Source organism: Bubalus kerabau, chromosome 1 (genome assembly GCF_029407905.1).
Source record: "Bubalus kerabau isolate K-KA32 ecotype Philippines breed swamp buffalo chromosome 1, PCC_UOA_SB_1v2, whole genome shotgun sequence".
In the NCBI taxonomy this organism is placed as follows: Eukaryota; Metazoa; Chordata; class Mammalia; order Artiodactyla; family Bovidae; genus Bubalus; species Bubalus kerabau.
Genome location: NC_073624.1, coordinates 231,546,971 through 231,691,149, shown reverse-complemented (window position 1 = coordinate 231,691,149; position 144,179 = coordinate 231,546,971). Strand labels below are relative to the sequence as shown.

At 46.4% G+C, this 144,179-nt stretch overlaps 2 protein-coding genes and 1 long non-coding RNA gene across 3 annotated transcripts; 2 read left to right on the top strand and 1 right to left on the bottom strand.

Annotated features, from left to right (window-relative positions):
- The first annotated feature begins 24,010 nt into the window (after positions 1 to 24,010).
- Positions 24,011 to 26,294, top strand: LOC129635784 (uncharacterized). Its single transcript, XR_008706449.1, has 4 exons — positions 24,011 to 24,055; positions 24,735 to 24,834; positions 25,233 to 25,299; positions 25,732 to 26,294. It is a non-coding gene; the product is annotated as an uncharacterized LOC129635784 (long non-coding RNA).
- A 35,972-nt stretch (positions 26,295 to 62,266) lies between these two features.
- FAT2 (FAT atypical cadherin 2) lies at positions 62,267 to 136,877 on the top strand. The gene is made up of 23 exons (XM_055566808.1): positions 62,267 to 65,513; positions 66,962 to 67,276; positions 71,375 to 71,433; positions 72,922 to 73,233; positions 74,200 to 74,410; positions 75,982 to 76,121; positions 76,752 to 77,033; positions 78,100 to 78,310; positions 84,137 to 88,195; positions 89,736 to 89,932; positions 92,288 to 92,441; positions 94,320 to 94,553; positions 97,297 to 97,680; positions 100,096 to 100,310; positions 101,227 to 101,364; positions 101,959 to 102,102; positions 105,971 to 106,168; positions 111,161 to 111,971; positions 123,691 to 123,836; positions 129,440 to 129,881; positions 133,048 to 133,201; positions 134,251 to 134,708; positions 136,345 to 136,877. The coding sequence occupies exons 1-23, from the start codon at positions 62,267 to 62,269 to the stop codon at positions 136,875 to 136,877; spliced, it is 13,044 nt and encodes a 4,347-aa protein (XP_055422783.1).
- On the bottom strand, positions 114,716 to 116,857 carry LOC129642253 (endogenous retrovirus group K member 6 Env polyprotein-like). Its single transcript, XM_055566809.1, has one exon. It carries the CDS (start codon positions 116,855 to 116,857, stop codon positions 114,716 to 114,718), a length of 2,142 nt encoding a protein of 713 aa, XP_055422784.1.
- Positions 136,878 to 144,179: the final 7,302 nt, after the last annotated feature.

Here is a 144,179-nt window from a genome sequence, read left to right as displayed (position 1 = left end):
CTTACGGAATCACAGCAAGCCAAAGGAAGAACCCCAGTATCTTCTGCAGAGATTTGCAAAAATGTAGAATGATGCCACTCTCCTCCCTACTTTTTTATTTGGAAAATATTTTTCATAAGGATACTTTCTGTGAATATGTAATGAGTTCATTGTTATTTTTAAAATAGTGAGTGGGAGTGAAAGTTGCTCAGATGTGTTTGACTCTTTGCGACCCCATGGACTATACAGTCCATGGAATTCACCAGGCCAGAATACTGGAGTGGGTAGCCTTTCCCTTCTCCAGGGGATCTTCCCAACCCAGGGATTGAACCCAGGTCTCCTGCATTGCAGGTGGATTCTTTACCAGCTAAGTTACCCCATAAAGTTTTAGAATATTCTTCTCAGTTCAAATTTCTAATAAACTGAGAGGGTAAAGGGGTACAGAGACTAAAAAAAGCTTGAGAACTGCTGTGCAACACTAAGCAGAAATGCTCCCTAATCACTATAACTCGGGAATAACACTCCAAGACAGGCCTACTGGAGGTGTGGTCCTGGTGTTGTTGCCAATGTCATTAGAGTTATTAAGAAACACATCCCTGGATCATGCTGCACGGAGTGGCCCGTGTGGGAACCAGCTCCATCAGAAATCAATGCTGTGATTCAGAGTGTCTGCCCTTGTGACTTGCAATATGGGAGTCAGATTCAAATCCCTCTGTGTGCTTCTCTTCCTATAGCTTTCTCAGGACTATGGCTTGTCTCTTTTTTTGGCTGCACTGGGCCTTCCTTGCTGTGCATAGGTGTTCTCTAGTGGCAGTGTGCAGACTTCTCACTGCAGTGGCTTGTCTTGTGGAGCATGGGCTGTACAGCATGCTGGCTTCAGTAGTTACAATGCGTGGGCTCCAAAGTGAGGGCTCAGTAGTTGAGGCACACAGGCTTAGTTGCCTTGCAGCATGTGGGATCTTCCTGGACCAGGGATTGAACCTGTGTCCCCTGCACTGGCAGGCAGATTCTTAATCACTGGACCACCAGGGAAGTCCTGGCTTGTTTCTCTTGAACAGCCATCCCTCCAGGGTCTAAGTGACCTCCCTACTCTTTGTGATGCCCCCCACCTGAGCCCTGCAAAATAAATTTTGTTTCTTACACAGCCTATATATTCTATACAAGATGCTCACCAACATTCCCACTTTGGTGGGGATGTTTTGGAATTTGGTGACCATCCACCTAGTTACTTTCACTTGATATGGTGACAAATGAAAACTGAATAATAAAAATGCAGATAACAATAATATCAGGAATTCAGTAGATATTAAGGGCATGGAAACAAATGCCAAACATGGCAGATCTGAAGAAAATTGTATGAAAACTTTCATGAAATCTGTGTCAGTGTCCCTGGCAGGGGAATCTGGTCTTCTAGAGGACAATCTTGATATTATCTTTTAGGTTATTCTCTTCATCTGGAACTCTGTACGAAGCTTCTTGGAAGAACTCCAAAGGACATATATTTGAGAATTTCATTCCAGGAATGATAAGTTATGATCTGACACAAACACAATTCTAACTTGTAGTGTTTCTGTAAAGGTTTATTCAAAAGATGAGAGCTAAGTTTTTCAGCCATACTGGTTAAATTACTACACTGGAACAGGGTGTGTTAAGTCTCTCTATAGACACACAACAGAGCTTTCTATATCATGCCTGGCAACTTGGCTTCATTTGGTTCTGCTTTGAATTTTGTGACCCATTCAGAGGCTTGCCTGAGAGCCGATCTTGTTTTGGAAGCTCACGGTGGCGTGGCGTCAAAAGGAATGCGCTTCAGATCTGACCTGAAAAAACAGTGCAGACTGTAGGTTTTGGCTCCTGAATCAGGACAGTCCTCTGTGATCCTGGCTGAACTGTTAAGACATTCTAGAGCTTCAGCTCCTCCGCTGTTGAATGGAAAAAAAGAAATCTATCCTTCTTAGCCTGACATCTTTATTCTTAGGATCAAATGAGGTAAAATATTTTAAAAAACAGAAAGCACTTGTCTCTCTCCTGAAGGCTTTGCACATGCTATTCTTACCTAGAACCAGCTCCAACCCTGTCTGGTGGCTGGTCTGCAGCTATGGCTCTCTCTGCTGCAGCCACACCGATCTGCCCTGTCTTGCCCGTCTGTCTCAGGACCTTCGTACCTGCCATGCCGTTTGCATGGAACACGCTTTCCTCAGGTACTGCACAGCTGCCTCCCTGACTTCCTTTAGGTCTCTGCTCAAATGTCACCTTATCAGAAAGACCCTTTCTGGACACAATATACAAAGTAACCTCCAAATCCCAGGAGCCCTCCATTTTCTTCAGAGCATGTGTGCAGTTTACCTGTTGATTATCTGACTAAAGGGCCTCCTTGGTGGCTCAGTGGTAAAGAATCTGCCTGGCCAATGCAGGTTCGATCCCTGGGTCAGGAAGATCCCCTGGAGGAAGAAATGGAAACCAGCTCCAGTATTCTTGCTGGGACAGTTTCACAGACTGAGGAGACTGGCGGGCTACAAAATATCAGTTCCATGAGAACAGGAGCTTTGCTTTGTTCTGCTATAATCCTAAAGATTAGAATCTAGCATCCATGCCTTTCTCCACCAAGAAGAAGAAGAAGAAAGTCAGGAGACAGCCATATCAGGAGAGGAGACAGGGTGGGCTGGGTGGAAGAGATTTCAGCTGGGCAGACCTACAGAACAAAGAGGAGGCCCCAGGTTCCCTCCTGCTCTGACTCCCACCTCTTGGCTTAGATGTATTAGAGCAAATCCTTAGTGTAATTATGGGCATTTGAATTGTTTACTCCTTGTTAACCACCCTCTTTGCTCACTTAATTGGTTCAAAGCCTGTGGCATGAGTAACTGTGCAGCAATTTGGCATGTGGTGAGAAGGCAGCAGCGGTATGACTGCCCAGCGAGGGCTCACTTGCAGTAACCAGGCTCTAGGTGCAATCCTCACACAGAAACAGAGCTCAGATGGGGCCACAGCACTTCTGATGTCCTGGCAAACACACCCAGTGGGACTTGCTTAACCCCTGCATCCTCATGCCAGGCTTCTCCACGGGTGCCTGATTGGTCACGTGGATTCCATGCTCTCTGAGCACCCTACCTATGTGGGCAGAGTAATTCCCACCCCTGCTTCAGGAAGAGTAAAATCCAGGGTGGTCTGGCTTCTGCTTGCCTGGCCACCTCACCTCACACATCTCTCCTCTTCACCTAACTTCTACTTGCTCTCCTGTGGTGGTCCTGCCTCAGGCCCTTTGCACTGGCTGTTTTCCCATATCCTCACTTGGCTACCTCTTCTTTTCTGTGGATCAGCTTATATGGATGACTGGATGGACTGCATGACATCAGGCAAGTCCTAGTCTTGGTCTGAATCTCCACTTCCTCATCTGATAAACGGGTAGATGGATTCAAGATCTATGTTCCTCTCTAAAACACATGTCTGAGGACTATGTTAGTCATCTAATGAGGCCAAAGAAATTTTTGGAGGAATTACAGGGCACTGGATCCTAGGGGCTAGGTAGATAGTGGTGAAAAAAGAAGATAGAAATCCTGCCCTAAAGGGCTATACGTGCTAGTGGAAGGAGATTGACAGACAATCCCTGTGGTTCAGCTGGTAAAGAATCAGCCTCCAATGTGGGAGACCTGGGTTCAATCCCTGGTATCCACTCCAGTATTCTGGCCTGGAGAATTCCATGTCCATGGGGTCGCAAAGAGTTGGACATGACCAAACAATAAACATAGAAACAGATAAATAAGATAATCTCATTTATTATATAATTTCATTTACTAATAATTTCAGTAAATGCTGTGACAATAAAAATAAATGAATGAGATAGAGAATGAGTAACAGCAGGCAGGTTTTGGTTAAAGCAGTCAAGGAGGGCCTCTTTGAGACCTAGACAATAGTGAGCTGGGGCAATCATTCCAAGAAGAAGCAGTAATTGCGGGGACCCAAAGAAAGGAAAGCCGAGAAGGCAATGGCACCCCACTCCAGTACCCTTGCCTAGAACATCCCATGGATGGAGGAGCCTGGTAGGCTGCAGTCCATGGGGTCGCTAAGAGTCAGACACGACTGAGCGACTTCACTTTCACTTTTCACTTTCATGCATTGGAGAAGGAAATGGCAACCCACTCCAGTGCTTTTGCCTGGAGAATCCCAGGGACGGGGGAGCCTGGTTGGCTGCCGTCTATGGGGTCGCACAGAGTTGGACATGACTGAAGCGACTTAGCAGCAGCAGCAAAGAAAGGAAAGAGGTGTCATCTTCTAGAAACAGAAAGAGAGGGAAGATGACCAGTGGGCAAGAGACAGAGAATGAAGGTTTTGTCTAGGGGCCATGATACCTCTGTACGTTTCATGTTAGGGCCCATGGGATGTCCACGGAGGGTTTTAGGAGAACAGTGATTTACATCTTAGAGCAAATCATTCTGGCTGTTCCTCTGAGAACAGACTACAGCGAGACAAGAGTGGAGGCAGGGGAGTAGCTATCCAGGGAATAAAAGGCAACACCAGTATCTGGGTCAAAGGCAGAGAAGCTGGTCAAATTCAGGGCATGTTTTAGAGGTAGAGCTGGGAGCACTCACTGATGGATTGGACATGCTCGTGAGAGAGGGAGAGGCATGTGGGAAACAGTTGATACACGTCTGATGAATAACAAACATGGCTCTGTGATCCCTCCAGGAGGCTAGTTTGCCAAAGAGCTCAGCATCGGTGCTGAGGCACATCTGCAACGATGACAGAGTGATCTTTGTATTTCCCATCTGTCATTGTCCCGGAGGGTGGCAACCATGTGGGTTTTGTTGCTTTACCCCTGATGCCTAGGACAATGCCAGGCACAGAATGGCACTTATAATAGTTACAAATAGTCCCTGGAGCTTGTACCTCCCCAGGGACTTCACAGGGAGACTGAGCCAAGAAGGCATTTCTGGGCTCACCAGCCACACGCAACCTCATGGTCCTACTGGTTCCTTGATGAACCAATCTCAGCAGGTGAGGCAACCCTGCTATGTCCTCACTGCCAAACCCAGATCACCCAGATCCCGCTTTCGGTCCCAGGCTCCCAATTCTGAAGCAGTCTGCCTACTCTCCCAGCTCAAAAGCATGCCCATTGCTTAAAATTTACCAGTAGTCTGGACCCCCAACTTCTTCTTCCCCTGTGGGTCACACACACACTCACAGAGGCTTTTGAGAGACTCGGGAGTCTGCTTCATACTAAGGGTGGAATTTCAACTATATGGGGGAAATGTTAGGGGCTGGGGTTCTTTGGAGATGGGGTGGCCTGTATTAATCCATGCTTCTTTTGCCTGAGGAGCACCCCACTTTGTCTACCACTGCGGCTGGTACAGGAAAAACAGATGTCTTTTTCTGAAGGTCCCTTCAAGCTACCTGCATACGGGGAGAGGGCTGCCCCAGAAACTTCCCAGGAAAGAAACTCCAACCCTACCTTTCTTGGCTCAGCCTGACTCTGCAGGCTTCGCCCTGTTCCAGGGCTAATAAGAAAGACTGCCCCAAGGCACTGGGGCTTTGTATTAAATTTTTAATAGCCACAGTGGGTTTGATCCTACACTCCTGTGAGAATTAGTCACTGCAGGTTCAAGTGAGGAATTTATGGACAGGCCTCAACAATCTGTTTCTAATTTGGGGATGGAAATTCTTTGATTCAAGAATCCCAGGAGGGGATATGGTATAGCTGAGGAGGCCTAGGTTCCAACTGTTCAACAAATTTTTTAAAATCTTTGTGCCTGGCACTATGCTACTCCAAACTCCTGCTGTGACTCTGAAGCTGTGTGACCTTGGGCAAGTTCCTCCCCATCTCGGGGCCTTAGCCTCCTGACTTGCACACGATAGAGTGGGACTCTTTCTAACTCTGACGCCCTGCATCTGGATCTGTGAAGGACAAATGACATCTCCAACTGCAGCTGTTCCCCGGGAGGCCTCCCTTATGGAAAGTTAGCTTTGGAGGCAGAGAAACTGCTGGGTGCCCAAGCATGCCCTGCCCTGTAACCCTGCTTGCCCTCCTGCTGTTTGGGAAGGCACTGAAAGGGTTAAAGTTGGCTCAGTCAGGCAGAGAGAGACTCAATCCCCTCCCTCTTCAGGTCCACTCCCCTTTTTGTTCTCAGGGATTTGCTCAGCTTGCTGAGGTTAGGTAAGCCTGCTTGCTGGGCCAGGAGCCATGCCCCTCTGCCTCTCTGCTGTGAGAGTGCTGAACTGCTGAACTGTAGCAACTTGCCCTCGCTCTTCCCCCAGGCAAGAAATCTGAAGCTGTGGCAAGGGGTGGAGAAATCTTGGAACCTGAGACAGTGATTCTACCTGCAGCCAGAAGTGGCTCTGGAGATTATGGAGTCCAACTAACTCCTTTTCAGATGGGGAAACTGAGGCCCAGAGAGGGGACTTTTCTAGGTCCAGAGAGTCAGTTCAGTTCAGTTCAGTCGCTCAGTCGTGTTCAGGCCAACTGACACCATCACCAACTCCCGGAGCTTACTCAAATTCATGTCCAATGAGTCAGTGATGCCATCCAACCATCTCAAACTCTGTTATCCCCTTCTCCTCCTGCCTTCAATCTTTCCCAGCATTAGGGTCTTTTCAAGTGAGTCAGTTCTTCGCATCAGGTGGCCAAATTATTGGAGTTTCAGCTTCTGCATCAGTTCTTCCAATGAATATTCAGGACTGATTTCCTTCAGGATGGACTGGTTTGATCTCCTTGTAGTCCAAGGGACTCTCAAGAGTCTTCTCCAACACCACAGTTCAAGAGCATCAATTCTTCGGTGCTCAGCTTTCTTTATAGTCCAACTCTCACATCCATACATGACTACTGGAAAAGCCATAGCTTTGACTAGATGGACCTTTGTTGGCAAAGTAATGTCTCTGCTTTTGAATATGCTGTCTAGGTTGGTTGTAACTTTTCTTCCAAGAAGCATAGACTCAAATGCAGGTTTCCAGATTCCCAGGCCAAAACTTTCCTCCTGGGCTGATTTCTGGAGTTGGGTGAAAGTCTTTGGGGTTGAAGCTGTCATGAATAGGTCATGTTGGGGTGGGGGACATGAAGAAGGAAAGCAGAGGAAGCATGATTTCAGATGTCTTGAAAGCAAGAAAAAGGGCCTCTGTTAATGCTTCTTCAAACTGCCTTCTTCATTTTCTTCTTCCTTTTAAAAATTTATTTGGCTGTGCCGGGTCTTAGTAGTGGCATATGGGATCTTTAGTTGTAGCCTGTGGGCTTTTAGGGCATGAGGGATCTAGTTCCCTGACTAGGGATTGAACCCAGGCCTCCTGCATTGGGAGTGAGAAGTCTTAACCACTGGGCCACCAGGGAAGTCCTGGAGCTGCCTTCTTGACATTCATCCCTGCCCTTACCAAGGACCCCAAATATCTACCCCTCCAATCCTCAGATTGCAGTAGCCTGGTCTGTTTTTACTGAGAAGCCAGTTTGGACAGAGGTTCCTTTGTTTATGGCCCGGTTTTGTAAATAGACCCCTACCTCAAGCCCCAACTTCTCTTTTTATTAGTTGTGTGATCCTGGGCATGTTGTTTCACTCTTCTGATCCCGAGCTACCTGTCTGGAAAATGTTGGTGCTAATAGTCCTTTCTTCAAAGTGCTGATGAGAGATGAACAAGATAATGCAGGGCTGGGCATAAAATAAGTGCTGGAGAAATCACAGTGGTTACCATCACTCCTCAGCTCCCTCTCCTTCCTCTTCAGTAGAATGGACCTATTTCTTCTGGTCCTGCCCTCCTCACAGGAATGTGAAACTCTAATAAGACAACAGAGATAAAGGAGCTTTATAAGAATGATATGAGAGTCTTTCCTGGTGGTCCAGTGGCTAAGACTCTTGTTCCCAATGCAGGAGGCTCAGGTTCAACCCCTGGTCAGGGAATTACATCCCATGTGCCACAACTAAAAGACTTTTCATACTGCAATGAAGACCCAGCTCAACCAAATAAATAAATATGTATTTAAAAAAAAAAAGAATGATATGGAACCAGTGGTCTTTCTTGGTGATCCCACTGGCACGTTTGTCCCATGACTCTGTGCCTTTGGACAATCCCTGGTTGACTAGTTGTTGGTTGGTTCAGGATGTGGTGTAGGGGAAATACCAGGAATTCAGATGCACTGGGATGCATTCTAAGCACCCATAAGCTAAATGGCTCTCCTAGATGTTTACAACTCACTGTAAAATGGGACCAGAATCCCTGCTGTTCCAAATTCATAGGTCTATGGTAAAACTGCAAAGCGCTATGCCTGTTTTGTATTCATCCCCCTCTTCCTCTGGTTCCACATCTCATTTTCATGACGGGGTCCAGTCCACCTAACCTTCAGTTTTAACCAGAGCTTTGGGGGCAGCTGACTGAACCTAACACTCTAGAGTTGGGGCTGAGAATTTGGTCTTGCCAATCAGAGCCCTGAATTCCCTGTAGTCACCACGACTAGTTCGAGGATGGGCTTGTGACCTAGTCATAGCCAACCAATTTTCATCCTGTAACTTTGACTTGTAGTAACAGGGAGAAATGACTCACTCTCTTTTCTGCCAGACAAGAGTGGGGGAAAATAAGAGCTTGGAGCTCTCAGACACTATCAGGTGAAGAGAACTCAGCTGATTATTAAGCAAATGCAAAGGAAAACAGACAAAAAGTAGAGAAGGGCAGTCTTTTGCCAATGCTGTTTGTGCATTTGGCCCAGGCTTAGCACTCACCTACAGCCAGACATCCTGGAATGTGAACTCAAGTGGGCCTTAGGAAGCATCACTATGAACAAGGCTAGGGGAGGTGATGGAATTCCAGTTGAGCTATTCCAAATCCTGAAAGATGATGCTGTGAAAGTGCTGCACTCAATATGCCAGCACATTTGGAAAACTCAGCAGTGGCCACAGGACTGGAAAAGGTCAGTTTTCATTCCAATCCCAAAGAAAGGCAATGCCAAAGAATGCCCAAACTACCGCACAATTGCACTCACTTCACATGCTAGTAAAGTGATGCTTAAAATTCTCCAAGCCAGGCTTCAGCAGTACATGAACCATGAACTTCCAGATGTTCAACCTGGATTTAGAAAAGGCAGAGGAACCAGAGATCAAATTGCCAACATCCGCTGGATCATGGAAAAAGCAAGAGAGTTCCAGAAAAACATCTATTTCTGCTTTATTGACTATGCCAAAGCCTTTGACTGTATGGATCACAATAAACTGTGGAAAATTCTGAAAGAAATGGGAATACCAGACCACCTGACCTGCCTCTTGAGAAACCTGTATGCAGGTCAGGAAGCAACAGTTAGAACTGGACATGGAACAACAGATTGGTTCCAAATAGGAAAAGGAGTATGTCAAGGCTTTACATTGTTACCCTGCTTATTTAACTTATATGCAGAGTACATCATGAGAAACACTGGGCTGGAAGAAGCACAAGCTGGAATCAAGATTGCTGGGAGAAATATCAACAACCTCAGATATGCAGATGACACCACCCTTATGGCAGAAAGTGAAGAGGAACTAAAGAGCCTTTTGATGAAAGTGAAAGGGGAGAGTGGAAAAGTTGGCTTAAAGCTCAACATTCAGAAAACGAAGATCATGGCATTCGGTCCCATCACTTCATGGAAAATAGATGGGGAAACAGTGGCTGACTTTATTTTGGGGGGCTCCAAAATCACTGCAGATGGTGATTGCAGCAATGAAATCAAAAGACGCTTACCCCTTGGAAGGAAAGTTATGACCAACCTAGATAGCATATTCAAAAGCAGAGACATTACTTTGTTAACAAAGGTCTGTCTAGTCAAGGCTATGGTTTTTCCAGTGGTCATGTATGGATGTGAGAGTTGAACTGTGAAGAAAGCTGAGTGCCGAAGAATTGATGTTTTTGAACTGTGGTGTTGGAGAAGACTCTTGAGAGTCACTTGGACTACAAGGAGATCCAACCAGTCCCTCCTAAAGGAGATCAGTCCTGGGTGTTCATTGGAACGACTGATGTTGAAGCTGAAACTCCAATACTTTGGCCAGCTGATGCGAAGAGCTGACTCATTTGAAGAGACCCTGATTCTGGGAAAGATTGAGGGCAGGAGGAGAAGGGGACGACAGAGGATGAGGTGGTTGGATGGCATCACCAACTCAATGGACATGGGTTTGGGTGGACTCCAGGAGTTGGTGGTGGACAGGGAGGCCTGGTGTGCTGCAGTTCATGGGGTCACAACAAGTCGGACACGACTGAGCAACTGAGCTGAACTGAACTGAACTACCTAAAGTCAAGTTTTTCCTGGACTTCTCAGGAATATGCGTCAATTCATTTCTTTTATTCTTTGCCTTCTTTCTTCCCATTAATTTTTCTATCCATTTATTTATTTTTCCTTAAGCCAATACAATTTTGGTTTCTGCCATTTGTAATCAAAGTTTCCTAAGTGAGACTAAATAAAGAATGATGATAGTTATTGGGATAAACAATGTTAGCTGCTGACCTGGTATCTATTTTTCCCTCTTTATCACTAACAGAACCCTGGATGGAGGACGGAAATAAGGAGAGATGGCATAGTAAGTCCCAAGAGAGATGTGACATTTCGTCTAAGCTAATCATGACACCCATGTTTCATATTTTTCAGAATCCTTTGTACTGATAACAGTCATGTAACCCAGTTCTAGACCATGAAACAAGGAAAAATCTGGGAAAGCAAACACATGGGAAAACAGACATAGCCAGCATCATTCTGTCTCTCTCTTTCTGCCTTGAAAGAGGACGTAATGACTGGAATTGCAGCATCCACATTGTGGCCATGAAGCAGAGACCAAAAAAAGCTGCAGTGACACCAGTCCTAACATCATTGAGTCACTAAGGGCAACAGCTGTCTACCTGTCTTTCTCTTGTAATAAAGACAAACACCCATTTGTTTAGGATAACATTAATTGAATTTCTGTTATTTGCACCTCAAAGCATTCTTTAGGGATGAATCATCTTAGTCATGAAGAACTCGAGTAGCTACCCAGCAATATCACTGGCCCATAATTCAGACAGGAATCCTAGAATAAAACAAGGACTTCCCTGGTGGCACAGTGGATAAGAACGTGCCTCCAATGCAGGGGACATGGGTTCAATCCTTGGTCGGGGAAGATCCCACATGCAGCAGAGTAACTAAGCCCATACATCACAACCTCTGAGCCTGAGTGCCACAACTACTGAAGCTCGGGGGACCTAGAGCCCACACGCTGCAACAGGAGAAGCCCCTGCTCTCTGCAACTGGAGAAAGCCTTCACAGAAGCAATGAAGACCACAAAGAAATAAATTTTTTTAAAAATAGTAAAATAAATAACACTTGTTGAGTAGCAGCTATTGCGAAGAAGTGTGTAAAGTGCCTTCATTGCATACAACTTTATGTTTAGTTGCCATAACCTTACAAAGCAGATAGTATTGCTCATCCCATTTTATAGATCAGAGTGATAAAAAGATCTTTTTAGGCTCACATGGCTAATAAGTGCTGGAAAAAAGGCTTCTGAGTAGTCATGGTAGTATTAATTCTACCATGTATTTTATTCATAGGCGAGACCCTTGCTTAGTAAATACATGTACTCATTGTCTACACAATGTACATATGCAGTTATCTAACAAATTCACTATTATAAATAGAACAAATGTAAAGTAAGTGATAGCTGACACTCTGCCAGTGAACAAGGAAAAAATATGGAAAAAAAAAAAAAAGCCTGGCTCTTGCAGTGCAGGGGCAAATAGCCTAACATACCTTCACAGCCCTTAAGGACATTTCTGCATTAACACTCAATTTAATCATTAATGTTTTATAATGGCCCTGAGTCATCAAACAAAGATGAAGTCACGCTTAGCCTCTTGTTTGGGAAGGCAGGGAAGCAGTAATACACCTAGGGAAGGTTCCCACCTGAAATGCTTAACAGAAGGTTTTAGAACATTAATCAGCAATACCTTTCCCCTTACCCTTCCCCAGCTCTCTCTGGAAAAATCAACTCACAGAATGCTTCCACCCCCAGGGGCCTAGAGGCCAATGTAGTAGAGGACTGCATTTTTCATCACCGTTTTCCCAAGATGTTCCCTTCCCAAGCCTATAAATGTCAACCAGCAGGTTTCTAGCAAAGGGGATCTTAATTACTATTCCTGGGGGATACCAATGGGCACTCAGAGCCAAGAACATAGCAACAGCGTGAAGACTTGAAGAGCAGGACTTGGTTGGGACCTCTGCTCATAGCCTGAGTTGAGATCAGGGGAACAAGTGGGAGAAGGATCTGAGAGAGGCAATTAAATCAATTCAATGTCAGGATGGACAGGAGTCACTGAGCAAAGGGCTTGAAGGCAAAAATGACATAATGATGGACTTCCCTGGTGGTCTAATAGTCAAGACTCTGTGCTTCCCCTGCTGCACAGCCACACACACACACACACGCACCCCAAAAGAATCAAGCAAAAAAACCACCACACCATGCTGAGACTAGATGTGGCCTCTGATGTCCGTAAATCCAACATGCTCTTTTAACAGATAGGAAAACTGAGGCTCAGAGACAGAAAGGGATTTACTCAAGGTCACACAGCAAGGTAACAACAGAGCTCAGAGCTTTGTTTCCTGACTTTTGACCAGGGCGGAAGGGTACACTGGACAAAAGTTTGAGGGTTGGAGAGATTAGCTGACACTTGTGTCCTGAGCCATGAAAGAAATATACCTGCCTGAAGTTTCTCCCACATCCTGGGCCCCCTCTTTGGGACTTCTGGAGCTTCTCAGAGAGCGGGACCAGGTGGGGGCCCCTCTGAGATATTAATTCAACAAATATATATTGTATCTATTATATTCTCACAACAATGATGAAAATAGGAAGCAGTGTCAGTACTCAAGAGGCAGTGGTTGAGACTACAGGTTCAGAAATCATAAGGCAGGAGCCAAGCTGGGGGTCTCTTGTTTGCTGCCCCAAGACAGGTTACAGAGGGAAAGACAGACAGGTAGACCCACACAACAGAGCCACACAGGCATAGGCAACATGACTTACGTATTCAAACACAGACGTAGACACTGAATACACAGACACACAACCACACAGATGGATGTATAGACAGGTGTGCCCAGAGACATACACACAGCTGTCACATGCAGACACATGCACGCATGCACACACACATACACAGCCTTCTCATTTCCCCCATAAGCAAATTGCAGAATCGGCAACTCTGGAGATTGTAACTACATATTTTCCCGGAAAAACAGACTTCTTTAATGCTGCCTGACCCAAGACCAGGGCTGCCTGACCCCACCCCCCACACAGCCCCCACTCCACCCGCCTTGCTGCCAGGTGTTTCTGAGTAGAGGCCAGAAACCAGGATGTGAGAGCACCTCCTGCCTGATTCACTCCTCTTGGCCCCAGAACTTCCTCTTCCCTGCTCAGAGCAGCTTCCCAGGACTCTCAGCAGCTTGAACTCTGCCCCTGACTCATCCTGCATCAGCACAGTTCGCAGGCCTGTGGTTTGCACAAGTCAAGGCACAACCAAGGTGAGGATGGGGTGATTTAGGTGGGAGGTGGGGGTCATTATTAGGTGAGGGCCCAGGAGTAGGTAGGGGTGTGGGCTGTGTGTCTTGAAGGGAGTATAAGGAATATGTATCAATATCTCCTGGTGGAGAGAGCTGGCTAGTGAGGGTAGAGGGGGGACCTAGTGGTAGCCCCGGGATTGTCTTCAGTTAGGATAATCCTCATGCTGGAGCTATCGGGCCCCATCCTGACCCATTCTGCCCATCCCCCAGCAGCATTCTCCCCTTGAGGCCAAGAGTCTGTGGAGTCAAGGGGACAGCTCACCCCAAGCCTGTGGCCTTCCCCATCACTTCCCTCTGCATCAGGCCTCTGCCAGTTGGCTTTCTCCAAGGGCTGGCAGTGCATCCCTAGGGCTGTCGAAGAGGGAGCAAGTTGGTGCTGTTTGCTGGGCAGGCGTTGGGGTGGTGTGGGTGGAGTTTTGGCTGAGAGGTGTCAGCACCTTTCTTGTGGAAAAGGAACAGGTAGGAAGGGAAGGCAGGTGGGCTAGAGCCACAGGGCCTGGCATTTGGACCCTTGCTTGTTGCCCCACACTATTAAGGGTGAACCTGAAATTGGTCACTCCTGGTTCAAGGAGGTCTCCCAGAAAGGGTACACCAGGTTGAATTTCTATTCTAAAGCAAGAAGCATGAAGCTGAATGTCAGAGAACCTGGGTTCTTGCCAAGTTCTGCCTAAGAGTTCTGCTGAATAGGATTGTAGTCTCTGGGGTCAGCAACTCTGGGAGTTTCTAGCTGGGTGACCCCATTCAAGATCCCCCTCTGAGCTTCAGTTTCCTTCTTCATTGCATGAAACCAGTAATTGTCTCTACCTCGTGATGATTAATTAGCTTGATCATCTGTGACACTCATAAGTCCCCTGCTTTCCCTGAGTCTCAGTTCTCTTTCAGGAAAGGGGGAGGGCTTGGTGATGCTAAATTCAATGATCTTTTTCAAAATTTTTTTTTTATTTTTTAAATCTTTTGGCCATGCTACACAGCATGTGGGATTTTAGTTCCCTGACTAGGGTTCAAATCTGCACACCCTGCACTAAGAGTCTTAACCACTGGACCACCAGGGAAGTCCCTCAATGATCTTTAAAGTTCCTTCAGATGCTCTTAGTTCAGAATTAGGTCCCAGGGAGATGCCTCTCAGTGACCTGAATGCCCCACCAACAGAGCACAGCAAGCACACAGGACATTCTCCAGCACCAGCTCTCTGCTCTAACTGGTGGTTTGACCCTACAGATCCTTGCCAAAGGACCTGGGGAGAAAAGTGGTTCTCAGAGAATCATACTTCCCACCCCAGGGCCTTTGCACATGCTCGTCACTTGCTGGGAACACCTGTCACCTTTCATCTCTTGCCAGTTAACTTCCACTTAGGTTTCAAGTCTTAAATCAAATATCATGTTGTCAGAAAAGTTCAGACCCTCTTTTACAGGTCCTTCTTGTTCCTTGTATCTATTCCGACCTATAGTCATACATCTTTGTAGATGATGTTGGGTGTCACCTCCTCCAAAAGACCTTCCTTTCAATCCCACCAAGGTTCTGTGCCCTCCTGCTGGACATCCAAAGCACCCGGCACTTTGCATTTCACCTTTCATCTTGGAATTCTTTGTATTTCATCTTTGAGGGGTGGATAAAATGATGGAGGCACCAGATCAAGACAGGCTCCCCTGCTGCATGTGCCTGTGGTGCTTCTTACTATCCCTTCACAAAATGCACTGCACCTGTCCAACTTGTCATGACTTATTCAATGTCTGTCTTCTCTCACCAGAGCAGGGACTTCCTGAGGCAGGAACCTACTTGCCTTCTGCACAGCTGTATCCCTAGCATATAGGACAGTGCTTGGCACATTGAAAGGCTACAAAGTCATAGAATTTAGACTGACAAGATTTTCCCCGCATTTGGACAATAATGATGCCCAAAGGTCAAAGGGTAATATATAACTGCATTAAAGGAAAATACGTATTATAACCCAGGGTTTATACACAGCTAAACTTTTAGACATGTCTGCAGGCAAGATAAAGCAGTTTTTAGAATGCAAAAGATTGAGAGGTTAAGAGTCTTCTTTCAAGAAGAAAAAACATGGGATGTCTTTTATTAATAAGGAAATATTAACCTGAAATAAAAATGTGGGATATAAGAAACAATGTTAAAAGTTAGAAAAACAAAATAATGGAAAAATTTCTATGAGCACAGAATCGAAAAAAATACCAATACATTTAATGAACTTTCAATGTAAAATTAATAATTGTTTGTTTAAAAATGCAATTCAAACTCTGAAAAATAATTACCATGATGGGTTGGAGTTCAGCTGTAAATAATATGTTCTAAGATATTTGTTATGTTCAGGAAAACATTAAACTTTTTGAAAACTCTTAGTCAAGGGTAAAAATTTATAATTACAGTCGTCCCTTGGTATCTGTGTGGGACTTTTTCCAGGACTCCTATGAAATCCAAAACCCACAGATGTTCAAGTCTCTCATATAAAATGGCATAGTATTTGCATTTAACCTATGCACATCCTCCTGTGTACTTTAAATCATTTCTAGATTGTACCTAATACAAAGTAAATGCTATGTAAGTAGTTGTAAATATAACATAAATGTTATATAAAGAGTTGACAGCAAGTAACAATTTCAAGTTTTGCTTTTTGGAACTTTCTCTAATTTATTTTACCAAGTAGTTCATGGTTGGTTGCATTTGCAGATATAGAACCCCAGGATATGGAGGGTGGACTGTATCTATGTATATATAAAAAGATACATTTCTGAAACATCAGAAGGAAATAATAAATATGGAAAATGTATCAAGACTAACAGAATCAAAAAAAGGAAAAGAAAAAAAGAAGGTAGAAAAATGTCTAAATATACCTGTAATCACTATTAGAATATATGAATAAAATTTGCCATTATAAGGTGTATTACCAGAATGGATTTTTAAAAATAAAGTTATATTGTTCCATAAACAAAAAAAAAGAAAGAACTATGAGCCTACATATCAACCTTTTCCACTCTGTGCGCACACACACACACACACACTTTTATTCTCCATGTCTATGATAGTGCCTGGCACAAGGTAAAATTCTCAATGGGCACTTGTTGAATAAATGAATACATGATTGATCTTTATAGGAGTTGAAGCTTTGGGAGGTCAGGGATCACACCTTCAGTGATGTTGTTTTCCATCTCCTTGTGAAAATGGGATCAAGCAAGATCCCCAGAGAAATGCCCCTTTTGTAGGACCAGATCTCCTGGCTTCCACTCCACACAGGCACAGCAAGGCCTCCATGTCCTCACTTCTCAACTGTTTATGATCTGCCCCATTCTCCCGTCAGCCCCAACCTTTCTTTCCAGTCTTAATTTCCACAATCTCCCCTCAACCTTAGGTCTCAGTCATGGCTTCCCAAGTGGCACTAGTGGTAAGGAATCCACCTGCCAATGCAGGAGACATAAGATCCCTTGGAGAAGGAAAAGGCCACCACTCCAATATTCTTGTCTGGAGTATCCCATGGACAGAGGAGCCTGGTGGGTTACAGTTCAGAGGGTCGCAATGAGTCAGACACAACCGAAACAACTTAGCATGCATGCATGTGACTTACTATGTAAAGCACAGGGCCCCTCCCATAGTTTCCTGAAGCCCCCTGGTTTCCTCCATTGTCCCATAGCTACTGTGGAGAGGCTCATAGAAGAAGAGATGCACAAGTTCACTGGCATAGAGGAAACTTCATCTAAAAAGTGATATTTGACCCTGGCCTTGAAAGGTAACCCTCTAGCCAGGCTGAGACTGTGAAGGGTGGAGTAGAAAAGAACAAAGGAAGAAAAGGCATTTCAGGCAGAGAGAATGGTCAGCAAAAGCTCAAGGCAGAACCGACTGAAATTCTTGGCAATGTGGCCACCTCGCTCCAGCATTTTCCAGGCAAAGTACTGGAGTAGGGTGCCATTGCCTTCTCCAATTATGGGGGTAGCAGAAGGATTGGCAGGGGTTGGAAGAAAAGTTGAATCTAGTATCATTTTAGAGAAAATAAGTAGTAATATCACAAGCAATAGAGATACTAAGATGTGATCTTTCCTTTTAAAGAGACCATTGTGTAACTGAGCGTGGGACCTTGCCTTTCTTGGTCCTCAGTTTCCTGATCTTCCAGATGAATGTTTTGGATGAGATGAACCTTCCATCTCTTTCCAGCTCTGAAGTCCTGTGACTGAAACTGAAGTCTTCTCTTGGCTTCCAATTCCTGTTCCGGGGCAGGACTGGTGACCAGATATGAGATCAGTCTTGCAGATTTCAAGACAAATGAGGGCTCTGTCCGTGCAGCTGGTGTCCACTTCCCGTGCCTGGGGTTTTGCTCTTATGCTGTGTGCGGCCGGCTGTCACCACGTCCATGGTGTCACCAGCTCCTACTGGCCTTTACTCCTCCGAGCTCCTGGAGTGTTCTCGGAGTCTGGCCAGGGGGAAGGTAGCACAGCGGGTCAGGAAGGCTAGGTGGGCGAGGGGGATCCTACCGAGGGCTGGCAGGGCATTGCGGACCCCCTGACGGCCCCTGGCTCAGTAGTGAGGCTTCTTTTTTTCCTATACCCACATTTTTTTTTTTTTTTTGAAACCAGTGGATTTTGGAATGAGTCAGACCTGGCTTTGAATTCTCTCCTTGCCACTTACTAGCTGTAGGCATTTGGCCTAGTTTAGTTGTATGTTTACTAGTTATTTCATTTGACCATTAGCTCAATTTGCTTGTTGATACACTCATGTATGCATTCTTCAAGAAATGCTTATTTTTTATTTAAAAATTTTTACTGGAGTATAATTGCTCTGTAATGTTGTATTACATTATACATTAATGTTCTGCTGAGCAATGAACTGATCAGCCATATGTATATGTATATATATAGGTATCCCCTCCCTCCTGAGCCTCCCTCCCACTACCACCCCCATCCCACCCATCTAGGTCATCACAGAGCACCGAGCTGAGCTCCCTGTGCTATACAGCTGGTTCCCACTAGCTGTCTATTTGACACATGGTAGTGTATATATGTCAAACCTAATCTCCCAGTTCATCCCACCTCCCCTTCCCCACTGTGTCCACACATCTGTTTTTTGCATCTGTGTCTTTGTTACTGCCCTGGAACTAGGTTAATCTGTACTATTTTTCTGGGTTCCACATATATGCATTAATATACAATATTTGTTTTTCTGACTTACTTCACTCTCTATGACGAACTCTAGTCCATCCACATCTCTACAAATGACCCAGTCGTATTGAATGCCTACCATGTCACACTCAATGCAAGGGGTGCAGTGGTCACCAAGCTGACTCTTACTGCCCTCATGACATAGTGTGACAGGAGTGTTCACCTGCATGTCCAACACAATGGCCACTAACCATTCATGACTATAGAGCACTGGAAATCTGGTTAGACTAGGAAACTGAAGACTGAGGAAATGAATTTTTTTATTTTATTTACTTTTTATTAATTTAAATTTAAAAGCACATATTTGGTTCACTTTTAAGTATGCTTGATATAACTCAGAAATGTGAAGCTATTTTTTCAAATGTAAACCTTATGAAATCTAAACACAGGTCAAATCTTGCTTATGAAAATTTAGCATTTGAATCAAGACGTTCTGGACATGTATAAGAACACATTGGCTTTTAAAGTGTTAGTAAGAAAAAAAAGAATAGAAAAATATCTCACTAGTAAATGTTGATTTCAAGTTGGATAGAATACCATTTTTGAAATATTGAGTTATCTAAAAATGTTACCAAAATGAATTTCACCTGCTTCTTTTAACTTTTTTTAATGTGACTCCTGGAAGTTTTACATCACATATGTGGATACATGGTATTTCTGTTGGACAGTGCTCTGTCAGCCAGTTAAGCGATGCAACATGAACTTAAAAGATTGTTCAGTTCAATTCAGTTGCTCAGTTGTGTCTGACTCTTTGCAACCCCATGGACTGCAGACTGTGAGCATTGAATAAGGATTTATCTAAAATGCTTAGTTCAGGATAAGTACTCAGTCAATATTAGCTAATTCTGAATGTCAGACATTGGGCTGTCCCCTACGTTACCCCCTTTCCGTCATCTTGACATTGGTGCCTACTTGGGGCCAAGACCTTGTTCCCCAGGTTGAGGGTGACTTTTTTCCCCAGGAGTCTCTTGGGCCTTTCCTGCAAATAGGGTCTTCCCCATCCCACCTCTCAGTCTTTCAGACACTCCAAGGTGTAGCTGCTACAACAAGGATCCACTTGATGCCATCTCTGTCTTCTCCTCCCTAGGAGGGCACACTCTCTGCCCTACCTGAAAATCTGACCCATTCTCCATAAATTTCTAAGTCACTTTTGGATTTCACAGGTTGATAACATTTCCCAGAATTTTGTGGGCCCAATACAGGATTGTTTTTCTTTTCTCTCTCTCTCTCTTTGGCTAAATAAAGTCTTTAAAAATTACTGTCTTCTATCACCTTATTTCACAAAAGAAAGAACACTTCTAAAAAAATGGGACTCTTTTGGGTAGAATTTGGGAAATCCCATGGAGAGAGGAGCCTGGTGGGCTATAGTCCGTAGGGCCCCCAAGAGACGACATGACTGAGCATGCACACACATGCATGTGAGAAGCTAATTCCAGGATTTATATGGAAATGCCAGGAACACAGAAAGGCCAAAACAATCTCAAAAAAGAAGAGCAAAGTTGAAGAACTCATGCTTCTCCATTTCAAAACTTAACTTCGAAGTCATAGTAATCAAGACAGTGTGGTACTGGTATCAGATCAGATCAGTCGCTCAGTCATGTCCGACTCTTTGCGACCCCATGAATCGCAGCACGCCAGGCCTCCCTGTCCATCACCAACTCCCAGAGCTCATTGAGACTCACGTCCATCGAGTCAGCGATGCCATCCAGCCATCTCATCCTCTGTCATCCCCTTCTCCTCCTGCCCCCAATCCCTCCCAGGATCAGAGTCTTTTCCAATGAGTCAACTCTTCGCATGAGGTGGCCAAAGTACTGGAGTTTCAGCTTTAGCATCATTCCTTCCAAAGAACACCCAGGACTGATCTCCTTCAGAATGGACTAGTTGGATCTCAGGATAGACATATAGGTCAATGGAAAAAAAAATCAAAAGCTCAAAAGAGATAAACCCTTATATTTATATGCAATTGATCTTGATAAGGGCACCAAAACAACTCAACATGGACATAATAGCCCTTTCAACAGTTCTGGGATAACCAGATACACAAATGCAAAAGAATTAATTTGGACCCTATATAGTATCATACACGAAACAGCTCAATATGGACCATAGACATAAAGGGCTGCAAAATCAGAAAATATCAGTGAGAATCTCTGCAACTCTGGATTAAGCAATAATTTTCTAGATATAATACCTGAAGCATAAGCAATTCAAGACAAAAAATTTATTAGCTGGAGCTCAAAATTAAAAACTTGTGTGTTTTAAATGATGCCATCAAACAAGTGAAAGCACAACCCACATAACTGGAAAAAATGCTGATGCATTGTATTTATTATAAGTGATTTTATCCAGAATATATAAAGAACTCTTACAACTCAACAACATAAAGACAAATAATCTAATTCTAAAACAGGTAAAGGATTTGAATTACACAAAAAGATACACAAATGGTCAATAAGCACATGAAAAGATGCTCAGCATTAGTCATTAGGGAAATTAGGGAAATTAATCCCTTAGTCATTAGGGAAATGCAAATCAAAACTCCAGCACAATACAATTTCTTACCTACTGGGATGGCTGTAATCAAGAAGGCAAATAATAACAAGCGTTGGCAAGGATGTAGAGAAATTGGCAACCTTATACACTGCTGGTGGGAATGCACAAAATGGCCACTCTGGGAAACAGTTTGGCAGTTTTTCAAATGCTAAGGATAGAGTTACCATATGACACAGCCTTTCTACCCAGGAGAAATGAAAACATGCCAAAAAACACCCAAAAAACAAAAAACCCACCTCAAACATATATGTTCATAGCAACATTATTCCTAACAGCTAAAACAGTAGAAAAGTCCAGGTACCCATCGACTGATAAAAGGATAAACAAAGTGGGGTGTCCCTGTACCTGGAATCTTCTTTAGCCACAGAAAGGAACAAAGCTTATGCTACCACAGGAATGAACCTCAGAACCATTACGCTCAGTAAAAAGACGCCAGGAACAGAACACATCTCGTATGGTTTTATTCATTTGAAATGTCTGGATTAGGCAAATCTACAGAGGCCGAAAGTAGATCAGAGGTCAGAAGGGGCTGAAGGGGAGGGACGGGGATTGAGGAGTGACCACTAATGGGTATGGAATTTGGGGGCAGGGGTGATAAAAAAGTTCTAAAATTCTCCTAGGGCGAACATTGCCTAACTGTGTAATAAATCAAAAGCCATTGACCTGTATACTTTAAATAGGTGAATCTTATGGCATATAAATGGTATCTCATTAAGGCCAGAAACCATAAAAGTGGGCCCCAGGACAGATTGCATGTGGGTAAAGAGAGCAGAGCTCTGCGTCCTGAGGGCCTCTGAGTGTCTCAGCTCTGCCACTTTTCGGTTGTGGGATGGGACCTCAAACAAAATAGTCGACTGTGCTAAGTCTCAGTTGTCTCAACTCTATGGGGGGTGGGGGGAGGTGTGGTGGGGGGAGTGCGGGGGTTGGGGTTGTGAGGATTAAACAAGAGCATCTGTGTAAAGTGTCCAGAACATAGCCAGGGCTCAACACCAGGCAGTTTTGTTCTTACGTTTCCATCTCATTCAAGTACCGTCCTTTAAATGAAGTAAAGTGAATTTTGTGAAAATCAGTGAGATTGTTCCAGTGAGCCTGTCTGTCCTTCTTTTTCTCACTTTGTAAAAACGGAACTAATGACAGCCTCCTTACCAGCCAGCATCACCCCTGCCAACCCTCACAGCAGCTGGGTACCACCCACCTACACTGCATGCCTCTCTCTGAGAAGGAGACTGCCTAGACTGGGAGATCTCTAGGGATCACTCACTCCAGTCCTTTCCAAATATATTTTAGAAGTGGGATCAGTCTTCACATGAAACTAAAATAACAATAACCATGATAGCAGCTAACAATTATTGAACCTTTACCATAAGCCAGTTCCAGCTAAAGTATCTCATGTGCAGTATCTCCTTCAATAACCCTTGAGGTCCTCAAGGCCTGTTAGTAAGCAGCAGAGCCCTCAGTTTGTATTAAACTAACTAGCAAGCCTGTTAGTTTAGTACAAAACACCTGTACTCTGAATCCTGGGCCAGCTAAAAAGGGCCTGATCACAAGCGCTTGCATCTTAGATCCTAGACAGGTTACTTAACAGCTCAGAGCCTCAGTTTCCTCATCTCTAAGATATATACATGCTCATGATAAAATACTAAGCAGGGTAATTACACTAAGCGCTTTGCACACATTAGCGCATGTAATCCACCCAACATCGTGGGAGGGCTCAGTGTTTGTTTTCGCTATTACTACACATCACCTCCTCATGCAGAAGCCCAGAGGGTGAAGTGGATTCAAGAAGGGCTATTCTGGTTGAAAAGAACAGGGACACCACTTCTTTCTGTCTTATCTTCTGTTGCCCCTTCCCCCAAGGCAACCTTAAGAACCCCTCTTTAGGACTCTAGGGCTCCTTGAAGTATAGTTTGAAACTATGCTTCTCAGCATATCCTCACTCACTGCACAGATGAGAAAACTGAGGCCCAGAGAGGGTAGGATACTGGTTCAAGGTCACACACTCAGGGGCAGAGATGGTTCTATAACCCTGGATTCCTGGCTCCCAACCGGGTTGTTGCTGAGGCAACTGGGATCCCCAGGTCTTCCTGCTGCCTCAGAGGAGGTTGTGTGGATGCCAGAACTCCCAAGTTGGGCTCCCTACCCTCCTCCAGTCTCAAAGATAATCCTTTAAAGAATTAAGTGCAGCAATTATGTGGCTGAGACGGAGGTTTTGTTACTTTTTGGTAACCAGTCTTGCAGAGTCTCATTTACTGTCAGTTGAGTGCTCAGAGAGAACCCCCCTTGCTTTCCCCATCTCCATCAGAATTTCCTCCCCACCACTTTCCCTTCAATTCACAGCAACACCCTGGATGGGCAACCCTCCACAGCACCTCCTCTCACAGCGCTTCCAGTTAGCACAGCAGACGGGCACCGAACAAGCAAAAAGCAGAGCAAAACCCTGAATGAGAAATAGTCACTAGTTACCTTCCAGGGTGTGGTTCTCTTGTTCAGAGTGGAGCAAGGAGTTGAGTCTGGGAGGAAGTACAGCCTGGCTATTGCTCTTCCTTCTGCCTGGAACGTTCCTCTCTGACCTTGTGGCTGGCTTCTTCTCACTCTGGGTCCCCTCCCGGGTCATCTGTTCAGGGTGGCCTTCCCTGGCCACCCCCCCCCCACCCCCCCCAAAGCGGGGCCAAGCTACTCTGACTCTTCTGCTTTCTTTAGAACACACAGCTTGCTCCAATCATCCAACTGATTGATTTGCTGATGCTTTTATTCTCTGCCTCCTCCCCTCCATTGGAAAGTCCGGCAGGCAGGAAGCATGTCTTTCTCGCTCACTTACTGCAGGCCCAGCACATGGAGCAGTGATTGGCATGTGGTAGGGGCTCCATGTGAGTGTGTGTTTTCTTAGTCATGCCACTCTTTGTGACCCCATGGACTGTAGCCCACCAGGTTCCTGCGTCCATGGAATTTTTCAGGCAGAAATTCTGGAGTGGGTTGCCATTTCCTACTCCAGGGGTTCCATACTATTTGTTAAATGAATAAGAGGAGGAAGGAATTGGAGAGCAAAGTGCAAAGAAGAGAGAGTTAAGAAAGAATTCTAGTTCCATGTCTGTCACTAACTTGCAGTGGGACCTTGGGCAAGTTTCTTAGCCTCTTTGGTTCACTGTGTTGTCTTCAATTGCAAAATTAAAGAATTGGAATTAGCACAGGCTGCATGTTCACATCTCCCTATAATGCTTTTCACACTGAAGCATAATTTTGTTTTTAGACATCCATCTTACCCACTAAGTGCTATGTTCTTAGGGACAGAAACCAAGTTTTAGTCTCCAATCTAACCTTGCACAGGGCGCTAAACATACAAGGATGCTAATAGTGTTGGATGAGTGAATGGATGGATGGATGGATGGGTAAGGGATGGATGGGTGGATGGGTGGGTGGAAGGCTCTCAGAAGTCCCTTCCAGGAGTAGAGACTTAGGGTTCTGGGGTTCTTGTAAGCAGGGGCAATTAAAAGAGAAAGTAGGTATCCAGGTCTCTGCCTCCTTTGGTGTTTCAGCTTGGATATGCTCCTTAGTCTTCCCAAATCCATTTGGAGGGGTTCAGGCTGTTCCTGCTTCCCCAACCCCTAAGGCAGAGAACTATCTGCTCCATCAGAGGTAAGACCATGGAAGAAGTGGGACTTCTTGGTGGTCCAATAACTCAGACTCCAAGATCCCAATGCAGGGGCCCCAGGTTCAATCCCTGGTCAGGGAACTAGATCCTACATGCTGCAACTAAAGATCCTGTGTGTCACAACTAAGATGCAGAGCAGCCAAATAAATAATAAATATATTAAAGAAAAGACCATGAAAGGAGTGATACAAAGGTGGCATATGACACAATCTCATTAAAGAGTTCAAGACAGCAAATTATCCAAACAGCACAGTGTATAAAGTTGATACGGCAACAATCCAGTGGACTGGGGGCAGCTAGAGCACAGTCTGGTGTACTTTTTCTGCAAAGAGCTGGATGGTAAATATTTTAGGATTTATGAGCCATACTCTCTCTGTTGTAGCTCCTCAACTCTGTAGCCACAGATGATTCCTAAATGAGTGAGCATGGCTGTATTCCAAGAAATCTAGGTATGGACACTGAAATTTGAATTTCATCTAATTATCATGTAATGCAATGTATTATGCTTGATTTGATTTTTTTCTAACTATTTGAAAATCTCACACTCATCCTTAGCTTGCAAGCAGTACAAAAACAGGTGATGGGTTGGACTGGCCCCTGACCTAGAAAGGACAAGACAGTGTTGGGGAGCTTCTCTGGGAGGCTTTCTGCAGGAGTGACAGAGGGGCCAGGGAAGGATTTGGATAGGAGAGCAGCAGAGGTTTGGGTCTGAGGTGAGCAGGCAGGGCACCAGCTCAAATGCCAGCAGAGGTCAGGAAGATGCAGGGCATGAGTGAGGCTGGCCAGGAGGGGCTGGGGGAACTCACACACCCATGTCCCATTTGTCAAGACCTGCAGCATCTCAGCTCCAGTCCTTTATTGCCAACATGCCCATTTTTCAGATATCCAAAGTTTCAAGAGAAGTCTGGATTGTTCTGAAAGGAAATATGGAAAAACAAACAAACAAACAACATAGACTGGGTCAAACAGGACCTGAGAAGGGGACACTGTGGCTTATGGACCAGCGGCTTGCCATTCTGGGCTTTGGGTGTTTATGGAGATCATTCAAAATGGAGTGAGAGGGAAAACTTCTGAACCTGGGCGCATGCTCCAAGGATAGATGGACACTAGGAAGAGGGGACTGATGCCCACTGGATGAACAAGGCCTATATTCCCAAATAGCCCATTTCCCTGAAATACTTTGGAGGAAATCATTGTTAAAGTCTAAGCATATTTGGTTAGATTGCAGAACTTAAATCTTCTCCTTTTTTTTTAATTAAAATTTTTTCTTAAATTGGCATTACGTATAATAAAGTTCACTGATCTTATTAAGTACAGTTCAGTGGATTAATTTTGTTGGTTCCTAAACTTCATGTATATGGAGTCATACAGAAAATGCTACTTGGGGTCTGGCTTGCTTCCCTCGACCTTGTCTGAGATCATTCATGTCACTACGGGTAGCAGTGGTCTGCTATTTTCTGTGCTCACATACTATTGCTCCATTTACTGATTTTATGGTTAATGGGCACTTCGTTTGTTTCCAGTTTATGGATTCTATGAATGGCATCGCTATCACCATTCCTGTATGTGTCTTTTTGTGGACATAAGCACTCACTTCCCTGGGCTGTGGACTTGCTGGCAGTCTGGAAGGATGTGCTTGCTGTGAGTGGTTTCAGATTCTGCCTCCAGGTCCTCAGGGGCCCAAGCCCTCTCTCCTTTGCAGCTAGGTGCCCACTGGAACATTTGAGAACACTGGTATGGGGCGGGGGGCAAGAACATGGCATGAAGAGCCAGAAATCAGCGGTCAGCACATGGTACAGCATCAGCACCATGACACAGATCAGTGACCACACAGCATCAGCATCATTTTGATCCTTCACTCAGAAAAACAAGCTGAGTTGTCTGAGGTTAAGTAGATATTAAGGGGAGACCCTGGGTTTAAATCCAGATACATCCAACTCCAGAGTCATGCCGCTAATTGCTCTGCTCTAAAACCTGGGAGTGGGGACCTATATTTGCACCCACCCAGCATCCATTCCTTTCTTTTTGCTAACAGCATCCCAGTTGTGTTTTGGAAAGGCTTCCAGGGGCTACCTGACACAGTCTTAGTGGGCTGTCACTCTGGCCATCCTCAGCCCTGGGCCAAGGTGCAGGCTCAGCACTAGAATGAGGGGAGTCAGGTAGCGAAGCGCCCCAGGGTAAAAATTTTAAGGATGCACTCACTGTCTATTGTTGTGTTAGTTGCTCAGTCATTCTGACTCTTGGTGACCCCATGGACTGTAGCCCTCCAGGCTCCTCTGTCCATGGAATTCTCCAGGCAAGGATACTGGAGTGGGTTGCCATTTCCATCTCCAGGGGATCCTCCTGGCCCAGGGACAGAACCCGGGTCTCCTGCATTGCAGGCAGATTCTTTACTAAGCCCTCACTCTCAAGGCATGCAAATGTGGGGTCAGCCTCTCCCTCATCTCAGTTCTACAGGGGACACAAGCTCAGCAAACCCAGCCCCCTGGAAGCAATCTGGATCTTGAGATTGCTCACAGAGATGAGGGGCATCCTTCCAGTGGTGATGGTCTGAGTTGATCACCCATCCACTCCTGGCTCTTGTCTTTTGGGAGCTCTAGCTGTGAACCCTATACTCTCATTCTGTGTAGCTCATAACTAAGCCCTCTGCATTAATTTCCCCTTCTGTGTAAGTTATGCAAAGTTGGTTTCTGTGGCTTTTAAGGAAGACACTGTGTGCTCTGGAGCATATTGCCTGATGCTTCAGTCTCATATACTCCATCTGGAAAATGGGGATTCAATGCTTAGCACTCCAGCTGGAAAACAAGGCGAGTCCCCGGATAAGGGATACCTCTAGGCATTGCTTCCCAGCCTTGGCTCCATGTTGGCACCACCTACTGAGACTTAACAGCCTGATGCCTAGGCTTGCAGACATTCACAGTCTCTGGGGTGGGCTCACATAACAATATTTTGTAAAGTTCCACAGGTGATTCCAGGGAGTTATGAGGGCGAGAACAATTGCTCTAAACAATGTGGGATTTCTGTGGGTAATTAGCAGCTCCACTGCTCTTGCATCGCCCCCGTGGCTCCACACCTGGGACTTCAGCGTTGCATCAGCATGGCCCTCATCTGGGCAGCAGGCAGATGGGAGGAGAAGCAAGAATCTCTTATCTCTACTAGGCCTCTCTTATCCCTAGGTTTTCAAGGATCCCAGCAGCAGCCTGGTGAAAGCCAGAGGGCTTAGTTTAAAATCCTCAGGCAATTGGAGAGGCTTGTGTCTCAGAGTTGCTGAGGAGTCTACAGTCTTAGAGCCTAAGGCCGTGGAGAGGTCATGGTGGCCATTTCCTTGCAGGAGGCACTGGCAGGGCCCCTGGAATAGGCAGCAGGAGTCCTGGGTTCAGGTCTCAATTCTGCCAATGGGACATCAACCAGTGAGCCCAAGCAAACAGCAACAGCTGCAAAATGAACAGATATTTAAGAATCATTGTATGCAAGGCATCAAGCTGGTATCCTCAACTGGGGCATGTTAAAGGACTCTGAATTAGAAGACAAAACTGGGACCCCAGGATCTGTACTTGTCAGTGGGCACCCAAGTGATTCTGGTATTGTGGGCCCTTGGATACTGACCCTGAGGTTGAGTGATGATCCAGGCGATTCCGAGGAGGGAAGCAGAGTTGAGCCTCACAGCAGAAGGTGCTGTGTCAGGGAGGAGTGGAATGTTTTGGATGATGAGACAAAGTGAGTAAAGTGAGACACTGACCTCAAGCAGTCTCCTAACATCAGGCCTTCAGTAACTCAACAGCTACTCGATGGAGTAGGACCTACTGCTGTGTAATATACATCCCAGCTCCTATGTCTTTTCCTCCACCAGCCAGTCTTGCATTGTCCTCTTTGTATATCTAAGACCAAGAACTCCTTTAGATTTGCTTATTTCCACAGTCCTCTGACACTTACATGTAGCTTTATGCAGTTTCCCCTCTCATCTACTATTTGAGGCAGTTCTTATAATTTCCTGGTTAACATGGGAGACTGGACTGATCATCCTGTTTCTCAGTACAAAACTCTCATGGATACATGGTCAGTAAGAGTAAGTAAGTAAAAGGGCCCAAATCCAAACTTAGGCATCAGACCCTACATCCAATGACCCTAGACTAAGATTATCTGTCTGTCTCTCTGCTTACTCATCCATTTGTCCCTCATCCATCCATTCAGCCAGCCACATGTTCATCCAACCACACATTGCTAACTTATTTTCGTCTGCTTATTCCTGCCATCTATTTAATATGCTCATCTATTTCTGTTTGGGCTTTCCTGGTGGCTCAGTGGTAAAGAATCCACCTGCCAATGCAGGAGACATGGGTTCCATCCTGCCCTGGGGCAGGAAGATCCTCTAAGGAAGGAAATGGCAGCCCATTCCAGTATTCTTGCTTGGGAAATCTCATGGACAGAGGAGCCTGGCAGGCTACAGTCCATGGGGTTGCAAAGAGTCAAACACGACTTCTTACCTACTAAACAACAATTTCTGTTTATCCATTTAACACAATTTGTGTCTATAACAAGTTGTTTATTGCAAATATTTATCGAGCCTGCCATATATCTCACTCCCCCTACTTGCATCTCCTGCTTCCACTCTCCACATACCACATCTTCCCTTTGAATGCTTTCTCTGCTGACCTTTTTCCAGAACCCTTAGTTTGTTTGACCACAGCCTCCACTTGCCTGTCTCCTAACTCACACTCTCCCCTGATTGCTGTGACCTGACCCCTTGTCCTTCCATGACTGCCCCGACCTGGTTCCATTCCTCCCTAGGCTAGACTCCGGGGAAATATTGATTGACTCGCTGACTGGACCCCCAACTGGGCTGTTTGCAACTCCAGGGCAAGGACCACATCTCTTTCAGGGTTTCACTCTTCTCAGTTTCCAGTCTAGGGCTAGGCACACGCTGCGCATTTTGTTCATACTGGCTGGCTGGAATTTGCAGTCCTTGGAAGTTGGAAGGGTCTTTTCAACTATTATTCATTTGACAAATCTTGCATGATTTGTCTTGCTAGATGCTCTTGCCAGGCCTAGAGATTAAAGTACAACCTTCTGTGCAGATGGGGACAGGGAAGCCCTGGGAATGACCAGGGCTCCGTCAAGGTCCCACAGCTGAGGCAGAACCTTGAGCACAGAGAAGAGAACATCACTACTGTGGATTGTGATGGCTCCTGGGCTTCTCCCAGAGCCAGATGGCATGTGCTTGAAGGTGTCCACAGAGGAGGTATTGGGAAACCCGGGCTGCTTCACCAAGTCACACCAATCAGTCCCCAGTGAGAGCCACAGGGAGCTGCCTTCCAGGTGGCAGGAGAGCCTGAGTCAGCTTCACCTGCACAGATGACATCAGGGTGACCGGGGGCTGGCAAGGGAGAGGAGTGGCCCTGGGGGCTCTAAGGGAAGGAAAGCAGGGGACCCTAGCTGGCTCCCAGGGTATCACACCCCTGACACAGGATATCTGAGCAATGGAGTCCACGGCCAAGTATCGAGGACTCTCTAATTAGGCTGGACTTTCCCTCACTGTTGGAAATATCCACTCTCCCTGTCCCTACCCTATGCTAAAATCAGATTCATAAGATATGATGTTAGAGTTTATCTAGCTCTGAGGTTCCTAAACTTGAGAGAGCCCCAGAATGAGTTCCAAGCCCGGGTAGCTCCGGGTAGCACACCACTGAGCGAAAAAGTTGCAGCAGGACACACAATATACTGCTTTAACAACCCACCCCACCCCCTGAATCTTCCCTGGTGGCTCAGAGGTTAAAGCGTCTGCCTCCAATGCCAGAGACCTGGGTTCGATCCCTGGGTCGGGAAGATCCCCTGGAGAAGGAAATGATAGCCCACTCCAGTATTCTTGCCTGGAGAATCCCATGGACGGAGAAGCCTGGTAGGCTACAGTCCATGGGGTTGCAAAGACTGGGACACGACTGAGCTGCTTCACTTACTCACTTCACTTACTCACCCCCTGAAAGCAAGCAAAAACCCCCAATGCTATATATCTCCTACTGGTATATTTATGTGTGAATGTAAGAAGGGTTACACACCTAAATAATTACATTGTTTGCCTTTGAAGAAGGTATTGCTGGTGGTGGCAAAGAGGCCTTTAGCCTTAAATGTAATTCTTTATTATTTGAGAAGGAAAATACACCATGTAAATGCAACACTTAAAGATTTCTCCAATTTTTTTTCCACCCATCTTATCTGGCTGGAAGTCTGAGGATCTGTGTTTTAGCAAAGTTTCTGTGCTTCTGTACAGTTGATCTATGAATTGCACTTTGAGAAAATCTGGTCTAGTCCCATCATTGTACAGATAATTTGAGAGTCAGAGAGTCAGGAAACTACCTAAGAACAGCATGATAGTGACTGAGCGGGTACTTGAGCCCAGGAGGTTTTACTCCACAGTGCTCTCTTGTACATGATGACATGAGAAAGAAACTCAGGAGAAAAGTGGAGATTGGGGATAGGGCATGGATGTCCACAGGCAGAATGTGAGCAACCGAGGCCCAATGTACACTGGGAACTGGGCCCATTGGCGGCCTCTGTGCTGGAGAGAGATACGGGGATGGTGGGTAGGGGAGGAGGAGGCAAGAGGGGGAATTATTACTCATCTTTATAATTTCTCCTCAAGCCAGCCTGGTCTCAGGTCCCTCTTCCTTTCTGGATTTCCCTGCCTTGTGCAGCTCACTGCTGAGGCCCTCCCGTTTCCAGCAGGTGCAATGGCTCCTGTTTTGGACAGCCTTGTGACTAGGTAACCTTGGGCACTTGTTTTCCCTTTCTTGACTGCATCATCTTCATCTCTTACTTATACAGTGGACTGAGCTTCCCTGGTGGCTCAGAGGTGGAGAGTCCGCCTGCCAGTGCAGGAGACATAGGTTCCATCCCTGATCCAGGAGGATCCCACATGGGCAGCAACTGAGCCACGGGCAGCAACTACTGAGCCTGTGCTCTAGAGCCCAGGAACTGCAGCTACTGAAGCCCACATGCCCTGGAGCCCATGCTCAACAAGAGAAGCCACTGCACTGAAATGAGAAGCCCACACACCCCTACTAGAGAGCAGCCCCCATTTGCCAGAACTAGACAAAACCTAGCACTGAAGACCCAGCACAGCCAAAAATAAATGAATAAATTCAGGCTCCTCCATCCATGGGATTTTCCAGGCAAGACTGCTGGAGTGGATTGCCATTTCCTTCTCCAGGGGATCTTCCTGACCCAGGAATCAAACCCAGGCCTCCTGCATTGCAGGCAGACACTTTACCGTATGAGCCACCAGGGAAGCCCTGGTTACAGACTGCTGGGCCCCTCTGTAATGGGCAGGGGGCTGAAATGTGTTTTTTGTTTTTGTTTTTAACTTTTTATTTTATATTGGGGTATAACTGATTAATAATGCTGTGATAGTTTCAGGTGCACAGCAGAGCATCTCAGCCACACATACGCATGTATCCATTCTCCCCAAACTCCCCTCCCATCCAGGCTGTCACAGAGCATTGAGCAGAGTTCCCTGTGCTATACAGTAGGTCCTTGTTTGTTATCCATTTTAAATACGACAGTGTGTACTTATCGATCTCAATGGAACTTGCGTGTTTTAACAACCTCATCCCTCTATCCCTCCGGGATCCCTACAAAGTCTTCAGTTAGAAAACCGCTGTGCTACTAGTCATTTTCCCTGAGCAACACCTCCAGCCCTGGGCCTCGGGCGGCCTGAGGTCTGGCCTGTGAGGAGGGCTGTGGGCACTGAGGAATCCAGAGCGGCAGGCAGGCCTGCTCCCCAGGAGACCTCTCCCCTAGCCACCCCTTGTCTAGTGGTTCTGGATTTCCTCCCTCAGGGCCGGCCTCTTCCTCGCCTGGGCAGAATGTCTGGAATGTGGGGCTGGTCGGGCTGCCAGAGCTGCCTCTGGAATCCAGGCATTGGAGGGAGAACAGACTCTTGCCTCTGAAGGCCTCTGCCCTGCCAGCCTGGAGGTGACGCTGCAGGACCCAAGCGTCTGAGAAAGCGAGGAAGGGGCGGGCATTAGGGCCCCGAGCACCTCAGGCAATCTCTCCAGGCCTCAGTTCTTGTGTCTGTGTGCTAGGTGAAGATGTATCACACAGTTAATGTGTGTTCCGTCGCTTCGGTTGTGTCCGATTCCTTGTGACCTCCTTGGACTATAGCTCGCCAGGCTCCTCTGTCCATGGAATTCTCCAGGCAAGAATACTGGAGTGGGTTGCCATTTCCTCCTCCAGGGGATCTTCCCGAGACAGAGACTGAAGCAACGTCTCCTGTGTCTCCTGCATTACAGGCAGATTCTTTACCACAGAGCCACCAGGGAAGCTCCTTTATTTGTAACCATGTCCTACCCTCTACATGTATGGCGTTTTGGCACGTGCCATCTATCTGTTGTAGGAAGAGGGAGATCCCCCTTCAGGGCTCCAAGAGTGGGCTCTTGTCTAACACTCGGAAAAGAATTGTCTGAGGAGACACGTGCTGACAAAGCAAGAGATTTTAATGGGAAAGGGCACCCAGGTGGAGAGCAGTAGGGTAAGGGAACCCAGGAGAACAGCTCTGCCACATGGCTCGCAGTCTCGGGTTTTATGGTGATGGGATTAGTTTCTGGGTGGTCTTTGGCCAATCATTCTAATTCAGAGTCTTTCCTGGTGGTGCACTCATCGCTCAGCCAAGATGGATGCTAGCGAGAGGGATTCTGGGAAGTGGAAGGACATGCGGTGTCTCCTTTTGACCTTTCCCTAACTCTTCCTGTTGGTGGTGGCTTATTAGTTCCGTATTCCTTACCAGAATCTCCTGTCATGAAACAACTCATGCGAATGGTTACTAAAGGGCCTGGCCAGGGTGGGCGGTTTCAGTCAGTGCGCTTCCCCTAACATATCCATTCTGTGCACCTATCACATTTCATTAGCACCATATGAAGAGCTATTGGAACTTTATAGATGAATTAGATACCACTGATCCGGAAAACCACCACTTTTTGCACCAGGCACAATGCTTAGAGCTTTTTTTTTTTTTTGATGTGGACATTTTTTAAAAAGTCTATATTGAATTTTTACACTATTGCTTCTGTTTTAAGTTTTGGGTTTTTTTGGCCTCAAGGCATGTGGGATCTTAGTTCCCCAACGAGGGATCAAATTGGCAACCCCAAGGCTGGAAGGCAAAGTCCTAACCACTGGACCACCAGGGAAGTCCCTGCTTGGAGGTTTGCTGATTCACTATCTTATTTAATCCTGACAACCCCTGTGAGATAAGAACCCCATTCAGCCACTTCTATTTTCACCACCATTTGGCAGATGAGGAAACTACTTCCCAGAGAGATTAAGTAACTTGTCCAGTGCCACACAGCTGCAAGACAGCAGAGCTGGGTTTGAATCCAAACGTCTAACCTTAAGTCCGAACCTCCCCTTGTGCCCCAACTCCTTGGTAAATACAGCAAGGGGGAGGGGGACCACACAGTGCTATCCTGCCCAGACCTCACTGTCAGACCAGCACAGAGCAATCTGCACTTGGCAAGGGCACAGAAGCCCTGGCAGTTCATGGGGAGGTGCAGAGGAAGAGGCCAAGAGACCTTCCTGAGCGGGCAACCGGGTGATGGACCTGGTAGGCGTGGGCAGGACAGCAGTCTCCCAGCAGGAGCCAGTGGAGGGTGATGGGCTGAAGCTGGCCGATCTGCAGGCCATCTGCACCTCATCCGTGAGGCCCAGTGTAAAAGGATAATGTGGGGGGCCTTATTCAAAAGTTACTCGGATGTGTAAGACAGAGAAAGCAGAGCATTGAGTCGAGAGTGGGGCCTTGCTAGATGCAGGTGGCGTGGCCATGGATCCAAATCCTGTGATTAGACTGGAGCATAACCAAGGGCCAAGGCTAACAGCACAGGTTTTAGATATAGATAAACTCAGTTCAAATCCTATCTCTGCCATTTAAGAGTATGACGACCTTGGACAAGTCACTTAAAACTAAACCCCAGTTCCTTCCTCTGCAAAATGAAAATGGTAACAGTAGTACCTTATCAGGAGGATCTCTTTCAGGATCAAATGAGATGATGCTTAGCCTAATACTTCATAAATTGGGACAAATATCAGTTATTTATAGATTCATTGTAATTGTTGTTGTTACCATACAAAAGGCAGAAAAGTGGTTTGTGGTTGTGGAGAAGGGGACATGGGAGGGATACTGATTCTCGGGGGGTGTGGGCAGGGCCAATCAGATCCCCTGGTCTGGAGGCAGGTAAGGGTGGGTATGACATCAGAGGTTCTAGTTCATGTCCGTTTTGGAGCGACTCACCACTTCCCAGCTTCCAGTTGGGGTGACCTAACCAAAGCCTTGGACCAGCCAGCTGGGCTCCGGGAGCTCTGTGCCAGCCCCACCCACCAGCACCAGCCTGGGGCAGGCTGACGGAGGGCCGGATTGGGCAGGTGAGCTCATTCTCTCCAGCCTGACCAACCAAGCCGGACACTGCTCCTGGCAGGAGCTGTCAGAACTCCCAGCTGGGGGTCAGGATGAGCTGGAGGGCCTGGTGGTGCCCAGATGCCCATGGCCAGCAGGTCTGCTGAGTGTTTGATTACATTCCCGGGCACCCCAGGTAATGCCAGGGCTAGTGGTTCCCACTCCTGCTGTGTCCCGTCTGTCAGCCTCGGAGCTGACATCCCCCAGCTCAGCCCCCACAGCCCACCTGCCTTCCACCTTCTGCTTCTTCCCCTGGGCTGCAGCCCTCATGGAGCCAGGTGGCCTTATCCCCGATGACTTCATCCTCCTTAAAGGCACCATGTCCCTTTCTTTGACAGTCAAGCCTCTGGAGCCCTTCCTGTCCACAGGTCCACAAACTGACTCCAGGGTCCCCGCTCTGTACCCACTCCCATGCCGCTCTATGTGACCCTCCCCAGGAAGAACACAGTACGACAGAAGAGAGGCCAGCTCCAGAGATGACAGCTTGCATCTCATGTTCATTGACCGTGTTGTCTCAGTGTAACCAGTCCATCAGCCAACTGTCCCCATGAGCTGAATCTTTTCTCCGGACCAGTCCTCCAAGGTGGACTACACTCTTCCCATACACTCTGGGTATGCAGCTCACATGGGGCAGTAATGCAGGAGTTCCCTCCATTAAGGTGACAGACCAGTCCCATTTCCCTGAAAGCCCCGCATCCCTGGAAGCCCCTCAGTCCCATGCCAAGCAGGATGCTTGTCAGCCAATCCTGCCCTTGCATCTGTGATGTCCTGGCTCTCATGACTTGTGCCTCTGATTTCCCCTGAATTAACCTAAGATTTCAGCCTTCCCCAGAAGGAATTAGAGGGGTTCAGCCTGTTACAAATGAAAATACAATTATCTGTGCTTCTAGACTCTCTGGACACCCTGAAATTTGCCATCTGGTTAGAATTTTCATCACTGCTCAAGCCCCTCATTTACATTCCCTACGCCATGGGGAATCTGGACAGATTGCTCTAGAAAGGAAAACCTAGGAGGGAGAGGGGAAGCACTCACCCAGACCACAGTGGGGAGTCCAGCTTTCTCCAGGCAAACAGGAGAGTGGGCAGGGATGTTGTGCTAGGTCTTTCTTTAGAAGCTTACAGCATCCTATGTCAAGAATATTAGAGCTTTAGAATCTCAGAGCTGGATCTTAAAGATCAGAGTTCAACACCCACTTCAATGAGACAGGGAAACTGAGGTCCAGGCAAGGGATTCAGAATCAGATGTAATTCTTTTAATGCCTATGACATGGCTGACACTGCTGGGAAACACTGATGCCAGGGCCTGTTCCCAGGGAGTCAGAGGCAACAATTCAGTGGGTGGGCAGTGGTTGGACACTAGAATTTGTAGCTCCCCAAGTGATGGCAGTGTGCAGCAGCCCCAGTTGAGAACTCCTGGGTTAGACAGAGATCCCTGGGGCTTCCCAGGTGGTTCCATGGGTACCCGGTTAGGACCTGGGGCCAGCAGGGAGGAGGATCAGGGCCTGAGGCAAGAGTGGAGGGGGAACTGGAGAGGAGGGGACGGATGTCAGTAGCAATCTGCGGTTCTTGGTTCATCCCATTCCTCATCTCCTCTTCATCCCATTCCTCATCTCCTCTTACCCCCAGGCTGCAGACATCCCTTCCCTGGACAGGCTGGAGGCCAGTCTTGGCCAGGATGGGGAGCCCAAAGGCAGATCGTCGCACATGACTAGTCAAAGGATTCGTGGGGCTGTCTAGCCACCTTCCTCGGGTTAATGCCTAATCGGCCCAGACTCAGAGACTTGGGCGGCAATCAGCCAAGTGGATAATTGCCCAGGTTAGCCTTTCCATTGGTGTTGATCACAGGAGTCCTCTCGTGCTGTAAACCCCTAAGGCTTTCAGGCAGACTGTAGGAGGGACGCTTGGGAGATTCCTCCCTGGACGTCTCAGGCAACACGTGGCAGCCACTTGCTTGACACCTGTGGTCATCCCTAGCGCTGGTGACAGATCCCTGAGGGCATGGTCCACAGGGACTGCAGTCATTCCATGAATGGATATCTCCTGAGAGCTGGGATACAGCCAAGAGTCTCTTTACTCCTCCATAAACAAGATCAGAACCTGGGGACTTCCCTGGTGGTCCAGTGGTTAAGAATCCACCTGCCAACTCGGGGGACACAGGTTCAATCCCTGGTCAGGGAACTAGATCCCACATGCCCATGTACAACGAAGCCCGTGCAACACAACTACTAAAGCCTGTGTACCCTAGAGCCCATGCTCCACAGCAAGAGAAGCCCCTGCTGGCCGCACCTAGAGAAAGCCCACTGACAGCAATGAAGATCCAGTGCAGCCAAAAATAAATATATTTTTAAAAGACCAGAACCTTAATGGTTCCATTTAAACACAGGGTCCCCTAAATCAGAGCCTGAACATCTAGAAAACCTAGTCCTAGCCAGAGAACCAGGTGTTAGCATTTGTCACTTGGCAGAGGAAATATATCTTTTCTGAGTGGCCTCAGCAGTTTTGAGTCCATTTAACAAATGAGGAAACAGAGGAAATTGATGTCATCTGCCTTAGGTCACATGGTTTTGATAAGAGTAAGAATAAGGATAAATAGAATGTTTATTTATTAACCAGGTTCAAGGGCTACTGCTCAGCTGGACATCAGGTAGAACTGCTAAGAATCAGAAATGACTGCTGGGAAAGGTAGTGAGTTCCCCATAATTAGAGGTATGCAAGCAAAGACTTATTTGTCAGGGAAGCTGCAGAAGGGTTGCAAGTCCAGGGAGAGAGGAGGGTAGGGGTACTGAACAGGATGGTCTCGGAGCCATTTTCAGCTCTGTGGGGCAAATAACTACATCCCCAGTGCCTGATACAGTGCCTGGAAAAGAGATCCAGGCACTGAGCTGTGCATTTTACACACATCTCTGTCCCATGATTCTGCACAACCTTACAAAGCAGGGATTCCTGTTACCCGCATTTCACGGCTGGGAAAGCCAGAGATCAGAGAGGTTAAGTCACTCATGGAGAAAATCACAGCTGATAACCGTAAGAAGAATTTCTTAGTGTGCTAAGTGCCTTCCCTCAATCTTTATATCATTTAATTCTCATAACAATCTTGTAAGGTAGGAGTTATTATCCACCCAAAAGGAAACTGAGGCTCAGACTAGTAATGCCCCCAAAGTTACTGAGCTAGTAGGTGGCAGTGCCAGGGTTCTGAACCAGACCTCGAGGGGAGGGGTGCTTGTGCTTGTTCATCTCAGATCTGCAGAGTGGGGAGGAGAAAGGAGAGAATTCTGGCCGGAGAGCTGAGCAACCTGGGGCCTTTCCCAGGGCCTCGTGGTCTCTGTGCGTCCTCAGACAAGTACGATCTGACTGGGGCCTCAGTTTATCCCTCTGTAAAACCGAGAAGGCAGGTGGAGATGGGCAGGACTTCTCAGCAACTCTCCAGCCATCATTTTCCATGACTTGATTCCCCACCGTGAGTTCTGGGCCACAACCCGGTTGGCTCCCTCCCTCCCTCCTGCTCCGTGAGACAGAGAGCTGGCAGGAGGGGATGATCCGCCTCAATTCTCCCACCTCCTTTTCCCTCCTCCTCCTCCTGGGCTGGGACACACCTACTCCAACTTTCTCAGCAGCCTCTTTGAGTGTGCGCCTTCCTGCTCTGAGACTCCGCGCCTCCCTCCGGAGCTTGTCAGCCCTTGTGAAAGGGGCTCCTGCCCAGCGGCCCACTCCGGGGCACCCTCCCCCACCCAAAGGGCCCAGGTAAGAACTGCTGGAGGGTGGGAAGTCAGGGGGCGGGGGTTGTGAAGCTTATCCATTCTGGTCCCCAGTAGGGGCTCCTGGAAGGTGCAACAGAACCTGGAGATTGCTGGGGCAGGCACAGCAGGGGTAGGACACCTGGGCCCTGCCTGAAGCCAGGTACACCTAGGTACACTGAATGAAGCCAGCCCAAGCCTAGCGCTGGGGATCGGGGCCCAGAATGGACAAGGTTAGGGCTTTGATCTCCTGGAGGAGCAAGGTCATATTTGTATGTGTGGAAAGTTGGACTCCTTTGCTTGGAAGAATGAAATTCCCTGCTCAGGCTTTCTGGGGATGACCTTCAAGGGGATGGGGAGACAAGCTTCTCTTTGATTTGAGGAGGAAGGGCTGGGGCCAGGGAACCAACAGATGCTAAGACCACATGTGTGTCCAAGGCAGGGGGCACAGGATCCCTACACAGACAGAGTCACCTGGTGAGGGGGCGGGAGGCAGGCCTAAGGGAGAGGTAGACATCTGGCCGGCCCTGACTCTTGTGGGACTCTTTAGAGGCACCCAGATTAGAACCTCAACTCTCCTGGCTGGGGGAGGGCTGTGAAAGGCAGTGAGCCTGAGGCCAAGGGCAGCTCTGGGGTGGGTGGGGGGAGCGGGAGCAGCTCTTGGGGGAAGCAGGAATTCGATGTGTATCTGTGGAGGTGGGATGGAGGGAGTGGAACACTGAACAGGGCCGCCAGGGCCGGAGTTCAGCCCTCCTCTTGGGTGGGGGCGGAAGTAGCCCTCCGCTTGCTTGCGGGGGAAGCAGCGGCCATGCTGAGGTATGCTGAGGGCTCAGAGAGGCTAGGCTGTCTCTGACCCCAGGTGCACAGCACTCAGGAGCAAGGCTGGGGTTTAGGGCACCAGGGAGGTAGAGAAGCAGGCTCAGGATGCAGTATTTTCAATCCTTCAGCTTCTTCTATGGATGGGTGGGTGGGGGAGCGCTGAGCCTGGGCAGGTGGGCAGTGCCCTCCACGCAGAAATGAGCAACAGATACTACTACAGCTGACACCTTCTGGATGCTTCCTGTGTTCGGGGATGGGGCTGACTACGTAGGGTCATTTGAAAATGTCGCATTTTCAAAGCAGGCAGGGGAAAGGAGAATTTCATTATTTGTGTGCTTGTAAGTCACGGGCGGTGTGGCTTGAAACTGTTCCATACAGTTCTGGGCCTATTTCCCTACATTTTAAATAAGGGGGCAGTTGGGTTATTGTTAAGATCCATTCCTTTTTAATTAATTTTAAAACATTGGAGTATAGTTGCTTTACAATGCTGTGTTAGTTTCTGCTGTACAGCACAGTAAATCAGCCATACATACACATATGTCCATTCTCTTCTAGACTCCATTCCCACATAGGTCATTACACAGCATCCCTGTAAGATACACTCTTACTCTCACTCCCACAAGGCTGCTGGGTAGGCAGAGCAAGAATGATTGCATTTTGCAGGTGAGGAAGCTTTGGAACTCAGCATCCCCCAGGGCAGGAAGAGGCAAGCTCGGGTTCCTCCCAGGGCTCTCCAAGGAGCACAGATTACACCCCTGGCAGGAAAGGACTGAGTCCATGAGCTGGCTAGGGTGGTGGAGCAAAACAGCGAGGCCCTGTCTGCTACAAGCTCCCTGGGCCTCAGTTTCCTCATCTGTAAAATGGGGAGGATCTGGAGGGAATCAAGGTCTCCCTAGAACTTGTTTCCATGCTCAGTGGCCTCTTACGGATGCAGGGAACCAGACCTAGAAGGACATTGGCACGCTCCAGATCACACGTGTCAGCTGCCCCTGTGTTTTCCGCTGGGAGGGGTGGCCAGGGCCCCCTGCACCAGGCCTCTGTGAGCTGGGCCGCCACGGTCCGCTGCTCGTACACTCTTCCCCAGGTGCCACTGAACTCACCTCGGCCTGACAGTTTTCCTTCCCCAGGACAGGCTGAGGCACTGACACTGCTGCTGGCCAGGCGAGAACGTGGGGCAGGCTTAGAGGAAACCAGCGTGTGTTGGGGGTGATGGTGTTGGCATAGTCGGGGATGTTCCTGTGCCCACCGGGTGGACCCTGCCTTTTTGGTTCCTTCAGTAACATGTGGGCCAAGCTTCTGAAAGTTCCCGTGCTTCCTGGGCTCCAGCACAGACTGAGCTAACTGAGAAACTCCATGCTACTGTTTCCCTGACTAACGGTACTGATGCTTACATTCACAATAGGGGTTTTCAGACAGGTCTATAAAGAAGGGTATGGGTCCAAGACTTATAGGATGAACTTATGGTTGCCAGGAGGGAAGGATAGGGGGAAGGAATAGTTAGGGAGTTTGGGATGGACATGTACACATGGCTATATTTAAAAGGACCTACTGTATTGGACAAGGAACTCTGCTCAGTGTTATGTGGCAGCCTGGATGGGAGGGAAGTTTGGTGGAAAATGAATACATGTATATGTATGGCTGAGTCCCTTTGCTGTCGACCTGAAATTATCACATTGTTAATCGGCTATATCAGCCATACATATACATTTACAAATAAAAAGTTTAAATTAAAAAAAAAAAAAAAGGAATATGAGTGTTGGTCCAAATCCTAGATATTATAGGTTGTATGACCTGGGCTTCAACTTCTTCAAACCTCAGTTTCCTCATCTGAAAAAATGGGGCAAATAACAATCCTTTTCTCAGAGACTGATGTGAGCATTAAATGAGATAATGCATGTGGTGCCCAGGGCATGATCATTAATTAATTAATTGGCTCCTCTCCGCTTCCCCTGGGGTAGAGATCGTCTCAGGCACCCTGAAGTATTCCTTCCTAAGACAGATCACAATTGTAATTATTAGTTATTTGTGTACATTTTATATGATACAGTCTCTCCTACTAAGTGTTGCTCACAGCTCCGGAATCCGTGTCTAGCGCAGCACCTGGCACATAAAAGCAGCTCAGTACGTATCTATTAAGAGAATGAACGAGTCTTCACAGATGAGGACTGACATTCGGAGGGACTAAGCATTAGTCCAACCCCACCATAGATGAGAGTGAAAGGGTCCCTAGACATTACTGAATCAGACACGGAGGCCTCCCTAGAGAAGACTGATAACTTGGCTTGGGGTCACGCAGCAAGTGAGTGGGGAAGGCAGGGCCATGTCCCAGATCTTCTCACCTTCCTCTGCCTCTCTCTGCCTAGCCCAGATCAGGAGAGAGTCCTGCTTCCTATGTGAGTGGTCAGCCTCAGAGGCCAGGGAATTGCCCCCATACCCCTGGAAGCAATTTGGGATGAAGAACAAGGTTGATGCCTCAACTGTAAGATGCCTTTCAGGGGACAAGGGACATACACATCATCAATCAGACCCCTCCTCCAACCCCCACCAACACACACACACACACACACACGTACACACCTGCACACCATCCCCTCACTATTGCCAGAGAGTCGGTAAGAATCTGCAACTGTACGAGTGGAAGGTGCTCAGGAGTTCCCTCAAGTCTCCTTTAAGAATTATTGGGTCCATTTTAACGAAATCCCCAAAAGAGGGAATAAATGCATACATATAGCTGATTTACTTTGCTGTATAGTAGAAACTAACACAACATTGTAAATCGACTATACTCCAATAAAAATTTCCAAAAAGAATTATTGGTTCCATATTATAAATGGAAATTTGTAAATTGGTTCCATTTTACTTGCCTAAAATCAGTAGCCAGCTTTCGATGGGTCCTGGGCCTAAGCGCAGCCCTGAACATTGAACGTTGAAGAGAGAACTCTTGAGGTACTGAGCCCCTTGAACCACCAGGTTAGACCATGTCACCTATATCTTCTCTTCTACTCTCCACGACCTCCCTGCAGGCCTGCAGTTGTGATCCTCCTCCACTTCTTTTTGCTGTTGCTATTAGTTTCCAGCGTGGACATGAATAGAGACTCAGAAAAGCTAAGCCACTTCCTTTCAGTCGCACAGCTTCTGTTTTCTCAACAGATCCTTAGTTCAATAGACACTTAGTGCTTACAATGTGTCAGGCCTCCAGAGACTCACAGCTAGCGGAGGCAGGTCTGTAAGTGGATGGTTTAATACCTTGAGGTAGGTGGTAAAATAGAGGCAAACTCAAGCAGGCAGGGGGGCCTGATACATAGTTAGCCTAGTACAGTTAGTGGAGGAAGGCTTCTAGGAGTAGCTGGGACTGAATATCAGTTTTGAGGACTAAATAAGGCTTAAATAAATAAAAAAAGTGGGAAAGGCAATTCAGAAAGAGAAAGTAGCACATGCAAAAGTATAGCAGTTAAAGAAAACAGCATGTATGTGCAGGCAACTGTCAGCTGGGTAGAGAATATTTGGAGATGTGCTCCGAAAGGCCAGTTATGTCAGGCCAAGGAGCGTGACTTAACATATATATATAAATATGATGATGGCCCACCATTACCCACTGACTGACAAACTACCTCCTGAAAGAGGTGATGCCTCAAGCAGTTTCCAGTTTGGAGCCTGCAGAAGAGAGAAATGTCTCCTCTGCCCCCCCCCACCCCACTCCGGAGTCCTTCTCCATTCCTGAGGCTGGTGGGGGCCCCTGCCAGGTGACCTGGAGTGGCAGGTAAATGACAACTGCCCGTCCCCTGGCCGGGGGGCAGGGAACAGCAATGGAGAACTCTCCTGTTCCCAGTTCCCATTCAGTTCCAGCACCCACAGCAGTTGGCCTCAGTGCCAGTTAAGCAGGATTGCACATGCCATCTGTGGGGTAACGTCAGCATGTATGTGCGTGTTGGCCCATGTGTGCTCACGTGTCCCAGGTCAGAGCTGCTGTTTGTGCCTGCAGCACCCCCTTCTCTCTGGGTCCTCCCAGCAAATGCAAGGCTAGACGGCACAAAACACATCACCGGGATACTTAAACACTCAGCCTTGGGAAGTAGCAGAGCTTGATGCCAGTATGGCGCCATGGTTGGCACACCAGCTCTGGAGCCAGGGCACTCGAGTTCTGGTCCTGGATTTGCTGCTTTCCAGCTCTGTGACCTTGAACCCATCATTTCATGTTTCTGAGGGGTTTGGGGTGGATAAAGCTATCCACCTCACAGAGCTGCTGTGAGTTGATCCATACAAAGCTCTTAAGATCTTGGCATAGCAGTCAGCGCATACTAAGCTCACTAAACTTTAGCTACTATTACAGATTTGGGGGCTTCTGCAATATTGGAACTGACTTAGAGAATCAGAGCACTGTGGAACATTCAAATCCTAGAATCTCAAACTCTTCAGTTGAGTTCAGTTCAGTCACTCAGTCGTGTCCGACTCTTTGCGACCCCATGAATTGCAGCATATAATTAGAAGAACTCTATTGGATTTTTTATACAAATCTCTACTCTATGTAAAGATTGCTCCTACAGTGTCTCTGATGGATAGTCAGCCTGATTTTTTTTTTCCTTTCCGCAAACATTCAAAAAGAAGATGCATTAATTGTAAGTTATAGCTTGATGAATTTTTACCAAGTGAATGCAAACAGTGGCTAACCAGGATCCAGAGCAAAAAGCAGACACCACCCTGTCCCCACTAGAGCCCTCCAGATACTCCTTGTCAGTCACTGCCCTCCACCCTAAGCATAGCTATCATCCAGTCAGACGGGCTGTTCTCAGATATATTCTTGAGGGCTTGTGTACCATCGTTGCTGCTGCTGCTGCTAAGTCGCTTCAGTCGTGTCTGACTCTGTGCGACCCCAGAGACAGCAGCCCACCAGGCTCCCCCGTCCCTGGGATTCTCCAGGCAAGAACACTGGAGTGGGTTGCCATTTCCTTCTCTAATGCATGAAAGTGAAAAGTGAAAGTGAAGTCGCTCAGTCCTGTCTGACTCTTAGCGACCCCATGGACTGCAGCCTACAAGGCTCCTCTGTCCATGGGATTTTCCAGGCAAGAGTACTGGAGTGGGGTGCCATTGCCTTCTCTGTTGTTAGGAGGACTCTAATTATTAGAGAGTTTCCATGAGCTATTTAGAAGTTGCTAAATGAAGTTTGACATTTAAATTATTTTGTTTTTACTGTCATGTTTCAGTGGAAGCATTGTTTAGAGCTGAGCATCCCAAATGGCTAGGGCTGTTTTTTAAAAATATGGATTTCTCAGCTGCATCCTGAGTCCACATCATCAGAATGTGTGGTCTGGGGGTGAAGCCAGGGGATCTGTATTTTTACAAGCTCCAAGGGAACGCCAGCTGGGTTTGGGAACCATTGGACTAGCAGTTCAGAGCTTGGTCTCAACTCAGACCATTTCTTCCAATCCATGCCTCACACTTAATGGACACTGATCTTGGATAAGGCACTTGGACTTTCTGATCTTTGAGCTTTTTCATTTGTAAAATATGCATGAAATGATAGCACCTACTTCCTTGGGTTACTGAAGGACTCTCAGGGGCATTCTCACTAAGTGATTGCTCACTAATGCTCACAGATACTTAGCATTGCTATTACTTGGAAGAATCCATCTGTGGTGTAGCCAAGGGAGTGTTGGATTTTTCATCTGAAGCCTCGTGTTTAAGTCCTGGCCGGGCTGCTTGCTAGCTCTTGCTAGCTTTAGACAAGTCTTTTGATCCCTATCTTAGGGCCTCAACTTCCCCATCTATAAAATGGAAATATTTCTTGCTCTACATGTAGGGTCTTTCAGAGGATACAAGAAGAACATGGTCCAGAAACCTGCTCTGAGGACAGAAAAATGCTGCATGAAGCAAGCCTTAATGAACTGTGAACTTAGTTGAACCTGGGAACCCAGTACAAAATGGGCTGTCATTGTCCTTGCGGTTCTAGGGAGGGCGGGCCATGTGGAGGTGGGGATAGGGAACTGCTGAGGCACTGGTTTTCCACATCCCTGGTATGCCCTGGCATGGTGCCCGAGCTCTCAGGTTCTGAGAATTGTCTCTTTCCTGGTTCCTGGGAAAGGAAGAGTCCATGATCCCACAGTCATGAAATCCCATGTAATCTGCTATAGTCAGAAGTCACCTGGAGTTCCCTTTCATTAAATGATTTTTCTTTTATTAAAAGTCTTCTTTGAGCTCCTTTACTAGTACTTTTAGAAAACATTTAAATTAAGTATAATAAGAAAACAGAAAAAGGCACGGATCACAAGTGTGCAGCTCAGTGAACTTTCCAGAAACTAATCAGCTTCCAGATAAAAAAACAGAACATTACTACCAATTCCAGAAACCTTCTCTGTGCCCTGTCCAGTTGCTAACTAGCCCTCTTCTCCCGCCCAAGGTAACTTTATCTTAATGTAATCCATAGACGAGTTTTGGCTGTTTGAAAGTTTTATACAGTTGGACTAGCACAGTATGTACTCTTTTGTATATGGCTGTTTTCACCCCACATTACATGAGGGGGATTCATCCGTGTTGTTATCTAGAACAATATTTTCATTTTCTTTTCTGTAGAGTGTTCTGCTGTATGACCAAGCCACAACTTACTTATCCATCTGCTCTTGGTGGTCATTCAGGCTGTTTCCAGCAGAGGGTTATTATAAATAATGCTGCTCTGAACATTCTCGTGTGAATCTTTTGTGAACATACGTACACAATACTGCTGTGCAAATGCCGAAGATGGAAATTGTTGGGCCATGAGTATGCCTGTGTGGGTGGAATCCACTGATTTTAAGTTTAGTTTTATTCACTGCAAGGAGAACATGGTTCATGGGGCTGTGTCTCTATCTGGGAGATAGACTTGTTTGCAAGAATTAAAAACAGTTGTCTCTGCAGTTTGAGATGCTAATGAGCGGAGAGAATTGCACTGAGAGACTTTTAGGTGAAGGGCACAGGAAACAGATCTGTTGTTTCAGTCTCCTGTTTGCTCTTGTTCGCTCTTCTATTTGACTTTAGAGATAATCTTGCTCCTGGTTTGCCTGGGAGCCAGTGGTCCCCACAGACGGGAGAGAAGCCCTCCTAGTTCCACAGCCCAACGAAATCAGACTTCTTAAGGACGAGGCTGTGATTTTTATTACGCTGACATTTGAGAAGCACTTGTCTAGCCTAAAAGTCATCGAGACTTTGGTCTTTTCCTAACTTCCCTACCCACCTCTTCACTGGGGCTAGAAGAGGCCCATAGATGGGATACTAACAACACAGGATCTTAAAGAACGCAATTACCATGGTCAATGGATCCCAAACACCAGTCACACAAAAACCACCCCAGGAACTTGTTAAACATCTATTCCTGAGCCCCATCCTTAAGAATTTTAATTCAGTAGATCTGGGGTGGGGCTTGAAATATGTATTTGTAACCCCTACACCCATCCCCTTAGGGAATTCCCAAAATATAATCCCTGGTTTAATTCAATAGCCAGCCCTCTCTGGTGAGAACTCAACTGACCCAGTGGTCCTGTTGAGTTTCGGGTCCACAGATAGCTGGGCAGAGAACACTTATCAGGGAGTCGGCGTGGACAGAGCCCGGGGGCTTGAGCTGGAGTCCCTGACAGAGGCTCATTTGCATCTCATTAGTAAGCATCTTGATGCTACCCCATCATCCCTAATCCCTCTGTTGACCCTCACTCCACAGTCAGGTTCAGCCAGCTCCATGCAGGACCGCAAAGAGCAGAGGGAGCTGCCTTGCTCTACTGCTAGAGCGCCGCTCCTCACCTGCCGAGGCCTGCCTACATTCTGCTTTGTCCCGAGCTACTCTGCTCAGGCGGAGAAGGCAATGGCACCCCACTCCAGTACTCTTGCCTGGAAAATCCCATGGACGGAGGAGCCTGGTAGGCTGCAGTCCATGGGGTCGCTAAGAGTCAGACAGGACTGAGCGACTTCACTTTCACTTTTCACTTTCATGCATTGGAGAAGGAAATGGCAACCCACTCCAGTGTTCTTGCCTGGAGAATCCCAGGGACGGGGGAGCCTGGTGGGCTGCCGTCTATGGGGTCGCACAGAGTCGGACACGACTGAAGCGTCTTAGCAGCAGCAGAAGCAGCTCTGCTCAGAGGTGATTGGACTTGGACAGACAAACAGCTGGGCTGGGCATAGCCAGAAGGAAAGTGATTGAACTGGAGATGAAGCTTTTGCTGAGAATCTGTGTGCTGGTGGGAGAGGACCCATGGTTACAAGATCCTTGATGTGGGGGAGGGATCATATAACTCTCAGCCACTCTTTCCAGCCCACAGGCCCCGGGAGGCAGGCCAGGGAACTGTTAGACGCACCAGAGATCTGAGTTTTAATCCTCCTTGGCTAGCTGTGTGAACTTGGAGCTTAGGTAACCTCTCTGAGTCTCATTTATCCCTTCTGCAAAATGAGCATAATTATAGGGTTGCTGTAAACCAGCTTAAAAGTGATAATGCATGCCAAGGGCCTGGCCTATAGTAAACAGTCAGTAAATGTCAGCTGTGATCAGGGCCTGTGTATTTCCTATTCCCTAAACCTCACCTTCTTTAGAGCATCATTTGCCAACAGCTCAGGGGAGAGTTCCCTCATAGCTCAGTTGGTAAAGAATCCGCCTGCAATGCAAGAGACCCTGGTTTGACTCTTGGGTAGGTAAGATCCCCTGGAGAAAGGACAGGCTACCCTCTCCAGTATTCTTGGGCTTCCCTGGTGGCTCAGCTGGTAAAGAATCTGCCCACATTGCAGGAGACCTGGGTTCAATCCCTGGGTTGGGAAGATCCCCTAGAGAAGGGAAAGGCTACCCACTCCAGTATTCTGGCCTGGAGAATTCCATATAGTCTGTAGGGTCATAAAGAGTCAGACACAAATGAGCAACTTTCACTTTCACTTTCACAGGGGAGGGTTACCCAGGAAGACAGGAGAGCAGGCACTAGTCCCAGTTCCCAGATGGATAAGTGGAGACCCCATGAAAAGAGGTGGTTTGCTCAGGGGGTCTCCGGTTTGGTCCCCTCCCAGGCCCTCTGATACATTACCAAGGTCCCTCAGCACCAAAGGAGTGGAGCTCCCATCCCTAAATAATTTCATCACTGCCCTACTGCCTGAGGGCTTCCTCTGCAAGGCACTGGGACTGTGGTGTGAGGCACTTCATCTTAACTGCAATCTCACTGCAGCAGGATTATCTTCTCCAGTTTATGTATGAAGGGACTGAGGCTCGGTCAGGGTTAAAGATTTGCTCAAGGTCATACAGCCAGCAGTGGGCTGAGCATGACTCAAACAGCAGGTCACCTTACATCAGAGCCTGAGCAGGTGACCTCCACACTCTGTGGCCCTATCAGTAGCCTCCCCACCCTCAAGCAGACCCGGCAGGCAGTGGCCATGGGTGGCAGATGACCTTTGGTACAAGGAACAAAGAAGCTTAGGGACTTCCCTGGTGGTCCTGTGGTTAAGAATCAGCCTGCCAGTGCAGGGAACATGGGTTCAATCTCTGATCCAGGAAGACCCCACCTGTCTCAGGGCAACTAAGCTCTCAAGCTACAACTGCTAAAGCCTGTGCATTCTAGAGCCCAAGCTCTGCAATGAGAGGAGCCACGGCAATGAGAAGCCAGAAACTACAGAGTAGCCCCAATTTGCCACAACTAGAGAAAGCCTGCTTGCAGCAACGAAGACCCAGTGCAGCCAAAACTAAATAAACAAATAAACTAAAAAAAAAGAGAGAGAAAAAAGAGAAAGGGAAGCTTCAGTCCCAGCAGCTTCAAAGAGCCAGTATGAGGAACAGAATTCACTTCACTGGGGGCCACAAGGCCTGCTAACTCTGGAGAAGGCAGTTTGTTGCATTTGGATAGACAGGGGAACCATGCTGGATGGCTTCGTTTGACAAATCACATGAGATGGGGCCCAGAGAGTCACCCCAACACACCAAGAAATCAGGTAGGTTGTGAGGTGTCCACAACATTCTCTGCTTTGTGTTTCCACAGCCTATCTTCTGCCCACCTTACACCCCATCTTCTGCCCCCTCACACTCTAACCTCTCTGTACCCACTGTGGGGAAAAGGGTGACAAGAACAGAAATTATTTTTATTATTCAAATGCTGCTCAAGCTGTTGTGTGAGCTTTGCTACAAATTGTTGCAAGGAGACAGGAGATGTCACAGAGACTCACAGTGTGTGCATATGTATGTGTGTGTATCTGTTTGTGTTTAACAGTACTCCTGGAAGGGGCTCCTGGAGCATGGACAGGTATCTGTATACATACAGAGAATATTCCACACATATTTTTGAACACCAAAGGTAACAGTAATAATATTACTATAACTATTCTAATAACTATAGTAATAATAATGAATAATAGTAACAGATAACATTATTTTCTATGTGCTAAATGCTTTGCATGCATAAACTCACTAAATCCTCCTCCATGGAGGTAACTGTTGCTAGCCCCATTTCATAAATGGGGAAACTGAGGCTTGGATAGAGGAAGTCAGGCCTCCAGACAAGCAGAGACAGGAAGGACTTCCTTGTTGGTCCAGTGGTTAAGACTCTGTGCTTCCATTGCATGAGGCAAGGGTTCAATCCCTGGTTAGGGAACTAAGATCTTGCATACCCTGCAGTGCAGCTAAATTTTTTTAATTAAGGAAAAAAAAAGAAACAGAAAGCAGAGGCAATACAGGAGGCAGGTGTGACCCCAATGGCTGGCTCCTTTCCCTGCACTCTCCTGAGTAGAATGAGTGCTTTGTGGGTTCCTGAGGAGCCCCAGGTTGGGAAAGGAGTTGGGGTGTGGGGAGCAACTTGGCCAGTGCAAAGTGCTCAAGGTGAGGAGACTGGGTTCTGTTTCCAGGTGTGCCAACAAAGTCCAATGCGACTTAGTTCAGCGCACTATGGACTTCCCTTCTCCAGGCAGAGTTCTCCCATCTCTACAAAACGGAGATTAGACTCCTAGAAGCTCTCACACTGTGCCCTAGCGGGGCTTGGGAACCTCACAGAGACGCCTGCGAAGGTGAAGGTGGGAACCGGGGGGGTGGGCTCAGGGCAGCAGGCGGGTCTCAGTCCACTTTCCATAATGATAATGACAGTTTTAAAAAATAGCAGCTAATATTTATTCAGCGGTTGCTAGGTGTGACATTGTGTTAACTGTTTAATATGAAATCACCTCGTCAAGCCTTCAGAACAACTATCTGAAGTGCATTCAGTTAGTATCTCTCTTTTAAAGATGAGAACAGAGGCTCAGAGGTTCAGTTAGTGATCCAAGGTCCCCCCTGTTGGAACTTGATGCCTATGTGTTTGAAAATTCATCCATAGCTTCTGGAAAGACAAAGGATTTCACTAGACCCAAGAGTTGCAAGACGCACAGAGGACTAAAGACCCCCTGCCCCAGGTGAGGCCCATGTGGTGGGGACACTCTGGCCTCTACAATCTGTTTTACCCTCTGGAGGGAGCTTTGCAGTCCTCCAGGGATGTCTGTCTCCTGACTTCAGGACACAACCTTCCAGCCTCACAGAGAGCCACCCCAAACTCTAACCTTCAGGAGAGCCTCTTTCTCTCCACACGGGGGCCTCCTGGTCCCTGCCTGGCCAAAGGCTGCCCCACCAAGAGGAGAGACTCCACAGGCCTTCCCATGGAGCTGAGTTTGTGCCTGAAGGATCCCAAGACATAAACACAGAACTTAGAGGAGGTGCTCTGTTCCTCCTGTTTGTCACCAGAACGACTAACTGATAAACAGGTTCAATGTCATTCTGAGCTAGAACTGGTTTTTGTAACTTATGAATCCTTCTGGACAGAGCAGCCAGAAAAAGTGGGACAGGATCTGTCCTCCCCTCAAGCCCTCTGATCCCTGGATGCCCTCTGGTTTAGGGAGTTTTCAGCTCCAAATGCAAAGCTCATGCACCCATACAGGCAGTCCCAAGAGGAAGAGATCCCTTGTTCTCTCTGGGGCTCAGTGAGTGTTGGGGGCTCTGAACTCTCCAGCCAGGGTAGGGGGAGCCTCACGGGTCAAGCAGGCCCAGTGCGTGGAGAGGAGGCCATCCTGAAGTCTATTTTCCTTACAGTTTGGAAAGAGACCTGGGTACTGGTATGTGTCTCTTCTGATAGAAAACTGCCTTGAAGATAAACGGTAGCTGATGCAGCCTCCAAATCTGGGAGAGCTTGGGGATGGGGTCTGGAGAACACAGGCCCCATCTGCAGGTGGCAGCCACCACTCAGCTCCAGCCAGCCGTTCTATGGACCAACACAGACAGTGCCCTCCACTTTGTTAAACGAAAGCTGGAGTCTAGATTTTGGGGTGAAGCTTTCCAATGTTTATACGTTAACAACTAATTAGGTAAAAAGCCATCAAACAACAAAACAATATACTATGGCCCAACAAAACTAACTGAAGTGGGACAGCCTGTATACTACCCACTGGCCACATGGGATGGCCTTGTAGGGCTCTAAGACTTTATGTCCAGCAGCACCTCCCTCTCTCCTTCGGCTCCTCGTAGACCATCATGTCGATCTCATGACGGGGTCCCGCTCACTACAGGTCTTTCCTTTGGCCTGAATTGCCCTGGGCTACCTCCCTGGCCTGCAGGAACCCCTCTCTCCTTTCCCCCTCTAGTCTGTCTTCAATCTCCTTGTCCCTGCCCCAGGGCCTTTGCACTGCCTACTTCTTCTGCCTGGAAGTCCTTCTCAAGATGACTTTGTGGCCTTCCCTCTGCTCACATGTCACCTTGCTATGTAGACTTTCCCTGACCACTCTTTCAAAAATAGCACCTCCTCCATCACTCTCTAATCTTGCTTTCTATGAATTTCCTTCACATCAGTTTTCATCATCTGATGATATATATATATATATTTGGTGATGTCACCAGCTTGTGGGATCTTAGTTCCCCAACCAGGGATCAAACCTATGCCTCCTGCACTGGAAGCATAGAGTCCTAACCACTGGACTGCCATGGAAGTCCCTTATAAAGTACTTTTATTTGTTTAGGCCACATTGTGATCTTAGTTCCCCAATCAGGGATCAAACCCACGCCTCTTGCACTTGAAGTACAGTCTTAACCACCAGACCTTCTCTTAACCTCTCTCTCTGGCACTAGAATCCAACCCCCACAAGAGCAAGGTCTTTATCCATCCTGTTCTCTGCTCTAGAATGTCTTCATAGGGTAGGCCCTCAATAAATAAGTACTGAATGAATGCATAAATGAATGGCTTTGGCAGAAGAGGTCCAATAGCAAAGCACTTTCCCATTATCCCCCATTTTGTCCCTTTTCTTCCTTAAAATCCAGTTGCCTAGAAGCCCTTTGTTTCCTTCAAATGTCCAACTCTCCCGGGTCACATTATGCCTTTTGAGGGCCCTAGTCACTGTAGCCTTTGTGTGCCCCTTCCTCCATGAAAAAAATATCAGAAAGTATATTTAAGGACAACACTGACATACAGATGAATATATGGGCTAGTGGCTCCCATGCTGGACAGCTCAGACATAGAACACTTCCATCACTGTAGAAAATTCTTTTGGAGAACGTTGCTGCAGAGAGTTAGCTACAGCCCCCTCTGAGTCTCTCTTTTTGGAATATGGGTTCCTATTCTGGGCCAGTACTTGAATCCACCACCTGCTAGATGGTGAACCAGGCAGAGCCCTCCAATTAGCTGAGCCTCCGTTTCTCATTTACAGAATGAGAATGATAATAAGTGTCACAATAAGGGTGAGGTTGGTACAGTAACTAACTCACACTGAGTGTATCCTGTGCTAGGAATTGCCATGTACTGACTCATGCAGCCTTCTCAATAGCTCCATGAGATAGGTGCTACTCTCATTTCCCTTTTTCCAGGAACAGAGAGGTTAAATAACTGCCCAAGGTCACACAGCTGGTGAATGATAGAGCTGGGATTTGAAAGCAGGTTGATCTGGCTTCAGAGACCACTTTCTTGCTATCAATTCTACCCAATACTGTAGGCTTTCTCCAAAGACCAAGTGAGAAAATGCATGCAGATGTGTTTTGAAAACGTATAGATTGCCATCCAGATACCAGACAGTATAATTTTTGTCATCAATAATGATAATCAGAATACTAATAAAGAAGGGGACCTCAAGTCTCAGCTTTATTTTACCTATACCCTAGATGAGAACTTCCTTTTCAGCCATTTCTTTTCCCCTTAATTCCAGGCTTGGGTTTCTCAGTCTGCTGGTGGTTCCTGCTGCCATTTAGCAAGCCATTATTGGTCCTAATAAGGTGTTACTCTGCGTCTTTCCTCCCTGTGCTTTTACCTGTCATATTATCTGTCTTTCCTCCAGCCCTGGGAAGTAGGTAGGAGTAGCTATTTATTATTGCCATTTGACAGACAGGTAAATTGAGGCTCAGAAGAAATCCTGTGGCCTTGCTAAGGTCACACAGCCCATCCAGGGCTCATGTCACTGGTCCTTTTCCTGTTTGTATCCAGTTCTTTGACTTGTTTTTATTACATAAGGACTCAGCAGTGGCTGCCTATAAACTAGCACATGACTCAAGTGTTTGAGTTTCTTAGAAATGAATCGAGCCTCCCTACCAATTCCTGAATCTCAGTTGACCTAAACCAATAGAGCTGGTGTGCAAGACCAGTCCACACTAGAGTTGGAATCTTTTTTTAAAAAAAAACTTTTTATTTTCTATTGGGGCATAGCTGATTAACAACGTTGTGATAGTTTTAGGTGGACAGCAAAGGGACTCAGCCATACATATACATGTATCTATTCTCCCCAAAGCTCCTTTCCCACCCAGGCTGCCACATAACATTGAGCAGAGTTCCCTGTGCTATACAGTAGGACATTGTTGGTTATCCATTTTAAATACAGCAATGAATACATGTCGATCACAAACTCCCAAACCACCCTTTCCCTCTACCCTTCCTTCCCACCCCGGGCAGCCATAAGTTCCTTCTCTGTGAGTCTCTTCTTAATTTGTAAGTAAGTTCATTTGTATCATTTCCTTTTAGATTCTACATATAAGGGATGAGCTACGATGTTTTTCCTTCTCTGTCTGACTTACTTCATAGAGCGGGAATCTTGAATGGGAAAATTCCCCTTTTGATTTGATATTAGATTACTCTTCCTAGCACATAGTTCTGCTCTGGTCCTGCCTCTTCTCTAAAACCTTCAGTGGCTCCATACAACTAAGTAGAAAAATTATTTCAGTAGCTAAAGACTTCCTGACAAGCAGGTACCTGGAATGTCGACATTCTTTCACTTTTAATCTGGCTCAAAGGCAAAAGGCCTCCTAATTCTCACTCCTGGCTCCACCCTCCCCCACTCCTCAGCCTTTGTCATAAATAGAATATATTCAGGATTCTTTCTTGAGAGCCACAGAGCCAGCCTCACACTGGATGCCAGAGGCGGTGGATAGAGGTGGGCCGTCATAAAATAAATGCTGAGAGCACCCAAATCCATGATAAATTCATATTCAGACTTTTGAGGGGAGAGTGTGGACATCATCCAGTGAAGAGGAATGAATCCAGTGACTCTTTCTCTCATGAAAGACTCTCCAAACTATACAAAATATCTTCCCTCATTGCTTCTCCCCTGAGCCTCGGCAATCCAGAATGCCCAGCTTCAGGAAATTCAACTTTCTGATATCAGTTCAGCCTCCCTGTTCTGGGTGCCCTTGGTGTGCCAGGCAAATCTCAGTTTACCACATCTGAGAAACAGGAGTAAAAGGGCAGATGCGTTTCCTAAAAGTACTCTTGGGCTATTAGTTAATGTCCAAGAAAAGGGAAGGTGCTGGGCCATGAGGCAGAATGTCATTTTCTGATTTGTGCCTGGGTGATGCAGAAGAATTTCATCATCAGAAACAAGCTTGGCATTTTGAACAAATCTGGTAGGACTGTCTTTAGTGGAAGCTTAATTTGGCTTTGAATTCTTCTAAGTGCATCTGCTTCCCCATGGAAGAGACGGAAATACAGAGTCACAAACTCCTAGAACTAGATGCCTGAGTCCTCGCACATGGACCATTATGGATACAGGTCACAGAGCATCAGATTCACAGCACATCCCATCATGCAGTTCAGAACATACAGGCAGGACACAGAATGTTAGGATGGCAGAGCCCCCACTTGTCAGATCTGGAGGGGCTCCCAGTCTAGTTTTTCAAACCTGTGCTTCCCAAGAGAATGAGGGACAAGCCTGGAGGCAGAGTCTGAGGCCTTGAGCCCTGCTTCAATAGTGCAGTTCTGCTTTTATCTGTTTATGGGCTGTGTTTCCAAGTACAACTTGATTAGGAAAAAAAGAAAGCAACAGAGGGGTCTGAAATCTCAGATCCATTCATGCCCCTTCCCCCAAGACACACACATCATTTAGAGGTGAAGATGGAAGTCCAGATGGCTTAGGTGACTGACTTGACCAACACTCCCAGGGAATAAGTGACTTTGGATCTAGGTCTTCCAAGAGCCAGGTCAGCTAACTACACTGACCACTGAATAGGCATCAGTGAATGTGCAACCCTGATCCACAGCCAGAGGAAGTCCCAAATTCCACAAACCAAAGAACCTGCCCATGTAAGTTGGAAAGGACTTTAGAGCTCTCTTTGTAGTCCCCAAGGGCAACCATTCCCCTGGAATAGCACATCCTTTCCCGGGTGGCCACCCAGAATCTGCTTGGATTCCCCCAGAGACGGGGACCTCTCTATATTGTGAGACGACTCATTTCAGAATTGCACTTGAGATCGCTAACCAAGAAAACAGGGCTAGATCTCAGAGCACTGTTCCTGCCAGTTGTATTCAGACTTTTATCACTGACTTGGATAAAGACACAGATGTTACAATCACCAAGGTGCTAAACATTTGAATTAAGATTCTGAGAAGCTGGAGCAGTGAGTGAAACACATGGAGAAATGAATCCTGGTCTCGTTAAAGCCCTATGTCATTTAGTTGCAGAAGATCAGCCTGCATAGGAACAGATTGGGGGTGGTGTGAAAAGACATCTAGGAGTTTTCATTACCTACAAACTCAACAATCTGAGCCAGTTGCTAAAAAGTAATAGTACTTGATAATATTTGTTGAAAATTGTGTCATATACCATAGTAATTATGTACTTTAATTCATTTCATTCTCAAAATGATATTATGAAGTCAGGAGACTAAGGATCAGAGAATGTAAGTCACTTGCCCAAAGTCACACAGCCAGAAGCTGTGCACTGTGAACCATTTTCTGCATGAAATGGGATTGGGAGTTACACAGAATTTGATTCACTGCTGCTGCTGCTAAGTCACTTGAGTCGTATCCGACTCTGTGCGACCCCATAGACGGCAGCCCACCAGGCTCCCCCGTCCCTGGGATTCTCCAGGCAAGAACACTGGAGTGGGTTGCCATTTCCTTCTCCAATGCATGAAAGTGAAAAGTGAAAGTGAAGTCGCTCAGTCGTGTCCAACTCTTAGCGACCCCATGGACTGCAGCCCAACAGGCTCCTCCATCTGTGGGATTTTCCAGGCAAGAGTACTGGAGTGGGGTGCCATAGCCTTCTCCGTTGATTCACACATATATCCTAAAAGAGCCCATTCATGAAGCCCCACATCTGCACTTGCTCACACCTGTGCACACACACAAGCCCCATGGCTACTGGTTTATTTACTCCCATTTCATTCATTTTGTCAAGCAGGCACACACACAGAGTGTACCCACACAATTATTCAAAATTGCCTCCTAAGTGTGTGTGTATGTGATTTCTTGAAAATGTGCACATTCAGCCACATGCAGATTTCTCTCTGAGTCTGGGGAGCCAAAAGCTTGAGGCCCCACCCCAGACAAGCGCCTGCTCGCAGCTTCCCAGCACAGCCTGTGGCTCGGCTAGCAAGCTCAGACTCGACCAGGGACCAGCAGCTTCCTGCTCCGCTGGGGAGCAGACTGGGCCTTCTCTAGGGGGTTCAGTGGACCCCACCCTCACCCCAATCTCAGTCTTTGATTCTGCCTTGGCTTTGAAACAACAGTAACTAATATTTACTGAGTGCTTTTCTATGGGCCAGGCACCATACTAAGCATATTAACATACATAATCCTGTTTCATCTTCCTAAAACCTCAGGAAAGCATTGTTCTTAATAGGCCCATCTTACAGATGAAGAAACTGAGGTTCGAAGAGGTTGCCTTCCCCAAGGTTATCCAGTCAGCAAGTGGTAGAGTTGGACTTGAACCCAAACAGTTGGATTTACAAGTGAGCACAGTTTCTCTTTCTCGCAATGTGACTAGGAGGAAAGAACCTGGCTCTGGTTCCCACCCTGTGACCTTGGGCAAGCCCCTTTCTTTTTGAGGGACTTTATTTTCCAGCTTCAAAAAGGAAGGGAGGCTGACTAAAGGTTCTCTCAGTTTTCCCTCTGTCTTTGCTTTTCCAAAGTCCAGATCCTTCCATTTTTTTCAACTAGTATTTACTGAGCTTGTTTATGTATCAGGCACTGATCAAAGCACTGGGAGTTCATGCATTAATAAGATACACAAAGCTCCTGTCTTCATGGAGCCCAGGAGACAGTAAACAAATAAATAAGAACAATATTGGGAGGTGACATGTGCCATGGAGAAAATGAGGGTGAAGTGATAAAAAAGGGTGTTAGATAGCAGGCTACATCAACCTGGGGGTTAGAAGGTGACACTGTGCTCAGTTGCTCGGTTGTGTCCGTCTCTTTGCGATCCCATGGACTGTAACCTTCCAGGCTCCTCTGTTCATGGGATCCCCCAGGCAAGAATACTGGATGGGTTGCCATTTCCTTCTCCAGAAGGTGACATTAGAGCTGAGAAATGGATAACAAGAAGGAGCTAGCCATGGGTGAATCTTAAACAGAGGAAAACAGCAAGTGCAAATTTGGTGTGTTTGCAGAAGAGAAAGAAGACCCTTGTTCTGCAGCTTGATGAACAATAAGAGGGGTGCTGGGAGGTATCATCTGAGATGCAGGCAGGGCTCAGGTGGTAGGGAGCCTTCCAGGCTATGATACAACTTCAGGTTTCATCTAAATGCTATAGGAAGCTGATGGAAAATTTTAAGCATGGAAGTGATAAGAATTGATTTATGCTTTCACAAGATGTTTCAAAATAGTGGTCCTAGGTGCTGTGGGTGGGGAGGGTAGCCCAGGGAGCTGAACATGTCCCTGCCCCCTGCAAGCCTGTTCACTTGCCTGGGCACAGTGCCAGAAACAAGTCTCAGACACAGGCCCTTCCCCCAGAAAACCACTCGCCAGGTCTGTGGATCCTAGAGCTTGAACACAGCCATGGGCACCAAACCCCCACCCAAGGGTTCATTCCCTTTGACATCATTCCCTTTGACCACCACTACCACCACTACCCCCTGCGCCGGCAAGACCCCATCCCTGCTCCCTTCTCTGCAGCTCACTTTAAGAACTCTAGCTCTGCAAGGCACCCCTGCAGCTGCTGAGCAGAGTGTCTTGTTGGGACCTGCCCTCCACGGGAGCTGACCTGGTGAACAGGAAGTGTTCCCCACAGCAGGGCGGGCGGAGCTGGGAGGCTGCCTGCATCCTGGACTTGCTGGGCCACCGAATTGAGTGTGGACCTGGGACCAGGTAAGCACTCATTTCCCCCCTCCAGCTTCAACTTCAAAAGCAATGCCATCCTGGGGGAAGGAGTGGGGTCTGAATGATTGGGGGGGGTGGTCCCCTTCCTGCTTGCAAGGAATTGTGTCAGGGATGGGCAAGTGTGGCTTTTCCCTGTGGCCAGGACCCTTGTGGGCTGCAGTGGCAAGCAAGGTGTGACAGCAAGGGGTGGGAAGGGTGGGGAATAGACAACATCTTTTTCTGTCACCGGCTTTAGGACCCCAGGTGTAGAGTCTGCCTCCATCCTGGCCCCTCTCTTCTGAGGTGCTGGGCATAGGCGCCACCAACAGGATGTCAAGTGAGGAATGGTGGGAGGGAGCCTAAAAGGAGGAGGCATAATCAAATTCTTTTCTATCACAGGCGTTCAGATCCCAAGTTAGGCTGACTTTCCCATTTCTGCCTTCACTCTCTTTCCCATGTTGGGATGCAACCCACAAGGTCTTAAAGAACCTGCCTTCGGTTGTCTCGACTCGAGAGAGACAAGGATCTAAGCCTCTTTTTCCCCCTTGCCCTGGACGTTTAACTCTTCCTTGCCTTTGAAGACCAAGGCAACTGGAAAAACAAGTCTTGCCTGTTTCTTCCAGGAATACTTGGCACATCTGGCTGATAGCCATGAACTCCCCAGAGTCAAGACTCCCATGGTCAGGCCGGGCACCAGCCTTGTGCACACAACCTCACACGTGCTTCTAGAAGACTCAGTTTGGCAACCAAACTCAGCCCACCCCCATCACCCTCCCCACCCTTGACCCTGATGAGTCTCATATTTTGACCCAGGATGGAGTTCAGGGATGAGCCACTGAGGAAGCCGTAAGGGAGAGGATGGGGAACAGTGGGTCTTAGAGGTGAGGCACTCATTTGTGGTTACTTCAACAATTGCCAGGGGCTGCTTCTTACTTGGCCACCTACTGTGTGACTCAGGGCAAGATCCCTCTCCCACCTGGGTTCTCTTTTTCCATCTCTGCATGAGAAGCGGGTCTGAGCTCCGTTATCTCTCAGGACCACCACTTCAGCTCAGCTCTGCCATTTCAGAGGAGGAAGAGAAGGTGTTTCTCTCTTCAGGATTACAAGACAAGCCAGAATCAGGCCCCATCCAAAGGGACTTTTGGTGGAGGAGGATGTAGCTAAGCCAGGGACTTTTCCCCATGAAATATTTATTTACTCATTTGGCAGTATCAGGTCTTAGCTGCGTCATGCAGGATCTTTAGTTACAATACTCAGGCTCTCTAGCTGTGATGTGTGGGCTCAGTAGTTGTGGCACTCGGGCCTAGTTGCCCTGCAACATGTGGGATCTTATTTCCCTGAGCAGGAATTTGAGCCCATGTCCCCTGCATTGCAAGGCAGATTCATAACCACTGGACCACAATGGATGTCTCACCAGGATTAATTTGTGCTTTGTTTCTATGTAGCTGTCAGGCCATGGGCAGGCCCCTTCCATTTATGAAACTTAGATTCCTATGACTAAAAATAGCTAATATTATGTTAAAACTTACCGTCTTCCCTGGTGGCTCAGATGGTAAAGAATCTGCCTGAAATGCAGGAGACCTGGGTTCGATCCCTGGATTGGGAAGATTCCCTGGAGAAGGAAATGGCAACCCACTCTGGTATTCTTCCCTGGGAAATCCCATGGACAGAGGACCCTGGTGGGCTACAGTCCATGGGATCACAAGAGTCGGACACGACTGAGTGACTTTCACTTCACTTCACTTATGTTAAAACTTACTATGTGCCAGGCACTCTGTTAGCTCATTTACCTTTCTTATTTCACTTAATTTTCAAACAATCAAATGAGGTAGATATTATCCTTATTCCTACTCTACAGAAGAGGGGATCGAGGCTCATAGAAGTGAAACAACCTGCCCAGAAAGTCACCCAGCTAGTAAATAGTGAAGCCAGGCCTGATGGCCCAGGAGCCTGATGCCAGGCCTGCGATCCTGGTCCCTTTGCTTTTTCGCAGCTCCTACACGTGCAGATGCAGCTCAGTTCAACTAGAGTTCAGCCCTGACGGAAGTGTCTTGTGGGAAGTATTTAATGCCAGACTGCTAAGCTTGGGTACCTGTTCAGAATGATTTCAGCATCACTGAGGAAGATTTTCCAGTGGTAAAGAACCACTTGCTGATGCAGGAGACATAAGAGATGCACATTTGATCCCTGGGTTGGGAAGATCCCCTGGAGGAGGAAATGGCAACCCACTCCAGTATTCTTGCCTGGAGAATCCCATGGACAGAGGAGACTGGTGGACTACAGTCCATGGGGTCCCAAAGAGTTGGACACGGCTGAAGCAACTTAGCATGCATGCACAGGGAACCACTGAAGGTTTGGAAAAGGGAGGGAAGCAGATAACCACTGTATCTGCTGGATGCCCTTGAGGAAGCACTTAAACTAGTCTGTTACTCTTCAAACACAAAGTTTTGCAATCTCAGCACTACTGACTTGCTGTGGGTGTCTTTCCCGTGCACCATAGGCTGTTTGGCAGCATCCCCATCCTCTATCTACTAAATGCCAACAGCACCTCCTGCACAAGCTGGAATAGCCAAAAATACCTTTGTGCGTGCTACATTGCTTTGGTTGTGTCTGGCTCTTTGCGACCCTATGGACTGTAGCCCACCAGGCTCCTCTGTCCCTGGGATTCTCCAGGCAAGAATAGGAGTGGGTTGCCATGCCCTTCTCCAAGGGATCTTCCCTACCCAGGGGTTAAACCTGCATCTCTTAAGTTTCTTGCATTGGCAGATGGGTTCTTTACCATGAGTGCCACCTGGGAAGGAAAAAATACCTTCAGACATTGCCAAATGTCCTCTGAGGGGCAAAACCACCCCAGTTAAGAGCCAAAGCAGTAGAGACCATTTCTTTCCTAACTCATACCCTTTCTTTTTCTGCCCAGGGTTTCAGGAGGTTTTCCATCATGATTATTGCCTCGTTGGGGTTTGCCATTCTCTTGCTCCACTGTACAACTTGTGAGAATCCCCTCATCTCCTCAGCCTGGCACTTCACATACCCCCTATATAATGCAACCATCTATGAAAACTCTGCTCCCAAGACCTATGTGGAAAGCTCTGAGAAAATGGGCATCTACCTCATAGGCCCCCAATGGGCAGTGAGGTACCGGATTATCTCTGGAGATGTGGCCAATGTGTTTAAAACAGAGGAGTACGTGGTGGGCAACTTCTGCTTTCTGAGAATAAGGACAAAGAGCAGCAACACGGCCCTTCTGAACAGGGAGGTGCGAGACAGCTACACCCTCATCATCCAAGCCACAGAGAAGACCCTGGAATTAGAAGCGCTGGCCCGCGTGGTGGTCCGCATCCTGGACCAGAATGACCTGAAGCCCCTCTTCTCCCCACCTTCATACCGGGTCACCATCTCTGAGGACATGCCCCTCAAGAGCCCCATCTGCAAGGTGAGTGCCACCGATGCAGACCTGGGCCAGAACGCCGAGTTCTATTATGCATTTAACACAAGGTCGGAGATGTTTGCCATCCACCCCACCAGCGGGGTGGTCACCTTGGCTGGGAAGCTCAACGTTACCTGGCGAGGGAAGCATGAGCTCCAGGTACTGGCTGTGGACCGCATGCGGAAGATCTCGGAGGGCAATGGATTTGGCAACTTGGCTGCGCTCATCATCCATGTAGAGCCTGCCCTCAGGAAGCCCCCAGCCATTTCCTCGGTGGTCTTGGCTGCACCGGACCGCAGCGAGGATACCACCTATGCCACTGTCATGGTAGATGCAAACAGCTCAGGGGCGGACGTGGACTCGCTGGAAATTGTTGGTGGTGACCCTGGAAAGAACTTCAAAGCCATCAAATCTTATGCCCGGAGCAGTGAGTTCAGCGTGGTTTCTGTCAAAGACATCAACTGGATGGACCACCCTCATGGATTCAACCTCAGCCTGCAGGCCAGGGCTGGAAGCAGACCTTCCATTTACTCCCAGATCAGGGGCTTTCACCTACCCCCTTCCAAACTGATTTCCCTCAAATTTGAGAAGGCCATGTACAGAGTGCAGCTTAGTGAGTTTTCCCCCACTGGCAGCCGTGTGGTGATGGTGAAAGTAACCCCAGCCTTCCCCAACCTGAAGTATGTTCTAAAGCCATCCTTAGAGAGTGCAGCATTTAAACTGAATGCCCGCACGGGGCTGATCACCACCACAAAGCTCATGGACTTCCATGACCAAGCCCAGTACCAGCTGCGCATCAGAACCTCACCGGGCCTGGCCTCCACCACTGTGGTCATTGACATCATGGACTGTAACAATCATGCCCCAGTGTTCAACAGGTCCTCCTACGATGGCACTTTTGATGAGAACATCCCTCCAGGCACCAGTGTTCTGACTGTTACTGCCACAGACCAGGATCATGGAGAGAATGGATATATCACCTACTCCATCACTCATCCAAATGCTGTCCCCTTTTCTATTGACCCTTACCTGGGGATCATCTCCACCTCCAAATCCATGGACTATGAGCTCATGAATAGAATTTACACTTTCCGGGTACGGGCATCAGATTGGGGATCCCCATTTCGCCAGGAAAAAGAAGTGTGTGTTTCTCTTAGGCTCAAGAATCTGAATGACAACAAGCCTATGTTTGAGGAAGTTAACTGCACTGGGTCTATCCACGAAGACTGGCCAGTAGGAAAATCAGTAATGACTGTGTCAGCTATAGATGTGGATGAGCTTCTGAACCTAAAATACGAGTTTGTATCAGGCAATGAACTCGAGTATTTTGATCTAAATCATTTCTCTGGCGTGATATCCCTCAAACGCTCTTTTAGGAACCGTACTACCGGTCAACCCATCAACTATTCCCTGAAAATTACAGCTTCGGATGGGAAAAATTATGCCTCACCCATGACTTTGAATGTTACTGTAGTGAAGGACCCTCATTTTGAGGTCCCTGTAAAGTGTGAGAAGACAGGGGTACTGACACATTTCACAAAGACCATCTTGCACTCTATTGGGCTTCAGAATCAGGAGTCCAATGATGAGGATTTCACTTCCTTAAGTGCATATCAGATCAATCATCATACCCCTCAGTTTGAGGACCACTTTCCACAGTCCATTGACATCCTTGAGAGTGCTCCTCTCAACACACCTCTAGCCCATCTGGCAGCCACTGACCCTGATGCTGGCTTTAATGGAAAACTGGTCTATGTGATTGCAGATGGCAATGAAGAGGGTTGCTTTGACATTGAGCTAGAAACAGGGCTGCTCACTGTAGCTGCCCCCTTAGACTATGAAGCTACCAGTTTCTACGTCCTCAATGTAACAGTATATGACCTGGGCACTCCCCAGAAGTCCTCCTGGAAGCTGCTGACAGTGAATGTGGAAGACTGGAATGACAACGCACCCAGATTTCCTCCCGGTGGGTACCAGGTAACAATCTCAGAAGACACAGAAGTTGGAACCACTGTTGCAGAGCTGAAAGCAAAAGATGTTGACTCAGAGGATAATGGGAGGGTTCGATACGTGCTGTTAAGCCCCACAGAGAAGTTCTCCCTCCATCCTCTCACAGGAGAAATGGTTGTCACAGGACACCTGGATCGGGAATCAGAACCTCGGTATATACTCAAGGTGGAGGCCAGGGACCAGCCCAGGAAGGGCCACCAGCTTTTCTCTGTCACTGACCTGATAATCACATTGGAAGATGTCAATGACAACTCCCCTCAGTGCATCACAGAACACCGCAGGCTTAAGGTCCCAGAGGATCTACCCCCAGCGACTATTCTAACATTTCTGGATGCCTCTGATCCTGACCTGGGCCCTGCGGGAGAAGTACAGTATGTCCTGTTGGATGATGCCCACGGGACCTTCCACGTGAACCCAATGACCGGGGCACTCAGTCTGGAGAAAGAGCTGGACTTTGAGAGGAGGGCTGGATATAACCTGAGCCTATGGGCCAGCGACAGTGGGAAGCCCCTGGCCCACAGGACCCTCTGCCACGTGGAGGTGATCGTCCTGGATGTGAATGAGAATCTCCACCCTCCCCGCTTTGCCTCCTTTGTGCACCAGTGCCAGGTGCAGGAGAACAGCCCCTCAGGAGCTTCAGTGATGGTAGTGGCCGCCCACGATGATGACACTGGCTTGGATGGGGAGCTCCAGTACTTCCTGCGCGGTGGCACCGGCCTTGCTGCCTTTAGCATCAACCAAGACACAGGTACTGGGCGCTGGGAGGGACGGGAGGGCCAGGTGCTGGGAGAGGATGGGGCTAAGGGAAATCAGGGGCTCTTTTGAGAAAAGTCAGGCTGTAAGCTAAAAGGAGCAATAAATAGGGCCACTCCTTCCTGTCCCTCTTATTTTATTTTTTAAATTATTTTGGCCACACCACATGACTTTTTGATTCTCAGTCCCCTGACTAGAGATTAAACTCGTGTGCTTGGCAGTGAAACTACAGAGCCCTAACCACAGGACAACCTGGGAATTTCCTCACTCTTTTTTAATGGCTGCATTTGTTCATATACTTTTACTGGTACGCATGAGTCTCTATAGGAAAAACTCTTAAAAATGCAGTTCTTGGGTCAAAGGATAATACACATTTTCAATGTTAATATATCTTTCCAAGTTGTCCTCCAAAAAGGTGGCATCAATGCACTTATTCCTTTGAAGCTCCATAGACAATAAGTGCAATTCAGCAAACCCCGGGCACCCTCTACTTGTGAGGCCCTGAGATAGGTAACTTAGAGAAGATCCCAGGTGAATAAAAGTAGGTTATTCACCTTGAGAAGTTTACAACCTGATGGATGATTTCTCGCCAGGGTAAAGGAGAGGGTGATGATGAAAGAGAATTAGATTGAGAGTCAATTCTAGACTCAGCTCTTCTGCTTGCTTGCTGCATGATCTTGGTCAAGTCATGCTCTTTCTATGGGCCTCAGTTTCCCCATCTGTCAAAAGAGGAGGTTCCTTCAGCTCTGAGATGCTATGGCTGTGAACTGGGCCTTGCCCTCTCACCTAGGTCTTCAGAGTTGAGTATGTCCCATGAGAGCTTAGGGCACAAGCCTCTTTTGCTCACTCTGGGACCCTTGACCTCTAGAACAGTGTTGGCCCACAATAAGTAATTTGTAGAATGAGTGAACTAATGAATGAAACTAAGTCTCTAAAATCATGAAGATGATAGAGGGGGAATAGCAATTTATTCATCAAATCCCTCACCCTTGAATTAGTATTTATAAGGACTTGAAGCTTGAAGGAACCACTGTAAGGACCAAAGCATGGAAATCCCACCTAGAGAATGTGAAATAAATAAACTGGACTTGGGTTGAAGTAGTCAGGAGAAAGTAGGTCAACTACTACAGCCTTCTGAAAACCCTGCGTGTGCCCATATGCCCATATGAAAACCCTGCATGTGCCCGTATACCCATAACTGTGTGGCTGAGTTATGGATCTGTCTTAGCAGAGAAAGGCTCTGAGAGGTTCTTCAATAAGAATACGAGCTCCCCTGTGTTTAACTCAGCAGCTCCCACACCGTATAGGCCACAGTTCCCTTTTCCCCTGAAACACTTGTTAATATCCTTTCCATGGTATGGTTTCAGGACTGTTAAGTAAAGTGCTCTCTAGAGCTACTTTGAGCTCTGAAATACTTTGGGTTTGGTGATCACCTTTCCCCAGGAATGATTCAGACTCTGGCACCCCTGGACCGAGAATTTGCATCCTGTTACTGGCTGACGGTACTGGCAGTAGACAAGGGTTCCATCCCCCTCTCGTCTGTAACTGAAGTCTACATTGAGGTTTTGGATGTCAATGACAACCCACCCCAGATGTCCAGACCTGTGTTCTACCCCACCGTCCGGGAGGATGCGCCCCTGCACACCTCTGTGCTTCAGTTGGATGCCTGGGACCCGGACTCCAGCTCCAAGGGGAAACTGACCTTCAATATCACCAGCGGGAACCATATGGGATTCTTTGTCCTTCATCCTCTCACAGGTAAGGACCTCAGAAACCTGGGTGAATAGGATTCTCTACAGCAGTGCTTCTCAAAGTGTGATCCAAAGATCGGCATCATGAGTGTCGCATATGAACCAGCTAGTAGGTCGAGTTCTCAGGCTCCACCTTAGACCTACTGAATCAGAAATCTATATTTTAATAAGACATCCAGAAGATTTTGATGTGTGCTATGTTTGAGAACTGCACTTCATCAAAGTCCATCTCTATGGAAGAATAAGAATATGTCAGTTTTCTTTCCTTGGGGCCCAGGGAAGCTAAGCAGGTTCCCCGTGTTGTCAAGTTGGGACTATTTCAACCCTGCAAGTGTTCCCAACATGACCATTCCCCAGAATCACAAGCCACAGGCTGAGTCTCTTAACTCTAGTTTCAAACTGATCTCAAGCCTGCCCAGGGAGTGATGGTAATAGAGACCCACTTCAGAGGAGTCAACAATCTCACAAAGATCTCTCCTCAACCCAAGGCCATCTAGGATGGTTCGGAGGAATCTAGAGGTCAAAAACTTGCAGCAGTGAACCAGATATAGTCCACAACAGTGTTCTGTTTGGTCTGCACAAGCTTTAAACAGTAATTTTCAAGTTGTTGCCAACATTTAAAAATGAGCAAAGCTCACAAAATGTTCCAGACTTCTGTAACTAGAAGATCTAGCCATGCCAATTGCACAACCGCCTGAGCCAACAGCAGCTCCCCGTGTAGGGCAGGTGTGTCCTCTTTCCTCACAGTCCTTTCACTCCGGCCTGCTTCCTGCATTTATGCTGCCTGCCTGGCTCCCAGAAGAATGAGAGCCAGTTCCCACGGCTGCAGGTACAGCTCCAAGGCCTTGTGCCCCTCTGGACCATGAACAACAATGCTATTGCAGAGAATGCTGACATTCTTGCCTTCCAACCCAACTTCCCATTCTCCAGCTCCAACCACTGACTCTTGTCCTTGAAGGACAGAAGTCTGGCAAGATTGGAAAAAGCCGGGTGGGGAGGCGGGGGAGTGGGGGAGAGCTAGCAGCAGCTTCCTTCATGATCCTTAAGGCAAAAGAAAGTCAGGAAAAGCGATGGGCCTGGGGGTCCTGAGGCAGACAGCGGGTGGAGGACACAAGTGCCGTTTTGCCCTGTGACATCTGTTTGGAACCTTTGACCTTGGGGAGTGGATTAGTCTTCCTGAAAGGAGGATGCTTTTCCCAAGCTGGCTGTCTGCCTGGGCCCACTCGGCCCCTCCCTTTTTGGAAGCGGGAAGACATCTCTCACCTAAGGTAATAGGTTCTCTACTTCTCCCAAATCCCTGCTGTGTCTACTGTTAACAGTTCCCTGACACCAGGTCTGGCAACATGCCCCAAAGGGCAGAGATGCTTAGTCTTCCTTCAGTTGAGAAGAAATTCTTATCAGCATGAACATTTAAAAATAAAATAATAAATCCAGCAATGACCCCTCTCCCCCACCCCCGCCTACCTTACTTATCCCTTAGATTGTCCTACTTCCATACCTGGATCCCTTGGCTGGTTTCCCTATGCCCTTAAGATAAAGCCAAGCCCTGTCACGCCCCATGAGCTTACCTCTCTCACTCCATCACTCTCTGATTCCAACCATGTGGCCTCCCTCAGTCCACGCACGCCCTCTCCTGGCACAGGGCCTTTGCAAAGGTTTTCCTTCTGCCAGGGGTCTCCTCTCCTTTTTCAAGGTAACTCCTGCTTTTCTTTCAGATCTCAGCCCAGCTGTTCTTTTCTTAAAGAAGTTTTTTTTTTTTGACACTATAATACATCTCCCAGCAGCATTTACTTTTAAAAAACATGCTATCACATAGAACATTATAGTCATCTATAATGTGGTGATTATTCCATTAATTATCCACATACTTCACTAGACTTCAACAAGCTTTCCAGAAAAGGAACTTTGAATGTTTTTTGAAAACTATAATATCGAGGCCTGGCACAGAGTAGAACCTCAACAAATAATGAGGGAATGAATGAATGAATCTCTGCCAGCATCCACAATCATTGGTTAAGCCCAAGACTCATTTATCCCGCAAATGTTTGAAGGTGTCTGTCCTTATAAGGCATTTAAGTTAAGTGCTATGGAGAGGGGAAGAAGAATAAGACACAGTTTCAGCCCTTGAGGAACCCAATCCATGAGGAGTATAAAGATTTGGATATAAAAAGAGCTGTAGAACCTGTGTAAAGAGTACAACATTGTAAAAGATGAGTGGATGTGAGGCTGTGAGTTTAGAGGAGAGAGGAAGCTGCTCAGTGTGGTGGACCAGCAATGGCTTCATGGGATAGCAGGCAGCTGTGCTGAGCTGAAGGGCGGGGAAGATTCTGACAGGCAGCAGGCTGGGCGGGCACTTGGGTAAAAATGGTGACGGAAGCAACAGTCAGGAGGAGAAGACCCAGGACTTGCTGAACACAGAGCAAGTAGGTCCATTTTCTCTTTCTTTTTAAAAAAAACTTTTTCTTCTTTTTCAATGGTGAAATAATCATAGACTTACAGGAGAGCTGCAAAGAGAGTTCTCATATACCAGTCACTCAGGTTCCCCTAATGTTAACACAGTGTATGTATCAACACTAAGAATTAATAATGGTGCAAGGGAATTCAGGAGATTACAGACTTCATTCAGATTTCCCCAGTTTTCTCTGCTAACGGCCTTACTCCCATCTAGGACTTCATACCAACCTCAGAGAGGGGGATGTGGAGGAGCACAAGGGCAATGGTCCAGGGGGTCCAGCAGCAATTACAGGGACACCGGCCCTGAGAAGGTGGGGGAGAAGGCAGCAGGGGAGGCGGTGGTGAGAGAAAGGAAAGAGAGAAAAGTAAAACTAGAGATAGAAGAACAGTGACTGAGTTTCCCAGACACACAGAGAGGGGAGGGAGAGAGGAATCCCTGGGAAGGCAAGAGAGGTGGGGGATCAACAGAGAGAGGGGAGAGGGGCAGAAGAGGGAGCAGGAGCAGGAGGGGGGCAGGACTGAGCTGGAAGGAAGGCTCTCCGCCAAGCCCTCTCATCCTGCACTCTTCCTGGGGGTCCCCCGGATGCCGGGCCTTCCCCGGCAGGTTCCTCGGCTTGGGGACAAGCTGGGTGGGGTGAACTGAAACAATATTCACTCTGTCCCAGGGGAACATCTTCCTTCCTGATTGTGGGGCTTTCCAACAACCTCCTAGGACCTCTCCCATGGCTGCCTTCAGTGAGGGAAGAAAGAGCCAGAATGACACAAAGGCAAAGACACGCCCCCAACAGAGGTCACTCCTCACATCTGTACTGGAGACCCCACCCCAACACCAGATCCCCTTTTCCCCTCAGGAAGCCCCCACCCCCACACTTCATTCCATTACTCTATCATTTAATTGCCTAAACAAGATCAAGAAACTTACAGAAAGCTTTTAGAACACCCACTACGCCCTACCAATAGCTCTGCCTTCATTGAAAAGGGTCCCGCCTACCCAGCTAGGACCTCTCAAGTCTATGGGCTCGGGTGCCCCTCTGGTCTCCCAACAATCTTGAGCTTGACTTGTCTGATACAGGCAGAGAACTGGCTTCTTTTCACCATTATAGCCTCAATTTATAGCCACAGTGCCTAGAAAATGAAAACCAGAATTACAGATCACTAAGTTCACCTTTGGGAATTTACAGAAGTGCGGGGAGGAGCCCAGAGCAGCCCTCCTCTGGCTCATCTGTGCCAGCTGGGCATGGGAAGAGCCCATTCTAGGTGCCAGGTGAGCAAGAGAATTAGAACAAAGGAGTAAAACGTCACCCCTTTGTGATTTCCCCGGGAACTAGAGGCAGTGACTGTGACCCCTGTTATAACTCCTGATGAGCGGCCTTTTCATTCAACAGTAACAGTATCCTGGGCTCAGCACCCTCCTCATGGCGGAAGCAGGAAATAGGTAGGGACCCCAGCTTACCCTATCACCTCTGCTGTCCTCTCCCTACCTCTCCTCCCCTTCTTCTCTCTCCAGATTTCCATTTCCTCTTTATGTTCGTGCTCTCCCAAGACCAAAAGAATTCTGAGCTAGGCTTTGAATGTAGGCGTTGAATTTATCCCAGTAAAATGGCCCTGGGAGCCGTTTGCTCCAGTCTCCCCCCAACCATCTCTCCTCCAGGTCTCCTAGCCACTGCCCGGCAGCTGGACCGAGAAAACAAGGATGAACACATCCTGGAGGTGAGTGATGCTGCTGAACCCCTGCACTACATTTGAAAACCTCCTGCAGGAGGCCAGGCTGGAGCCAAGCCAGGCCTTGGGGCCACATGCACGTCTCCAGGCAGTAGCCGAGGAGGGTTCTGACTCAGGGAGAAGTTGCTACTTAAGCTGAGCAGGAAGCACTGATCAATTAGTAATGCCTGCAGGGAGTGTAGGAAAACAGAGCAGTACACATGGGTTATGTATTTGTCCAGTATGCTTTCTGGCCCATCCCCACGCTCTAGAGTCACCTAAGGACAAACACTAGGTCAGTAGCAGAGCCAGGATGAAAACCCAGACCTTTGTCCTCTAGGCCCATGCTTTTTCTGTGCATGTGTGCAGTCACTCAGTTGGGTCTGACTCTTTGTGACCCCATGGACTCTAGCCCACCAGGCTCCTCTGTCCCTAGGATCTTCCAGTCAAGAATACTAGAGTGGGTTGCCACTCTCTTCTTCAGGGGATCCTCTCCACCAAGAATCAAACACGTGTCTCCTGCACTGCAGTCGTATTCTCTACCACTCAGCCACCTGGGCAGTCGTGCTCTTTCTAGGATGTCTCTAAAATAAGCATCCCTGGTGACCATTCCAATGAGAGGTGTCAGTCTTGACCCAGAGGGCCTTAAATCAGAAGTACTCTAGTCAACCCTGTCCTGTGTTATCCACAACTGATGAACAGGCTCCTCCGCTAGTCTTAAAGGCATCAGCTAGGAGGGACACATATTCCTCAGCAGAACTGAAATCAGTGTTGCTTTCTATGATCCCAGGCTCTGGACACTCCCTTTGCGTAAAACCGGCATCACTAGTAAGGAGCAGCTCAATGGCCTTCTAGGCACTGAGGCATTCTCCATAGTTCAGTAGAGGCATTTGTCTTTAAATAGCAAAATCTTTTTAAAATTCAGAAGCATTTTGAGTGGAAATGTCCTATCTATACTGATGCATGTGATAATTTGCTGGCATGTGGAACAGTGCCTGGTCCTGAAATTGTTTTCTTGCCTTTCTTCTGTCTCCGGATCTCATCTCATACACTGGGCCACATGCCTGACTCCAAAGGTACCGCCCACGCCTCCATAAACGCCTCCTCATTTGTTTTCTTTCTGATCTCCCTTAGTTTAAGGAAAGTGAGAACAAAGCTTATGAGAATTACGAGCAAATAGAATGTCAAAAGTCTCGGCCCATGGGCCTCCCGAGTAAAGCGCCCCAGCTTTTGTTACAGCCTCTGTGGCTTTGTCTTCTTCCAGTTCTTTCCAGTTTCTTTCTCTGTGCTTGCTGGCTTTTCTGTGGTCAAGGTTGTCAGAGAGCTGGGTTCCAAGAAGATGAGGTTACGATAATAAAAATCACGAGTATATACCAAAGAACAGGTGGATTGGTACTTCCAGGCTTTTGAAAGCAGGGGCAAAGGAAGAGCTGCAGTGGGTGGTGATACATAGTCATGACCTTGCGCCTGTCAACTCATGCTGGATCCTCTCCCCAGGTGACTGTACTGGACAACGGGGAGCCCTCCCTCCGGTCCACCTCCAGGGTGGTGGTACGCATTGCGGACGTCAATGACAACCCCCCTGTCTTCTCCCACAAGCTCTTCAATGTCCGCCTTCCAGAGAGGCTGAACCCAGGGACCTCTGGGCCTGTGTACAGGCTGGTGGCTTCAGACCTGGATGAGGGTCTCAATGGCAGGGTCACCTACAGTATCGAGGAGAGTGATGAGGCAGGCTTCAGTATCGACCCGGTCACAGGCATGGTGTCAACAAGCAGCACCTTCACAGCTGGAGAGTATAACATTCTCACGGTGAGGGGCAGGTGGGGGTGGGGACGGGGTGCACACCTGCTCAGGGATGGATTTTCTCTGAGGATACAAGACCGGAGAGACAGCCTTCAGGCATGATGGAGGAAGTCCTTACTTCCGTGGCTTTCTCCCAGAAAGAAGCCAAAAGATCAAAATTCTGGGCCTTTCTCTTTGAGGGCAATAAGGTCCTTGCCTGGGAAATGCACTCTCTTCTTAAAGATTTTTGTTGAGAGGGGCAGAGGCATTGAAATCAAGATAAACCCGGGTTCCAATCTTAGCACTGACATTTTACACCTGTGTGGCCTTGGACACGTCATTATGCCTGGGAGCCTTTGTTCCATCATCTGTAAAATGGGGATGAGAACATTTTCCTTGTAGGAAGCTAATATAGTAAGTGGCTTGGGCCTGGGCTCTCATGTTGGTAGCCTAAATCCCAGCCTCACTGCTGGCCAGGCAGACAACCCCTGGCAGAAGAATTCACAATGCAGAGCCCCGGGTTCCTCCTGCAAAAAGCAGCTGATGATGGTTCCTCTCTGTGGGCAGTCATGAGGATTGAATTAGATATTGCACATATTGCTCTTAGAGCAAGGCCTAATGATAGGGAGAGCTCAATAAATTCTAGTTTATTATGTTGATTGTTGTTGGGAAGGGTAAAGAGCCCATGCATGGAAAGTCTTAGGAATGAGCACACAAAGCCTTCAGTTAATAATGGCTTTGATTCATCTTTCACTACCCATAAGGTTCTGGAGCATAGTTCTGTGTTCTGTTCACTACTGTGCTTGCTGCAGCTGACTTGGTGCCTATTTACAGTAAGCTCCTAACTGTGCTGAATGGATGAACTAGTGGATGAAAGACCTGCTCAGTCCATCACAGGGCACTCTGTCTCTTGGCCTGGCCACCTGGGTCTTCTTGTTTCTTGGCTCCAACCCTATAGACAAAGCCTCAACTTGAATTCTGGCCTCTTTTCAGGTCAAGGCAACAGATGGTGGGCAGCCACCACTCTCGGCCAGCGTCCGGCTACATATCGAGTGGATCCCCAAGCCCCGGCCCTCCTCCATCCCACTGGTCTTTGACGAATCCCACTACAGCTTTACGGTCATGGAGACAGACCCCGTTAATCACATGGTGGGGGTCATCAGTGTTGAGGGCCGACCTGGTCTCTTCTGGTTCAGCATCTCAGGTAAGGGCCCCAGGAGGGCCAGTCCCTCCCATCCTGAGCCCTAGTCGTCAGGGCACAATCCTTCTGAGCCCTCTCAAGGTCATCTTCCCTGGCATCCTCTGTCTTGGCTGTGAGTGGTGATTGCCTTTTCCCTGTTTCTCTGGGGCAGTGGGTTGTCAGGACACTGCTTCTTCCAAGCTTTCCTTCATACCATCTATGATCTCGGGAACTCACGGGTAACCCCAGCCAGAACTGGATGGGTCCTCAGTTATCCCAAGTTCCTGGGAGACCTAAGACCCAGGTCCAGAGAGTGGCCAGAGAGACCCAGAGGAGAAAACACAAGTTTTATGCTTCCTCTTCTGCCTCACTATGAACATCATTGCAGAACTGACTTCACTGACCACAAACTCGAGGCCAGCTGTACCCTGGGGCTATGCTTAACATTCTGGTCCCAGGTTCCATCCTCAAGATCAGGGAAAGGGTGCATTCTCGTGGTAGGAGACACTTGGGTCCAAGCTCTCACAGCCTCCTCTGAAATTTCTTTCCGTTTCTAAATCAACATTTTGTCAGAACATATCGGGGTTGGGAGTGGTTCACAGATCCCTTTGGGAATCTGATGAATGTTTAGGCTCTCTTTTTAGAAGGATACTTGTGACCTGTGTGCATGTGCGTGCACACACACACACACAAATTTGTATACAAATCTGGCAGCTGGCAGGGAGTTATAGATTCTCTGAAACCCAGCCAGGGACTCCAGGTCAAGAATCTCTAATCTATGAGCTTCAGTACCACCTGAAGTCCCATCACAGAGACTCCCACCTGCCTCAGAGGTTGGATACCAAACCTATCTCAAGCTTTTTAATCCCCTAGATTTACTTCCATTGCTAATTCACTGTTCTTTATAAGCACTTGACATTTTTTCTTCTGTACAGAATTAACACATGCACTCTATAGAACATTTGGAAAATACAAATAAGTACAGAGAAGAGAATAAAAATCACCTAGTCAGTGGGAGGATAAACTCCCACTAAATAGAAGTTAATCCACTGTTTTCATTTTGATGTTTCCCTCTAGTCATTCTTTACACACCCACACACTTAGGGTTACAGGAAAATATTGTTTTATAACCTTTTAAAATATATCCTGAACATATTTCTGTGTCATTAAACAGATTTCTACTAGCAGACACTTAAACAGCTGCATGCTACTTCTATATTTTGGATTCTCATGGTTTATTAATAAACAATTCCCTCTTGTCAAACACAGTTATTTCCATTTTTTCCCATGCCTAGGCTTCTCTAGACCATGCAAACTACCTGTAACCATGACACAGAGCTCCATTACTCCTGCATGTTTTAATTCTAGTAACAGAATACTTTGTAGGGCAAATTTTGGTCTTCCTCTGGGACTCCCCAGTCCTTATAAGTTTACCTTTTCCTGAATCATCACTTGGATCTTGATAATAATTTGACAATAACCCGACAGGATCGACTACCAGCTCCTCTAGATCTGCCAAATCCCACAGTATTAATACTTGCGCTATTACTGCCTACATCACTGAGGCTGTGCATGCTTTCCCTACCCGCTCCCAGGTGGGGACAAGGACATGGACTTTGACATTGAGAAGACGACGGGCAGCATCATCATTGCCAGGCCTCTCGATACAAGGAGGAGGTCGAGCTATAACTTGACTGTGGAGGTGACCGACGGGTTCCAAACCATTGGCACCCAGGTGAGAAGCCTCACTGGGAGCCCTGAGTTGAGAAGAGATAGGAGGTTTCCTTGGTTGGAAGTAGCTGTGCTCACCACCATGTCACCAACGCACACTGGGACCTCCTTGGTAGGGATGAGGACGCAGAAGGCTCTCTGTGCATGTGTGCACCTCAAAGAACACTGAATCTGGAATCAAGGTTCTGCATTCCAGTCTTATCTAATCACTCTCTCTATGTCTGTGATCTTGGGAGAATTCTTGTTCCCACTGTGGATCTCTGTATAATAAGGAGTTTTATCTAAATGGGCAGTTTTCAATTAAAGACAGAGCACCTAAGGGCTTTCATAGGTGTAAGGAATGATGGGAAGTGGGGCTCTGGATTTCTATTCTGCTTTCAGCCCATTTTATTTCATATACTGGAATTTCACCCCAAAAATTTCATCTGAAGAAAAGGCCCTTAAAGAAGAATTTTGATTTTGAAAACCACCATCTTAAAGTCTTGTGATTCTGAAATATGGTCATTCATTCAACAAAATTTTATCAAGTGACTGCTGTATGCCAGGCCTAGTTGTTATGGTGGAGAAGCAGACAGACAAGGTCCCTGGTCCCCTGGAGCTTACAGTCCATCTTCTCTTTCACCCTCCTCCCTAGGTCTACATTGTCATGATTGCCAATGTTAACCACCATCGGCCCCAGTTTTTGGAGGCTCATTATGAGGTCAGAGTTCCTCAGGACACAATGCCTGGTGTGGAGCTCCTCCGAGTCCAGGCCACAGACCAAGACAAGGGCAAGGGCCTCATCTACACCATACACGGCAGCCAAGACCCAGGAAGTGCCAGTCTCTTCCAGCTGGACCCCAGTAGTGGTGTCCTGGTAACTGTGGGGAAATTGGATCTGGGCTGGGGGCCTTCCCAGCACACACTGACAGTCATGGTGAGTGAACCAAAGACTTGGGTAAGGATGTGCTTGTATGCAGATGTGTGGGGGTGTACATGCTTGGAGGCATGGTGAGGGTTCCCTTTCCCCTACTGAGCCAGGTGTACTGATGTTTAGAGTGATAATCTTTGAGATGAGTTGTGACATTTCACTGCCTGCCAGAGGCATCTTCCATAACGGATGTCTGAGAGTGAGGAAAGAGATGGGATGGCTGCCAAAGAAGTTCCTGCAACTTTGGCTATTCCTGGGCTCACTCCAAATATCCCCAACAATTCCCTCCTTCCTCCATGACTGCATGATTGCATGAACTCATATAGCATCAGAGCTGGGAGGGGCCCAGAGACCATCCTACTCAGAGCAAAAAGATATGTAAGGGCCTAAATGGAGGAGGGCTTACTCCAAGGGTCATGTGCCTGCACTTTCATAACCCTGACAGTGAGAGCCTCCTGAATTTATGCCCTCCATCCCTCATTTGTCTCACTCGAGTCCCAGTCCTGGTCCTACATATTTCTCTTATCTTATACCTGAGGCTCACAGAGGAAGAGACTTGCTCACCATCATACAGTTTTTTAGATGGAACCAGAATCACAGTCCAGCCTTTCCAACTCAAGGCTCAAAGTTCTTACATGTTACTTTATCATCCTCTGGGCACTTAAATATATATTAAAGGCTCTGAGAAGTCCTGCAGCAAAGAAAACATCAACTTGGCTTAGTTCAGTGCTCCCTAAATTTGCTTAACTATAGGATTTTTTTTTCCTGAATAATACACTAACATCTTGAAGAACTAATATTCTCTAAGAACAAATTTGGAAAATACTGCTCTTCTGCTTATTTCTGCCTTCTCCTAAAGTGGAATTGTCCATGAAAATAGCTCAGTCTAATAATCATGAATTGATAAATTTATTTAAAAAGAGAAAAGAATGTAACAGAGCAAAGCTTAAGGGAATACAGACAGTTACGATTGGGTGTATTTTTCACTGGCATTCTATTTCATTGACCTTTATCTAATCCTGCTTCCTCCATTCCACTTGCTGCTCATCCCATCGCCCCCTTGGGCCCATAGGTTCGAGACCAGGAGATGCCCATCAAGAGGAACTTTGTGTGGGTGTCCATTCACGTGGAGGATGGAAACCTCCACCCTCCCCGCTTCACCCAGCTCCACTATGAGACACGTGTTTCTGACACCACAGTCCCCGGAGCAGAGCTGCTCCAGGTCCGAGCCATGGATGGTGACCGGGGAGCCAATGCTGAGGTCCGCTACTCCTTCCTCAAAGGTGAGAGGTCTGACCGTGTGTGCAGGATACATGGAGAGGGGCTTTGGCAATAAGGAAAAGCACCAGGAGCATGGATTTGCAAGTTATTCAAGTGTCAATTACTTGCTAAACTTTGGCAAATTATCATTCTAGAGCATTCCCTGGAACTATAATGACCTAAATTAATGTGCTTTCAAAGATGGTGAGAATGGTAACAAAGGATTACTCAAGTTTTGGGAGAATTTACGTTGAGAATATATATATATATCCACCAATGACCATACATGTAAAGGATGCTTATGAAGTCCTTGCAATATATATATATATATATCAGAGAAGGCAATGGCACCCCACTCCAGTACTCTTGCCTGGCAAATCCCATGGACAGAGGAGCCTGGTAGGCTGCAGTCCATGGGGTTGCTAGGTGTCGGACAGGACTGAGCGACTTCACTTTCACTTTTCACTTTCATGCATTAGAGAAGGAAATGGCAACCCACTCCAGTATTCTTGCCTGGAGGATCCCAGAGATGGCGGAGCCTGGTGGGCTGCCATCTATGGGGTTGCACAGAGTCGGACACAACTGAAGCGACTTAGCATAGCATATATGTATATATACATATATATTTTTGGCCACGCCATGTGGCATGCAGGATCTTAGTTCCCCAGCCAAGGATTGAACCAATGCCCACTAAATTGAGAGCACAGAGTCTTAACCACTGGACTGTCAGGGAAGTCGCCCATGCAACATTTTAAAAGATAGTATCTTTGTGCATGTACAATAAAAGGGACCTATAAATACTTGATAAGATACATGGCATAGTTTCAGGAGTATTTTCTTCTAAGGCCACATCATGATTTCATACCTCATATTTTTTTAATCTGAAAAATGGGAATATTATCTGTGCCAGAAACTCTTTGTGAAGACTAAAAAAGAAAATGTATGTTAACACTTTGTAAATTGTAAAATATTATACAAGTGCCAAGGGTTATTACTAAGTGTTAATTGTAAGTAGTTAATATGACAAAAATGATAATATCCAGGACCCAACTAATTATTAATCATAATTTGTAATGTTTGATAATTCATAATCAATACTTGATAATTATTGTTATCTTTAATATAAATTAGTATCTAGAGAAGGCAATGGCATCCCACTCCAGTACTCTTGCCTGGAAAATCCCATGGACAGAGAAGCCTGGTAGGCTGCAGTCCATGGGGTTGCTAAGAGTCGGGCATGACTGAGCGACTTCCCTTTCACTTTTCACTTTCATGCATTGGAGAAGGAAATGGCAACCCACTCCAGTATTCTTGCCTGGAGAATCCCAGGGATGGAGGAGCCTAGTGGGCTGCCCTCTATGGGGTTGCAAAGAGTCGGACACAACTGAAACGACTTAGCAGCAGCAGCAGCAATATCTATAGAGCAAGATGCTATGGATGATCAAAGGTGAGCATGACTTGCTCTTTGCCTTCATGGAGCATAATGATGTTCATTTACTGCTTGTCAGTGTCTTATATACTTTCAAGAACTCAGAATGTTTCACATTTTCCTTTTTTGTAGAGACAGTCGTTATACCTTGTCATATGGCAGAAGTCTATTCATCCCTGAAGAATAATAATGCAAATAATAACCCATTAATGGCTTCTTTTTGTGACTTATGAAGTATAATCATCTCTTTTTTCTCACTGACAGTTCCACTAATGTTGTACTAATTTTTTTTTTAATAAATCTAAAACATTTTTTAAATCTATGCCTCACAACATATGGGATCTTAGTTCCCTGCTGCTGCTGCTGCTGCTGTTAAGTCACTTCAGTCATGTCTGACTCTATACAACCCCATAGACAGCAGCCCACCAGGCTCCCCCGTCCCTGGGATTCTCCAAGCAAGAACACTGGAGTGGGTTGCCATTTCCTTCTCCAATGCATGAAAGTGAAAAGTGAAAGTGAAGTCGCTCAGTTGTGTCCAACTCTTAGCGAACCCATGGACAGCAGCCCACCAGGCTCCTCCATCCATGGGATTTTCCAGGCAAGAGTACTGGAGTGGGGTGCCATTGCCTTCTCCGCTTAGTTCCCTGACCAAGGATCAAATCCAGGTGCCCTGTAGTGGAAGCTTGGAGTCTTAACCACTGGAGCACCAAGGAATTCCCCCTGCTACTAATTTTATTTTACACATTGAGTTAGTTTTAAAATAATCTTATGATTGAAGAAGTAACACATGGTTATTCTTTAAAACCTGAAAAAAACAAGAATCTCCGAAGAAGAAAATAACACTCAGAGGACTTCCCTAGTGGTCCAGTGGTTAAGACTCTGCACTGACTTCCATTGCAAGGGGCACAGGTTCAAATTTAAGATCCTGCATGCAGCAGTATGGTCAAAAAAATAATAAAAATAACACTCGGCCATGGCTTTCATAACCCAGAAAAATAATTTCATGTATTTCTCTCTTATCTTTTTCTATGCATATTTCTGCAGTTCTAAGATCAAAATGAATATACAGTTTTCTTCCCTATTTTTTTTTCTCTCAGCAGTAAAATAAATTATGATTATGCTTACTTGGCTACTTTTAAGGGAACTACTTTTAAATTTCTGGTTACTCATTAAAACCACATTCTTTGATCAACCTCAGGATTTGTATAACAAAGGCAAGTTGGGAAATCACCTCAATAGCCAGCTGCAGAGTGACTTCACTTAGTGGGACAATCAGATGGAAGGTTTTGTGGTGAAACCTGGCTATTTACTTTGCCATTGAAATAATAAGTGAAATAAGCATAATAAGAAGTAGTACTCCCCTGAGTGAAGGACTTGTACTCCTGGGTGGTGAGCAGAATTATTCAGGTGTTAGTCATGGTATTAAATAGGTAATGGTCTCATCACAGAAAAAAAAAAAAAAAACCATATTTGAAAAACTATATCAGGTGATGGATGTTAACTAAACATTGTAGTAGTCATTTTGCAATATATATTAAACATAGATCAAATTATGTTATACACCTTTAATGCCATGTTATATGTCAATTATATCTTAATAAAACTGAAAAGAAGTACCAGTTATGCAAGCTGAATAAGTTCTGGTGATCTCTGTACAGAATTGTGCTTATAGTTAACAACACTGTACTAAACCTCTAAAAATCAAGAACGTAGACCTCATGTTATCTGTTATTACCATAGTATAAAAAAAAGGTAAAGGAAAAAAAAAAAGAATAGTTACAGCCCAAGTAAGGTCAGACCTTAAAACTGTGACAACTTTGAGAACTTTTTTTAGGAAAATATGATCAGTTTTCAACATTACCTTTTGTGAACTCTGTAATGTTGCATAATCACAACTTCCCTCAACTTAAATTTGAAATGGTATTATGTATTTATCCAAATAAATATCAATTTTTAAAAGGACAATAAAAATAATAATCAGACATGGAGAAAAGAGTCCATTTTTGATTTTCATTTAGGCTTCCTGATTAGTCAAGGAAGATTCCTTTGGGTACTAGGAGCTCTTTAATTTTCTAATATTTGCTGCAGAAAGACTGTAGGTCTTGGGCCAGACCCTCTTAGCAAGTAATAGATTCTATCCAGATTTTTAAGAAAATATTTTCCATTGACTGGTTTTTATGGTAACCTCTGATTTACAACAAGCAATACTGTGCTTCTTTTTAAAGAACCAATATATAAAGTTGTCAGTTAAAAATACTTTAAATTTAAAAAAGAAATCAATTTAAAGGAAAGTATCCATTAAATAATGGTATAAATTTTATACTATACTGTTGTACAGGTAGTGGCTGAATATTTAAAAAAAAACAAAAAACCTGTAAAGGTGGTGTAAGAATGCCTCACTTCAGTTCAGTTCAGTCGCTCAGTCGTGTCCGACTCTTTGCGACCCCATGAACTGCAGCACGCCAGGCCTCGCTATCCATCACCAATTCCCGGAGTTCACTCAGACTCACGTCCATCGAGTTAGTGATGCCATCCAGCCATCTCATCCTCTGTCGTCCCCTTCCCCTCCTGCCCCCAATCCCTCCCAGCATCAGAGTCTGTTCCAATGAGTCAACTCTTCCATTCAGGTGGCCAAAGTATTGGAGTTTCAGCTTTAGCCTCAGTCCTTCCAATGAACACCCAGGGTTGATCTCGTTCAGAATGGACTGGTTGGATCTCCTTGCAGTCTAAGGGACTCTCAAGAGTCTTCTCCAACACCACAGTTCAAAAGCATCAATTCTTCAGTGCTCAGCCTTCTTCACAGTCCAACTCTCACATCCATACATGACCGCTGGAAAAACCATAGCCTTGACTAGATGGACCTTTGTTGGCAAAGTAATGTCTCTGGTTTTGAATATGCTATCTAGGTTGGTCATAACTTTCCTTCCAAGGAGTAAGCGTCTTATAATTTCATGGCTGCAGTCACCATCTGCAGTGATTTTGGAGCCCCCAAAAATAAAGTCTGACACTGTTTCCATTGTTTCCCCATCTATTTCCCATGAAGTGATGGGACTGGATGCCATGATCTTCGTTTTCTGAATGTTGAGCTTTAAGACAACTTTTTCACTCTCCACTTTCACTTTCATCAAGAGGCTTTTGAGTTCCTCTTCACTTTCTGCCATAAGGGTGGTGTCACCTGCATATCTGAGGTTATTGATATTTCTCCCAGCAATCTTGATTCCAGTTTGTGTTTCTTCCAGTCCAGCGTTTCTCATGATGTACTCTGTATATAAGTTCAATAAGCAGGGTGACAATATACAGCCTTGATGTACTCCTTTTCCTATTTGGAACCAGTCTGTTGTTCCATGTCCAGTTCTAACTATTGCTTCCTGACCTGCATACAGATTTCTCAAGAGGCAGGTCAGGTGGTCTGGTATTCCCATCTCTTTCAGAATTTTCCACAGTTTATTGTGATCCACACAGTCAAAGTCTTTGGCATAGTCAATAAAGCAGAAATAGATGTTTTTCTGGAACTCTCTTGCTTTTTCCATGATCCAGCGGATGTTGGCAATTTGATCTCTGGTTCCTCTGCCTTTTCTAAATCCAGCTTGAACATCAGGAAGTTCATGGTTCACGTATTGCTGAAGCCTGGCTTGGAGAATTTTGAGCATTACTTTACTAGCATGTGAGATGAATGCAATTGTGTGGTAGTTTGAGCATTCTTTGGCATTGCCTTTCTTTGGGATTGGAATGAAAACTGACCTTTTCCAGTCCTGTGGCCACTGCTGAGTTTTCCAAATTTGCCTAACCTTTAGGAAATCCAGGTGTGGTGGAAAGAGCATTTGACCAAGAGCCTCAAGAGCTGGGTGTGCTACCCAGTCCCTCCCAACTCAACCTCCACCACTCACTCCCAATCCTGACAAAGGATCTCCCACAGTTGACTATACAGGGAATAGACAAGGCAGTTTTCCCAGTCTGTTTCAGTTTAGACATTTTATGATTCCATATTGAAAATTTTCAACTATTCAGTGTGTAACCAAAGCTATTCAAAGTTATATAAAGAATGGTTTAAAATTCATATAATGTAACTGAAGCTTTGCCTATAAAAGTCACCACTGAAATACAGAGAGGAGTATGTTTTTCCTACAAAGTTTAAATCTCCTTTCTTTCCTCCAAAACCCTACTATGGCTTGGATTTGTAGCTTTAAGTTATGGCCCCAAAACCTTCCATTTATGGAGCACCTACTAGGTGCACCAATTAAGAGATTTCATAAAGTACAGACCTACCCTACATCTTGTAGCATAACTAAATCCATGGTGGCACAGGATGTGGGTTTTGCCCTGCCCAGCTTTTGTGTGATTGTCTTATACTGATCTAGAAAGCCTAGTTGGTACCTCTGAAGGATGTGGTAAACTTCAATTTCTCTTGTCTTTTTTTTAGGGAACAGCGAAGGTTTCTTCAACATCAATGCCCTGCTAGGCATCATCACTCTAGCGCAGAAACTTGATCAGGCAAATCATGCCCGGTATACTCTAACAGTGAAGGCAGAAGATCAAGGCTCCCCACAAGGGCATGACCTGGCTACAGTGATCATTCACGTCTACCCCTCCGAGAGCAGTGCCCCCATCTTTTCAAACTCTGAGTACTTTGTAGAGATCCCTGAATCAATCCCTGTGGGTTCCCCAATCCTCCTCATCTCAGCTACAAGCTTCTCAGAAGTTACCTATGAGTTAAGAGAGGGAAACAAGAATGGTGTATTCTCCATGAACTCATATTCTGGACTCATCTCCACTCAGAAGAAACTGGATCATGAGAAAATTTCATCTTACCAGCTGAAAATCCGAGGCAGCAATATGGCAGGCACATTTACTGATGTCATGGTTCTTGTTTACATCATTGACGAAAATGACAATGCTCCCATGTTCTCAAAATCGACTTTTGTGGGCCAAATTAGTGAAGCAGCTCCACTGAATAGCATGATCATGGATGAAAACAACAACCCTCTCGTGATCCGAGCCTCTGACAGTGACAAAGAAGCAAATTCCTTGTTGGTCTATAAAATTTTGGAACCAGAGACTCTGAAGTTTTTAAAAATCGATCCCAGCATGGGAACTCTAACCACTGTATTAGAGATGGATTATGAAAGCATGCCCTCTTTCCAATTCAACATCTATGTCCATGACCAAGGAAGCCCCATCTTATTTGCACCCAGGGCTGCCCAGGTCATAATCAACGTCAGAAATGTTAATGACTGTCCTCCCAGGTTCTTGGACCAGATATATGAAGTAGCAATAATGAAGCCAATCCACCGGGGTATGGAGCTTCTTATGGTGCAGGCCAGTGACGATGACTCAGAAGTCACTTATAGCATCATATCTGGCAATGCTGACGAAGCTATTGCCATGCATCCCATTACTGGTCGCATATCTGTGTTGGATCCTACTCTCCTGGGACTCTCTCGAGAGCTTATCGTCAGAGCTTCTGATGGCCTGTATCAAGATACTGCATTAGTAAAGATTTCTTGGACACAATCTCCTAACACAACCTTACAGTTTGACCAGGATGTCTACAGGGCAACAGTGAAGGAGAATTTACTGGAGAGAAAGGCATTGGTGATTCTTGGTGCCCAAGGCAATCATTTGAATGACACCTTGTCCTACTTTCTTTTGAATGGCACAGATATGTTTCACATGATAAAATCAGCAGGTGTGTTGCAGACGAGAGGTGTGGGGTTTGACAGAGAACAGCAGGACACTCATGAGGTGGCAGTGGAACTGAGGGACAATCGGACACCTCAGAGGGTGGCTCAGGCTCTGGTCCGAGTCTCTGTTGAGGATGTCAATGACAATAGCCCTGAATTTAAACATCTGCCCTACCACACAATCATCCAAGATGGCACAGAACCAGGAGATGTCCTCTTTCAGGTATTTGCCACTGACCAGGACTTGGGGGTGAATGGTGCTGTCACCTATGCATTTGCAGAAGATTATACATATTTTCGAATTGACCCCTATCTTGGGGACATATCACTAAGGAAACCCTTTGATTATCAGGCTCTGAATAAGTATCGCCTCAAAGTCATTGCTCAAGATGGAGGAACTCCATCCCTCCAGGCTGAGGAAGAGGTACTTGTCATTGTGAGAAATAAATCCAACCCACTGTTTCAGACACCTTACTACAAAGTCAGAGTGCCTGAAAATATCACACTCTATACCCCTATTCTCCACACCCAGGCCCGGAGTCCAGAAGGACTCCGGCTCATCTACAACATTGTAGAAGAAGAGCCCTTGATGCTGTTCACCACTGACTTTAAGACTGGTGTCCTAACCGTGACGGGCCCTTTGGATTATGAGTCTAAGACCAAACACGTGTTCACAGTCAGAGCCACAGACACTGCTCTGGGATCATTTTCTGAAGCCACCGTGGAAGTCCTGGTGGAGGACGTGAATGATAATCCTCCCACTTTCTCTCAGTTGGTCTACACCACTTCAATCTCAGAAGGTTTGCCTGCTCAGACTCCCGTGATCCAACTGTTGGCTTCTGACCAGGATTCAGGGCAGAACCGTGATGTCTCTTACCAGATTGTAGAGGATGGCTCAGATGTTTCCAAATTCTTCCAGATCAATGGGAGCACAGGGGAAATGTCCACAGTTCAAGAGCTGGACTATGAAGCCCAACAACGTTTTCATGTGAAAGTCAGGGCCATGGATAGAGGAGATCCCCCACTCACTGGTGAAACCCTTGTGGTTGTCAATGTGTCTGACATCAATGACAACCCCCCAGAGTTCAGGCAACCTCAGTACGAAGCCAATGTTAGTGAGCTGGCAACCTGCGGACACCTGGTTCTCAAAGTTCAAGCTCTGGACCCTGACAGCAGGGACACCTCCCGCCTGGAGTACCTGATTCTTTCTGGCAATCAGGATAGGCACTTCTCCATTAACAGCTCATCAGGAATAATTTCTATGTACAACCTTTGCAAAAAGCACTTGGACTCTTCTTACAATTTGAGGGTAGGTGCTTCTGATGGGGTCTTCCGAGCAACTGTACCTGTGTATATCAACACTACAAATGCCAACAAGTACAGCCCAGAATTCCAGCAGCATATTTATGAGGCAGAATTGGCTGAGAATGCAAAGGTGGGGACCAAGGTGATTGAGTTGTTAGCCATAGACAAAGACAGTGGTCCCTATGGCACTGTAGATTACACCATTATCAATAAACTAGCAGGTGAGAAGTTCTCCATAAACCCAAGTGGCCAGATCACCACACTGCAGAAACTAGACCGGGAAAATTCCACAGAAAGGGTCATTGCCATTAAGGTCATGGCTCAGGATGGAGGAGGACGCGTGGCCTTCTGCACTGTGAAGATCATCCTCACAGATGAAAATGACAACCCTCCACAGTTCAAAGCATCTGAGTACACTGTATCCATTCAGTCTAATGTCAGTAAGGACTCCCCAGTCATCCAGGTGCTGGCCTATGATGCAGACGAAGGCCGGAATGCAGACGTCACCTACTCAGTGGACTCGGTGGAGGACTTGGAAGAAGAAGTCATTGAAGTCAACCCAATTACTGGTGTTGTCAAGGTGAAAGAGAGCCTGGTTGGATTGGAAAATCGGGCCTTTGACTTAAAAATTAAAGCTCAGGATGGGGGCCCTCCTCACTGGAACTCTCTCATGCTGTTACGACTTCAGGTGGTTCCTAATGAAGTATCCTTGCCCCAATTTTCTGAACCTCTATATACCTTTTCTGCATCAGAAGACCTTACAGAGGGGTCTGAAATTGGTTCTGTTAAAGCAGTGGCAGCTCAAGATCCAGTCATCTATAGTCTGGTGCAGGGCACCACGCCAGAGAGCAACAAGGATGGCATCTTCTCCTTGGACCAAAACACAGGGGTTCTAAAGGTGAGGAAGGCCATGGATTATGAGTCCACCAAATGGTACCAGATTGACTTGATGGCTCATTGCCCCCATAATGACACTTACTTAGGTTCCCTGGTCTCTGTCAACATCCAAGTGAAGGATGTCAATGACAATAGACCTATATTTGAGGCTGATCCATATAAGGCTGTTCTCACTGAGAATATGCCAGTGGGGACCTCAGTCATTCAAGTGACTGCCAATGATCAGGACACTGGGGATGATGGCCAGGTGAGCTACAGGTTGCCAATGGACCCTGGTAGCAATATCCATGAACTCTTTGCCATTGACAGTGAAACTGGCTGGATCACCACACTCCAGGAACTTGACTGTGAGACCAACCAGATCTACCACTTTTACGTAGTGGCCTATGACCATGGCCGGACCATCCAGCTATCTTCTCAGGTCCTGGTTGAAGTCTCCATTACAGATGAAAATGACAATGCCCCCAGATTTGTTTCAGAAGACTATAGAGGATCTGTGGTTGAGAACAGTGAGCCTGGTGAACCTGTGGCCACTCTTAAAACCTTGGATGCTGATATCTCTGAGCAGAACAGACAGGTCACCTGCTATATTACAGGTAAGGATACCTATCTTAGAGTGGGATGCATTGAAAAAAATTCCAGCAAGACGTTTCTTAAGACATGGGTTTAAGTCCTTGCTCTGCCAGTTAACAGTGTGATCTTGAGCAAATCACTTAATTTTCCAGGACCTCAGTTGCTCCAGTTATAGACTTGGCATGGCTGTTTTGATTCATCTCAAGGGATGCTGACAGGATCTAACTTGGAAAAGCTTTGATAGCTCCCTATAAATAAGAAAGTGCTTTGTAAAGAGGATTTCTTATTACCTTAGCTGGAGTAGATAGAATAGAATGGAGATATTGTAACTGTTCTCAGTTAGCTTCTGGAAGATGGAGAGGGGATCAACAGTTGTGTGGTCTATAGAAACTCTGTGAGGTGACTATCCTTGCAGAGTAGTACTCTGCCAAGGGCAAGTTGTGGATAGTAGAAAATGCTTCCTAGTCAATCATAGGACCTGAGTGTTAAGTGGGTTGGATATGATTCCAACCCAATCCTCTTCTTTTACACACACATGGGAGAACCAAAGACCAGATAGGAGGATAAACTCAACCAAGGTCACACTCCAAGCTTGCATCGGGACTGGGATTAAAACCAGACCCTACAAACTGCTTTCCCCAGTAGATAACTACTGCAAACCTAAACGACTCCAATCTCTGTCCAGGGGTGAAACCAGCCAACTGGTGGCCAGAGAGTTTCTTTACTTCTCAGTGTCCCTTTCCCTGTGTCCCACGTGCCTTGTCATCCCATTCCCATAGTCATGGTTTCTTCTGCTCTCACAGCTGTCTGGCAGAGAGTTAACAAGCATGACATTCCAACCAAGAATTATAGACTCCTGGAGACAGAGCCTGGATCAAAGTTGTTTGAAACATGGAGTCTTAGTGAAATAGAATCTTATCATCTTATAATATCAGACTTTTAAAAACACAAAAATCTTAAACTCTCTGAATAATAACATAATAAATGTCACTGTACCATCAACTCTGGGAATAGCTGAATCTTGGAGCTCCAGAATCTTAGAATCTCGAAAATCCATCTCCCCTGTCAATGATGGATGTCAAGAAAAGATGACTCAGAAGCAAATCTAATGAGCCATCTGAACCTCCAGTTAGCCTGTGTACTCAGTTGTAAAACAAAATCTCAGAGAGTTTAATGTTATTGATCACTTTCCAGCCCTCCACTATTGAACAGATACTGGATATTAGAAGGTTCTTGTCTAGAATTGTTATCTGCTTCCCTTTAACTTCCTCCAATGTCTTCCAATGCACACCAAATAAGAAATGTGCCCCTTAGCCACATATTTTGGAGCAGTGTTTCTTGCAGTGATAATTCCATTTTACAGGAGACCTTTGAAGTAGAAAGAGGTTTCATAACACCAAATAACTGACTCATTGAAGAAATGTAGGTCCCTAGTTAAAGGAGGAAATTTTTGCCTTTCCCTGCAATCCTAAAAAAAAAGTGTCAGGTGGGCAGTCACCTATAGTATAAAGCCTGGTTTGTTCCTATGGCTTGGCTTCAGGAAACTCTGTCCCATATTTCTAGAGGGAGACCCCCTGGGCCAGTTTGGCATCAGCCAAGTTGGAGATGAGTGGAGAATTTTCTCGAGGAAGACCCTGGACCGTGAGCACACAGCCAAGTACTTGCTCCGAATCACAGCTTCCGACGGCAAGTTCCAGGCTTCAGTCCCAGTGGAGATCTTTGTCCTGGACATCAATGATAACAGCCCACAGTGCTCACAGGTGAGAGCCAAGTGAGGGTAGGGGAGGAGTGGAGATAAGGAAGCTGGAGCAAAGGGTAAGAGGAAGGAGAAGGACTCAGAGTACCATCTCTGAGGGGGGCCATCACTGACCAAACCTGCCCTTGCTTCTCCCAGGCCAGCCTCAGACTAGTGCCTGGGGCAGGGACCGTTCCAGGTAATTCCTTGCCCTTCCCAAAAAGATGTCACCAAGCTCTTTAGGATTCATGGTCCATAGCTCTCCCCACCTCCCTCCCCACACTCCCTAAAAAGATCCTTTTTTCTGTAAAACATATCCAGAAGTAACTTCATTCTCCAAACAGTCTGCTATGCTCAATGGAAAAGTCACTGTATCACTCAACTTGTTAGCATGGCTCATTGTTATCAAATATATCCAAAGAGACCTTCCCCCAGAGACACCCTGCACTGCTCACCATGTCTTTATGTGCATATCCCTACATCTGCAGGCATTATACAGACCAACAGAAACCCGCCCCCAGGATACATGTATACACAAACATACAGACAGGGCAGCTACATTTTTGATAAGGGAGACTTTCCTAAGGACCTCATGTAATTAAACACTAAATTTCCCAAGGAAAATATTGAGTGGTGTGTGTGTGTGTGCGCACACACACACATACATCAGGAGAGAAATTGCATTCTTAGAGGACATAAATCAATAACCATTGTCATGTAGCTTTGCTTTTAAACATATTTTTCAAAACACAATAAATAATTTTTAATTTGGGGGGATTGCATTACTTCAAGGTTTGCAAATAAAGTTAAACTATTAATATTAAATTTTTATGACATCAAGTTAGCATAATTCAAGTGTATAAAAAATCCAGTTCTTCAGTATATATACATATAAGTGCACACTTATATTAGGTACTCACACACATACACATAGTTGAAAGATTATAACTATAAATATGCAATTACATATATACATACACACAAAGATACACATAAGCATGCATGCATGCATGAAGTCGCTCAGTCGTGTCCAGCTCTTTGCAACCCCATGGACTGTAGCCTACCAGGCTCCTCCGTCCATGGAATTTTCCAGGCAAGAGAATTGGAGTGGGTTGCCATTTCCTTCTCCAGGGGATCTTCCCGACCCAGGGATTGAACTCAGGTCTCCCGCATTGCAGGCAGATGCTTTACCGTCTGAGCCACCAAATAACATTCATCCATAATATACCCATTCATACAGGTAAATGTACATCTCTAACTCACACAAACATATAAGCATGTGCATATGTGTATACTTCAGTTCTTCATACTTTATTTGTATATATATATATGGACACATACCTTGGGATACACAAAAATCATATATCCTATCACCTTTCCTTCCTCTGTTTTCTATGCTCCAATCTCACAGAGGCATAGTAGAAAAAGAGAACCTGGATTATCAAGTGGGGTGCATGGAAAATGTCTCTGCAGGATCCAAGATGAGCACCTTTTGGATGGTCTCAGAAGGGCAACCTTTTGGGGAGAACAGTGGCCATACTTTCTTTCTCTTTTGCCTCAGCATCCTTCTAACCAGCCTGTATCCTCCTCATGCTGAGGGAGTCTGGGGCCAAGCTTATCTTAGCCTTCTCAGAGGTGATCAAGAGCATAACCAGAGCCAGGGGAAAGAGTCTGTGGGGGCATCTCCACACAGCCTGCCAGGCACAAAACCTCCACCCAGAGCATATATGGGGGTCCGTGCTAACCCACACTTGGCAATGGGGGGACAAGTTTGCTTGGAAACTGTGTCCAGCGCCAGCAGCTGGAGAAACATTGGGTTCTCAGGGAACTCCAGCCTCTCCCCTGCGCCACACACTTCGAAATGTGGCCCTTATGGAGTAAAAGACTGTGGCAGGTCCTGGTAGCTCAGATGGTCAAGAATCTGTCTGCAATGCGGGAGACCTGGGTTCAATCCCTGGGTTGTAAAGATCCACTGGAGAAGATCCCCTGGATATCCTCCAGTATTCTTGCCTGGAGAATCCCATGGACAGAGGAGCCTGGTGGGCTACAGTCCATGGGGTCACAGAGTCAGACATGACTGAACGACTTTTCACTTTCACTTCTAGCCCTGAGTGTGAGCTTTTAGATGGTGGAAATTCTCTCTCATTCTCTGCTTTTCTGACTAGGTCTCCCATCATCTTTCTCCTTGTTTTTCATCTCCATCTTCCCTGCACGTTCTATCTTATTCTATTCTCCTCTCTACCTCTCTCTGCTTCTCTCCCCTCCCCCACTTTCATCTCTGCTCTCTCGTCTCTCTCTCTCTGCTTCTATCTTGTCCTGTTTCTCTCTGGATCTTAGCATATCTCCCACAATCTCCCTCTTCTTTGTCTTTCAATTTCAGCTTCTCTACACTGGCAAAGTCAGTGAAGATGTACCTCCAGAACACTTCATTTTGAAGGTTTCTGCAACAGACTTGGACTCTGACACCAATGCTCAAATCACATATTCTCTGCATGGCCCTGGGGCAGATGAATTTAAGCTGGATCCTCACACAGGTAGGTTTCCTGAGCTGTAGGATCAAGCCAAGAACTGATACACTGAATAACCAGTGCCCAGTAACCAGGCTCCTTAGAGAAGAAACAAGAATTCACTTATCTATCCATCCATCCATCCACTCAGCAAACATATATTGGCACTATGTGCCAAGCATTCACTAGATGCTGGGGACAAAAATTGATAAGACAAGATCGAGGTCTTCACAGTCTAGTGGGAAAGGTATTGAGTTAGTGGTTTGACATGTGCTGAGTTAAGAAAAATTCAGGATGTTAGGTGAGGTTTCACAGCAGAACTTAAGTTTGGAACTGGGGTTAAGTAAAATTTCTTTGAGGAAATAGCCAGTGGGTAAGGGAGTGGTAAGGTTGGACATTCAAGGTACAAAGAGATTTCATACGAGGACTTTGTTTTGGGAAAGAACATGCACAGGTAAGGACCTAGAAGGCCAAAACTGGTGCACAGAAGGGGAGGGGAGAAGGAGGGCAAAGGATGAGGCCCCCTGGGGCACAAGAGCCAAGTCCTTACCTACAGAGCCGTTAAAGGGTTCAAGTAGGTAAAAAGTCATGATCAAAGACATGATCTCAAGGTTGTATGCTGCAGATTGAGATAAAACCCCAGGGTGCTGTTGTAAGGATCCCAATAAACTATATAGAAATCTAAGCCCAAGTCTGGCACATAATAATAATTCAGCTGCTGACACTTGGAACCAGTAGCTCAAAGGATACTATGGAGGTTGCTGAGCAGGGAGGTGGCAGGTGAGAGTGAGTACTTCAAGAAGCTGCACTGCCCTTTCTGACCCCAGCACAGGCATGCTGAGTCACCCAAGTAGGTGACCTAACCTCTCTCTACTGCTCTTTGTCCAGATGAAGGATGATTAACAGGCTCCTAAAAAAAAATTCAATAGTTTATCTGAATAAGGAAATAATATGTGCTCATTATTCAAAATGGGGTTCCCTTGTGGCTCAGTTGGTAAAGAATCTGCCTGTAATGTGGGAGACCTGGGTTAAATACCTAGGTTGGGAAAATCCCTTGAAGAAGGGAAAGGCTACCCACTCCAGTATTCTGGCCTGGAGAATTCCATGGACTGTGTAGTCCATGGGGTTGCAAAGAGTCGGACACGACTGAACAACTTTCACTTACTCATTGTTCAAAAATGCAAACCATGTAGGTGTGTATTAGGCAGACATTGGAAAATCTTCATGATAACCAGCCTCTTAACGAAAGATAAGCACTCTTGGCATATGTTCTATCAGACTGGTTTTCCATGCGTGCCACAATCTCTGTATAGCATACTATTTTGTGACTTCCTTATTCTTAGAGCAATATCTTGGAGCTATCAACAAGGCAGTACATAAAGTTCTGCCATAATCACTTTTCCCATTGCAGAATATTTTACTGTATGGCTAAATGATAACGTATTTAACTAGTACCTTTTTGAAAGACACAGGATATTTTCAGTATGTTGCTATTTATAAAGAATGCTGCAGAGAATATCTCTACATGTATATTTTCTCCTTGGGTTGATTATTCTATGGGATACAGTCCTAGAAGTGAAACTGTAGGCCAAAGCATAAACACATTTTATGTGGTGTTAGAAACTGTCTAACTGGCATTTTAAAACATTGTGCCTCTTTGTAGCTTGTTGGTGTGAATTTTAAATTGGGGATGCAGTGGTGGAATGTGACTAGGAAAGCAAGCAGGTGTGGAAAGATACAGACTGAGCCTCTTTCCTAACCATCTGTACACAGGACCCCTATTCTCTGTGACAGCACAATGAGGCGGCGGGCAGTGCTGAGGTTATCTCATATAGACATCAGGAATGTACATGCTAGGATCATGGTCTCCAGAGAAAGATCACTTTCTGTCCTTTCTCCTCCCAGGGGAGCTGACCACACTCACAGCCTTAGACCGAGAGAAGAAGGATGTGTACAGCCTTGTTGCCAAGGCAACAGATGGAGGCGGCCAATCATGCCAGGCAGATGTGACCCTTCATGTAGAGGATGTGAATGACAATGCTCCCCGGTTCTTCCCCAGCCACTCTGCCGTGGCAGTCTTCGACAACACCACGGTGAAGACCCCTGTGGCGGTAGTATTGGCCCGGGACCCTGACCAAGGTGAGAAAGACAAGGATTAGAGGCCATTTGCTTACAAGGTCACCCTAGGCGAGGTTTTGGCTCTCTCTCTGTTGTTCTGGAACTGCAAGGACTGTCACTCCTGAGCCTACAGACAGTTACAAGTAGAAAATGTCCATAAACTGCATACCTAAGTGCTAGAGGACCAAAGATTTTGGCCGTTTCAAGACTGATATGGGGCATTTCAGCCTCATTGCTTCTCCCTGCCTCTTAGACTTGGAGCACTTTCAATCCTATCATTTAAGCTCCAGGATATTTTGAATACAATACACCAGTCAGAATTATTTGACTCTGATTAATTGGCCACAAGAAAGAAACCTAGGGCACAAACTCCATTTAGTCTACTAAATTCTTGGATCAATTTTCTAGGCAATGAAGTGGAATAGTTTACATTTTATTTTTATGTTTTAATATTTTACATTTTAATTTTAATGACATGGTTTTCATTAGGATTCTTTTCCTTTTACTATTTACAAGGCAAATTGGTTTCATCCAGGAGTATTCATTTCATATTGTACCATTAAAAGATTCTGACATCATGAAGTTTTTCACTGTGGCAATCTCTATGTCTATAGATGTATATGTGTATAGATATATATGTTTATACATATATATGTATATATACAATTATAAAATTTAATTCAAGAACATTGGACAATTTTGCTATAGGTAAAAAATACTCTCAGGATCAAAGTAGCCAGAGGAACAATGATGAAGATGATGGTAGTGATAATACCCTGATTCATGAGCCACCAACAGAGTAAATTTACAACTTCTTAGAGGAAGGGAGTTTTAGCTTGGCATTGAGGGAGGTGAGAGATTTTGGAGGAACGCAGGGGTTCCAGGGAGGGCAAATAGTCAGTGCAAAGGCATCTAATATCTAAGGCCCTGCAATGCTCAACTAGCCAGGGCTTGCACACCTCCAGGAACAGGAAGCTCCCAACTTCCCAGGCAGCCCCTTCCCTCCTCAGATAATTATTAAGTGTTAGCATTTTGGAAGGAGAAGGCAATGGCACCCCACTCCAGTACTCTTGCCTGGAAAATCTCATGGATGGAGGAGCCTGTAGGCTGCAGTCCATGGGGTCGCTAAGAGTCGGATACGACTGAGCGACTTCACTTTCACTTTCACTTTCATGCATTGGAGAAGGAAATGGCAACCCACTCCAGTGTTCTTGCCTACAGAATCCCAGGGACTGGGGAGCCTGGTGGGCTGCCATCTATGGGGTCGCACAGAGTCGGACACGACTGAAGTGACTTCGCAGCATTTTGGAGCAGATACCTGTCAATCATGGTCCTGCCATCTGCAGCCACACAGGTGTCCTAGATCTTCCAAGACTGGGACGTGCTACCTGTCAGCTCCAGCCTCAAGGTTCCCTTTCTGGATGAAAGAGCCCTAGCTTCTTCACTCTCAAGTTTCCAACCCTACCTCCCTTCTAGGATTCATCCTCTGGCCTTGTACCAGTTAACAATTAACCCTTCAAAACTGTTATTATTATTTCAACCCAAATATTCCACCTCAATATTTCAAATGTAGCAGGAGCAGTACTTCTCTCTCGAGAAAAAAATACACATATGGAAGAATGTGCATGGTATGCACACTTAGTTCATGTAAATTCAACAAAAGCGTTGTGTGTCCCCACGTGTGTGTGAGATTCAGTCTCTATAGGCTCAAGGCCTCTGCTCCTCCCATTGGGTGAGGTTCTTATGGCTGAGCACTAAATGTTGGCCTTCTTCAGACCCTATGGGCCCTGCCTGAGCCAACTGCTTCATCTGGTCCACAACCAAAGGAAATAACGGCCTCTGAGACAAGGCTGGAAAAACACTATGTGCTTTGATTTACTGAGAACTTTCCATGGGTGTATATTTTATTTTCTGTTTTTTGTTTTCTTTTTATTTTGACATAATTATAGACACACAGGAAGTTGCAAAAATAGTACTGAGAGGCCTATGCATCCTTCACCCAGCTTCCCCCAAAGGCAGCAATCTGTAGTATGACATTAAAACCAGGAAACTGGTCATGGGACATTACCAACAGAAAAAAAAAAAAAAAAAAGTGAAGTTGCTCAGTCGTGTCCAACTGTCTGCAACTCCATGTAGCCTGCCAGGCTCCTCCATCCATGGGATTTTCCAGGCAAGAATACTGGAGTAGGTTGCCATTGCCTTCTCCAGGGAATCTTCCTGACCCAGGGGTTGAACCTGGGTCTCCCGCACTGCAGGCAGACTCTTTACCGTCTGAGCAACCAGGGACATTACTGATAATTAGACTCCAAACTTATTCAAATTTCACAGTTGCCATATGCACTTATTTGAATATGTACATGTGTGCATGTCTATCCTATATTTTCCCATGTATAGACTCATGCACCCACCACCACAATCAAGAATTGTTCTATCACAACCAAAGAACTTGCTATGAGTGGTTTCAATCTTGTAAAATTTTCATTTTATGAGCTGACATTGGACCCTAACCTCCACATAAACAGCTTCAGATATCCTTAAGGGTTTGCAGAATAACCCTCCCCTTCACAAGAACCTTCTATGAGGTCTTGAACCCCACCCTCGTCAAGAAACCCCCCATGAGAGGGTTTCACTGCTAACAGCCTAAGCATGTTAGCCTTTATAGGGACCCTGCCTTCCAGACCCTCCTCTGTCTGAAAGCTTTGCAGCAGGCAGGGCCCAGGGGAGGCCCCTCTGTATGAATAATGCACTCTGTCTCCCTCCCCAGGCACCAATGCCCAGGTGGTTTATTCTCTCACGGACTCTGCTGAAGGCCACTTTTCCATCGAGGCCACCACGGGTGTGATCCGGCTGGAGAAGCCGCTGCGGGTCAGGCCACAGGCAGCGCTGGAGCTCACCGTCCGTGCCTCTGACCTGGGTACCCCGATACCGCTCTCCACGCTGGGCACCGTCACGGTCTCTGTGGTGGGGCTGGAGGACTACCTGCCCGTGTTTCTGAGCACCGAGCACAGCGTGCAGGTGCCAGAGGATGCCCAGCGTGGCACAGAGGTACTGCAGCTGGCCACCCTCACTCGCCCAGGTGCCGAGAAGACTGGCTACCGCGTGGTCAGTGGGAATGAGCAGGGGAGGTTCCGCCTGGATGCCCGCACAGGTGAGACAGCGCCGGGAGGCAGCTCCACCCCTACCCTAAACACACGCGCGCGCGCACACACACACACACACACTGCCTCACAGTCGTGGGGCACACTGGATTCTTCACATACCACAGCCCCTCCCTGGCATCTTTCAGCCCCTTTTTCACTCTGGATCTCTCTAGATACCAAGTCCCTTCTTGCACCCTGGGCCCCGCTTACATGGAAATACCCCTCCTTCCATTATGTCCCCACCAAGGACTCTGTGTTGAGGACCCCCTCCTCCCACTTTGCAGCTTCACAGTCCCAGCTCACATCCAGCCCCAGGATGCTGAGGCCACCCTCCATCCTTGGCTGCCAAGGCATAAAGCACCTGCTAGAATTGGGGGCTTGAGCAGCCCAAGGCAAGGCTGCCTGCTTCCCTCCTAAAGCCATCCACAAACATCCCAGCTCCCTTGAATTTTCCCTTAGTCTCATAAAGATAGACATCTAGGAAAACTGCTCTCTTCTATCCTACTATCCATGAAAGAATCTAAGTCAGACTCACAGCATCCCATGGAAGGGCCTCAGAAGCTGCTCAGGTCAGACCAGGCCCCACGTGGATCCCTCCCCACCTCTGCAATGGTGTGCTCTACCTCCTAAAGCAACCGCCTGTTGAGCAGTAATTTTTGTTCAGTTTTTATTATGGAGACTTTAAACATATTTTTAAAAATAGAGGAAACAGTATATGGACCCCATGTTCCCATCACCCAGCTTCAGTAATTATCAACATTCGTCTTGTTTAGTTTCATCCTTAACTCTCACATCCACCCATTGCTGAGTTATTTTAAAGCAAATCCCAGGGACTTGCCTGGTGGTCCAGTGGCTAATGCTCTGCACTCCCAGTGCAGGGGGCCGGGGTTCAATCCCTGGTCAGGGAACTAGACCCCACATGCTGCAACTAAGAGCCTGTACGTCTCAATAAAGACCGAAGATCCCGTGTACCACAACCAAGACCCAGTGCAGCCAAATAAATAAGTAACAGGATTAAGATTCAGTTAAAAAAAAAAAAAGCAAACCCCAGACATGATATCTTGTGGTTTGTAAATACTTTAGTGTGTATCTCTAAGCGATAAGGATTTCTTGTATAGGCACAGCCATAATATCATTATCACACCCAAAAGATAATAATTCCTTAATATAGTTTCCAGACAATTTTTCAGACTATATCTCAAATGACTTTTTGAAGTTGGTTTGTTTGTCAACAGCCTCAAAAGTCCACATATTGCATTTCATTGATAGGAACTATATAACATCCCTTTGAATCTCTAACATTTTCCTCTCCCTCTTTATTTCCCACTTATTTGTTTATTTAATGAAATAAAATAAATATTTTATTTATTTTAATGAAAAATTTGGGTCGTGTGTGAGGCAAGATTTTCTAATATTTTGGATTGGCTAGTTGTACCTTTATGATGTCATATAATATATCCCCCTAGCCCCTAAGCTTATTATGAATGACATTTGAATCAAAGACCTTGATCACGTTCAAGCTCAATATTTTGCCAACAGTGCTTCATAGATGATACTGGGCTCTGCTTTGCATCACATTAGGAGGCATGTAATGGTTTATTGGTTCTTTTTCCTGAGGTTAAGATTGATGGTGGGCTCAGAGGCTGTCAGTATGATCTATCTATTACAGAGTTCCTCATTAGCTATTCCTTCAACAGAGGTTTTAACAGCCTTTAGTGATTATTTCCTAGGTACATTATTTCTTTAGGGGCTGCAAAATGGTGGCTTTTTCTAGTCCTATCATTCTTCATTCATTTACTAACTGGAATCATTTTATAAAGAAGAGTTTTCTACCTTTAACTATTCAGTTATAGAGGAATAGCAGGATAAATCCTTATTCTTTTATTTTCCGGTTTTCAGAATAATAACTCTCTGCCCTAACAATTTGTTGAACAATGCTGAGTGGTATAAAACTCTATAATGTAAGTTCTGTCATTTACTAGGTGACTGTAGCACCTAGTAAATGGGTGCCTTGGGCAGGTCACTTAGCTTTTGGGCACATCAGCTGATTTACCTAGAAAATGGAAATCACACCTTGTTCTTGTTCTAAGGGTTATTATAGCACCATATGACACAGAGTTAACATTATAGATTTAAACAAAATCTCAATGAAATAGTACATAAATAAATAAGGGAAAAGCTGCTGCTGAGATGGTAATAAGGAAAATGAGAGGAGATGGAGGAGGAGAAGGGAGACTATGCGGGGGGCGGGGGGGGAAATAGAGAGAGATGAGGCAGGAGATGACAGAGAAGATGAGGCAGGAAATCAGTCTCTCCCAACACAGCTGAGCTGCCTCTCCTGGCATTTAGCTCAAGACCCCCTCAGCACTCTGCCTTTGTGGTCCCACCTGCCTCAATGCTCCCATCACCTCTTGTTTCTTCAGGGATCCTGTACGTCAACAAGAGCCTGGACTTTGAGACCAGCCCCAAGTACTTCCTGTCCGTCGAGTGCAGCCGGAAGGGCTCTTCCTCCCTCAGTGACATGACCACTATCGTGGTCAACATCACTGATATCAATGAACATCGGCCCAGATTCCCCCAGCACCTGTACAGCACAAGGGTCTTAGAGAATGCCATTGTGGGGGATGTTGTGCTGACAGTAAGAATCTGTGATTTTGCCCTGTGTGTGTGTTGGGGGGAGATGGACTCTTGGGTGGGTTCTTATCTCCCCTTCCTTTAGTCATCTATGAGCATAGATTATTTTATCAATTAATACACTATAGACTTGACTGACGTGTAGCCACTCAACCAAGCTCTCTCTTGACAAAATGTCTCAGAGCCATGTTTGATAAGATCTAGATCAGAGGACACAGGAGGCACAGAGGGTCAGTCTGGGAAGGGAGGAATGGGGGGGGACACCAAACAACACCTCTTTGCATTTAAATATGTAATTGCTCCCCATTTCATGCAGTGAAAGTGAACTCTGCATGCCCATATTCGAGGTTTTCATCTCCTTTCAAGTGCACCCTACGCTCCAACCACACAGAAGGAGATGCCTTTCCCCAAACATCCTCTGGACTTTCATATCCCTGGGCTCATACTGTTTCCTCTGCCTGGAATGCTGACTCCACTCCCAGAAGCCTTCCTTATCCTTCAAGGCTTTGCAAATCCTTGTCTAACCTCCCCAGGTGAAATTTATAGCCATAAAACTGATCATTCTTTGCTCCCAATTAGACTTGACCATAAAATTAGACATTAAGCTTCCTGAGGGCTTGCTCATTTTGGCATATTCCTCAACTCCTAGCACAGGACCTTTGTACCCTGTCAGTTATGAATGAATGAGTAAATGAAGGAATGGGTAGATAAATGAATGAACCATGACATGCTGACATCCTTACCAGGATGTAAATGAAGATATTCTCTTGGAAAGGATGACTGTGGTCTAGGGACTGACAGCCCAAGGACAATCTGTGGGGCAGGAACATATTTGTGCCCCCTACACTCCTAGGGGCCAAGATTTCCCTTCTGGTCTCTCTTGCCCCTCCATTCACAACCATCACCTGCCTCCACTGCAGGTGTCGGCAACTGATGAAGATGGACCTGTAAATAGTGCCATCACTTACAGCCTCATAGGAGGGAACCAGCTTGGGCACTTTGCCATCCATCCCAAGAAAGGAGAGCTACAGGTGGCCAAGGCCCTGGACTGGGAACAGGTGAGTCACATGGGAGGGACCCATTCTGAGATCATCAGAGCAGAATATAGCCCTGCTGAAGGTCCAGAGGGTGAACTGTGGTCAACACCCCAGCCTGATGCTTCTCCTGACCTGCCCTCAGTGTCCCCCATTCCTTTTCTCTCTGGAGACTCTGGGGCATGTAAAGCCAGAGGCAGGAGAGGGGCTGAGTGACTTTTAACTCAGGCCAACTTCTCACTATTAACCAAGGATTCTTAGATCGTTATAACAAGTTATCATTTACTGAGCACCTGCTCTGTGCCAGGGACTTTGCTATGTGATGTACATGCATTATGCCATTTGGTCCTTAAAGTAATCCTAGGATGTGGCTCCTGATATCACCCGCACACAAGTCAGTCACTCTGCCAAGGTCTCATAGCTAGTAAATAGTTAAACTGGAAGTCAAATTTACTTCTGCCTGACACCAGAACCTGAGCCCTAAAATGCTACAGGACAGCAATGGGGGCAGGCAAAAGGGAGTGTCTCCATCTCATTTTACCAAAAACATTAATCATGAATCAGGGGGGCAGAACTGAGGAGCCTGTTGCTAATTCTCCCCTGGGCCTCTTGCTGTAGACTTCTAGCTATTCCCTGAAGCTCCGAGCCACAGACAGTGGGCAGCCCGCACTCTATGAGGACACAGACATCGCTATCCAAGTGGTTGATGTCAATGACAACCCACCAAGATTCTTCCAGCTCAACTACAGCACCTCTGTCCAGGTATGCTCAACTTTCCAAAATCATCCCAAAGTCATCATCTTCCCTCCATTTTCTTCCTAGTGGAGGGTGCTCACCACTGGTATCAGTCCACCCAAACAGTGACTGTGACCTTGCATTGATATCCCAAATGGCAACACAGCCTGCTGAAGGGGATTATGGATTATACAATTAAAAATTATCAAGCATTCTGCTAGGGTCTTCTGCATCCATTATCTCATAGGGGGCTCACACAATCATGTGGAAGTAGATAGTACTCATTTTACAGAATTTTTAAATGGAGGTACAGAAACATGCCATAGTCAAAATGTGGCAAATTTGGGATTTGAACTCAAAGATTTTCCAGATCCCAAGCTATTTCTGCTATACTAATGGTTTATAAACGGGATTTGGAGAAGGCCTTGGGATTCTGTGGGGAATTGTGATCACATAGAGAGAAGTAAGGAAGTGGGTAGGAGCACAAAATTCTGAGTCCCATATCCATCAGCCAGGGTCACCTGTTTTGGAAATAATGAGTATGAGTTAGGAGGCTTTGGCTGCTAATAACAGATCACTTGACTAAAAATTCATTAAACAATAAGGCCTTATTAATCCTATAGCAAAAGTTCTGATAGTGGGAATACCAATTCCAGAATTGTTTATTTCAGCAGAAGAAAAAATGATATCACAATTTTACATTACTTTCTTCAAAATTCACTCACCTTCTTCCTTATGGTTATAAAATGGCTGCTGTAGCTCCAGCATCACATCCTTGCCTAACCTTCTTCAAAGGTGAACAGGAGGGGACTTCTTTTGCCGAATCTGTTTCTATCAAAAGAAGAACCCTCACCTGTCAGACTTCTCCAATGGTCAAAACTGGATTATATGATCACCCTTAAATAAAAAAAAAACTGGCATCAGATCAGATCAGATCAGTCACTCAGTTGTGTCCGACTCTTTGCGACCCCATGAATCGCAGCACGCCAGGCCTCCCTGTCCATCACCAACTCCCAGAGTTCACCCAGACTCACGTCCATCAAGTCAGTGATGCCATCCAGCCATCTCATCCTCTGTTGTCCCCTTCTCTTCTTGCCCCCAATCCCTCCCAGCATCAGAGTCTGTTCCAATGAGTCAACTCTTCACATGAGGTGGCCATAGTACTGGAGTTTCAGCTGTAGCATCATTCCTTCCAAAGAAATCCCAGGGCTGATCTCCTTCAGAATGGACTGGTTGGATCTCCTTGCAGTCCAAGGGACTCTCAAGAGTCTTCTCCAACACCACAGTTTAAAAGCATCAATTCCTCGGCGCTCAGCCTTCTTCACAGTCCAACTCTCACATCCATACATGACCACTGGAAAAACCATAGCCTTGACTAGACGGACCTGTGTTGGCAAAGTAATGTCTCTGCTTTTTAATATGCTATCTAGGTTGGTCATAACTTTCCTTCCAAGGAGTAAGCGTCTTTTAATTTCATGGCTGCAGTCACCATCTGCAGTGATTTTGGAGCCCAGAAAAATAAAGTCTGACACTGTTTCCCCATCTATTTCCCATGAAGTGATGGGACCGGATGCCATGATCTTCGTTTTCTGAATGTTGAGCTTTAAGACAACTTTTTCACTCTCCACTTTCACTTTCATCAAGAGGCTTTTGAGTTCCTCTTCACTTTCTGCCATAAGGGTGGTGTCATCTGCATATCAGAAGTTATTGATATTTCTCCCGGCAATTTTGATTCCAGCTTGTGTTTCTTCCAGTCCAGCGTTTCTCATGATGTACTCTGTATATAAGTTAAATAAGCAGGGTGACAATATACAGCCTTGACGAACTCCTTTTCCTATTTGGAACCAGTCTGTTGTTCCATGTCCAGTTCTAACTGTTGCTTCCTGACCTGCATACAAATTTCTCAAGAGGCAGATCAGGTGGTCTGGTATTCCCATCTCTTTCAGAATTTTCCACAGTTTATTGTGATCCACACAGTCAAAGGCTTTGGCATAGTCAATAAAGCAGAAATAGATGTTTTTCTGGAACTCTCTTGCTTTTTTGATGATCCAGCAGATGTTGGCAATTTGATCTCTGGTTCCTCTGCCTTTTCTAAAACCAGCTTGAACATCAGGAAGTTCACGGTTCACATATTGCTGAAGCCTAGCTTGGAGAATTTTGAGCATTACTTTACTAGCATGTGAGATGAGTGCAATTGTGTGGTAGTTTGAGCATTCTTTGGCATTGCCTTTCTTTGGGATTGGAATGAAAACTGACCTTTTCCAGTCCTGTGGCCACTGCTGAGTTTTCCAAATTTGCTGGCATATTGAGTGCAGCACTTTCACAGCATCATCTTTCTGGATTTGAAATAGCTCAACTGGAATTCCATCACCTCCACTAGCTTTGTTCATAGTGATGCCTTCCAAGGCCCACCTGACTTCACATTCCAGGATGTCTGGCTCTAGGTCAGTGATCACCCATCATGATTATCTGGGTCGTGAAGATCTTCTTTGTATAGTTCTTCTGTGTATTCTTGCCATCTCTTCTTAATATCTTCTGCTTCTGTTAGGTCCATACCATTTCTGTCCTTTATCGAGCCCATCTTTGCATGAAATATTCCTTTGGTATCTCTGATTTTCTTGAAGAGATCCCTAGTCTTTCCCATTCCGTTGTTTTCCTCTATTTCTTTGCATTGATCGCTGAAGAAGGCTTTCTTATCTCTTCTTGCTATTCTTCGGAACTCTGCATTCAGATGTTTATATCTTTCCTTTTCTCCTTTGCTTTTCACTTCTTTTCACAGCTATTTGTAAGGCCTCCCCAGACAGCCATTTTGCTTTTTTGTATTTCTTTTCCATGGGGATGGTCTTGATCCCTGTCTCCTGTACAATGTCACAAACCTCATTCCATCAGGCATTCTATCTATCCATAGATCTGATAGATAGAATGCCTGATGAACTATGGAAAAACTGGCATACGAAATCAGATTATTACAACTGACTTAAACCAATCATAGTCTGTCTCTTCTTAGGAGGAGCATATCTTTGCTGAGGGTATTGCTCTACCTGAATAAAAGTAGGATTTTATAAGAAAGGGCAGACTACCTGTTGAATATGAAACTATGACTTTCTGCTCATGAGATTGTGTTTTTAGATAAGGTTTTTGATGCTAAAAAGACAGTTAACAATCACTGTAAATATTATAGCATGCTGAATTCCTGTGTTACAGAACAAAGACTGGAACAGGGACTTCCCTGGTGGGCCAGTGGCTAAGACTCTGTGCTTATAATGCAGGGAGCCCAGGTTTGAGCCCTGGTCCGGGAACTAGATCCTGCATGCTGCAACTAAAGATCCTGTGTGCTGCAATGAAGACTGAAGATCCCACATGCCGCCAAGAACTGGCACAGCCAAATAAATATTAAAAAAAAAAAAAACTGAAACAATACCTGGGGGATCCATTCTTCTCAGTTGAATTACTAATTGTCTTTGAATTTTTCTCATTGGATGTGTGTTCCATTGGTCATCTAATCATGAAACCATCTCTAGGTTTTCAACTGATCGTATGAATCACGAAATTCCCATGTGGATCTCAGGCACTAATTTTATATACATGAATTATCAGTTATGTGACATGGACAAGTCACCTCTCTATAGGATAAAGGGACTCTAAAGACCCTTCCAGCCCCAATGGCCTTTGTTTCTAAAACCTAGGACTTCCCTCAGGAAGCTCTGGTCTAGATTAAAAAGTCAACCACTAATTAACAGACAGGCAGAATGAATCAATGACAGTTCAAGATGTAGGCATGACCTGGGAGCAGCCAGAGCGCTGAGGACTCATCCTAGAGAAGGGAATCCAGAAAGATGTGAGAGGAAGGACTGGGACTCACTTTGCTCTTTGATTTTGTCACTCTTGTTCTCAGGAAAATGCCCCCATTGGCAGCAAAGTCTTGCAACTGATTCTGAGTGACCCAGACTCCCCAGAGAATGGTCCTCCCTTCTCCTTCCGAATCACCAAGGGGAATGATGGCTTTGCCTTCCGAGTGACCCCAGATGGATGGTTGGTGACTACTGCAGGCCTGAGCAAGAGAGTCCAGGAGTGGTATAAGCTTCAGATTGAGGTGAGAGCTGTGGGGGCCACTGGTGGTGACCATGGGGACAAAAAATGTGCCGGCAGTGCCAATAGATAGCTAGCAGGAAGCTGTTGTATAGCGCAGGGAGCTCAGCTTGGTGCTCTGTGATGATGTAGACTGGTAGGATGGGGGTGGGGGTGGGGGTGGGATGGGAGGTTTAAGAGAGAACCATATACCCCTGGCCGATTCATGTTGATATATGGCAGAAACCAACACAATAATGTAAAACAATTGTCCTCCAATTAAAAATTAATAAACTCAAATTAAAATAAAGAGGGAGGGGGTATGTGTATATATATAGCCATTTATATATGTTGATATATATACACACATATATATACACACATATAGCTGGTTCACTTCACTATACAGCAGAAACTAACACAACATTGCAAAGCAATTATACTCCAATAAAAAATAATAAATGAATAAAAGCACCATCAGTGCTTCTCTTATTAGGAAAAAAAATGTACAGAGCCCTTACTACGTGCCAGGCACTGGGCTAAGTGTTTCACGTGCATCATTGCACTAAATCTCCACACCATGCATTAGGGTGAGTGCAGTTATCACTCCCACTTTCCTGATGTGGTAACTGAGGCACACAGAGATTACGTGACTGGCTTAAAATGATACTGTTAATAAGTGGTAGAGCTGGGCTGCTCCAAATTCCAGCACTCTGACTCCAAGCTCTTCATCCCTGCCCTTCTCTCAGAACAGAAACACCCTCACCCTGGATCTAATTCCTCAAGTCTGGCCAGAATAGCTCTTTGAACCTCAAGTCTTGTTAAAGACCTACCTCTGAGCATTGGTGTTCAGTTTATCCAGTGTCACAGCAAGCCAAAATGCTGAGATGATGAAGTCTGCGGTGAAGAGAGGGTTTATTAGCAAGGCAGCCAGGCAAGGTGATAGGATAACAAGTCTCAGAACCACCTCCTGGAAGGCAAGGGGCTCTGGGTGTTTATGGATAAAGAACAAAGGGCCAGGGCAGTCTGAGGCCTGGGGAGTGAGGGGAGCACAGCGAAATGTGATTGGAAAAAGGTGTGGTAATCATTGTTCTGCTGCTGGTGTTCCTAAGCTACAGGCCTCTGCATGTCCAGAAATGGAGGCACTTTGCACTACCTGAGGCTGGAGTTTTCTGCCCTCTGACATCAAGGTCACCAAGCAGAACTTGGGCATGCTCTGTTGAAGGGCTGGTGGTCCTACACAGTCTGAACCAGTTCTATTCCCACTAGGCACAGCTGACTCCCCAAGTCCTGGAAAATAAAGCAGGCAACTATCTTATTTAGGTTATATGCAGATGCAAGTCTTAAAGTGACCTTAACTAGTGAAGGCAGGGGAAGTGGATTTGACTAATGATTATCCATGGTTTCAGTGCCAGGGTCCAATGAGAGAACATATATACATGTGCAGTGATATATACAGTGATATTATCATGGGCTGTAGGAAAACTGCCCAAGAAAAAGCAGCCAAAATGCTGATGAAACATGCCGATGCTCATTCAGTTCAGTTCAGTTCAGTCGCTCAGTCGTGTCCGACTCTTTGAGACCCCATGAATCGCAGCACGCCAGGCCTCCCTATCCATCACCAACTCCCGGAGTTCACTCAGACTCACGTCCATCGAGTCAGTGATGCCATCCAGCCATCTCATCCTCTGTCGTCCCCTTCTCCTTCTGCTCCCAATCCCTCCCAGCATCAGAGTCTGTTCCAATGAGTCAACTCTTCACATGAGGTGGCCATAGTACTGGAGTTTCAGCTTTAGCATCATTCCTTCCAAAGAAATCCCAGGGCTGATCTCCTTCAGAATGGACTGGTTGGATCTCCTTGCAGTCCAAGGGACTCTCAAGAGTCTTCTCCAACACCACAGTTCAAAAGCATCAATTCTTCGGCGCTCAGCCTTCTTCACAGTCCAACTCTCACATCATTTCGTGACCACAGGAAAAACCATAGCCTTGACTGGACGAACCTTTGTTGGCAAAGTAATGTCTCTGCTTTTCAATATGCTATCTAGGTTGGTCATAACTTTCCTTCCAAGGAGTAAGCGTCTTTTAATTTCATGGCTGCAGTCACCATCTGCAGTGATTTTGGAGCCCAAAAAAATAAAGTCTGACACTGTTTCCACTGTTTCCCCATCTATTTCCCATGAAGTGATGGGACCGGATGCCATGATCTTCATTTTCTGAATGTTGAGCTTTAAGCCAACTAAACCTTAAGTCTAGTGGATACTACTATCTTGTGAACTTCTCTGGGGTCAGGATGATGTAGTCATCCATTCAGACAGCCAGTCAGGCATTCACTCATTCAGCATCCATTGAGTACCTATCATATGCTGGGTCCCATGCTAGCAGCAGAAAGAAGAGGGTGATCCCTGTCCCCATAGGCTTTTGATTCTAATTATAGAGATAAACAATAAACAGATGAAGAAAGAAATGGATGGGAAGCTCAAAAGGCACTGCAGAGACATATTCAGAGGGTGGCTGCCCTTGAGTTGAGACCTGAGGAGTTGGCCACATGAAAAGGGGGCTGGAGAGTGTCCCAGGCAAGAACAAGACAAGACCAATCCCACTTTGGGAAAGAGCTTGAAGTGACCCGAGACATAGTCATTTGGTCATCACATGGTGAGCGGTGGTAGGAATGAAGCTGAAAGGATGGGTTGGATGGCTCATGGGTGCCTCATAGCTTGGACGACCATGTTATTTGAGGTCCAAACTGTGATGCTCCTGAGAGTGAGAGAGGCACTAAAAACAGTTAATTGGTTATAACTGTTGATTTTCATAACAATTGAAAATCAAGACTGTCCTGGGCTAACCAGGAAGTATAGTCACCCATGATAAGCCTTGGTAATACTTGTAGATTCTAATCAAGGTGCAGTGAAAAGTGATGGAAGGGTTTCCAACAGGGAAGTGACCCTTCTTGTGTCTCAGGAAGCTCGTTTTTTAAGTTCCAGAGACAGTCAGTTGAAGGGGGTAAGAGTGGTTGAGGGAGACCAATGAGAAGTCATCTAAGCTGGAGGCGGGTGGTGCTGAGACCCTGAGGTGATGGTGAAGATGAACAAGTGGACAGATTTGCAACAGGTTTTGCTTGGAAATTAGTGGGAGTTGGTGGTGGATTGGACATGGGGAGAGAAAGAAAAGAGAAGAATCAGGACCACTCCCAGGTTCCTGACTCCAGTGAAGTCTGATTGGTAGGGCCATTTATGAGTCTGGAGAGACTTGGATGGAGAACAGGTTTATGGGATAAAATGAGGGCTCTGTTTATCATATATTATCTTTCAAGTGTCCATGATATATCTAAGTAAAGGTGTCCAATAAGTAGCTGGAAATGGGAGGCTTTGACTCAGAGAACAGATGTGGGCTAACGTAGAGGGTCTTCAAAGCCAAAAACATAGGTCAAGAGATCAGCTTCCTGATCTCTGTAGCCTGGCTCAGAGTATCACTTAGTAACTCAATCACTTTCTTGCATTCATCCTGTATATCCACTTTTGTTCACTGGGAGGCACTATGCTGCTGCTGCTGCTGCTGCTGCTGCTGCTAAGTCACTTCAGTCATGTCCTACTCTGTATAGGCCAGCAGATTCTGCTCTGGCTTTACCTGCTGCATGACCTTGAGCATGTTAATTGACTTTTTTGAGACTCAGTTATATCTTTTGTAAAGTAGGACACTTCAGGATACCTGCCTTATCAGACAGATAAACTATGATCACACATTTAAAGCATGTAAAAGTGACTGGCACACAGTTTGTACTCAGATAATGTCAGTTACATGTTATAATGCAGTGCTTAGTCACTCAGTTATGTCTGATTCTTTGTGACCCCATGAACTGTAGCCCACCAGACTCCTCTGTCCATGTGATTCTCCAGGCAAGAATACTGGAGTGGGTTACCATGCCCTCCTCTAGGAGATCTTCCCAACCCAGGGATCGAACCCAGATCTCCCACACTGCAGGAGGATTCTTTACCATCTGAGCCACCAGGAAAGCCCATATATTATAATACTTAGCAGTAATATTAATTATTGCCATTGCTACTGATATCTCATCAGTTACCAATAATTCCCAGAAGCAGGTGTATTATTATACCTTTCTTGCCCACTCAAAGCAAATCCATATGAACAAGATATTACTGTAGGGAGAACTATGAAGATCCTTGCTAACAGCTGTGAAAGTGGTAATGCAACTGAGGAGGGGAAGGAAAGCTTCGCCCTTGTCTGCCTAAGTCTGGGCAGAAAGTTGTAGAGATGCTTGGTGAAATGTGCAAAGGAAAGGCATTTCTAATTTATTCTAATAATCACCTTGCTTAAAACCTTTGATGGCTTTTCATGTCTCTGACTTAAATCCAATCTCCTGTTCCTCAGTCCATCAGTAACCACCTGGGTTACCTCTCTGCTCACCTCTGGCCCTCAGCCCTGGCCACTCTGGTCCCTTCCTGCTTTTTCAGCATTCCTTCCCACCTGAGGGCCTGACACTTGCTGTTCCCTGTCTGTCACCTCTCCTCCTCACCTCTCTTTTCTCCTGATCACGGCAGAGGGCCTGGTCTGTACAAGGCACTCAATACATATTTGTTGACTGAACTGAAGAAGACATGCCCATCCCCAGCCTGACCCCAGTGACCCCAGGGGTCATAGTAAAGAGGAGTAAGAGAACCTGTTGGGCTGACAGTCGCCACAAAGGATGTGCTCTGAAATCGCTAGGAGACATGTGATGACCTTCCTAAGGAAAGAGACAGAATGAGAGAAGTTCAAGGGGAAGGAAGCGTGTGGCTAGCAAGGCTTAGGAGGGACTCAGAGAGGTGTCAGATGAGAAGGTGTAGAGTTAAGTTTTACTGCCTGGTGTGGGCTGTAAGCCCCTCCACAAAGCCTTTGGTGCTTCCGGAGTGATGATTTTCCTTTTCAAATGCAACAGCACACTGAGCTCACCCTGGAGCAGCAGGGAGGCCCCTTAGGGGCCATAGCCACTGTCCTAATTCGTAGCCTGCTTCACCCACAGGTGTCAGACAGCGGCACCCCACCCCTTTCATCTTCCACGTCAGTCAAGGTCCACATCAGGGAGCAGAGCCACTACCCGCCCTCCGCCCTCCCCCTGGAGATCTTCATCACCATCGGGGAGGAGGAGTTCCAGGGCGGCATGGTGGGCAAAATCCACGCCACAGACAGAGACCCGCAGGACATGCTGACCTACAGCCTGGCGGGAGAGGAGAGCGTGGGCCGGCGCTTCTCAGTGGGGGCCACCGATGGCAAGATCATCGCCTCCCACGCACTGCCTCGGGGCCGATACACGTTCAACGTCACAGTCAGTGATGGAACCTTCTCCACCATGGCTGGCGTCCACGTCCATGTGTGGCACATGGGGCCAGAGGCTCTGCAGCAGACCATGTGGATGGGCTTCCACCAGCTCACCCCAGAGGAGCTGGTGAGTGACCACTGGAGGAACCTGCAGAGGTTCCTTAGCAACTGGCTGGACATCAAACGAGCCAACATCCACCTGGCCAGCCTTCAGCCAGCAGAGGCCACAGCTGGTGTGGATGTGCTCCTGGTCTTTGAGGGACACTTGGGGGCTTTCTCCAAGCTCCAGGAGCTGGCATCCACCATCGCTCGCTCAGCCAAGGAGATGGAGCACTCAGTGGGAATTCAGATGAGGTCAGCCATGCCCGTGGTGCCCTGCCAGGGGCCAAGCTGCCAGGGACAAATCTGCCAAGAGACCGTGCGCCTGGACCCCAGGGTTGGGCCCACGTACAGCACAGCCCGGCTCAGCATCCTGACCCCAAGGCACCGCCTGGAGAAGAACTGCTCCTGTAAAGGTGAGAAATGGGCCTTCCCCAGGACACCCAGCACTGCTGGGCCTGGCCAGCCCAACTCCAGGGCTGGAGATCCCAACACAGGGCTCTCAGTTTAGTTAGAGGGACATTTTCACAGGATTAAGGGCCATGGACCACCATGAGACAGGTATGGCCTCACAAAATCTCATCATGGAATAGCACCCTAGTTCTGGTCACTTTTTTAAATTTTGAAAATAATGGTAAGAATACAAGAGACAGTTCAGATAACAGCTAAAAGCATAGACTCTAGCATCAAGTTGCCTGGGTTCCAATCCTAGCTATGCCACTTGTGAGCCATGTGACCCAAGGAAAATTAATTAACCTCTCTGTGCCTTTGTGCTATTGTAGGGATTAAGAATTAAATATTAAGTGCTTGCTTAGAAAAGTGCCTGACATCTAGAAGGTGGTCAATTAGCCTGAGTCAGTAACACTACTACTATTATTACTACAGTCTGATGGGTTTAACCTTAGCATTCAGAATAGGCAGCTCAGGTTCAAATCTGAGCTTCTATCATTTACTAGCTGTGTACCCTTGAGTGGATTATTAAAACTCTCTTTCTCCTCCTTTTGACCTGAGTTCCCTCTCTTCAACACTTCTCTTCCCCTCCTCTCAATCCCCCTCCCCCCAAATCAATCCTCTTCCTTAGGAATCTGGAGCCCTGACAACTGATAATATTATTTACACTGAGGTTTTAAGGATTTAATAAGTGAACTCACTTCTGGGAAGGGTGGATTTAAAAAAACAAAATCTGGGGAGGGCATTGCTTAATATAACACAGCATTTCTCAAAGGGGTTTCCACAGAATGCCATGTCCAAGGGCTAATGGTAGGTGGTCCACATTAAAGGGTCCCATGGTCAAATAAGCTTGAAAAACTCAAGTTTAGGTGAAGTTTCAGACCCCTCCCTATGCAACAGTGCATTAGCAATTGCTATGAGGAATGGAGTATGCAGGACCTTATGGAAGTTTTAGCCACATTATTTGTCACTATTTTCTTTCTTTTTGACTTCTTAACAGCATATCATGTGGGATGAACTTATTCAAATGATTACACTCCTAATGATAAAGGAGATATCTTGAGGCAAAAAGCCTTTGTGGTGTTCCTGAAATCACACATATATGCAAGATCCTCTCCAACTTGGCCTCCTTCTTCCCCAAGTGATGTCAGAATCATCATGGAAACTATGGAGGATTTTGGTATCAACCAACATACTTGGTTGATATATCTGGCTCGATTCATGTTTCCTTCATGGTTTTAGCTCATAGTTTCTGACCCAGGCTGGAACCCAAGGCAAGGGGCCCTGGGGCCAAAGAAAGGTGTGCAGGGTGATGGCCCCTGTCTAACAGTGTGCCCCTGGACAAGTTACTCCACACCCTTGTTTCTTCACCTGTAAAATGTGAGCAATGACTTTGCTTGCCACCCAAGAGTTGAGTGAGACAAAGTCGGTTCCAGTGCTCTGTGGTGACCACTTGGTACCGGGGTCCAGCCCCGGTTGGATCCAGGGATATCCTCAGGAGGATGGCGTTGGCAAAAGAATAGCAAAGCGGAGAGACAGAGGCTTGACCTGACTGGTTTACGTGGGAAACCAATAAAGTTCATGACACCGAACTTGCTCTGACCACGGAGGCCGCAGGCACCCTCTCGAATAGCTGAAGGTACCCCACCTTAGGCACCTTCTCAAGTGGGTCTTAGAAGCCCAGGCAAGTAAGTGGTCTCAGAGAGCCCCCACACTCCAAATCAGTCATCCTGAAGGAAGAACAGAGAAGAAAAGGAGAGAAAAGGAAACAAGAAAGAACGACATGGGGAGACCAAGCTTTGGTGAGCAAGGCCCATAGCTTTATTTTCAAAGAGAGCTTATATACCTTAAGTTGTGCATAGAGGATAATAGGGGATGTAAAACCATGCAAAATCAGCAGTCTTTGATCCTTATCGAGACCACGCTTTCTTTTCTGCAAACTTATCGTATACAAATGCTTTAGGTGATTTACATCATCTTCTGGCCAGAAGGCCTATTAACATTTTATGACTCTTTGTTCTGATAAAAGCTAGTTAACCAGAAAACATGTTTTTTCTAAGAGTAATTATTTTAAAGTTTGGCGCCATCCTTCAAAAGTGTTAGATAAAGTTGCATTCCTATAGGGCAAAGGTGCAGTGGGCTTACAACAAGGAAAGAATTTATTACCTTAAGGGTCTAAAGTTGTTAACACCAAGGCCACTACTTATTTTTTTCTATATACCAACTATATTAATTAATATACTCCCAAGGACACAATACAGGGGATGTGGAAACTTGGCAGCAAGCATTGGCTCAACAATGAAATCTTCTACTAGTTCTATTCTAACAATTTCTAACTCCCTGAGAGGCTCTATACTATTTGAATATCTTAAGCTTCCCGTGCCTCTCGCGGTTGGGAGGCTGTAAACAATCGTATGCGTAGCTGTAGGAGTCCGGGTAAACCTGTCAGGCAAGTTAGAGAGCCATCTGAGGGGTTTGGATTGAAACACTCCTAATATGCCCAGGAGGCTAATTAACTAGAGCTCTAAGTTGATTTCCTTCAGAGAAAGGTGATCGGGGATAGCCCCCCATTAATGTCAGAGGAGTTGGTGAAAGTTGTAGAGTAGTAAAACAGACAGATTCTGGTTTTGGGGTAGATGCTCAAGCAGATCCAGGGGCCCCTCGAGTCCTGACTCGCCTTTGCATATCAGGCCTCTCCGCACGACCTTTGTCATGGGTGGGAACTCCCGTGCTGGCTCCCAGCATCTCCCCCATTTTTATTTCTTAAGAAAGCCAGATGCAATTCAGTCTCGAGCTTCTGAATGCTCTGTCGGAGAATTCTGACAATACAAGGAAGAATGAATATGATAAGCAGAATTAGAGCGGCCACAGCAGCATAGTTAAAAATAGCAGACAGAAAGTACTTTCCTGAAACAAAGTTAGATAATGTATGGAAGAAGTCACTTGCTACTCCTGAGGCAGTAAAATCTAAGTGAGAGCGTTCTATGGTTGTCATTTGACTGTGAAGTTTCCTTAAATCTAAACTAATGTCGGAGCTGTTCCAGACACCTAAAATATGATTTTTAATTTTTTGCCAGTCATAATCTGTCTCATTTACTTTCAGGGGTGTTACACAAATCCACCGGTAGTCGGCATGACAGGACAGTGCCAATCTCACTTTTAAAGCCTGCAATTCATTTCCAATATGCAATATTGCTTCCTCTAGGGCATCTATCCTCATCTCCAGCTTCCTGAATATAGCTTCCTCTGTTGCCAATGCTAAAGAAACATTTTTGGACATAGCATCAACATATTGAGCAGTGTGTACTTGTTTAGTCAATGAAACTGCTGCCATAGAAACAGAAGCAATTCCGGTTATTAAAGTTGCTACTCCCAGGAAAAGTAAGCCTGCTAACCGTCGTGATCGCATTAAATCCCGCACTTGTTGTAATACAGCAAGACCATAGTTATCATACCAATGTGTGGTTATAGTTACAGGCACCATAAGATAGGGTGGGCGTTGCAACACCACAAAAGAGCTAACATTATATTGAGGGGTCAAACAAGATGAGAGCATACATTGTTCACAAGTTACTATATTAGGTCCACCCGAATAATTCATGTGTATATTAAGTCTCTTGGAGTCATTAGTGAAGAGAAAAACATAAGGCGAGGGTAGACAAGCTAAAACAGAATAAGTAGAAATATTTTCTGGCCGGGTTAAGGTAATAGGGGCAGTAGCGGTAAGGGCCTTCCAAATTTCTGGTTGCCAGTAAGTTCTGCCCTTAGCCGTATAAGACAGCATAGGAGGAACAAATTGATTACGATGCCATCTAGTGGCGCGTAATGGCCAAGGAACTGAATAGTCTTTCCAATTGTTAAATCTCCCTTTAAATGCATCATCAATCATTGGATCCTGACCTGGATCCGGGTTGCTCCAGTCCTGAATGGTATAATTTCCTCCTGGTATTCTGTAGTCAATTCTAGAATTATAAGTACAAGATTTCCAAATCGGATATCCTGAATGACCATCTATAGTGTTCCATATGGCATCTGAAGGGGCAGCATTATGACAATTTGGATATTTTGGTGGAGATTTAAAACGCAGGGATTTAGAGGGGTCAGGGATCCCAGGCATACGAGCCAGTAATACCCAAACTGACCGATATCTTAAGGATGGAGAATCTGTTATAATTGCTTTTTCAGAGGCTCCAATACATCCTTCTTTGGTAGGAGTAATAAAGCTTCCTGTATGACCAAAAGGGAAGTTAAAACAAACAGGGAGATCGTCTGTTAATCCCCTAAAGGTATAATTGAAATTAATAGGGTATTCCTCATTTGTATAGAAAGTATAATGTCCTCCCAATAAATGAGGCTGGTTTGTGTGGACCCGTATAGGGGCATTGTTCCAAGTAACTACTTGAAAGGTTGGAGGATCTGGGAAGTATGCCCAATACTTTTCTGGAGCGGGAGAGGAGGCGCTTACCTGGCAAGATAGTAAGGCAAGCATAGCAATAAACACTCTCTCCGGAGAGGCTGGAGAGCCCTGTGGGGAAGCTATCCCTTGTGCCTGGTGACAAAGCGTCTTAATCTGTCCCCAGGTAGGTATAGAGGCTTGTTGAGTGGCCCGCGTAGGACATCCCGGTGATTTCCTGTGGGGTAAAGAATTAGGGGGAACAATATCTCTTATACGGAGCTGTGACATCTGTCTGGTGGGTGGTTCCTCTTCCTGTTCATCTGGGATCTCTGGTGTCATTCGTCTAGAGATCAGCTGGGCTTCCCGTGTTGGTGGAGGGCGTGGAGGTAGAGGAGGTCCCTTCCTTTTTTGTGGTCGAGGCAGTGGAGGGACCAGATGCCTGGGGGGCTGTGACATGACGAATCAGTCTGTCCGGGATCCAAATTGCATCCTGTGGGAGAACACAAGCATATCCTCGGCCGCTAGTTAATAATGGGTTGGGACCCCTCCATTGTCCAGAGAGGAGATCCTTCCACTTCACCAACAGCTTTTTATTTTGTTCCGGACACCAATGACGAAGCATTGCAGTGGCTCCGGATGAATCAACATTCAGGTTGTTTATTACAAAGAGAGCATGCTGCAGGATCTGATGGGGGGAACTATATTTAAATTCCCCTTCCTGTAATTTTTGAATTTGTATTTTTAATGTTTGATGTGCCCTTTCTACTATAGCTTGTCCTTGTGGATTATAGGGGATGCCTGTATTATGTTTTATATAAAACTTTATACAAAAATCCTGGAAAGGCTTAGAAGTATAAGTAGGGGCATTATCAGTTTTTAAAGCCTTTGGCAGACCTAAATATGAAAAACAAGTAAAGAGATGTTGCACTACATCCTTATAGGCCTCTCCAGTACGAGCAGTTGCAATAATGACATGAGAAAAAGTATCTACAGTTACGTGAACAAAAGACAATTTTCCAAATGAAGAGACATGAATTACATCCATCTGCCAGAGTACATTAGGTCTGAGACCGCGAGGGTTAACTCCCATACGTAAATTATTTACAGTAGTGGGACAATGTGAACAGGAGAGAACAATCTCTCTCGCAGATTCACGGGGAATCTGAAATTGATAATCTTAAGGCATTAGCATTTTGATGATGGAGTGAGTGAGAGGCTCGAGCCTCTTCAAAGGCAGAAGCCACTGTAACTTTAGTTAGTGAATCTGCCAAGTCATTTAAGGCATTCAAAGGTCCAGGCAATCCAGAATGAGCTTGAATGTGGCCAATAAAATATGATCTCAGTTTCGTTCCCAAATGTGCTGCTGTAGTTTAGTTAACAAGTGAAAGATAGCAGTTTTGTTCTCGGGCAGAACCGCAGTCTCAATGTGTGGGAACAGCCTGACTACATACTGAGAGTCAGAGTAAAGGTTAAATTCCTCCTCTGCAAACATAACAAAAGCCTCTATAACAGCTGTGAGTTTAGCTCTTTGAGCTGAAGTTTCTTGTGTTTGCAAAACCTTATGCTGATCTCTTGTAACTATAGAAGCTCTGCCATTAGCTGACCTGTCAGTAAAGGCCATTTGAGTGCCTGGAATGGGGGAGTGTTTGCACCTAACAGGGAAAATAACTGGATGTTTAGATATAAAGTTTAGCAAAACATGTGAAGGTAAATGATGCAGAATTTGACCAAAATAATTTCCTATAGCAATCTGCCAATTTTCATCAAACATTAGAAGAGCATCAAGCTGTTCTTTATTATATGGAATTACAATTTCTGATGGCTCTTTACCAAATAACTCAATGCTCCACTTTCTCCCCTTTAATATTAAAGTAGCCACTAAACCCGGATAAGAAACCACTACCTTTTTAGCTTGAGCGGGAAGATGGACCCACTCTAGGGGGCCGTTTGGCCATAAAACTCCCATAGGTGCAGTTGGGGTAGCCAGGGCAAAGGAATTGCCAGGCGGCTGCTAATTCAATTCTTTTTACATAGCTATCAGATAAAGCCTTTTCTACTTTGTCTAGGGCTTCCTGAGCCTCAACAGTTAATTGCCTTTTTGAAGTTGGATCAGGATCACCGCGGAGAATGTTAAAAAGAGGCTTTAGCTCAGCAGTGGTTAATTTTAAATAGGGCCTTATCCAATTAATAACACCTAAAAGTTTTTGATAATCATTTAAAGTAACAAGATGGTCTTTTCTCAATTGTAAAGGGGCATGAGTCACTGTTTCAGAATTTATAACCCTTCCTAAATAAGTTATAGGTAGATTGGTTAGAATTTTCTCTGGGGCAATTTTTAAGCCTCTAGCTGACAGTGCCTGAGTCAAATCTTGGAGAGCAGTTTGCAAATGAGCTCTATCTGGATGAGCTATTAAAATACCATCCATGTAATGAATCATATATACTTGTTCATATTTAGCCCTAATATCTTCTATAGCAGCATTGACAAATTTTTGACATAGGGTAGGGCTATTTTTCATTCCCTGGGGTAACACTTTCCATTGAAACCTTAAATAAGGCTGTTTAAAATTTTCTGATGGCAGACTAAAGGCAAATTGCTTTTTATCTTCAGCACTTAAGGGAATGGTGAAAAAACAGTCTTGTAAATCAATTATAATAATATTATATCCCTCTGGAACAGCTACTGGGGAAGGGAGCCCAGGTTGTAAGGCCCCCATGTCTTCCATAGTGGCGTTAATAGCTCTTAGATCTTGTAAAAGTCGCTACTTGCCAGATTTTTTCTTAATGACAAAAATAGGAGTGTTACAGGGGCTATTGGAGGGTTCAATCTGTCCCAATTGCAGTTGTTCAGAGATTAACATCTTAGCTGCCAGTAATTTTTCTTTAGGCAGAGGCCATTGTTCTACCCACACTGGGTCTTGAGATTTCCATGTAATGGGGTCGGCAGCAAAAACAATGGCCTCCATTATAAATTTGGATACCCCAATCCTGTACGTTGCTGTCGAGGGGTTGGGCAGATTGGCTCAATTATTCCTTCCTGTTGTTTACCTAGTCCTTTTGATGGATCATAGCCCATATCGAGCATTTGGGAGGTCACTTTTTCATCAGGACTAAGAAGTAGCACTCCCATTTGAGACAGCACGTCCCTCCCCCATAGAGTAAAGGGGAGTGAAGTAACTACATGGGGTTGAAAAGTTCCACAGGTATCCTCAAACCGCCAGTCTAACATTTTTACACTCTTAACTACTGCGGTGACTCTCCCTATTCCCACCAAGTCGTTTTCAGTCATATGGGTTGGCCAGGACCTGGGCCAGTCTTTCCCAGAAATGCAGGAAACATCTGCTCCTGTATCTAACAGCCCCACAATAGACTTGCCAGTAACCAAGATAGTTTTCATAGGGCATTTCTGAGTAATCTCTGTCACCCAAAAGACCATATCACTGGATGTGAATCCTCTCTCTTGTCTCTCACTCTGAGTAACAGTGTGCCCTATGGCAGTGTGATAAGGCAAAAGTAAAAGTTGAGCTATTCTCTGTCCTTTATGAATTTGTATAGTTTTAATTGGGGGTGAAATCATAATCTGAATTTCTCCTGTGTAATCTGAATCAATCACTCCAGGAACAATTGTGAGTCCTTGCATGGCTAAGGAACTTCTGCCCAGTATAATTCCTACCAAACCTGTCAGTAATGGGCCTTTAACCCCTGTAGGGATTTTTATAGTAGGACTATCTGGTGTTAATATTGTTGAGGTGGTGGAATGGAGGTCCAGTCCTGTGCTGCCTGGGGTTGCTCTAATGAGCTCTGTGATGGGATGAAGGGTATGAATGGGTTCAAAGATGTTGCCCCAATTGCTGTCGGGGCCTGAGGCTGGCCCCTCAACCCGTTTCCCAACTGCTGGTCAGGAACTAGCAAGGTTCCATTTTTATGGAATTTTGATCTACAGTCTTTTACCCAGTGATATCCCTTCTGACAACGAGGACAAGGAGTCTTAGGGAGATTAGGAGTCATAACCGTGGAGGCAGGATTCGGCAGATAAGAGTTAGCTGTTCTTTGGGGGCAGGCGCGCGTAAAGTGCCCCTCCTGGCCGCAAGACATGCAGGCTTTGGACAAGCCAGCATTCCGGCCTTGATTACTGAAATGACTCTTTGGCAGGTTATTCTTGTTTGTAAAAAAGGATTGAACTGTCTGTTGATAAGAATTTCCCTTTATGGCCACAGCTATAGCAATGCCCTGCATCATTGCAGGTCCTACCTCTGCACATTGCCTGATGTAATCTCCTACTCCCCCAGATTTTTTTTTTTAGGACGTAGGATAGCCTGGCAGGTAGAATTAGCATTTTCAAATGCCAGTTGTTTTATCAGTATTTCAGATGCCTCAGTACTAGAAATTACTCTGTTGATTCCCTCTATAAGTCGTGATACAAAGTCCTCATATGGCTCTTCTGGCCTTTGTTTAATGTTTGAAAAGGAAGAGGTTGATTCCTTTTCTTGAGGCAATAATCACCAGGCCCCAAGGGCGCAGGCTGATACCTGTTCTAAAGTTTCTTTGCCTAGATCCATCTGATCCCCGAATGTTGCATAATCACCAATTGCTACCAACTTTTCTTTTACAATGTTGCTTCTTCCCTGTTTGAGGTTAGTGCTAGCCTGCTTTTAGGCAAGGTCCTCATATTCAGCTTTCCAAAGTATAAATTGCCCTCCAGATAAACAAGCCTTAGCAATTGTTTTCCAATCATGAGGTGTCAGCCATCTAACCGCCAAGGCGTCTAATAATGTTAAAGTGTACAGGGCTGTAGCCCCATATAAGGCGTAAGCCTGTTGGAGTTCTTCAATTAATTTCATTGGAAGAGGTTCCCAGAAAGGGACCTCTTCCCCACCCCTTTTCTGAAACACTACTGGAAAACAAGCCTCAAGGTGGGGATCAAATTCATCCTCGGGGCTAGAAAGGACCCTTCCCCGGGCAAGTTCTAGTGGAGGGCCCTCACCCCTATAGGGAGGAGGGGGCAAGCGGGGACTGAAGCATTCCCTGTTTTTCCTCTCCTGCTCTGGGATCCTCTGCCTGTTTGATATTTAAATCTTACAGATGGTCTGATTGGGGATGTTTCCCCTCAGACTCATAGGAGCGGATGGTGTGATTGAAGATATTTCTGTCAAGCTCCTAGGAGCGGATGGTCTGATTGGAGATGTTTCTCTTAGACTTTTAGGAGCATCTTTAGCTAAAAAAAACCAATCCTCATCAGAATGGTATCAAGCTGCCGTTTCCTCTAAATCTTCCTCATCCTGAGGGGAGAGCTGATCTATCTTCTCATCCCTATCTTTTACATGCTCATTGGCAGTCATAGCAGCTAGCCATTCGTTTAGCTGCCGATAGCCAGGTATAGCTTCCTTTTCTTCACTTTCCTCTCGTACATGCACCTTTTTTCCCCTCACTTTCCTCTTTAACATGAACCTTTCAGAATCAGGAGCAGGGTCTAAAGCATCTCTAATTATATTCCATAAGGAAAAGGCATCAGAGGGCACCTTTTCCGGACCATGTTGACTATAACAAGTTTTTATCTGTTTACCTACCTTTTCCCAGTATCTAAGTTAACAGTGCCCTTTTCTGGAAACCAAGGACACTGCTCTTGTACAAATGTGAAAAAGGATTGAACATTAGCTTTCTTGACTTTAATTCCTTTTTTTGCTTAACAATTGCAAAATTACTCCTATAAAAAGTTGTCATTCTTTTAATTCACTGTTACCCATGTCAGAAAATTTTTATCTTGTCTTAAATTGCAAGATTCAACACTTCAACACTGAAATCTTGTCTTATATTGCAAGATTCAACACTTCAACACTTCCCACTCCTACTCACCCTACCTATCTTATGCAGGGGGGTCCGCAACACCCTGAATGGGGTCCTAGCCATCCAAAAACTGCACAATGGGGGAGACCTACCTTTGGATAGCCTGTTCCGGGCGCCACTTACCGGGGTCTAGCCCCAGTTGGATCCAGGGATATCCTCAGGAGGACGGCGTTGGCAAAAGAATAGCAAAGCAGAGAGACAGAGGCTTGACCTGACTGGTTTACGTGGGAAACCAATAAAGTTCGTGACACCGAACTTGCTCTGACCACGGAGGCCGCAGGCACCCTCTCGAATAGCTGAAGGTACCCCACCTTAGGCACCTTCTCGAGTGGGTCTTAGAAGCCCAGGCAAGTAAGTGGTCTCAGAGAGCCCCCACGCTCCAAATCAGTCATCCTGAAGGAAGAACAGAGAAGAAAAGGAGAGAAAAGGAAACAAGAAAGAATGACATGGGGAGACCAAGCTTCGGTGAGCAAGGCCCGTAGCTTTATTTTCAAAGGGAGCTTATATACCTTAAGTTGTGCGTAGAGGATAATAGGGGATGTAAAACCATGCAAAGTCAGCAGTCTTTGATCCTTATCGAGACCAGGCTTTCTTTTCTGCAAACTTATCATATACAAATGCTTTAGGTGATTTACATCATCTTCTGGCCAGAAGGCCTATTAACATTTTATGACTCTTTGTTCCAATAAAAGTTAGTTAACCAGAAAACATGTTTTTTCTAAGAGTAATTATTTTAAAGTTTGGCGCCATCCTTCAAAAGTGTTAGATAAAGTTGCATTCCTATAGGGCAAAGGTGCAGTGGGCTTACAACAAGGAAAGAATTTATTACCTTAAGGGTCTAAAGTTGTTAACACCAAGGCCACTACTTATTTTTTTCTATATACCAACTATATTAATTAATATACTCCCAAGGACACAATACAGGGGATGTGGAAACTTGGCAGCAAGCATTGGCTCAACAATGAAATCTTCTACTAGTTCTATTCTAACAATTTCTAACTCCCTGAGAGGCTCTATACTATTTGAATATCTTAAGCTTCCCGTGCTTCTCGCGGTTGGGAGGCTGTAAACAATCGTATGCGTAGCTGTAGGAGTCCGGGTAAACCTGTCAGGCAAGTTAGAGAGCCATCTGAGGGGTTTGGATTGAAACACTCCTAATATGCCCAGGAGGCTAATTAACTAGAGCTCTAAGTTGATTTCCTTCAGAGAAAGGTGATCGGGGATAGCCCCCCATTAATGTCAGAGGAGTTGGTGAAAGTTGTAGAGTAGTAAAACAGACAGATTCTGGTTTTGGGGTAGATGCTCAAGCAGATCCAGGGGCCCCTCGAGTCCTGACTCGCCTTTGCATATCAGGCCTCTCCGCACGACCTTTGTCACGGGTGGGAACTCCCGTGCTGGCTTCCGGCAACTTGGTGTGGAGGTGACACCTTTGGTTGCTTTCACAGGTACTGCCGTGAGGTTCAGCGGTCAGAGTTTCGGGCGGTACCGTCTCCCGGAATTTCAGAACGGGCACATACACTTCCGCCTGAAAACACTCCAGTCACAGGCAATTCTCCTGTTCAGCAATAAGACAGTGTCTCTCTCCCTGAAGGTAAGGAACCGCCACCCTGAGAGATTTCCTGGGGGTGTGCCAGGCTGGGGAGGTGGGGCAGCATGGGTTTGGCCAACAAGGCAAACTTCTGCAAAGAAACCCTGAGTGGTTTACCATGAGCCTGGGTGTGACTCTCGAAGGTCAGAACATGAGACTTTCTAGTTACAATGGCCAAGACCCACCCCACTTAGGGATGCATCATGTCCTAGTACATCAGAGGTTGGGCTGTTCTGTGGGATGACAGAGAGCCTCTGAAGATAGAGAGAGAGATGCATGAGGCCACCTAGACCTGGCTGATGCTTTTATCACTTTTGCTGAGTAAGAGACCAATGTTCCCCAAGATGGGTTGGACCTGGGGGGTGCTCAAAATGACAAAATCAGCATTAAGGTACATGGAATCATATGGAGGAAAATGAATTTCCTTTCTAAGGGTCTTTCAGTCCTTCTGATTATATCTGTAGAAAGTCTCAGAGTACCTGCCTGATTTTAACACCTCCATCACACATGTCCATCTCCCAAAGAGAAAGGAGACTTTGGCAGCTAGTTCATGTTAAGTTGCTTCAGTTGTGTCTGCCTCTTTGCAACCCTATAGACTGTAGCCCAGCAGGCTCTGCTGTCCATGAGACTCTCCAGGCAAAAATACTAGAGTGGGTTGCCATGTCCTCTTCCAGGGAATCTTCCCTACCCAGGGATCGAACCCACGTCTCTTATGTCTCATGCATTGGCAGGTGGGTTCTTTACCTCTGCACCACCTGGGAAGCCCCGTTTAGAATTTTTAAAATATTTGTTTATTTTTACTGCACTGGGTCATCATTGATGTGCACATGCTTTCTCTAGTTGCAGTAAGTGGAGGCTACTATCTGGTTGTGGTGCTTGGGCTTCGCATTGTGGTGGCTTCTTGTGTTGCAGAGCATGGGCTCTAAGAACAGGGGCTCAGTAGTTGTGTTGCTCTGCGGTGTGTGGGATCTTCCCACAGCAGGGATCTGTGTCCCTTGCATTGCAAGGCGGATTCTTCACCACTAGACCACCAGGGAAGCCCTAGTTAGAACTGAATTCATTTAGCAAATATTTATCAAGCATTACTATGCAACAGGCACTCTTCCAGGTGCTTGGGTCTTATCAGTGAAAAATATTAAAAAAAAAAAAAAAAAAAAAAACAACCCTCTTAGAGTTTTCATCCTATGGTGAGAAACTGACAGTAAACCTAGTAAATCATAAAATTACAGAATTTGTCTAAATGTAATAAGTGTTTGGGGTTAAAAGAAAAAAAATGTTAAGGGGGATAAGGAATGTGGGAAGTTACAATTTTAAATAAGGTGGTTAGGGAAGGTTTCATTGAGGGTCTAGTTATGTAGACCTCTGGGGGAACAGCATTCTAGGTAAAGGGAACAGTCATTGGTAGGAGATTGCTTGGCATGTTTAAAAACAGCTCAGATGTCAATATGGCTTGAGTGAAGTGAGCAGGGGAACAGGAGTAGCACAAGTTGAGGTCGGATACATAATAAGATGAGATGAGATCATATCTATAAAAAGTTCTCAGGCTATTTAAGAACATTGGGGTTTATTCTGAGTAATGTAGGGGATGTTAAAGGTTTTGAGCAAAGAATTAAGATGTTTTAACATATGTGAAAAGGGTCCTCATGGCTACTGTGCTGAGAATAGACTTTAGAGGAACAAGGATGGAAGTGGAAAGACCCAGCCCAAAGGAAGTAATTCTGGTGAGAAATGATGGCAGTTTAGACCAGGGGAATGACAGGGTAACTGGGAAAAAAAAAGAGTTCAGATGCTGGAGATATTTTGAAGGCAAAGACAGCAGGACCCCGGAGGAGCTGAATGAGGGCTAGGAGAGAAAACAAGGAGTAAGACGTTGACCTGGAGCAACCTGAAGGAATGGAGTTGCTGCCAACAGACCTAGCCAAGGATATGGATAGAGTAGATTGGGGAAGTGGAGGTGACCAGGAGTTCCATTCTGGACACATGAGCTTGAGATAACTATCAGACCTACTAGTGGAGCTGGACAAACAAATCTGATGAGACAGTTCTGGGCTGGAGGTGAAGATCCAAGATTCTTCAACGTATATGTAGTATTGACAACCATGAAACTGGGGAGATCACCAAGGATTGCAGGTTAAAAATAGGGTACATCAAGGATTTATCCTTGAGATACTCCATCACTGAGAAGTCAAGAGAAGAGGAGAATCCAATAAAGGAGAATGAAAAGATGCAATCGGCGATGGTGAAGGAAAATGAACAGAGTATTGAATCTGGGAAGCCAGATGAAGGGTTTGTATTAATAAGGAAGCAGTGGGGCTTCCCTGGTGGCTCAGTAGTAAAGAATCCATGCAGGAGACATGGGTTCAATCCCTGGTCTGGGGAAATCCCACATGCCCCAGAGCAACGAAGCCCAAGCACCACAACCACTGAGCCAATGTAGAGCCTGGGAGTCTCAACTACTGAACCCGTGTGTCACAATTAATGAAGCCCACATGCCCTAGAGCCCAGTACTATGCAACAAGAGAAGTCACTGCAATGAGAAGCCCAACTATGGAAACCACGTGTCACAACTACTGAAGCCCGCATGCCCTAGAGCCTAGTGCTATGCAACAAGAGAAGTCACTGCAATGAGAAGCCCAACTACGGAAACCATGTGTCACAATTAATGAAGCCTGCATGCCCTAGAGCCCAGTGCTATGCAACGAGAAGTCACTGCAATGAGAAGCCCATGCACTACAACTAGAGAGTAGCCCTCACTCTCTGCAACTAGAGAACAACTGTGTACAGCAACAAAGACTCAGCAGACATAAATAAATACATAAATAAAATTATATATAAAAAGAGAAGGAAGCATTGAATGATCAGCTCAGTCATATTCTGCTAAGAGGTCAAATAAGATATGAAGTGGTATCAATCATTGGATTTGGCAACAAAGAGGACGCTGCATACTCTGACATTAGTGGTTTCTGTGTCGTGGTGTCAGGGTGGGTAGGAGTGGAATTTTACTACACAGCGAAAGCAAATAAAGAAAGTGCAATCTGGCAAGAGATGTGGGTTCAATAAAACTTTTTCTTTTTTTTTTTTTAAGATTAGAGCAATAGGGACTTCCGTGGTGGTCCAGTGGAGAAGACGCTATGCTCCCAAAACAGGGGACCCAGGTTTGATCACTGGTCAGGGAATTAGATCCCACATGCCAGAGCTAAGACATTCTTATGCCTCAAGTAAAGATCCCACATGCTGCAACAAAGATCAAAGACCCTGCATGTCACAACTAAGACCTGGCAAATAAATAAATACATATATATTTTAAAGATTAGAGCAATAACAGCATGTCTATATGATGACTGGAATGATCCAGTAGAGAATAAACAAAGATATAGGAAGGAGAAAGGATAGTCAGTGGTCTCTTGTCCAATATATAGGAGGTTAAGAAGGGTAGGGTGGGATCTAGTGCACGAATAGAGAGATTGGCTTTGGACAACATGGACAGATGTGATGGCGACCATGCCTGTAACTTCCCATCTGGTCGCTGAGAGCGAGGATGGGGAGAGAGGCATTAAGGGTCTAAGGAGAGAAGTTGTGAAAATAGTCATCTGGGAGAGTGAGGGGACTAAACAAGACAGTAGAAGTGTTGGCCGCTCAGTCTTGTCCGACTCTTTGAAAAACCATCGACTGTGGCTCATCTGGCTCCTCTGTCCGTGGAATTCTCCAGGCAAGAATACTGGAGTGGGTGGCCATTCCCTTCTCCGGGAGATCTTCCCAACCCAGGGATTGAACCTGGGTCTCCTGCATTGCAGGTGGATTCTTTACTGTCTGAGCCAACAGAGGAGCCCAACCAAGACAGTACAATTGTACAGTTGTTGGGCAGTACAAAGGACACATTTGTGGCCGTGAAATTAAAGGGAGACCAATATGCAAAGGCTGTGTGTTACTCCGTAGCCACGTTCAGCTCTATGATACCTATACAGAGTAGAGGGAAAGTTGAGTTTTACCTGATTTGTGTATTTGCCAAGTGAGATCTACCAAATTAAAAAGGGAAAATAATTTGCCTATGGACTTTAAGCTTGATAAGGTGAGGAATGAGGACATGAAAGAAGGGAGAAACAGTGAAAAAATGGAGGGATCAATGGAGTTGTGGTCTTTAGTAAGTGAAAGCAGTGATTTAATAACAATGCTTTGTATAAGATGTTCTTATTTTAAAATTTTTTTTAATTGAGCAATAATTGCTTTACAGAATTTTGTGGTTTCCTGTCATACATCAACAAGAATCACCCATAGGTACACCCATGTCCCCTCCCTCCAGGGCCTCCCTCCCATCTCCCTTCCTATCCCACTATTCAGCCTGTCACAGAGCCCCTGTTTGAGTTCCCTGAGTCACACAGCAAATTCCCATTGGCTATCTATTTTACATATGGTATTGTAATTTTCTATGTTACTCTCTCCATACATAAGATGTACTTACTTTTGACATTCTCTTTCCTCAATGGCAAGTTATATTGGTTTTCCATTTGCTGTAATAATACTAAGTGTTCTTTTTAAAAAAGGTATGTGTAGAATTCAACCAGGGCAAAAATTGGCAAGATTGTGTACAAATAGCCAGTCTCTAGAAAACACTGGGTAAGATCTTCACATTTCACCCAGAGGAAGCTCTACTTAATCCAGCTCTAGTTAATAGTTTCACTTTGTTGTTGTTGTTGCTCAGTTGCTAAGTTGTGTCCAACTCTTGGTGACCCCATGAACTGCAGCACACCACCCTTCCCTGTCCTTCACTCTCTCCCGGAGTTTGCTCAAACTCATGTCCATTGAGTTGATAATGCCATCCAACCATCTCATCCTCTGTCATCCCCTTCTCCTCCTGCCTTCAATCTTCCCCAGCATCAGTGTCTTTTCCAGTGAGTTGGCTCTTCGCATCATGTGGCCAAAGAACTGGAGCTTCAACTTCAGCATTGTCCTTCCAGTGAATATTCAGGGTTGATTTCCTTTGGGATTGACTGGTTTGATCTCCTTGCAGTCCAAGGGACTCTCAAGAGTCTTCTCTAGCACCACAGTCCAAAAGCATCAATCCTTCAGTGCTCAGCATTCTTAATGGTCCAGCTCTCACATCCATACATGACCACTGGAGAAACTATAGCTTTGACTATATGCACCTTTGTCAGCTTGTGGATCCCCTGAAATCATCTTTGAGATCCACTTCAAGAAGTGCTGAACTGTTGAATAAGTGAGCGGGGGTGAAAGGGAGGTTTTTGGTTTCCCTGAAGGCTTAGGAGAGTAGAACACTGGAGAGGCCTGTGAAGAAGAATCCAAAAGACAGGGGCTGGCGAGATGTCTCTGGGCCTCAGTTTCCTCATCTGTGAAATGGACAGACATGTCCCCTGCCCAGGATATTCCATGGAGAACAGCAAGGGCCAAATGAGACCATAAATGGAAGTGCACTTTGAGGGGCTTTATGCTCTACAAATACAATGTCTGAAAAAAATACAGCCTTGAAAAATCACTACCCCTTCTACCTGTAAAAATACACTAACATTTTCTGCACTAGCAGCTTCTGAGCAAGGGTTTTTCGAAGCACTTCTTGGTTTTGCTGATGGTCATCTGGGTTTTCTTTACAGCTGGTCAGTGGAGTGCTCCAGCTGGAATACCACTGCCCAGGTGGCTTCTATGGAAATCTTTCCTCCCGGTTGCACGTGAATGACCACGAGTGGCACTCTGTTCTGGTGGAGGAGATGGACACTTCCATCCGCCTGTTGGTTGACAGTGCAAGCAGCACCTCCCTCAAGCTCCCAGAGAACTGCCGGGGTCTGAAGCCTGAAAGGGACCTCTTTCTGGGTGGCCTCGTCCACTCGCATTCTTCCCCAAATGTCTCCCAGGGCTTTGAAGGCTGCCTGGATGCTGTTGTGATCAACAGAGAGGTGCTGGAGCTGCTGGTCCATGGCAAGAAGGTGGCCGGTTTGCTGGAGAGGCGGGCCCTCACCCAGTGCTGCTTCCCCAGTGACCAGTGCAGCCAGAACCCATGTCTCAACGGTGGGAAGTGCTCGCAGACTGGCGGGGCAGGTAAGGCTGTGGCTGACCCTGAGGCTTATCCCAGGAGACTCTGCAGAGGACCCTGACATGCTGAACTAGCAATCGTGGATCACTGTAGAGTTGACTGAGCATATTTCTCCAACACAGCCCCATGAGGGAGAGAGGGGAGAGGGAAGTAAAGCTCTGTTTTACTGCTCAAGAAACCACTGTGCTACGGAAGGGATACTTGGAAAGGTAAGGGAACTCAGACAAGGTCACAGGGCTGAAGTTTGAGACAGGCTCAGGGTGCAGATCTCAGTGGAAATAATTCCTCCCTTTCCTTTACTGTCTGGTGAGTTGGGATTGGCTAGGTTTACACTGGAGAAGGCAATGGCAACCCACTCCAGTACTCTTGCCTGGAAAATCCCATGGATGGAGGAGCCTGGTAGGCTGCAGTCCATGGGGTTGCTAAGAGTCGGGCATGACTGAGCGACTTCACTTTCACTTTTCACTTCCATGCATTGGAGAAGGAAATGGCAACCCACTCCAGTGTTCTTGCCTGGAGAACCCCAGGGACGGGGGAGCCTGGTGGGCTGCCGTCTATGGGGTCGCACAGAGTCGGACACGACTGAAGCGACTTAGCAGCAGCAGCAGCAGGTTTACACCAGGGGAGGCCAAGAGTCTTCTTTCTCCTTCAACAAGAACTATCTTTCTACTTTTTTTCTGGATGGAGGAAGGGGGTGAATAAGAACCTCCATATAGAAGGCTGAAGTCAACACATCTGTGTCATCATTGGTCCATGCTAAGTTTCTCTTTCTTACTGCCCTTTATACTCCACTGCCTTTTCCCTTCCCCAAACTCATAGGTAAACATTTAAAGTGGGGTTTTTTTTGGCCATACTGGCACCCCACTCCAGTACTCTTGCCTGGCAAATCCCATGGATGGAGGAGCCTGGTAGGCTGCAGTCCATGGGGTTGCTAAGAGTCGAACACGACTGAGCGACTTCACATTCACTTTTCACTTTCATGCATTGGAGAAGGAAATGGCAACCCACTCCAGTGTTCTTGCCTGGAGAATCCCAGGGACGGGGGAGGATGGTGGGCTGCCATCTTTGGGGTCGCACAGAGTCGGACACGACTGAAGCGACTTAGCAGCAGCAGCAGCAGCAGCACAGTATCTGGGATCTTGGTTTCCTGGCCAGGGATCAAACCCTCACCCCTCAGTGGACGCATGGAATCTTAACCACTGGACCACCAGGGAGATCCCTAAAGTTTTTTAAAAGTATCCTTTCAACATGCATGAACTATATTTCACATGCTTGAATTTTTACACTCTTCCATCCACACTGCCACAAGTAATTCTTTTTTCTAATATTTTTTTTAATTGGAGGATAATTTCTTTACAATGTTGCATTGGTTTCTGCCATACATCAACATGAATCAGCCATAGGCACATATATATGTCTCCTCCCTCTTGAACCTCCCTCCTACTGCTTTTAATTTCGGCTCAATTTGCCAAGGTGTGAGTGTGCTTACCTCTCCCCTCTCCACTTTGCTAGCAATGGACATCCCACTTCCATCAACAGGGCTGCACTGAACATCCTTCCATGTCATCTTACGAACCTACATGAGAACTTTCACACATACACACACATGAAATTCACAAACCCAGAGTATACCAACACTTTACGTCAGGTCAGATTGCTGACCAGCATGGCTGCAGCAGTCTGTACTTCCACCAGCAAGTGCATGGGGTTCCTAAGCCCCAGTATCCCTGTCAACACTTGGCAGTCTCCTGTTTTCTAATGTTTGCCTGACTGATAATACTGTCATTTCTACCTAGATATCCAAGGAGTCCATCACTTCTGTGTCCCCACTGCCATGAGTCTGACCCCAGCCCTCATCACCTCTCATCTTCTCTTCTGCACCAGCCACCTCCTTGCTCTCCTGCTTCTGTCCCTCCACTAGCATCTTCCAGCAAGACACCAGAGCCATCCTTACACAGTGCAGATCTGAGCACATCACTTTCCTGCTCAGACCCTAGTGGTGGCTTCCCCTTGCTGTTCAGCTGCTGCTGCTGCTGCTGCTAAGTTGCTTCAGTCGTGTCCGACTCTGTGTGACCCCATAGATGGCAGCCCACCAGGTTCCCCCATCCCTGGGGTTCTCCAGGCAAGAACACTGGAGTGGGTTGCCATTTCCTTCTACAATGCATGAAAGTGAAAAGTGAAAGTGAAGTCATTCAGTCGTGTCCAACCCTTCATGATCCCATGGACTGCAGCCTACCAGGCTCCACCATCCATGGGATTTTTGCAGGCAAGAGTACTGGAGTGGGGTGCCATTGATGGAATCCCAATTTCTTACTCCTGCCTATGGCTCCTATGCACTGGACCCTTCACCTGCCAGCCCTCCTGCTCCCACTCTCCCTAGGCTCCCTAGGCTCACCCCTGTCCTGACCCCTGGTGATATGTCATGCCCTCTCCTCTGAGTCTTTGCACACATTCTCCTTTGCTTTAAGCATCTTCCTCTCTTTTTGCCTGGCTAATTTTTACTCATCCTTCAGGTCTGAACTAAAATACCACCTCCTCCAGGAAACCTCCCCTGGTCCCTAGTTTAGGCTAGTTTCCTCCCCTAACACTTCCTTTCAATAAAATGAATTTTTATAATAATTACTAATATACTGATATGATATATAACTGTCTCAGTTTGACCCCCGACCACCACCAAGTTGCCATTTGCTTGCAGTGTAACTCTGAGCCAATGTCATACATTCCCAGGCCTCACTTCCTGGCCAGCCATCAACTTCCACCTGTCCCCAGGTGCAAGGACAATAATAGTAACTAATGATGAGGACCATAACAGCAACCAATCTCAGAGCCAACGGGTGGGTCAGATGAGCTAATACATGAAGATGCTTAGAGTAGTGACTACACTGAATAGCATTGTCCTGGATGACAATGACGATACCCATTCATATCTGTTAGATGAATGTTCCCTGTAAGCTGTAAGTTGTTTGAGGGCAGGGATTAAGTCTTCTTGCCCAGCTGAGCACCACTGCCCAACACGGAGCACGTGGCAGAGGGGAGCACTCAGTAGCTAAGTGTGGACGCTGGGATCTGCAAACACTCAAGGTCCCCCTCCATCCTGGGGGCTCAGTCCACCCGCAGTTGCCGGACCACGAGGCCAGTGTGTCCTCTTGCCTCCCTGCCCTTTCCTCCCAGGATATGTCTGCGCGTGCCGCCCACAGTTTGCCGGGAGGCACTGCGAACAAAGAAAGGAGAACTGCACCTCGACTCCCTGCCTGGAAGGTGGAACTTGCATCTCCTCCCCCGAGGGAGCCCCCTGTATCTGCCCTTACCCCTACACAGGAGACAGGTAAGCACAGGAGAGGCCCCCGGCTGTGGGCTCCTCTCCCTGAGGTTGGCAGCACCTCTGCCCTCTGAGCTCTAAAGAGGCCAGTGGGCAGCCAGGGGCCAAGTAATCCAGTGACCTGGCCTCTTCGCCTTTTCCAGGGGTCAGGCCTCCTTCCTCCCACCACCTGCATCAAGAGCACCCTGGGAAGGGAGGTGCTAGCTATACATACAGATCGCCCAAGCCCTCTGCTGAACCTAGTGGACTGGACTTGCCAGGCTGGGGCCCAGGAATCTACCTCATACCAGCTCCTCAAGCATTTCTGGTCTTTGCTGAAGTCTGAAAATGCTCAAGTTCTTATTCTCTTGCTCTGGCCCCTGACTTTTCAGAAAGTGGCCCGGGGGCAATGATTCCCCTTGGGACAGGCTCCACTGTGGATTCATGCCCCACCACTACCTACCTGTGCCTTATGTAATGCTGCCCTGGGGTTGCCAGGGAAGGAGAATCACCCACAATAATCCTAGACACAAAGAGGCTTCTGGCAATTCACTGGTTTTACGAATTCCCAACTTGGAAACCTTTAAAAATCATGAGGGAGACTTATGAAAAATAAAAATTCCTGGAACAATTAAATTGGCATCTCCAAGGAAGGAGGCCTGGGATTCTATTTATAACACGCTCCCAAGGGACCCCCCCACCCTGTTGTCAGGGTGTATGTAAGAGATCCAGTGGTGTGGTCCACCCACCCATTTTACAGGTGGGGAAACAGAGACCCAGAGAAGGAAAGGGCTTGTCCAAGATTCTCCCATATGTTTATCTTAAAGTCCTTTCTCTCAGCACCCGGTCAGGGAGCTAAGATCCTACATGCCACGGGGCAACTAAACTTGCGGGCTGCAGCTACTAAGCCCGAGCGCTTCAGAGCCTGCCTGCTACAAGTAGAGAATCTGTGAACCACAAAGAAAGATCTTGCATGCTGCAACTCAGACTCAATAAAGCCAAATAAATAATAAATTAAGAGGGGACATGGAAAGGCCTATATAGTGACTGGGTCCTCTACTTCTCTGTCCCTGCAGGTGTGAAATGGAGGCCAGGGGCTGCTCAGAAGGACACTGCCTCGTCACCCCTGAGATCACAAGGGGGGACTGGGGACAGCAGGAGATTCTGATCATCATAGTGGCCCTGCTGGTCATCGTCGTCATCTCCACGGTGCTTCTCTTCTACTGCCGCCGTTGCAAGTCACACAAGCCCGTGGCCATGGAGGACCCAGATCTCCTGGCCAGGAGTGTGGGTGTTGACACCCAAGCCATGCCTGCCATTGAGCTCAACCCCCTGAGCACCAGCTCCTGCAACAACCTGAACCAAACAGAGCCAGGCAAGACCTCGGCTCCAAATGAACTTGTCACTTTTGGACCCAGCTCTAAGCAACGGCCCATGGTCTGCAGTGTTCCTCCCAGACTCCCGCCAGCTGCCGTCTCTTCCCACCCTGACAATGAGGCCATCATTAAGAGGAGATGGTCAGGCGAGGAGATGGGTCAGTATAGCCACAGGCTGTTAGCCTCTGGGATTGATGGGACAGGGCAGTAGACGGAAACACCCCATTATCTGAGACATGAGTGTTTTCAGCCACCATCCAGTCCACGAAGGGATGTGGTCAAGGTCAGGGTGCACTGGATGTGACTTCATCCTCGGGGTTACATTCGCAGAGGTGTCCAGCCATCGGGAATTACCTTGAATGGACGGGGAAATCCACGGGGTGTCTTTTGGAATGTGGCACGACCCACGAGGCTTCCTCTCTAGTTTCAATGCGAGACCTGCCTCCTCCTGAGGTGCAACAGGAAGGTGGGATCCCTTTCCAGACAAAGTAGGGGAATCTCCCCTCAGGTCGAGATCAGGAGGGGAGAAGGGGCTCAGATTAAGTTGTGCAGGAAAACTCGGTGTTCCTCTCGAGTGAGACCCGTGTGTTGGGGAACCTTTGACTTGCATCAAGGCTGTCAAGTACAGTTTCGAATTTCAAGAAATTTGGTGCACTAGTGGGCTGGACCAGACTCCAGGCCTCTGGACTCAAGAGTCTATGCCTCGTTCCACTGAACTGTGATCCACTTCTCTAAATTCCAAGTCACTCCACAGGACTGACGTCCATGGCAGAAACCCACAGACCCTGGATGGGGGTGGGGAGGATCCATGGGGTTAAAAGGAAGGTTCTGTATATATTTACTTGGGTTTCCCTGATGGCTCAGCTGGTAAAGAATCCGCCTGCAATGCAGGAGACCTGGGTTTGATCCCTGGGTTGGGAAGATTGCCTAGAGAAGGGAAAGGCTACCCACTCTAGTATTCTGGCCTGGAGAATTCCATGGACTGTATGGTTGATGGGGTTGCAAAGAGTCGGACACAACTGAGTGACTTTAACTCACTTACATGTATATTTACACTTTTCTGGAAAGGGAGAGAGAGAGGCAGTTGTCTAGTTGGCTGGCCACCCAGTCAAGAGGTACAGCAGCCTTGGGCCAGACCTGGCTCACTCTTCACCCTCCTCTCATTTTCAGCTCAACAGGAGGTGAATTTGTAAAGTACTTTATGTTTCTAGGCTTACTTACTAATAGTTCAACAGTTATTGGCATTAACTATCTGCCATTAGGGTAACTGGGACCCATATAGACACAGTGACTTGTAACTCTCCCAACTCTCAGGACCAGGGATAGAGGCAGGTCCAAGGATGCCTGATCACCAAGCTTCCAAGCCACATCTCATGTAATCACTCCCTGTAATAGACACCATCACATCTCCTAGTCCAAAAGACATGTTTGTTTCCTTCAATTAAGGAGACAAAACTCACCAGTAGGATTTTGATGGAGCTGCTGTCTCCAGGAATGGGAGTTGGCTGCATGGAGCCATTCAGATTCTTCCCTTATTCACTGACCCTTGAAGGCAGTGGCACAGATTTGCAAAATGGGCTGGCTTTGAGTTAAACCTCTGGCTTTCAACTTGGCGCCACTGGATTCTAGATATTAATTTAAGCTGCCCGAGACAACACACACAGATGGGCCACATACCCACTGACTCCCTGGCTCCTCTCTGCCAGACGCTAAGTCATGTACATTAGCTCTAAGGCCAGCTGGAACCTTCACCAGGGAAACTCAGAGCTCACCCTATCATGTGTTCCCTTTCAGTGTACCCAGGCGGAGCCACGGTCTGGCCCCCAACGTACTCCAGGAAGGAACGCTGGGAATACCCCCACTCCGAAGTCACCCCTGGCCCAGCGCCACCGTCGCCTCACTGCCACCAGAACCCAGCCGTGATGCCGGACCCCAGTGGCCTCTACGGGGGTTTCCCCTTCCCGCTGGAGCTGGAAAACAAGCGAGCACCTCTCCCACCCCGTTACAGCAACCAGAACCTGGAAGATCTGATTCCCCCACGGCCCCCCAGTCCCCGGGAGCACCTGCCGGCTCCCTGTCTCAACGAGTACACGGCCATCAGCTACTACCACTCGCAGTTCCGGCAGGGAGGGGGAGGGCCCTGCCTGGCAGAAGGGGGCTACAAGGGGGTGAGCATGCGCCTCAGCCGCGCTGGGCCCTCTTATGCCGACTGTGAGGTGGGGGGTGGGCACGCCCTGGGCCGGGGCCAGCCCCAGGCCCCCCCCAACTATGAGGGCTCTGACATGGTGGAGAGTGATTATGGGAGCTGTGAGGAGGTCATGTTCTAGCTATCCTCAGAGGGAGGCAGGCGGGAGGCTGAGGACCCGACACCTCCCCCCCAACTGGTGGGGAATGAATTGAGCGTGGCTGGGAAAGAGGGAGGGAAGCCCCCATACCCAGTCCAAGCTGCCAAATCTTGAAATGTGCTCTTGCAGACCCCAGCGGGTTCCTGAGGATGGAGGGAAGCTGAGGGTAGAGCTCCAGACACAGCGCACCAGGGCCCCCCCGCAGAAAGGGGGTGCCCAGAGCCGTTACCCTAGAAACCCAGGAAAAACTGACTCCTGGGATAGGCAAGAGGCAGTGGGCCCCTCTGACGGTCCCCAGGGATTCAGAGCCTGAACTAGTGGGCCGACCCTGATGGGCACACTCTTAGACCTGCCCACAGCTGCGCTCTGCAGGCCATGGCGGGCCTGTGCCTCACAGGCAAGCACCACATCTGCTGTAGAGACAAGGTCCAAGGTCACAAACCCTGTGGGGCAACAGGGGCTCTGCAAGGGGCTGAGAGGTGAGCAGCAGGTGAACAGCTACCACATGTCACCTGTGCACCCTGCCTGCCAGGCATCAGAGGTAAGATGATGAACCTCGATGACGAAGGTTCCCCAGGGGCATCACTTGGCCTCAGTCTCCTGGTGGTCCCACTCCTCTAATCTAACTCCAAGCACCTTGTCCGTCCTTTTCTAAGTCATGTGACTTTCTACCAGCCAGGGCCTGCCAGGATCTGTGCAGCCCTGAACCATCTTTGCTAAAGAATTCAGACCTCATGAAACTCTGGGCTCTTCAGCCCAAGTTTCAAAAGCACTTTGGGCCAAAGGCAAGAAGGGCACGATTCTTCATTTTTGAAATAATTCTTAGGCACTTTTCAACCTTGCTGTCTGGATGAGCTGCCCCATAGGGACTCAATGTCCTCCCTAGACACAAGGAAGTCAACTCCTGCGCAGGGAAGGGTGGCAGCAGGGAGTCAGACACCAGGAGGGTCCTCTCCTGCCCCTCTGTCTCAGAGACCTGCCAGTCCAAGTATTACCTGCAGTGACTCAACCCTATGCATGGAGGGTCAGTATGGGTGCATGTCTGCACACATGGGAGTCCATGTATAGTACATGTGCACACGTGCAGAATGTATGTAGCCAGGAGTGGGAGGGACCAGAGGCTTCTGGTGGCCTGGCCACTCCTTCCTCTGCCACTCTGGTCCACTGCTTTTTCATGTGTGTTGTTTAGGGAGACAAAGTAAAAAGGAAGAGAAATGGTGACTCTTACCCACAAGGCTGCTGCTTACAGCTAGAGGGAGCTGTGTGGGTGAGAGGGTGTCTGTGTGTGTGGTTCACGGCTGTGCGGGTGACTGTGAGAGTGAGTGATGGGGTGCCTGGTTTCATTGCTCATCTGTTGTTGTTTTTTAATAATAAAATATCTTTTTTTACTGTTATTTTCTTTGTCACCTAGGCTGTTTGGGATTGGGTCAGGGGAAGGTCACAGGGGTCAACTGGCCATTCCAAGCTAAGGTTCATGGAGTCTGGGGGTTGGAAGGGACCCCACAGGTCACTAAGCACCATGATTCCCTTGAAAACCAGCTAGCCTGCAGATCCCTGAGTTCCACCCACACGTACAAAATCAGAACCTCTAGGGGTGGGGCCTAGGATACTGTTTGGAAAACCGCCTCTAGTTCTGACACAGCGGGGCACAGTGAGTGGACAAGTCTGCTAAGGAGTGAGTGAATGAAAGGCCCAGGACAAGACTTCAGGACCGCTGACCTCTGGCCAGCACCCTTGGCACCACATCGCAGTGGCCAGGCTGAGGGGACTTAATATCACAGGTCTTGGTAGGCCAGTCCCCTGATGCCCAGAGTCACCTGTGGCCACAGCTCCACAGCTTACCTTGAGGCCCAGCTGGATGTGAATGTCACCAGGCAACCTGGTCCGTGCAGGCCTTGCCCGTCCATCACTGAGACTGGAGGGTCTAGTCCCTGTTGTCCAGCTCCCAGTGCAGGTAAGCAGAAAAGGCATGCGCATGGGTGGTACCACAGCAGACAGTGGCTCGGGGGTCCAATGGGCTCGGTTCCAAACCGGCTCTGCCATACCATAACGTGGCCTCAGGCAGGTACGACCGGGGCTTTCACTGGTCAGTAAAATGAAGAGTAAGTAATACCCCTATTCTGAGAGATAAGTTCAAAGAGCTGATAGCAGCATAAACAATAAATGGTGACCCTTATGCTAGGGAACAATACCAGGTATAGTATGCAGATAGGATTAGCTTATCAGAACGGTGCAGGAAACCACAAAGAATCTAGTCCAGTGGCACCCAAATTTCTGTTGCTTTTTGATTTTACTTTTATGATTTTGATCCTGGTAAAATGACACCTGTTATATTGTTTACTTACTATTTTTCTTTTAGTGTATTTAGATTTTTAAAAATATTTTTATTTACCTTAAAAGGATAGGGCTTCCCTTGTGGCTCAGCTGGGAAAGAATCCACCTGCAATGTGGGAGACCTGGATTCGATCCCTGGGTTGGGAAGATTCCCTGGAGAAAGGAAAGGCTACCCACTCCAGTATTCTGGCCTGGAGAATTCCATGGACTGTATAGTGCTTGGGGCGCAAAGAGTTGGACATGACTGAGGGGCTTTCATTTTCACTTTCAGACTTCCCTTGTGGCTCAGCTGGTAAGAAGTCTGCCTGCAATGCAGGCGACCTGGGTTCAATCCCTAGGGTAGGGAGATCTCCGTGGAGAAGGAAATGGCAAACCACTCCAGTATTCTTGCCTGGAAAATCCCATGGACAGAGGAGTCTGGCAGGCTACAGTTCATGGGGTTTCAAAGAATGGGACACAACTGAGCAATTTCACTTCTCACTCTCTAAAAGGATAATATCCATAGACGAAAACAAGTAAAAGTTACTAATTTTTCTAGCGCCACATGAAAACACATAAACATTCCAGTTTTCAAAATGACTGTCCAGGGTTCCCTAAATCACCTCTGGGAAACACAGATCCAGTTCATCATCATTCCCAATGCTCCTCACCCTGAGGCCTGCAGAGGAGAAGGGGTGTATCTGAAGTCCCACAGGTAGCACTTCACAGTAGTGAGACCATATTCAGGTCTGATCCCAGACTGGGGGTCTCCCTAGAAAACTCCCTGCTCTTCTCATAAATGCAGAGCCTTTCTCTAGCCAGCCCACCTCTCTCCCCACCAGGTCCCTCCTTCCCTTTGTCTCCTGCACCTGCACATTCGCAGATCAGCCACTAGAGGGCTCTTTGGGATCAAGATATAGAGCTGTGGCGGCCACAAATGTTTCTCAGGGAAATCCTCAAGCCACTGGGGTTCTGTCTCAGAATGTCCTGAGTCTGACACAGCGAGACAGTGGCATAGAAAGGCAGAGACCCAGGCAAGACCCACCTGACTTGCCCCAGGTGAAAACACAGTTCACCACAATCATCCTCACCATCACTTCTTACTGGCACTTGCTATATGACAGGTGTGCAAACGCTTGGCATGTCTTATCTCATTTAATCCTCATCAAGCTCATGGTGTGATGAGCTTTATTTTATTGGGCTCCAAAATCACTGTGGATGGTGACTGCAGCCATGAAATTAAAAGACGCTTGCTCCTTGGAAGAAAAGCTACTGACAAACCTAGACAGTGTATTAAAAAGCAGAATCACTTTGCTGACAAAATTCTGTCCTGTTAAAGCTATAATTTTTCCTGTAGTCATGTACAGATGTGAAATGGGATCATAAAGAAGGCTGAGTGCTGAAGAATTGATGCTTTCAAACTGTGGTGCTGGAGAAGATTCTTGAGAGTTCCTTAGACTGCAAGATCAGATCAGTCAATCCTAAAGGAAATCAATCCTGAATATTCACTGCAAGGACTGATGCTGAAGCTGAAGCTTCAATACTCTGGCCACCTGATGCGAAGAGCCAACTCACTGGTAAAGACCCTGAAGCTGGGAAAGATTGAAGGCAGGAGAAGGGGACGACAGAGGATGAGATGGTTGGATGGCATCATCAACTCAATGAACATGAGTTTGAGCAAACTCCGGGAGATGGTGAAGGACTGGGAAGCCTGGCGTGCTGCAATCCATGGGGTCACAGAGGTGACATGACTGAGCGACTGAACAACAGCAACAACAAGGCTTATGGTGTGAATACTGTCATCTCTGTTTTGGAGGAAACAGAGGATGGAGGAAAAGAAGCACACAGAAATTAAGTGGCTTGGGACATCCCTGGTGGTCCAGTGTCTAAGACTTCACACCCCTCAATGCAGGGGACGTGGGTTCTATCCAGGGAACTCGAGTGCTGCAAGCAAGAGTTCGCATGCTGCAACTAAATATCCTGAGTGCTGAAACTAAAGCCTGGCGCAGCCAAATAAATAAAGTTTTTTAAAAAGTAAAGACAAAAGAGTATTTACAATATTTATATTTTTAAAAAGAACAAGAAGACGTTAAGTGGCTTGTAACTTATGGTAGTGACTTCAAGTGGAGTCTCCCAGTTCATGAGTGCTAGGGCCAGGATTCAATCCAGGGATGCCTGACTCCAGAACTATGCCTTACATTTGAGTTTTTGAAACTAATCATAAATATGGGACATCAGAAGATTAAGGAACAGGAGCAACTAGGACTGAGAGGGCTTAGTCCAATGAGCCAACTAAGTTCAGAGACCAAGAATGTCACTATAATTCTAGGTGGTATTAACAGCTGGAGTGTCTGGGTTTGGGGACGTAGAGTCTGCTCAGTCCCCCAGGGTTCAACTTAGGCCACCCTGGTAATCCTGTATCCAGTTCCGAGGCTAGGCCTTAAGAGTGACACAGCAATCTTGGGCACTGCTAGAGGAGGGCAGCCAGGAAGGGGTTGGGGAGGACTCAGAACCATGTTCCAGGAGGAAGGGCAGCTGGAATCCACCAGGACCTATGGCAAGGGAATTGTGAGACTGCTTCTTGCAAGGGCAGCCTGCACTGCCGCACCATCACATGGCATTTCTTAAGGCCTCACGGAGAAGCATCTTCCAGGAATAAGAGCAGTGTTTTGGAGGGACACACATGACATCTTGGGGGAAGAGCAGCAAAAAGTGAGTGTCTGTAGAGACGGGCAGGCAGAGCCAGACTACCCTTTTGTGGACTGAAGATTAGAGATTACTGGTGGGGGGATTGGTTTCAGTTTCACCCACCACTCACCAATTCCTAACAGACCACAGGCCCGTACGTACAACAGGGGCAGGGGACCCCTGTTCTGGAGAGCAGCAGCCCTCACAACTGGGTATTAAAGTTGAGCTTCAGGTTCAGCACAGGGAGAAGGATCGGCTGGGCTAAGAGAACAGCACAAAGGGAAGACCTGAAGGTTTAAAGTATTTCAGCACTGGGGGGAGTTCTGATGGGTGGGGGTGGAGGGACAGTGGAGCCCAGGGTGGGGAAAACAGCCTGGGGTGGGAACGTGGGAGGAGTTAGGTGCATAGACGGGGGTCTGGAGACACACTGTGTCCACCGAGGGATGCGAGGGGAGGAGTGACAGAATCAGGTGGCGGGGCAGTGGATCCAAGGGCCAAAGACATGAGGTCTAGAATCAGACAGACCTGGCTCCACCATTTAGAAAACGTGAGATCTTAGGGACTTCCCCAGTGGTCCAGTGGTTAGGACTCCACGCTCCCACTGCAGGGGCATGGGTCTGATCCCTGGTTGGCGGACTAAGATCCTCCATACCGTGTGGTGTGGCCAAAAATGATAATAATTCTGGATTTTTCAAATCTCCTGCAATTGTATTATCATACTTGCATAATTTAAAAAATTAAAATAATAATAATAGAAAATGTGTTATCTTGGGCGTCATTTAACCTGTTATGCTTTAGTTTGAAAAGCAGGGATATTAGCAGCACCTTACCTCTCTGGGTCTGAGGACAGAATATAGGTAAAGTGCTTAGCATGGTTGGCACAGTAAATGCTTAGAAGATGTTAGATATGTTATCATTGCCATTAAAAAGCAGATCCTATTGTAATATCCATGATCACACATCTTTGTTTCACAGCCAAGACACAAGGACATCTCCCCAGTTAGGGGTAGGTAGATGCTAAGTATGTTAAAGCAGCAGTTCTTGAGAGGGTGGTGATTTCCAAACAACCCCTCACACTCAACACACACACACAAACAACACACAGAGAAGTCTGACCATGTCGGGAGGCACTTTGGGTTGTTATGACTGGCAGGATACAGGTGGCATCCAGTAAGTAGACCAGAGATGTTGATAAAAATCCTACAGTGCACAAGACGGTCTCAACAGCAAAGAATAATCCAGCCCAAAGTGTACACGGTATCAAGGCTGAGAGGCTCTGTCCTAAGAAATATATGTGGTCTTTAAGTAGCACATAGCAGGTGGGAACTGGCAAAAGCACACTTATGCCAAAAATTATAGTTATAGCACATGGTTTTTCTCATTTATAAAAAGGCACCATTCTGGATTCTACATTTGTCAGAGTAAATATCAATATCAGGGTGAATAAAAAGCAATCCAAATATATATACACACGTATATATGTGTGCATATGTATATATATATATATGCACATGTGTATACATATATGTATGTACACATGTGTGTGTGTGTGTATATATATACCTAAAATAATATACCATATACCATGACCAAGTGGGATTTATTCCAGGTAAGCTAGGTTGGTTAACTATTCAAAGATGATCAATTTTAATCCATCATATCAACAGGCAAAAAAGAAAAATCTTAATGTCATAGCAATTGATGCAGAAAAAGCATTCAACAAAATTAAGCCATTCATGATTTCAAGAAAATCTCTCAGTACAGGAATACAAGGGAACTTCTATAAAATCCTATAGTTGGTATCATATGTAAAGGTGAAAGACTGAAAGCTTTCCCTGTAAGATCAGGAAAAAGGTTAGAATGTTCACTGGGACCACTCTTTTCTAATATAGGGGCTTCTCAAGTGGCACTAGTGGTAAAGAACCCTCCTGTCAATACAGGAGATGTGGGTTTGATCCCTGGGTTGGAAAGATCTCCTGGAAGAGGGCCTGCCAACCTACTCCAGTGTTCTTGCCTGGAGGATCCCCATAGACAGAGGAGCCTGGCAGGCTACAGTCCATGGGGTCAGAAAGAGTCAGACACAACTGAAGCAACTTAGCACATATGCACTGAAAGTTCTGGCCAGTGCAGTACAACCAAAATAAAAAGGTATACAGATCGGAAAAGAAGTACAACTACTATTTGCAGACAACATGAACATCTGCATAGAAAATCCCAAGAATCTTACCAAAAACTCATAAAACTACAAAGTAAGGGCAGAAACATCACAAGACAGAATAATAC

Excerpts from the sequence above, each read along its gene's own strand:
- FAT2 (XM_055566808.1), top strand. The coding sequence starts at position 62,267 with ATGATTATTGCCTCGTTGGGGTTTGCCATTCTCTTGCTCCACTGTACA. Across the intron at positions 76,122-76,751 it reads TCCAAACCATTGGCACCCAG|GTCTACATTGTCATGATTGC; the intron begins GTGAGAAGCCTC and ends CCTCCTCCCTAG. Across the intron at positions 77,034-78,099 it reads AGCACACACTGACAGTCATG|GTTCGAGACCAGGAGATGCC; the intron begins GTGAGTGAACCA and ends TTGGGCCCATAG.
- LOC129642253 (XM_055566809.1), bottom strand. The coding sequence starts at position 116,857 with ATGTCACAGCCCCCCAGGCATCTGGTCCCTCCACTGCCTCGACCACAA.